The 129,894-nt window shown below is 51.5% G+C and overlaps 1 protein-coding gene across 4 annotated transcripts; it reads left to right on the top strand.

Annotated features, from left to right (window-relative positions):
* The first annotated feature begins 20,267 nt into the window (after positions 1–20,267).
* Positions 20,268–112,925, top strand: MYO18A (myosin XVIIIA). 4 transcript variants are annotated; one of them, XM_081028629.1, is made up of 43 exons: positions 20,268–20,391; positions 30,210–31,291; positions 65,019–65,054; positions 67,108–67,195; positions 67,395–67,501; positions 67,618–67,794; positions 68,147–68,360; positions 68,488–68,630; positions 69,231–69,331; positions 70,137–70,200; positions 70,425–70,569; positions 72,977–73,150; positions 73,344–73,434; positions 73,729–73,921; positions 74,733–74,819; positions 76,920–77,061; positions 77,207–77,366; positions 78,122–78,308; positions 78,633–78,876; positions 81,314–81,423; positions 84,340–84,405; positions 87,774–87,902; positions 88,591–88,734; positions 89,115–89,204; positions 89,353–89,472; positions 89,676–89,787; positions 90,235–90,362; positions 90,682–90,836; positions 92,567–92,690; positions 92,779–92,979; positions 93,548–93,658; positions 94,132–94,236; positions 94,557–94,703; positions 95,112–95,225; positions 96,554–96,670; positions 96,864–96,947; positions 97,378–97,515; positions 99,555–99,740; positions 100,104–100,243; positions 101,064–101,108; positions 104,334–104,456; positions 105,763–107,057; positions 111,601–112,925. In XM_081028629.1, the coding sequence occupies exons 2-42, from the start codon at positions 30,293–30,295 to the stop codon at positions 107,051–107,053; spliced, it is 7,332 nt and encodes a 2,443-aa protein (XP_080884755.1). In that variant the 5' UTR covers positions 20,268–20,391; positions 30,210–30,292; the 3' UTR covers positions 107,054–107,057; positions 111,601–112,925. The 4 variants fall into 4 exon arrangements, with proteins under 4 accessions (XP_080884755.1, XP_080884756.1, XP_080884758.1 ...); XM_081028630.1 differs by lacking the exon at positions 105,763–107,057 and having other exon boundaries at positions 65,019–65,162; XM_081028632.1 differs by lacking the exon at positions 105,763–107,057.
* Positions 112,926–129,894: the final 16,969 nt, after the last annotated feature.

Consider the following 129,894-nt stretch of genomic DNA (forward strand, 5'->3'; position numbering starts at 1 on the left):
CTTTGTATCAGTGGTTTAAAAACAAGACGAGCAAGTCACCTTGAGGAGTTCCGCTCCCAAAATCTTGTATCTGTGGGCTACGGGTTACATCGGCTCAGTGCTGGCACATAGTGGCACCTCTGTAACATTCACTGAATAGAATTGAAGAAAAATTCGCATTTGTGCTGTTGACCTGAGGGGGGGACGCGGGGGTGCTTTTTGGCTGCAGCTCTTGGCCTCTAATCTCTGACCACCAGGGGGCACACGTCTGTTCCTAGAGCACCCTCAATCCTAGTCTCCCAAAGCCAGTTCCCTGGGGACAGTTTCCTGGATCCCAGGAAAGGGAGGGGCTCTGCCAGAAAATTCTGAATTTAGAAAAATGATACAAGAGAATTGGGTTTTTCAGGGTGTGGTCTGAGGACCACCAAATCATAATCACCTACCGTGCCGTGGTTAAAATGCAGGCTCCTGCTTGTTCACCCTAGACCGGTAGAATCAGACTTTCTGGGGGAAGGGCCTGGAATTGTATGCTAAACAAAGTTGCCAGATGATTTTTTTTTCGTGCACATGGCTCTGTCTTCAGACTACCTGTGTTCAAATATTGATTTTTTTCACATGTTACCTGGGTGACCTTAACAAAGTCAATTAATCTAAGACTCAATATAATCATAATAGGGGATCATAAAAGCACACCTAACTCTTAGAGTTAAATGAATAATAAATGAGACAATCCATGTAGAGAGCTTGCTTAGCTGGTGCCTGGCAGTATCTTAGCACTTATAAAGCTTAAGATATTATTGAATAATCTCAGGAGTAGTGTGATGAATGGGGCAAGAACACGATGGATAAGAACTGGAAGAAGTTTGGGAAATATGGTTCCAGTCTATACTTTGTTACCCTCACCAGTTGTGTGTCCTTGGGAAAGTCACTTAACTGCTCTGAGCCTAGTTTCTAGAATAACTGGTCTGCGAGATCCCTTCCAGTGCTGATGTTTTATGAAAACTTAACAGGGTTTGAAGATCCTCCTGAATGCACACATACACACACACACACACACACACACACACACACACACACACACACCACCTCTACAGCCCCTGTGTGATTCCTATGTGGTTCCTGCAGCCCCTGTGTAATTGTATTGCTAATTCTGTTTCCTGCTTCAGAGCCTGACACATTGCCTACCACGTGGTACCTGTGCAATAAATATCATTTACACTGAAGAAAGTAGAAATATAAATGTGACACCAATGTGAGGAATTAGGATACTTTTTATTCCTAGTCGATCTGTGGGATAGAGAAGAGGGTTAGGCCAGGAATAGCAGGAGGAGCCTGCAGACCTAAGGTAGACATGTGGGAATATTGGGTGGACAGAGAACTGGGTGAGAGAATAAGTGTGAGTAAATGAGTGGTCCTACTCCTGGGAGATTTTGATACTGCTTACCACCCTCTATGCACTGTATATTGTGAATATGTCTGTGTACATATGTGTGTCTGTCCAGACTGGATTCAGCTGTGAGTGACAGATAACTGAAATAATAGGGGTTTAAACAAGCTAGAAGTTTCTGTTTTCTATGACTTCAAGTCTGGACCACCTAAGTGGTCCAGAGCTAGTAGTGTGTTTTTTAAACAAGGTTGCAAATTTTTGACACTCCTCCCGTTAATAAGTGCAGGTCTATGTCCTTTCTCCTTGAATCAGGGTAGGCTTGTGATTGCTCTGACCAATAAAGAAGGCAGAGTGACATCAAGTGACTTGTGTGTCTCAGTTGTAAAAGGCCATGGAGTTGGGACACTTGCCCTTGGAGCCCTGAGCTGTGTGCGATGTAAGAAGCCCAACTATCCATCATGTTGAAGAGGCCACATGTGGGTGCTCCTGTTTAGCTGATCCTTTCTGCTGTCCCTGCCAAGATGCCAGACATCTGAGTGAAGTTGTCTTGGACCCTCCAAGCCAACCCAGGCAGCAGCTAAAGGTAACCACTAGGTAACCTCAGTCAGTGGCACAAGGAGCAAAAATATCACCCAGCTGAGCCCTGCCTGGAAGCTGCATGTATATTTCCACGTACATCTATTGAACAGAATGTAGTCACTTGGCCACACCTTGCTGAAAGGAAGCCTGGGAAATGAGGTCTTTATTCTGGGTGGACATTGCCCAGCTATAAGTAAAAACTTCTATCACTATAGATGAAAAGGAATTGCACATTAAGGGAGGTTAGCAGTCTCTGTCACTCTGTGTGTGTGTGTGTGTGTGTGTGTGTGTGTGTGTGTGTGTGTGTACATTCATCCAGGGAGCAGCTGGACTTAGAACGTGCAGCTCTGGTCCCGCCTGATCCCTCGCTTCCCAGGGCCAGACCACTGGCACCTGCTTCATCTAGCGCCTACTTTCTACCTACATTCACTTTTGGTTGGATGAGAGACCCTGGTTTCCCAGCATCCCCTAGATAAGAGGAAAGACAGGCAGGAGGTGGCTACAGCCTGGAACCCTTGGCAATGCTTCAGTCTGGCCTGGGGATCCCATTGCCAGGGGGGCCGAGGACCTATGGTCTGCTCTTTTGGTCCTTTTAGCCAACTTCCTGCTCCTGTATTGTGAAACCAGTTCACACCAATGTTCCATCACATCCTGTCCTGGGGAGGTGCCTGTCTAACTTGCTCATGAACAATATTTCTCAATGCTAGAGAAAGGGTATCCTGAGTGACACTGGACAGCCATCTAGTGAGTCTTTATGGCGCATCTGGTCAGTGTCGTCAGTGGTTGGTACATGGGTGGATAACCAAATTTGATTTGGTTGGAGTCAGAAAACTGGGCGAGAAACAGGCTTTACACCTACAGTTTGTGTGGCCTTGGACAGGCTCTTTGAGGGTCGGTTTCCTCATATGTAAAATGGGGATGATAAGAACTGCCTCAGATGATTTTTCTTAGAATTAAATGAAATAACACTTATTATAGCACTTATTATAGTGCCTGGCCCATAAAAAGCACTCAACATTTATTGCTACTACTCATACAACTACTACTACTGCTACTAAGCCCTGCCATGGCTATAACATCTCTGCCCCCAAGGAAAGGGGAACTGGGAGAAAGAATAATAATAAGTTCGTACATGACTATTGACGCAACTGTTTTGAAATATTACCCATTTGTTTTCCTTGCTGGTATTTTAACACCTCATCCCCACCAAGGAGCTGGGTTGTCCTGTGCTCATCGCCTCAGGGGATGGTGCCTCAGAAATAAAGTTGCTTTCTGGCCTAGCTCTCCAGACACCTAGCCTAAGGGGGAATGGAGAGGCTTCTGGACATAGACTGAGTTTTTTGAAGAAAACATCACAAATGAAAACTGGGTGGAGTAACTTTGAGGGGAGTGGGGCTCCCTCCAAAAACTACAGAAGATTCCTCCAGGCTGAGGGAAAAAGGGAAATAAGGGAAGGGATGGCCACGAGTCCTAGCAAGAGGTGCCCTGTGGCGTATTGAGGCTGGAGCCTGGGGCAGCAGATAGGGAATGGTGACATAGGGGTGGTGGCCCTCAGGAGTCCTGGACCCTCATGCCTGGCATAGGTGTAGTAAGGAAAGTCAGCAGACAAGAAATGAAGGACATCCAGCTGTAACCCATGTGCAGGTCAATGACTGGATGGACAGTGAATGGCCCATCAGGAGCAGACGACATAGAGCGATGTGTGCGTGAACCCTTGCCCTGGGACAAAGTCCTGGTGCTTGCAGAAGGAGGGGGAACCTAAAAGGGACTGGGATTAAGCTGAGTTACATAGTTTAACACAGATCTAAAGTTGGTATCTATTTCTTAGACACTGCTATAGAGGCCAGAGTCAGTCCTGCTATGCTTATGTCAAGTATTTTATAATTTACGACAGGAAGTTGTAGAGTTGGAGTCACCAGACCTGGGATGGAATGCCAGCGGAGTGACCCCAGGTAAGTTACCTAACCTCTCTGCTCCTCAGTTTCCTCTGCTACAATGTAGGGATCCTAATATCAACCTTACAGAGTCAGACAGAGGATAGGAATGAGGCAAAAAATGTAAAGTTCCCATGTGTCTGGCTTGCATTGGAAAGCCATCCAGTATTTGTTGGTTCTATTACAGGAATGAAGACCAGAGAGGTGAAGTGAGTGGCCCAAAGTCACACAGGAAGTGATAAAGCCCTGGGCCCCTGATTTCAGGCCCAGTTGCTGAGTGAGGTCAGGAAGGCCAGACCCTCTGGGAAGGAGGCCCTCTTAACCTGCATCCCTAAGCTTCCTGGGGCTCCCCCACCAAGACATGAGAATAGGACTTCACTAGCAGGAACCTCCATCTTGGGGAGAGAATGGCCACAGCTCCTGATTCATTCCTGCCAGTGTTGGCAAAGCTGTCCTGGGGGCCAAGAGGTTTCAAGCTGAGTCTCCTCTACCCCTCCATGTGGGTGACTGCGTAGGACCCTCAGGGCATTCCCCTCCTGTGGAGGGAATTTCCTGAATCTGTAGGCCATGGAGAGAGCTAGGTCCTGAGTGCTGGAGGGCTGGGGGATTCTCGTGACTTCCGTTGTGCCCAGTGGGCAGGATTCTGAACACAAGGGATGTCCATTGTGTTTCCCAGTTTTTGTCCCAGCTTTTTCTGAGTTTTCCTCCTGCAGGGCGACCAAGGCTTGGGGATAAATAGCCCCTGTTTAGCACGTTTCCTGGTCTGTAGCAGCCCAGAGCTGGCAGCAGATTTAGTTTGGCCTCCAGCTCTCAGTGACAACTACTCCCTTTCAGGTAAAAGAGTGGTGGGCCTGGCTCTGGGGGTTTCCAGAACCCAGAGCTATAATAAGGGATTTAGAATTGACTGAAGGAATATCCTGTTGATGGGAAGGAGGATAAGGCTCCGAAGAAGACTTTGTCTATGGGACTAGCTCAATGGCATTTTTTTTTTTAACCCCTGGGATCAGAGAGATAGATGTACAGACCTTTCTCCTGTGCCCTACCTCCTCTAAACCATGTTTGTGCCTCCTCTGGGAGGCTGCACAATACAAAGAGCACAGGCTTTGGAGGCAGCAGACCTAGCTTGAAATCCTGGCTCTGCCATTCAGTTTTCTCATCTGTAAAATGGGGATAATCATGCCTACCTCAAGGAGCTGAGGATTTCAGTAAGAACACTGTGGGGAGCCTGGCATGGTGCAGGCAGTTCCTGGAAGGAAGATGGATTCAGAGAGATTATCTGTTGGTTGAGGAACTCCTGGTTGCCCATCCTGGGACCATGTGGCACAAGGATTTGGGGAGAAGCAGAAAAGAAATTTGCTGCCTTCTTAGCCCACAAACTTAAGATTAAGAGTGGCAAACATGGGGCCAGCCCCGTAGCTCAGGCGGTTGGAGCTCCGTGCTCCCAACGCTGAAGGCTGCCGGTTCGATTCCCACATGGACCAGTGGGCTCTCAACCACAAGGTTGCCAGTTCGATTCCTCAAGTCCCGCAAGGGATGGTGGGCAGTGCCCCCTGCAACGAAGATTGAACACAGCACCTTGAGCTGAGCTGCCATTGAGCTCCTGGATGGCTCAGTTGGTTGGAGTGCATCCTCTCAACCACAAGGTTGCCAGTTTGATTCTTCGACTCCCGCAAGGGATGGTGGGCTGTGCCCCCTGCAACTAGAAATGGCAACTGGACCTGGAGCTGAGCTGCGCCCTCCACAACTAAGACTGAAAGGACAACAACTTGACTTGGAAAAAGACCTGGAAGTACTCACTGTTCCCCAATAAAATCTTTAAAAAAAAAAGAGTGGCAAACATGATGCCAACAGGCAATGGCATGTTGGTAAATGTTTAAAAACTGGCTCTCTGAAAAGATATATATAAATGTATAAGTTTATTAGAACTTTTTGTTTGTATAAAGAATTGTAGCACATAATTTGAAAATAGTAACAAAATATACAATATTCTTTATTGTAAATTCCATATAACCAATTTATTTCTATAAAATGCTTTCCTTGATTTTTAAAAAAATTATAGTTGATTTTTATTGATTTTTGAGATCCACTTCTATCAGCAACAAAACCTAGTTTACAAATGATAAACAAATGTAGTTTTGACATGAATGTTGGTTGATAGTTTAAGTTAAGGCATAAGATGAAAGTGAAACAATAATTTTTGTATGAATTTCACTCATTAGTCAATGACTGAGCAACTTCTTTGCTGAATTGCATAGTAGTTTACAACTACTGGAAGACCATTTCCTTAAATTTTTGTGCTATTCACAATGTTAGACATGGCACACTATTAAGTTTAATCTACATTATTAACGTTTCCTCCATCAATATCTTAAGTCTAGATAATCAACAAAACAATCAATCAAGCCCTGTTTTGTAGTGTTTGTCAATTTCCGTGGTGTAAATACTCCTACTATGGCCAATTTCCTGCTACCAATGTGACATAACTGAACATGGAGTTGGGAAAAGACGTGCAATAGCATACCAATAAATATTATTTCCACGATACAGATACAATAGACGTAAATAACCTCAAGAACATAGACAATAATTAAATGTGGCAAAATAATTAGTTGTTTTGAATATAATCCATTTAGTTGTAAGTTTATATAATTTAATTTTTTATAATGACTGTTCAACAACTGCCTCTGGCAATTTGACAATCAGCTCTTGTCAGCTGGTATAAGTCAACTCCCACAGACCACTACACAAGAGCACAAGTAGGTCTTATCAGTAGGAGAAGAGGGCTGGGTGCGGCTGAGGGAAATGGGACAGCACCCCCCACCCTAAATAAGAGGCCACTAACCAGGTCCCAGTAGCTGTTGTCCATGGGATATAGGGTTAAATCATTAACAATTGGACTAGATCACCCAAATTTTCAAAATAAGCCACAAATGTGGATTTTCATTTGATGCTCTTGCCTTAACAAAACTGGCCACAAATCAAGACATTTTTGAAAACACAACGCTCGCCAAACCAAACACATTTATGCGCAGAATTCAGCCTGTGGGCTTCCGTTTGTGACCTCTGCCTTCACATGTCCCTCATGGGCTGTTGTGTGCGGCATCCCATGAGTAGGACTAGGGTGAGAGTAATGTGAGTGAGGCACTAGCCTCAGCCACAAAATGTAAGGGATGCCAAACAACTCAATAATCAACATAACGAATATTTTAATGCAATATTTAAAAAATTAAAACGAATGCAAGAAATCCCCCATGTTGCACAAGATAACAACATTTTCTATAAAGACAGGATCAGGAACAGTATTGTTGCAGGCCTCACTGGAGCCTTAGGCAAAAGGAAAAGTCCATAATAACACTGATTGGGAACTAGAAGCGCTTAAGGACCCTTCCATCAATTCTGCTCTCTGGCTCTGTGTTCTAAGGCTTGGGGAGGTGGGGGATCCTCTAAAATTTGGAGCTAGAAATCTTTCCAGATCTTGGCTCTTCTTGCAGGCTTCTAGGACCTGTGTGGCTCCAAGGAAGGCCCAGAGAAGTCTGCCCAGCAGCCTCCCCCAGCCACAGAAGGTCTGAGCTCAGAGGCTGAGCAGGATCCACCGGATGTGGGGCTGATTTGCATGCTAAGGCCTGTAGATACTGACAACCTGGTGATTCACTGCTCCTGACTCTGCAAAGTCCTCGCTATGGGGCCTTGCACTGCTGGTTGGAGCATCACAATTTCGTATGATATGGGGCCTGATTTCTAGTCAATCATAGCATCTTATTTTTACCCTTTTTGGATCCTAGAATCTAAGGTCAGCTCTTTCACCACCTGCCTCCAAGCAGGAAGACAAAATTGCTTAGCCTGGACCAGTGGTTCCAATGGGGGGCAATTTTGTTCCTTAGGGGACATTTGGCAATTGAGACATTTTTTATTTTTATGATTGGGGGTGGGGTGCTACTGGAATCTAGTGAATATTGGCCAGAGATGCTGCTAAACCTTCTACAAAGCACAGGACAGCCCCCTATCATGTAGATTATCCTGTCCAGAATGTCAGTGCGTAAGGCTGAAGATGGGCTTGAAAAACCCTGGCCAGCACAGAGAGATCTCTGTCCCATTTTCAAAGTTCTCCTGAGAGACTGTGTCCTCATCCACTGCCTTAAAGCCCTGGCAACCAGAAACATCTAGCCTCATTCACTTATATTGTTATTTCAGAACTTTTCCCCCCTTTAGCCTTCAAGGGAGATAGAAAATAAATTTCTCAATCCCCACATTCTTTTTGGGCTAACTGGCATTTTCCCTTCATTATTTCTATGCCTCTGTGATTTCTTTCCACACTTCTGCAGGGCTCAGATCAAGAGGAGGAAGGGCTCAGTTCTGGTTTCTTGGATTTGAGAAGTAGCCCAATGCTCGGCTCTGTGGAGAGGTAGGCTAGGGAGCTGGGAGATGTGTTTTGGAGTCTCTCGGAAGCCATGGATTGACAAGGACGAGCAGGAGCCCACCTAATGGTTAATAAATATTTGAAGAATGGGACACAGGTAGTTTCCTCGTGCTATCGACTCCTGCTGTCTTTGCTTGGCCAGAAGAGAAGCAAGTTCCCAAAGGTCTCTATCTCCCAAATGCCTTCTCCCTGACTGCGGAGGCAGGCACAGAATGCCAACTCTGTGGCAGCTCCTACTTCCTGGCGGAAGTTTGAATAGTCAGGTTGAGGGTTTCCAGTACCTTCTTCCATTTATTACTGAGCACCTACTAAGTGCCAGGTACTAGGCAAGGGTTGTTTTATTTTAATCCCCTTTGGTTATCTAAATTTTTGTGTGTGTGGTAAAATATATAACATACAGTTTACTCTTTACTGTCAGTTTTAGGTTTACAATTCAGTGATGTTAAATTAAGTATATTCACAATGTTGTGCAGGGATGACCACTATCCATTTCCAGAACTTTCTCTTCACCCACAACAGAAACTATGTACCCATTAAACAATAACTCTGCATTCCTTCCTTACCCCAGCCCCTGCCTTGTAACCTCTATTTTACTTTCTGTCTCTATTAATTTTGGGCAAGGACTTTTATTATTTTTAATACATTATCTGTAATCATCACTATGTCTCTAAATTCCATATGGAAACCTCTACTTCACAGATGAAAAAACGGCCCCAGAAGCTAACTAATGGACCCACAGTCAGACATAACCAACAAGTGACAGTGACAGGATTTGAACCCAGGTTTGTCATCACTCATTCACCCAATAAACATGCATCAGACACCTAATTCATGTTAGGCGTAGGAGTAATGACAAATAAGATATAGTTCCTGTCATCAAATGAGTCACATCTAGTGATGGAGAAAAATTTTTTGTCAATAAACGTGAGCATATGTAAATAAGAGGAAATGACAGTCATTACGTACAGCAGACCGTGCACCAAGCCAAGACCACCACGAGAGTGGTCAGTCTTTTCTGGGATGGAGTTAGGAAAATTTCTTAGAAAAGGTGCTGCTTACGCTGAATGTTGGGAGATAAGATAATAATTAGCTGGAAGGACAGTGGGGCTGGAGAGGCAGAAGGGGCAGTGTGAGTAACTGCTCAGGAGTAAGAAGCTGCCTGCATGTGTGTAGAACTTCCAGGAATTCTGAGAGCTACAGGGTAAGAATCCTGGCATGGTGACCAAAAGTCGTATGTTACGCTGGAACCTGGAGAAAAGACAATCTAAGTTATGAATAGTCTGCTGTGGAATCTTGGGGGAAATATGCCTAGTGCTATGTAGGTCTGCAAAAAACGCCCAGGTCCTTTGGCAGATTCAAACCCGTTTAGTTAGGAACATGTCCCCGGAAGCTTAATTGCAGCATAAGTGTGCAGACTGTCTTGGTTAATTTGGTTTTGCGCTGGGGGTCTTTCTGAGAGTTTCTGCTTCCATCCTTTATCCCTCAGTGTCCTTTTCTCTGCCAGATTGTTCTTCTTGTCCTTGTCAGGTAGTGAGTGGCACTCCTGCCTGGGTGTGAGGCACAGATGGAGCTCTTGCTGTGGGCCAGAAATAGTGATGCAAATATCTAGCTGCTGGGATTTTTTATATTTTCACCCTCTTCTCTTCCTACTCCCACCCCCACCCCACCTCAATTCCTTCCTTAAAGCTTGTGATTTCTGTGTCCACAGATGAGTGACTGGTCACTCCTGGGCCAACTCCTGAATGGTCCAGGTACAGAACCATTCCACCGTGGTTGGCAAGGTGTGGCTTACTGTCCTGATCGTTCGCATTCTGCTGGTCACCTTGGTGGGAGATGCAATCTATGGGGATGAGCAGTCCAAGTTCACCTGCAATACTCTGCAGCTTGGCTGCATAAATGTCTGCTACAACCACTTCTCACCAGTCTCTCACTCCCGCTTCTGGGTTTTTCAGATTGTGCTGGTGGCCGCGCCCTCTATCTTCTATGTCATCTGTCTTGCACCAGATTGCAAGGGAGGAAAGAGTAGATGTGGAGAGGGAGTACCTGCTGGACACACTGCAAACGCTGGCATCTGGGGGAGCCCTGCAGAGACCGAGGCTGGGGCTCCTGGGGTCTTCTCACTTCCTAGAGGAACAGCTCCTGGTGGGAGAGAGGATTCTCCCCAAATGCCTTCGGGCTGCAGCCAGGACCCCGGGCCTATGGTCACACGAGGTTTTGGCCATTGGCGTTGCCCATGTGGTACTACAGGCCTTTAAGGAACTGGCCTTCCTGGTGGGGCAATACTGTCTGTCTGGTTGAATGTTCCATACTTGTTTCACTGCTACTCCTACCCCTGTCCCACTAGTACTGACTGCTTTGTGTCCAGGGCCACAGAGAAGATGATTTTCCTGCACTTCACGTTTGGAGTAGCGGCAGGCTGCTCCCTCCTAAACCTGATGGAGTTGCACTACCTGGGCTGGGGCTTCACCAGCCGGGCCTTCTTTGCAGCCTGCGCCAGCTGCTGCCACTTCTGGGGACGGCCTACCCGTTCTCCCCTGCTCTACTCTGATGCGGACAGAAGCGGGCTCCAGGTGTCCTCCCGCTGGCAAGTGCCTAGGTAGTGCAGGCTCTAGCAGGTGAGCTCAGGCTTCCTGCCTGTTAGTGAGAGGCAGCCGCTCTGGATAGCAGCAGAGCCCTGAGACCTGACTGAGCAATGCCACCTGGTAAAAAAATCCGGCCATCACCATCGCTCTCCTACTTAACCCTCGAGGGTGAGGAATGTGGAGTGGGAGTGGGGAACCCTGCTTCCTCCTGAAAGCATTACCTCAACAGAGGTAGGATAGTGAAGTAATGAAGAGGGAAGCCTCTGGAACCAGTCTGCCTAAGTTCAAATCCCAGCTCTGCCAGTGACTCACTGTATAACCTTGGGCAAGTTGCTTAACCTCTCTGTGCCTCGGTTTCTTTACCTGAAAATGGGAATAATAATGACAGACCCTACCTCATAAGAATGTTGTGAGGATGAGAGGAGGTTATATATGTAAAGTGCTTGCCAATAGAAGCTGGTCGCAATAAAGCCGTTGTATTAACTTTAGCTGCCTAGAATGTTGCTTTTGCCTTGCTGCCTGGTCCGCCCAGAATCATGGAATCAATTGTCAGCTCCTCCCTCACTTGCTCCTACAGCTGTTGATAGCTCAGTCCCCACACAAATCATCCTTCATATTCTCTCCAGCACCTCTCCTCCTCTTCCAATCCCCCACATCATCTCCCTTGGCTCAGACTCGCGATCTCGCTCCCCTGGACTGCTACTGCTCAAGCTACCAAGTACCTCCCTGCCTGCACAGTCCCTTCCTTCCATTCCAACCTGCACTTGCCCCCTGGTCAGCCCTCCTTGAGGCTCTTCAGCGTGGCATACAGCATCTTCCATGAGCCAGCCCTGATCTCTCTTTCCAGCCTGATCGCCCACTCTTTCCCATTCCAGCTTCACTTGGAGCTGTGCCTGGCCTGTCACGGGCTTCCTCCCACCCTTTGCTTGTCCGCCCTCCCTGGCAGGCTTCAGAGCCCGACTAACTGGGTTCAAATCCTGCTCAGCCACACACGGGCTGTGTGACCTTGGACAAGTTGCCTGCTGCTTTGCGGCTCCGTTTCCTTCTGTATTTCAAGGCACTAATGTAATAATACCTACTTCACAGAATTGTTGTGAGGATTAAACGAAATAATGTAAATAAAGTGCCAGTTGCGCAGTGTTCCTTGGCAAGCAGGAGGTGTGGTTATTATCATATAAATTCTACTACTACGGGCTCCTATCTGACCCTTTTTCTCTGAAGCCTTCCCTACCCCTCCAGTCTTTCTTTCCTCTGAGCCTCCACGATGATTCCACTTGGTACTTAGTCATCCACTGTTTTGTGACTTCCCTTTTACTGTGGCCTTGATTGGTCATTTAAATCCAACCTACTGTGTAACTTTGTACGTGTCTGACTGGTCTTTGCACCTCAGTTGCAGACAGAGTGATGATGTTGTGCTTTGCAGAAAGACACACAGTCCTGCTCTTAGCTTAGGGCTTTACATGGAATAGGGGCTCAACGCAGATATGCCAACTTAATTTAGTTTTGATGTCTTCATACCAGAATAAGGAGTAGGTCCAGACAGGAGTACACCTGAGGCATATCAGACAACCAGAAGAGATGGATATTCTTCCATCTCCTTCTACAACTTGGACTGATTTTAACAATCCTTTAACAGCCAAGAAAGTTCTTTCCAAAATCTAACTGGAGTCACACCTGCTGTACTAGAAGCTGTTTTCCATGGGCCTCAGGCTATAGACATCTAGGGTCTGAGAAGCAAGGGGGCCCGGGGCCTTTGGGGTTGGTTATGCTAAGAAACTTGGATTCTATTTCCTAAGCCAGGGTTCTGCGAAGCATAGTTCTCGGGCCAAATCTAGCCCCCTACCTGTTTTTCTACATAAATTTTTATTGGAACACAACCATGCCCATTTGTTAATATATTATCTATGGTTACTTTTATGCTACAGTGATAGAGTTGAATAGTTCAGACAGAGGCCAGCAAGCCTGGAAAGACTAACATATTTACTATTAGGCCACTATGGAAAAAGTTTGCTGACCTCTGTACTAGGCCATTGGGAGCCTTTGAAAAATTCCAAGTTGGGAAGTGACGTGATCGTATCTGGCTTTTAGAAGGATCACTCTGGCAGCCGCATGGAGGAGACGTTGGAGAGAATGAAGTGGAAGCAGATGACAGGGCGGAGGTGGCCGCTACTGTCCAGCTGAGCGCCGACGAGGCAGTGGCAGTGGGGATGAGCAAATAATGCAGGTTGCAGAGAGATTTATGGAGTAGAACCAACCGGACTCGGTGCCTGAGTGGATGAGGGCTGAGGGAGAGGGAAGAGGCAGGGCGAGGGACTTCTGACTTCATGGGCTGAGGGTCAGGGTCATTCACCCAAAGGAGGAAGTCGGTAGGGGAGGTTGTACATTTGGCTTTGAACATGATTCACATGGGGTATTTGCAAGAAATGGTGAAAGAACCAGGCTTGCCTCTAGAGTGAGGTCTACCGTGGAGTTTGGGGAGTTATCTGTTGTGTGGGAAGGTGGCTGGGAGTCCTGGGAATGAATGAGATCCCCCAAGGAGGGGCTGTGGGATCACAGCAGCAGAAGGCAGAGACAGAAATCCTGGGAAGTCCCCCGATTAGAGGTCAAACGGGGTCAATATATTCAGTGAGGAGAGCCAAAAGAAGAGGTTCTGGAGGCCAAGTTGTGAAGAGTTTCTAGAAGGAAGCCAGGTCAACTAGGGAGCAGTCAGCAAGCCTAAGAGGCAGTTCCTAGAATTAGCAATTGGGAGATCACTGGTTAGGTCACCAACTTGTCCGCTTTTGCTTGGAACTTTCTGTGGAAAATCCCACATCCCGAGAATGCCCTCAGTTGTGGGCAAACCAGAACAGTGGGTCACTCTACTGCGGACCTTGCTAAGAATGTCAAGAAAAGTTGAGCTTGTAAAGTAACTAACTTCTGAAGATATCGTCTTCCTAATGTTGATAAACCTACGTCCCAGTGTCATCCTTTTTGAATCACTCCAAGCATAATGACAAAACAAAGGCCTATCTTTGTACAGCATCTGACTATGATGTGACCTCATTCGATCCTTACAACAACCCTGGGAGGGAGGAGGTTTGCAGCCTTAATTTTATAGGAATGGAAACAGAAAGGTTAAGTCATTTAACTCAGCTCTCCTGGCAAAGACAGACTCGGCTCCAAGCCTTGTGACTCCAGAAGCTCGTGTTCCGGTGCCTCCACAGCCCTCCTTGTAGATATCTATAGCCTGGAACACCTGGCTTGTGGCTGGGGGGCTTGTGGCTGGTGGATCCCTGGCTCATTGTAGAGTCAGGCAGAGGTTGTGATATTCTTGGAAGCATGGAAGGGGCACCACCGCTGTGGGGACAGAGTCCCAGTGAGCAGTTTCCAGGCTCTCGGCCTCACGTGGAAAGGTGCTGGCTCGGGTAGTAGATGGTTATCAGCTGTGACTAGTTGGCCATCAGCTGTTACCGGTTAGCCATTAGCCACAGATATAACTGCCGTGGCTAAGCTGGCAAGTGCAGAGTGTGGATCGCGGATTTCAGAGAGGCGGATTCCAGTTAACAAGTGAGGTTGACTGGCAGAGAAGCCGAAGGCGGGTTGCAGATCGGATCGTGTGGCCCCTGCTTCCTGTGTCTCCAACCCAGCTGCCAGTGAGAATATAGTGGTATGACTCCCCTACCTATGGCTCCGTGCGTGTTTCTTTTTGGCCTCGCCATATCCTGCGTTCTTATGTGGGGAGCGGGACCAGAGACCCCGCATGACACCCTGCATGACAACCACTATGTGTAGATCAGTACAGTAGGCTGCTGATTCAGAAAAAGGCCAACGCATAAACCAAGACCATCAAGGGTTTGTCAGAGGGGCTGTATTCTATGCAATAGCAGGGCTCTTTAAAAAGAAAATATTTGTGGTAAACTATACATAGCATAAAATTGACCATTTTAACCATTTTCAAGTGTAGAATTCAGTGGCATGAAGTACATTCATAATGTTGTATAATCATCATGCTATCCATTTCCAGAACTTTTTCATCATCTCCAACAGAAACTGTACTTACTAAATAATAACTCCCCATTCGTTTCTTCCCCACCCCCCCACAGCCCCTGGTAACCTCCATTTTACTTTCTGTACTTAGGAATTTGCATATTCTAGGTACCTCATATAAATGGAATCATACAATATTTGTCCTTCTGTGTCTGGCTTCTCTCACTTATCATAACACCCTCAAGTTTCGATCATGTAACATGTATCAGAATTTTCTTCCTTTTTATGGCCGAATAATATTCCATTGTATGTAAACACCACATTTTGTTTATCCATTCATCTGTTGATGGATGGATTCTTTTTATATTCTTACACTTCTAGTAAAGACAATCGTACATTTTTGATGTCTTAAAGTGTCATTTCAGAGACAACAGGATACTATGTACTTCCTGAAGAAAGAAGACTACGACACTTAGGAAGTATTCTTGCCAGAAAAATAAAACTCAAATGTCTTCAAACCTCTAGATCTATCTACCAATTTATAGGAAATACAGAGAACAGCGTATCATGGGTGAATTAGCAAAGTCTGGACTGTGGGAAATCTATTGGGTAAATGACCTAGTTTCTTCTACAAATAAGTTGTGGGGTGGGGGTAGGGAGAGACAGAAGAGAAACCTGTAGATTAAAAAGTACTTAAAAGTCATGTCAACTGACTGCAGTATATCGATCTCGATTCAAATAAACAAGCAATGCTTAAAAAGACATTTATGGAGATAACTGGAAATTTGAACATTGATTATTTGATGATATTAGGGAATTATTCTTTAAAAATTTTAGGTGTGACAATGATATAGTTTTGTTTAAAAAAATAATTCTTGGGTGATCACATCATAAGTTATATAAATATCCAATCACTATATTGTACACCTGAAACTAATATAATATTATATGTCAACTACAAAAAACATTTAAAAAAGTAATCCTTATCTTTTAGAGAGATACATACTGAAATATTTTCAGATGAAATGATATGGTATCTGGATTTGCTTCAAAATTATACTGGTAGGAAGGGGTATAGTTAAAACAAGATTTCCATGAGTTGATAACTATTGAAGTCGTGTTGATACTTTGGGGTTTTGGGGTTATATTATTTTGTATACTTTTGTATGTGTTTGAGTTTTTCCAAAATAAAACTTTTTGTGTTGTTTCAGAAATGAGCTCCTTTTTTTTTGGATTGATCTTTGGCAGGTACTTTCTTCTAAGAATTTAGCTTTAAATTCCCAGAGAGCCTACTCCACCCACACTCCAAGCTTCTATGCAAACGAATAAAGGATCTTGAGCTAATACATTAGTTTTGAGGAACAATATTCAAGTGTGCTTTTGTCATCAGAACAACACTTGCTATCAGGCAGATTTGCAATTCCATGGGCTTTTTAAAAAGCTAGCTTGCTTATGTGTGTCCTTTTTTGGGGGTTCATGTTGTGGTAGCTTACCATGTGACAAATGTCATCTTACATGCTTTCTATTTGCTATTTTTTCCAAGCCTCACAATAACTCTGACTTACATATTATCAGCCCCCCATTTTACAGATGAGGAAGTGGAGGGTCAGAGAGATGAATAAGGGCTAACAGCTGTTAAGCACTTACTATGTGTCAAGTACTGGGCTAATTGCTCATTTTATCCTCTCACACCCTTATGAGGTAGGCACTATTATTATCCCCATGAGGACATTGAGGCTTAGAGAGGTTAAGGAATTTGCTAGCAGCTGCTAGACCAAGTGTCCTCTCAACCTAGGGCCCCAAAGCTCATGTACTTTTCACTCCTCCCAGGACACAGCCCAGTAAAGTGGTTCAGAGCAAGCTTTCTGGGCTCTGCTATTTGTTAGGCATATGGTCTTGGGCAAATTATTTCATCTTCTTAAACCTAGTTTCTAATCTGCAAAATGGGGATAATAACGGCACCTTCCTAATAGGGTGATTGTGAGGACTAAATGAGAGGATGGCTGTCAAGGGGTTAGCATAGTGTCTGATCCATAATAAGGGCCCAGTTGATGTCAGCGATTTTTATTACCAGGTTTCTCCCTGAGGGGGCTTCTCGATTAAAGTCAGTTTGCTTTAGGAGCTTAGGAATCTTCTGGAAAAACTGGCCATTCCACGGTCATCTGGGCTCTTTTCTGTGGACACTGCTCTGACATTCTTCTATTGGGGGAGAGAGGTGCTTTACTTTAACTTTTACTTAGACACGGGGCAGGGATTATTCTGACCGTTGGGAAGTAAAAGACCGAGAACCAAGGTACCATGAGCCAGAGTCATGGTGGGTGTGGCCCCGTTTAATCTTGCCTGGTCTCTGAAACTGGTTCCCGGTTCAGGCTAGAGGTGCTTTTAGGCACACTGTGTGCTACTCCAAGAGTGTTCTAGATGTGAACACACATAAATACAACAGAATAAGTAAAAATGCCTATTCATTTACCGTCATGGTATAGGGAAAAGAATATGGGCTTTGGAGTGTTGGGTACCTCAGTTTGTGTCCTAACTTTGTAATCCGTAGGCTGTGTGCGCATCACAAACCTGTCTGTGCTGTAGTTTTCATAGCCGTGAGTTGGGAAAGATGTGATAATAAAACTAACAGTTATAAAATACTTACTGTGCGCTGGGCACTGTACTTTTTATATATTTACTCAGTTAATTTTTTAAAACATTACTAAACTTCATTTTCTAAAGCAATTTCAAGTTCACAGCAAAAATTAAGCTGAAAGTACAGAGTTCCTATAAACCCGAAGTCTATAGTTAACAGTAGAGTTCACTCTTGGTGTTGATTCTATGGGTTTGGGCAAATGCATAATGACAGGTACCCACTATTCATCTCTCCATTCCCCCAACCCCTGACAACTGCTGATCTTTTTGTCTCCATAGTTTTGCCTTTTCCAAACTGTCACAGAGTTGGAATCATATAAGCCTTTTCAGATTGACTTCTTTCACTTAGGATTATGCATTTAAGGTTCCTCTATGTCTTTTCATGGCTTGATAGCACATTTCTTTTTAGTGCTGAATAATATTTCATTGTTTGGATGGACCACAGTTTACCCATTCAGCTACTGAAGGACTTCTTGGTGGCTTCTAAGTTTGACTGTGAACAAACCTGTTATAAACATGCGTGTGCAGGGTTTTGTGTAGAGATAAGTTTTCAGTTCATTTGGGTAAATAACAAGGAATGTAATTGCTGGATCGTATGGTAAGAGTATATTTAGTTTTGTTAGAAACCACTAAACTGTCTTCCAAAGTGGCTGTACCATTTTGCATTCCTACCAGCAATGAATGAGCCTTCCTGTTGGTCCACATTCCCACCAGCGTTTGGTGTTGTCAGTACTCTGGATTTTGGCCATTCTAATAGGCATGTGGTGGTATCTCATTATTGTTTTAATTTGTTAAGTCCCTATGACATATGATGTAAAGCATTTTTTCAAATGATTATTTGCCATCTGCATATCTTTGGTGAAGTGTCTAATCAGATTTTGGGCCATTTTTAAATCAGATTGTTTTCTTATTGTTAAGTTTTAAATGTTCTTTGTATATTTTGGATAAGTCCTTTATCAACATATCTTGTGCAAATATTTTCTCCCAGTCTGTGGCTTGTCTTCTCAGTCTGTTGACATTGTCTTTTGCAGAGCAGAAGTTTTTAATTTTAGTGAAGTCCAGTTTATCAGTTCTTTCTTCCATGAATCACAATTTTGGCATTGTATGTAAAAAATCTTTGCCATACCCAAGATCATTTAGGTTCTTCCTATGTTGTCTTCTAGCAGTTTTATATCATGTTTTACATTTAGGTCTATATCTAGTTTTGATTTTTGTGAAGCATATAAGGTCTGTATCTAGGTTTTTGCCTGTAGATGTCCAGTTGTTCCAGCAGTTTGTTGAAAAGACTAAACTCATTTAATTTTCAAAACAAACGTTGAGGCAGGCATTGTTATTATCCCCATTTTTCAAATAAAGAAACTAAGGCACAGAGAGGTTTTTTAAATCACTGGGGTAACACAGCTAGTACTTGACGGAGCTGGGATTTGAACCCAGACAACCTGTCTCCAGAGTCCATGTACTCAATCACTAGTTATAATAATAATGTCTCCCTCATAGGTTTGTTGTGAGGAATAGAGATAGTGTCTAGCATATAGTAGGTGCTTAGGAAACAGCAGTGATAGTAATTGTCCTAACTAGCCTCCAAGATTCTACTCAAGTGTCATGTCTTCAGAGCAGCTTTCTTTCCACCCCCCACCCTCCGTGTGAGCTCCCTGACGACGGGCTCCATGTCTGATGTCTCTGTGTCCCCCCGAGGGCCTTCTGATGCACTTGACACTTAGCAGTCTCTCGGTAAAAGTTTGTTGAATTGAGTTTGGTTGCATGCTATTATTCCTTTATCCACAATGCACATCCTGGGTGTGGTCTATTCCTGGGGATCTCCCAGCTCTTACTCAGCTCTTTGCCCCTGAGCTCCCTCCCTTCAGCCTTCCCTGTTCTGTCAGGTTGGGTCACCTCTGTCTGGAGAAGTTCCTGAATGGACTGTCTATGGAGGCAGCTGCCCTTGTCTGTTATACCCTTTTTCTTGTACTGCTCTACTCAGTTTCCATCTTGTTCTGGGGTACCCCACTCCAGTATGGAAACTGTCTGTGAAAGTGTTCATCTCTCCCCCTCTCTCAACTTAAGACATAGCATCTATCTTGGAGGCCTGGTCTCTAAACACTGCTGGTCTCTCCCAGGAAGTCTAAAATTCGCTCTCACTAGGTAGAGCAGCTCATGATATTTACATGACGTGAGAGACCACGGGATAGTCCTCATTCCAAAGAGCTTCTGAAAGGTGTTAATCTTGGCATTTTTGGAGTCCTTTAGGGAGTGAGTGCCACTTATGGCTGTGTCCCCTGGGCCCTGGTACACCCTCAGGCAGCTCCTCCTGAGGCAGGGCTCTCTCAGACCAAGCCACCAGTAGCCTGCTTCCACCTCTGGGAGCACATTCTGCTATTCCCACCTTGGACATGGCAGGCAGTGCCTGTTTTGGACTGAGCCATCTGGCACCATCCAGCAGCACCCTATGTGTGCCTCTGCAGATGTGGCCAGTAAGACTCAGTTGCTTTCTCTGCACAGCACTGCCCTGGGCAGCGCTGTCCTGGACACAGCCAGCAGTCTAGTGTCTGCCTTGGACAGAACCTGTTCTCTACTTCAGCATGACCCTGGTGCCTGCCCTGGGCATGTCCGGCAGCCTCCAGTGCCCAGGGCAGACAGGACCTCTAGGCAGGATCTCTCGGACTCGGACAGAGGTCTCCCGGGCAGTGCCTGGTGCCCGCATGGCCCGCTCTGGAGGCGCGCCCAGGCGCTGCCCGGAAGGCCGGGCGTTTATCCCTGGAGCCACCAGCAGGGAGCTCCCTTTCGGCTCGGCTCGCGCGACCGCGGGGGGCGGTGCTGCGCTGCGCCGAGCTGTGCTCTAGCCCGGACCCGGCCGGGGCCGCTGGATGCCGCGTCTCCGCTTCTGCTGCCTGCCGGGGCGGGCTCCGGCGGCCGGTGAGTGCGGGGCGGCGGGGACGGCCGCTCGGCTGCGGGCCGGGCCCGGCCCGGTCGCGGGGCGGGCTGGGTCTGGTAAGGCGGGCGGGCGGCGGGGCCCGCCGGCTCCTCCTCCTTCCCTGTCCCCTGGAAGCAGCGGCCCGGACTCCCGGCTCCCGTCCCTGGCCGCGCCGCGGAGCTCGGCGCCGGGGAGTGGGGGCCGACCTGGAGGGGCGGGGAGGGGGAGCTCCGTCCCCTTCTGCCAGCTCCGGGGGCGCGGGGAGGCAGAGCAGGGTGGCCTTCAGTTTGGGGGGATTTGGGACTCCGAGGAGCCCAGGTGGCCCTGAGCTGTGGGGTGGAGGCTGCAGTCTCGGGGTTAGGGGGCTTCTCAGGGCCAGGCCAGGCCCCCCGAAACAGACCGACCCACTGAGGCTCTGGGGAAGGCAGTAGGGAAGGCGAGCACCTCCGCCGAGCCCTTTATCCCTCCCAGCGGCCTTCACCCTTTCACTGCCAGGCCGACAGCGGGCTCCTCTCAAAGGAGCAGCTGCTAGACAGCTGGCTAAACAATGGAGACCCCGCTTCCCCAAGCCCCCTCCCCTTGGGACAAGAAGATGGGGGACGGGTGAATAGTAGGCTTTGAAGATTCGGGAGTGCAGGCTGTCCCATGTGACTGGCTGCTCACCTCACCTTTCCCTGCAAAGGGGTGGGGTGTGTGTGGGAAGGTCGGACTGCCTGCCCCGGGCCTCCGAGTGAGACGGCCCTGACGCCCCGCCCTGCTAACCTGTCATGCCAGTAGTTTCGCCAATAGGAAGGGGAGGTAGTAAGGTTTGCTACTCCCCACCCGTGTTGGGGTGCTGCTTAGTACCAAGCCTGGTGAGGAGTGGGTCATGTTCCTGGCTGAGATAAGGCCTACAGGAACACACCACACATTGGGGCTTTGTTGTGGGGGTTGGGAGGTGGGGGTGTCACCCTGTTGCAAGGCACATGTGTCTTGCTGATTAGTTGGAAAGGCTGCCAGCCAGAATGAGCCGGGGGTGGGGGGAAAGGCAGCCAGTTTGTTTTTTAAGTGGTACTCCTTTTGCCTGGTTTGGCATGTGTTTGGCAGTGTCCTCATGGTTTGCATTTCTGTAAGGAGGCCTGGGATGATGCTTCCTGGGAGGAGCTCTGCTCCCTAGGACCTCCCTGCCCTCAGATGGTCCCCCAAAAGTATGAAATTGGATACCCTCGCCCATTCACCTTGCCAGTGATTCGGGCTGGTTTGCATAGGTTCATTTTGTCTTTTGAGTGCCTGGCATGTCTGTGGCTGAGGAGGCCTTGTATACGCCCCCATGGAGAGGGAACTGTGCAAAGTGTGTATACCTGGTCCAGGTGACTAAGAGCAAGATTACCTTAGCAAGATGCTGACTGTAGAGGTTCAAACTGCCTTTTCATGTACTTACCTGGTCTAGAACCCTTTTCTTGGGCAGGCTGGTATCCTATTGTCATGGCAACAGGCCCACCTTTGCCTATGTTCCCCATCCTTTTGGTTCAGGGGCTATTTTCTATTTGGGGATATTGAAAGTTGCTCTCCTGAGGTTTCGGGCTTCCTGACAGACTTTGCTGGCTCTTTGTCAATGGCGTGCCACCTCCTCTGCTTCCTCTCTGACTTTTTGTGATGAGGGCTTTCCAGGAAACATCTTCCTGGTTGCTGGACATGACTGGTTATATATAGCCTTGGGTGGAGGTATGCTTGTCCATTTGGGGTTGGGGACATTGGAGTTGGGGCTTCAATTCCAGGAAGACAGTAGGGGAAACTATTGTGTTTAGGGTTTAGGGTAATGTGAAGGGTTGCAGGTGGGGGTGTACTATGGGGATTAAGGGGGTAGAATGCTGGTGGTCACTTCCTTTGGGAGCTTTGAACTTTGAACAGTTGATGACTTGGTGCCTGGCAGCTTTGAGTATGTAGTTTGTTTACTCTTTCCCTGTCTGGCTCAGGTGCCAGGGTGTGTGCCTGAGGGCTTCCTCCCATGCCTCAGGCTCTCCTCAGCCGCCCTCACAGGGACTGTGCCCTTCCTGACTCTAGCTTGGTCTCTCAACCTCACTCCCTGGCAGTCTGGGCAGCCAGCCTGTTGCCTGAAGCCCCCTTTACTGACCCACCTGGAAGCTGCTCACTGAAGAGTGCATATGTCTTCAAAAGTTGGGCCTGAAAACTCCAGGGTCCCTCAGAGACAGGTACCTGAGGGTGGACCGGGTGGGGCAAAGCTGGGGCTTATGTAAAGGGAGAATCCACCTACTTGGGTGGAGCAGGGAGTTGTTGGAACTCAGGAAGCCTTGATCCCGACTTGGTGTGTCACAGGTCTCCAGTGCAGCAGTGCTATTCTCGCTTCTTCCAACCAGAAATTTGTCCCCAGCCAGACCTCCTTCCTCTTGAGGGGACGCCACAGACTGGAACCAGAGCATCCATGTGAGCGGGGCCCTGTCGGTGGCCCTGGACCCCAAGGCCTTGTCCCAGGCCTCTCCTGGGCATGGTGGGTAAAGCTGAGGTAGTTTAAAGGTTTGATGGGATAAGAGGGTCCAGCCCACTCTGTTTTATAATTAACAGGTTCCGCCAGGACTTAGGTTGGGGGCTTGATGGAGCTTTTTAAGTTCTGCTTTGGGTCAGACCCCGGGGTCCTTTAATATCTGCTAATTGCACCTCACCCCCCATCACCATTTTCTGAGGTGGATTGAATTAGAGAGTGGGGTGGTACAGTGGTAGACCCGGAAAAGTAGTATACCTGGAAAGCCTCCACTCCTCCCCCCAACTCACTTTCTTGCCCTTTCTCTTGAGGTAGGAATTGTGTGGCGTATAAATTACCCACATTCCTTTGACATTTCAAATAGCTGACAGTCAGGCAGCAGTTTAAATTGTGGACTGACAATTTTACAGGGCACTTTCTCGCTGCCAGGTACCTTATCATCATTTACAAAGGATTACTTTGATTATTCTCTGGTATTCAGAGATGTTGGATGATGGGCTCAAGGTCACACAGCAAGTCAGAGGCAGAGCAGGATTAGAACCTGCAGTTTGTGGTTGAGCAGCATATGTCTCCAGCAAAGGCAAGGGCTCGGGGCCAAGTCTGAACTCTCAGGCCCATGGAGATTTTATAGTTGAAATATTAATAGCTGAGGCATAGCTAGGGAACGCGACTTGCTCAAGGTCACACCGAAGGTAGGGGTGGGTGTGGGTAGTGTTGGCTGAGTTTAGTGCTCAGCAGGCTGCTGCAGGCTCTGCATGAAGCCTAGGAAGTGCACCTGGAGGAGCAGCTGGGGTCCCGGCCCGGCTGCTGGCACCTCTCCCGCTCCCATTTCTCCCGGGCTTGCGGGATCGCTGCGGGAGGCGCCTCGGAGCTGCGGCTGCGCGGACCCGGCTGCCTGGAGATGCTGGGGGTTGCCGGTTCCCGGCGCAGCGGCCGGCAGGGAAGGGAGCCGGCGGGCAGGCGGGCTCATGTCATGTGAGAAGCGTGCAGTCGAAGTGAGGGAGCACACCTGGAGCCAGATAAGCCCCGTGTGACCTGGCAGTGAGTCACGGGGCGCCGCGGAGCTCAGCAGAACCCGCCGGGAAGAAGCTCGGCGGCGGCAGCGGCGTCAGGGACAGGCGTCACCCTGAGCCGCTCGGGCTGGGGCCGCCCGGCCGGGCCAGGTGCCGTGCGAGCCCCACCAGGCCGCTTTTGCAGTCCTTGGTGCGGGCCAGCACTGAGATAAAGGCCTCGAGGCTGTAGGAAACAGCCGCTCAGGGAGGTCAGAGGCCAAGCGAGAGAGGCCGGCTCTCTTGGGAAAGTATTTCCTTTGTATTTATTTATGAGTGTGGTCTGGGGTGGGGTGGCGGGGACTGACCCTTTTAAGTATCCACCCACAGCGCCCAAGTCTAGGAGCCCTTGTCTTGGGACTCTAACGTTATAGTTTCCATTTCCTGGGGTTTCTACTTTACCAGCTGCAGAGTGACCCATTTAAATCTGTCCCCACTTAAAGCCGCAAGACAACAGTGAGATCTATTTTAACCAAGTCCCCTAAGTTACTGAAACATTTTTAAGGCATGAAAGGGCATTCCTTGAACTTGCCATTGCAAACCCTGTTTACAGCTTTAGTGCTTAATGGATTGCTTACTACTTTGTCAACCCTTTTTTCCCCTTTATTTTAAAAAAATCTTTACAATCTTTACAAAATCTTTACAAAAGTAACATATGCTGAAAAAAAAAGGTTTAACTTGAAGTGTACTAGGTGGAAAGCTAAAGTGTTACTCTTCTTTGCCCCTACTATACAGAAAAACACCACTGATAAAATTTTTGTAATGGATCTTTCCACACTATTTTTCAAAAGTTTGTTATGTATTTTTATATATGTTTCTAGCTTAATACATCATGTTACATAAATATGATTCTATGTAAATATTAAAAGTTTTTTTTTCTGTAGGAAATGAAGAACATGTAGAAAAGTAGAAGAAAAATTACATATAATCCCATGACCTAAAGCCCCTAGGCTTAAATACACACACACGCACCCCTACCAGTTACATATTCTTATTGTAAAAAATGAAAACAATACAGATAAAACACAAGTCTGCTTTGATCCTTCTAAAATGCCTGTCCCTTCCCCAGAGTATACATTTTTCTATGCATATACAAATATACATAATGTGTATACACACACGTACATATATATAGTTTTTAAAATGTTAACAAAAATAATATACTATCTGGCAACTTGCTTTTTTCACTTAATAATATAGTATAGAATCTTCCTAGGACAGTATATACAAATCTACCTCATTCTTTTTAATCACTGCCCAGTTCTATAATTTAGCTATTCCCCTAGTGATGGTCATTTATAGTGACAGTATTTTGCTATTACAAACAATGCTGCAAAGATTAGCCATGTTTATTATATGAATATATCTATAGGTGTCCTTGAAGAGGAATTGTCCAAAGAATATGTACATTTAAATATTTTTATAGGTACCACCACCTTGCCCTCGTTACACCAATGTGTACTCCCATCACCATATATGAGACAACCTGCTTCCCATCCTGTAATTGATTGATGTTATGAACCTTGGTAGTTTTTAACTAAACTACTAAGTGAGCAATAATATAACTCTTTTATTTCACATGTCTGTGAACATTACTGAGGCTGAATAGCTGTTCCTATTTGTTGGCCATTTGTATTTCTGCGTCTATGAATTGACTGTCCTTATTCTTGACCATAGCTGTATGGGGCCTTGGACTTGAGCCAGTGATCCAGCTTGGCCATGTGCTCATTGGGTTGCCTTCACTTGTTTGAGCTTTGCTGTCCATATACAACAGTCCTGTCCAGCATTAAGATTTTATGTCTGGACTTATTTTAGTCACAGTTGTGCTGATAATCATTTATGTACTTTACTATCCTCTCTACCATCCCATTTAGATGGCAAGAATGTGCCCATTGGGTACCATTCTTGAGGGTTTACTTTGGGCTAGGTGTTAGATGAAGGGCTTATATAAATATTTCATTTAATTCCCATGCTTTATATGGTAGGTACTATTATTATCTCCATTTTACAAAGGAGAAAACAGAGGCACCGAGGCCTTAAGTGACTTAACTCAAGATAGCATAAATATTAACTCAGATTTGTTCCCAGGTTTGTTACCTGACATCTGAAAGCTAAGCTCTTTCATTAGTTTTATTTATCTTATATCCCTTGCATTTAATAGATGCTTGATAGATACATATTTCCCCAATATTTTGTCATACAGCTTTGCAAACATTAGAAAACATTTAGAAAAGTTAAAGAATTTTATAGTGAATAACCTCAGCTTGTAGATTCTGTAATTAACACTTTACTATTTTTGCTTTATCATATATTATCCCTTGATCCATCCATTACGCCATCTTACATTTGATGCATATCAAAGTAAATTGTAGACATTAGTATACTTTGCCCCAAATACTTTAGCATACATATCATTAACTAGAGTTCAGTATTTATTTACAGTTCTTTTTTCCTTTTGAGTGAATATTTTACACAATGAAATACACGAATCTTATGTGCACTATTTGATGACTATTGACAAATGTATATACCAAACCCCTATCAAGATATGTAAAATGAACCTCATCCCAGAAAGTTCCCTCATGTCCTTTTTCAGGCAATCCCTACCCCCCCACCCGCACTTCCCAGAGGTAACCACTGTTCTGATTATTATTGTTATTTTTTTTACCATTGGTTAGTTTTTCCTGTATTAGAACTTCATATAAATAGTACCATATCAGTATGTACTCTTTTGTCAACCACTTCTTTTACTGTCACTTGACATAATGTTTTTGAGATTCATCCCTGTTGTGTGTATCAGTAATTGCTTCCTGTTTATTGCTGAATAGTATTCCATTGTATGAATATGTAAATTGTTTCTCCTTTTGGTGAAATGATAGATGCACATTTGAGCTGAATGGTCCTTGACCTCAAAATGCTTTCTGTCTTAAAGCGATAAAGCAGTGGAGTTGACTGAGTCAATTGTACTTTGCTTTGATTTTGAGGATAGCAGGGTCCAAATGATTTAGGTACATACCCTATTTTACATACATTCCCTAATTTACACACATACCTTTCCTCCACTTCAAATTAGGAAAGGCCTCCTGGAGTAGGGTGAAGAGACAAAGGCAGAGGAGATGGTCAGAAAAACTGTAAGGCTATTTTCACTTAAGAGGGTAAGCAATGAAGAGGAGGCTGATAGAACCTGCAGCCTGGAATGGAGAGTGGGGCGATAGTGATGAGGTTGTTGCTGCTGGAAATTTTTGGAGCTGAGGATGAGGTGCTAGAAAGTCCAAAGTCTACAAAAGGGTAACAGACAGAGCCCAGGTCTCTAACGAATTGGGTGCTGAGGAGCAGCAGCAGCTGCATTACAGGTCTGACCCTAGAGAAGGAGTCTGCAGGTAACTCCAGACATGTGGCACAGGAGAAAACCCATGCCACAGCCAGGCCTGGCAATTGTAAGGGTGACAGTAGGGAAGGGGTACCTTGTGAGCTGTGCAGACAACAGTGGCAAAACAGGGGTGATGAGGGAAGGGCTGAAATGGCCCCAGTCTTTAAAGGCCTCAGGGTTGGGATTAGAGGTGTGACTTTGGCAGAAAGTTAATAACTAACCTGTGTCCACAAGAGACTTAGATATTTGAAATTTTAGAGCTAGAAGAGACCTAGATCATCTAGTCCAACCTTGAGCAAAGTGACAGGTTCAAGGTCCCCCCGCGATTTGTTGGCAGATCCAGGCCAACATACCAGATCTAACATTTCTGGCCAGCACTACCCGTGTGCTGCTGCTGTGACTGTCTGTTGTTCCTGCCTGTCGCAATGGCAAGAGGCAAGCTTTTGCCGAGACAGGGATTTATATGAAATTACTTCTCAGGGACCTTTCCAGCCCAAAGATTCTAGAATTCTGGGGCCTGTTTTCCGTTGATACTGCTCAAATATCTAGCCCCTCAGCAAAGAGGCAGGATTGGGTAAGAATTGCAGTGCGAGAATTGGAGACCAAAAGGTGTGTTGATAGGACAGCATTGAAGGCATTTGGTTTCTCTGTGGTTGGGCTGAGTCCTAGATACTCGTTTGACCCCTCCCAGTCCCCAAGGTGGGTTTCTTTCTTCATTTCCTCACAAGTGCCCCTTGGAGCCATCTTCCAAACTAGCCCTTTAAAACAGGGCAAGCAGTGGTGGGTGAGGGGTAAGATGGACAGTGCCCATCTGAAGATCTCATGTCTTGGCATGTGGTAGGTCTGTGCCCCACCCCCATCAATGGTGCAGGAGGAGAGACTCCCCAGGTCAAAGTAAAGCCCTGAGGAGAGTATGCCTGCTGGCAGGGACTCCCCCATCCAAAATCAGTCCAGACCTACTTGGCCAAGGTCGCCCCTGACTTTGTGCCTCTTGGGCCCTATTTCCTGTCTTCCCACTCCCAGGTACTGTGTATGGAGCATTTAGAACCAAAAAGTTCAAAAGGAACTTTGTTTTACCAGGTAGAAACTGAGGTCAGAAGAAGAAAGGGGTGCCTGCTAGGTCCACAGGGAGCTAGTGACTAGACCAGATTTTCCACCCCTTTGCAACTAAAGAGTTCTCTAGCATTGTAGTGTCCAGTCAGATAGCCGCTAGCCACACAGGGCTGTTGAAATGTGGTTACTCTGCGTTGATAGGTGCTCTGAGGGTAAACTATGTGCTGGATTTCAAAGATAATATGGAAAAGAAAATGTAAAACTATCTCGATATATTTTATATAGATTACAGATTGAGATGACAATATTTTGGATATATTTACGTTAAAATATATCATTAAAGTTAATTTCACCTGTTTCATTTTACTGTTTTTAATGTGGCTGCTAGAACAGTTTAAATTACATATATGACCCAAATTATATTTCTTGTGGACAGTGCTGCTCTGGAAAGGATAGTTGATCTCTTAGGAACCACATGAATCGGGGTGTTGGGCAGAGGGGAAGCAATTAGCCAGTGTATCAGGCCCCTTGGGCGTTCTTGGCCTGGATACCTTCTTAGGCATTGTACTTGGCTTCGGGGTCCCTCTCAGTAAAATGTGGAGCCTGGAGGGCCCCGCTTGGTGGTGGGTGTTGGGTCTACAGAGAGGAAAGGCCTCTCTGGGGCCTTGCAAGAGGTCATTCTTGGAAGGAATAAGCCTGTAGTTCCTGTGTCTAGAACTCAGAGCCAGAGACCTTTATGGAGAAGGAAAAAATTACATTTAATTTCTAATTAGGTGGTATGGCCTATTTCTACTTCTTGTTCCCTGCTGGTTAGAATGAGAAAGGCTCTCTCAACTCCACTCCCACTAGGTTTTTCTCAGTCCTGTCCCCAATCAGGTGTGCAGAGGGGTGGGAGGAGGTTGGCTGCCTAGACATACTTGCCCTGGAGCTGGGGGTTTGCTCTCAGGCTGCTATATTTAGGTGTTGATCTGGCAAAAGGATGTGAGTTTTTCAGGATCCTGTTTATCCAGCAGACCCACCCAGCCCACCCCCACCTCGCAGCTGTCTCTCCTCTGCTCAGCCTGGAACTTCCCCTTACTTCCCTCCCTGCTTCACTTTGGGCACCCAGGCCCTAGGAAGAAAACAATATTTACCACTGAATCCCGATGGTCCCCCTTATTAGCTGTATGACAACTAACATATACTTAATTTTCTGAGCCCCGTCTTCTCATGTGTAAAGTAGAGATTATGATCCCTGCCTTGCAGGGGTACTGTGAGGTTCAAATGAAGTAGTATGGGTAAAGTGCCTGGCAGTATGCCGGGCAAGTGGTAGTCATTAAGTAAGTATTGGTTCTTTGAGGTCTTCTGTCAGGCAGGAGCTAAGCCTGCTGCGCTAGGGATTTCGAGGCTTTAGGATGAGCCCAGTGGCATGTGATGTCTGTTGCCTTGAGGGACGTTGGCTGTGGGGAGTTGATGGTACACAGAGTCCCTTTCCTTTCCCTCTTGTGTTTGAAACAAGTCAGGTCCCATGTTGGCTTGATGGCAGCCTCTTGCCAGGAGGTCAGATCTCCCAGGTGCCACCTTCATGCACACCTAAGCCTCGGACTATCAGGGACCACAGGAAATGAGAGACTTTGGAGTTTGGGCTTTTACAAACTGATCTAAACCTCAAGTTTCCTTATTTGTAAAATGGGTGTAATAATAGAGCTCCCCATAGCAGTGTTATGAGGCTTAGCTTAACTGAGAGGAACGTATTGTGTAATGCAGAGCACCTAGCACAAAGCGAGTACTCGGTGAGGGTAGCTGTGCTCAGTAGTTGGCCATGTCTGGACTGGAGATGCCAAAGAGGCTCTGCTCCAATAATCTCTCTCTTTCTCTCTCTGCCTGCAGCAGCAAGGTGGGGCATAAAGGCCCTGTGTTAAGCACCCATAATCCTCTGGGGGTGCCACCCCTACAACCAGCACCCCCCCACCATGTTTAACCTCATGAAGAAAGACAAGGACAAAGATGGCGGGCGGAAGGAGAAGAAGGAGAAAAAGGAGAAGAAGGAGCGGATGTCAGCGGCAGAGCTGCGGAGCCTGGAGGAGATGAGCCTGCGACGTGGCTTCTTCAACCTGAACCGCTCCTCCAAGCGTGAGTCTAAGACGCGCCTGGAAATCTCCAACCCCATCCCCATCAAGGTGGCCAGCGGCTCCGACCTGCACCTCACTGACATCGACTCCGACAGCAACAGGGGCAGCGTCATCCTGGACTCGGGCCAGCTCAGCACAGCCAGCTCCAGCGATGACCTCAAAGGCGAGGAAGGCAGCTTCCGTGGCTCCGTGCTGCAGCGGGCCGCCAAGTTCGGCTCCCTGGCCAAGCAGAACTCGCAGATGATTGTTAAGCGCTTCTCCTTCTCCCAGCGAAGCCGGGATGAGAGTGCCTCCGAGACCTCCACCCCCTCGGAGCACTCTGCCGCCCCATCTCCGCAGGTGGAGGTGAGGACTCTGGAGGGACAGCTGGCGCAGCATCCTGGCCCAGGCTTCCCCCGACCAGGACCCCGGTCCCGAATCCCCGAGCTGGTGACTAAAAGGTTTCCAGCTGACCTGCGCTTGCCTCCCGTGGTGCCCGCGCCACCCCCTGCCGTCCGGGAGCTGGAGCTGCAACGGAGGCCCACTGGAGACTTTGGCTTCTCCCTGCGGCGCACCACCATGCTGGACCGGAGCCCCGAGGGCCAGGTCTATCGGAAGGTGGTTCACTTTGCTGAGCCAGGTGCGGGCACCAAGGACCTGGGCCTGGGGCTGGTGCCGGGTGATCGTCTGGTGGAGATTAATGGGCACAATGTGGAGAGCAAGTCCAGGGATGAGATTGTAGAGATGATCCGGCAGTCTGAGGACAGCGTGCGGCTCAAGGTGCAATCCATCCCGGAGCTCAGCGAGCTGAGCCGGAGCTGGCTGCGGAGTGGCGAGGGACCCCGCAGGGAGCCAGCTGATGTGAGTGTTTCCCTGGGCAGCGGGGGTTGAGCAGGGATGGGGATTGCTGGTGTCTTCTGCGACTGGACTTAGGTGGATGCGTGGGGCACCCAAAAGCTGTAGTCAAGGCCTAGCGAGTGTGTGAGTGGTGAAGCTGGGCCACTCCTTGGACTCCAGGGACCACTTACCTGGCCTGTGGGGAGGAGCGATCTCAGTTGGGGGTGATACACAGTCACACAAGCTTTGTGATACATGAGTGGATTAGGGCACCATAGTTCCTGAGCCCAAAATAGGGGCATGGAGGCTAACGTGCCATTTCCAGATATGAGAGATAGTACTACTCGTCCAGACTGGTATGTGGGCTACAATATAGGACTTCCCTGGTATTTAGCTACGAGAGGTGAAAAAAAGATACATTATTTCAAATCAGGGCTGTCATAAAGCATCTGGGATGTACAGCTGCTGAGGTGGTGACCTCAGATCTCTTGCCCCCCGAGTGAGTGAGGAGCTGAATACCAGGTAAGGCTGCAGAGATAAGCAGGGCCCAAATCATGAAAGCCCTTGTCAACCACGATAGGAGTTTAGATTTTATCCCAGTGAAATGGGACCATTGTAGGGTTTGAAGCAGGGAATGACTGGATCTGATTTGTAAAGATCACTTGGGCTCCCAGAGTTTGATTACCTCTCCTGGAAGAAAGCAAAGCATGGCTCTGGAAAAGCAACAGGGATTAAGCCTACAGAGAGTATGACCTGACTATCCCTAAGACCCCAACTATAGCATCCTGGCCGCACAAAACAGCGGTGGGAGGGGGTGACATGGGAACAGAAGAGATTTAGATTAGACGTATCTATCAGATTTAGCAGATATCTGTTTCTTTACCAAGAACTGACCCAATTTAACCCCTGAAAAGATGATCTGTAGGAGGACGGGGATCGCTAAGGCCAGGGGTCTTTTCATAGGGTAGCTATGTATTAGTTTGGAATGTTCTGCCTGGAGACAGCCCATGAAGGACAAGTTGGCCTCTGGCCATCCCCCTTTCCCAGCTTTGCCTTTTAGGACTGTCCAGATCTGGTCCCTGAAGCCTGACCCGTGCACAGCCTGGCCAGGATCTTTCAGCACTAAGTGATCAACCAGATATGTCCAAGTTAGAAGTGGGAGGAAGTGCTAAGGAAGCAGGCAGAGTCCCGGTCCTAGCTTTCTCCCGGGGAAGGGAAGTGGCTGCTCAGCCAACCAGCATATCAGGGCTGGAGGGCCTGGGAGTGGCAGGGTCAGACTCTAGCAGGAAGCACTGGAATTGGGTTCCAGATCTTCCTTTACCCTGGGGCTGGTTGGGGTCAGGCAGCTTTGCTAGGTAGGAAGGGGTAGTGAGTGGGAGGGAGCCTGTTGTGGAATCCAGGGAAGGAGCTGGCCACATTTATTCCAAAATCACCTCGAGCACCTACTCTGTGTTAGCCACCAGGCTAGACTGAGCACGAAGAACCACAGCTTAGAGGGAGTGGTCTTTACCTCAGAACCAAAGACCAGACCATGTTGCCAAGTCGATCTGCTGTCTCCCAGGCTAACATTGCTTTCAACAGATGGAATTTTCTTCTTAAAGAATGAACCCCCAGGGGATGGTTGCCAACTCCCTGCTGAACCACAGCATAGGCCTCTGTGGGGCTCAGGACCTGGCATCGCAGATGCTGTTTCATTTTCTCTCTAGCACACAGGATCATCCTGGCATCTCATATTTCCCAACCACTCTCTTTCCCAACTAGCTGCTGCTACCCCATCCCTGGGGGAGTGGATGCTGTAGCTTTGGAGGCCCTGGTGGAGCCTACCTTACAGCTGGTATCGCGGAAATGCTGGCTTGCTCTAGCCCCGTGAGGCAAGCCCAGCTGGTACTTCCTCCCCCATCTGGGGGACCTGGCAGGGGGCACAGTAGAAAGCCCCATCTTTATGAGTCTCCTAGAGCCACCTGACAGGACAAGAAGAAGCACAGGGCTGAGAGAAGCCCCGGATCTCTTCTTACCTGGATAGGTGGTGGGGAACTCATGCCACAGCAGAGAGGAGCAGAATGAGCCAGCGTTCCAGCTTCCTGGGACAGACCACGAGTTGGTGTGGGAGTGCTGCAGCCTCTTCTGAGGCTCTCATCCTCTATCTCCTCCTCTTCCTCCCACTCCTACTCCTGCTCCTTTTCTTGGCAGCAGTTCTAATCCCAGTTCCATGCCAAGAAAAGAGTCTTCCCACCTCCTCCATACTCCCGAGTGGGGTACCCTGACAACTCTAGCCCCACAGGGACAGCTCTGGCAGTCACCCTGCCAATGAGTCCATCCATCAACTGTGTCCACACGTTGCCTGTCCCTAGGGAGCTCTGAAAGAGCTGGCTAACCATCTGTTCTCTTTCTTCACACAGATGGGGGCCAGGCCCCATGGCTCCTGTCCATGGCCTGTTCAGATGGCCCCAGGGAGAGAGAGCCCCTTGGGTTTCCTTCTCACATGGTGTGTGTCCAGAATGCTTGGCTCACACCTTGTTCATATGTCCCTGTAGCTGCTAGACAAGGGTACATTGGGAGTAGGCATGAGCCATAGTAGTAGGATAGACTTGGGGCCTTACAGAAATCACTCAGCAGGCTTGAGAGAAGCAGCCCTTCTTCTCCCACCATCTCTCCTTCCACTCACCTAGCTGTTAAACAAACATTTGTTGAGCATTTACTGTGTGCTAGGGCCTGGGATGCCGCACTGAGCAGCACATAATCCCAGCCCCAAGGAACTCATAGTCTAGTGAGAGAGATGGTCACGTAGCAGACAACAACAGTGCCATTTGAGAAACTCAGTGACGGGGCCAGTATAGGTCTCTAGGGAGCACAGTAAAGGAACTTCAAGTACAGCCTTTGGAATGAGTCAGAGAGAGCTGACATCTCTGGGTAGGACATGAGTATAGGGGAGACAGGAGGAAGGAAATGGCTGTATTAGACACATGTCAAGGCCTAGAGGTTGGAGAGAGAAGGACACATTTGGGGAATTAGGCTGGGGGACAGTGTATAGGGACAGTACTGAGAGAAGCAAGCAGGGGCCTGTCTCACAGGCCCTCGTGGGTCATCATAGGGAATGTAAACTTTAACCTAACGGCAATGTAGGGGTTTACTAGGGTCAGGTTTTAGAAAATCTCTGTCTGTTTATGGAGAATGCTTTCAGGTATAGCAAGGGTAGCTGTGGGTGGAATAGTGAGGGGGCTATTGTTGTAATGCTAGTAGAGTGAAGGGAGGCCTTAAGTTGGGTAGAGACATTGGAGATGGAGAGAGGTATCAGGTGTGTGCAACTGAGGTAGGCTCTGGAGTGTTGGTGACCAACTGGGGTGAGGAAAAGAGGAGAGAAGGGGTCCAGTGTGATTGCCAGGTTTGGGGGAAGTTGCTAAATTCTTTCCTTGACTCCTCAGGGCAAGTATTTTTAGATCAATTACTTTTCAGTTTTCTACAGTCAAAGAGTTCTCTGAGTCTGGTGAGATTAAGGGAGGTGTAGGTAAAGATGAGGGTCTAAAAACCCCAGTTGAGTCAAAATTCCTCCGTCCAGTTCCATGAGTCTAGGTGGGAAAGTCAATGCCCACTGAGAAGGGGTAGAGGCCGGATGGGAACTAGAGTACGGCAGAGAGGGCGCCAGTCCCTTCCACTTGTATCCTCAGTCTGCCCGTGGTGTGGGCCAAGTAGATAGTCTGGGAATGTAGGATGTTTCTGCTGAGCTCAGAAAAGCCCACCGGGGGATGTGATTGTCCCCCCGCTGCTGAGAGCCTGAAGAGCCGGCCTTCATGGGAGCCCTACCCAGAAAGCACTGCTTCCTTGGGCTTTTGAGGATGTGGTAGGAGGGGAGAAGTGAGGGTTTAAAGGAAGATCTACCCCCCTCCCAGTCAAGTCTAGTTTCCTGTGCCCTGTGGCACTGTCAGGCATTTGTTGGAGATCTGTGATACAGTTTCTTCTTCCATTGGACCTTGGGTTTTGTCGACAAAGTGATGTGAGGTTCCTGCAGAGGTCGTCATATCTGTCTAGACCACCTCCACACTCAGGAGAACCTAGCAGAGGGCATGTTGTGGTGGAAAGAGCCTGGACCAGAAGACCTTCATTGAGTTTTAATGAATTTACCAAACTTTTCTTAGCCTCAATGTACTCATTCCCTTAAACATTTAATGAAGTCTGTTTAAGGACCAGGCATTACACTGGGCACTGGCGGATTAAGAAAATAAAATAACATCTTTCTTTGAGAAAGCACAGACTTAAGTAAAGAAAGGCAACCAAGCACCAGAATGGCTATGGCAGAAGTCTGTACAGGTAAACAGTGGGTGGGAAGGCGGAGGTGGCCTGTTACACCCAGGGAGAAGGGGTGACAGTTAGGAGAGGCCTCTTAGAGGTCATGATCCTTAAATAAATGGGCCTTATTTTATCCGCACAGAATTTGAGAAGATGAAATCAGAGAAGGATGTATACCCAACTAACTCACTGCAGTTTTCTCTGAGAAGGAAAATAAGACTGGAGCTAAAGGGAGACTTGGGTTTTATTCTGTTTACTATACTTTATGGATCTTTATTTAAGATAAACATGTTTATATATTAGGTGAGATCACTTATGTAGACTTTGGCAGGTAATAAATGCTTAGGAAGATTCATATCTTTCCCTTTGCCCAGTTTCTAAACCCATCCAGAGAGGGTCATCTGGCAGCCTCCTTAGAATCCATCCTACTGCTTGCCCATCCTTGTTCCTGGTAAGGTTTTCCTTCCATTGGGAACTCCCGATGCTTTTGTCCAAACTCTTTCACTGTGGCTCTGAAAGACAGCCAGCTGAAAGGAGAGATGGGACACTGGGTGTTCCCTAGCTTTTTCCAGCTTCTTAGAGCCCAGCTTCTCAGGCTTGCAGGTGAGGTCATCAGTGGTCCTGCAGGAGACCGGCCAGTCAGGGTTACCTGCATCTGGGAGAAGGGAAAGGGCCCCTTTGCTATAGGGGGAGCCCTAGACCTCTGCGTGGAAACAGAGCCTCATCAACTTTGTCCCCAGGACCCTTGGGTGCTGTCATGAGTGGGGCCTGCAAGATTCCAAGGAAACTCTTGAAATTGTACTGCTTCCAGGTCTGCCAGGCTAGCCGCTGAGCAGTGGGCTTTCCCAGGGGCATCTGGTGGTGCCAGCGCAGCTGGGTGCTGCCTGGCCTCAGTGTTCTAGGAGGCTTCCGTTCCTAATGTTACTCCAAATGATCCTTGGAGAGTTTTTTTTGTTTTTTAAACAGGACATTTTTACTTCATTTTGTGCCAAATCTGCAGGCACTTTTGGCCGCACAGTCTCACCATGTGAGAGCCCTGGCTTGGGAGCTCAGAGTAGGACCCAAACTGAGTGCTTTTGGTAATAAAAGGCCAGTGGGTAGGTGTCAAGGGCATAAGAACTGATGGATGAAAGGTCTTTAGGAGCATTTTGGGGGGTATCTATCCTGGATTAGTGGGGTGCGTGGGACCAGCAGGACAGAGTGGTGGACTAGGTTATTTCTATTCCGCTAGGTCTCCCTTCTCTGTCCTCAGAGGCACAATTCTGCCTTCTTCCCAACGACACGCTAGATGAACTGCAGCCTCAGAGTGCCCTGACCACGCAGCCCGTGGGTGGTGGGCATAGTGCCCGGGCCACATTGAACTGGGTGTGGGTGCGTGTTATGGTCATTGGTGGTTTTCGCAGGCGCAGCTTGGAACCCTGGTGTGGGGGCAGGGCCTTGATTGAGGTAGCCTGCCCTGGCCCCTTCCAGCCCGTACCAGAACCCCTCTGGCCCACCCTGATACCCCTGGCCACTCTGTGCTCTGTTTCCTCCTAATCTCTCTTATTTACACTGAAATGGTTCTGGAAAATACCAGATATGCAAACACCCAGACTGGGGGTGAATGAGGAGTGGGGTGAAGGGGGGTGTGTGGCGGGTGGGAACACAAGTATTTTAAAAATGCTGCAAATCTCTACAGCGTTTCCCAGAAACCACAAGCACGCGTTCTGCCTGCCAGCAGGGCTCCCGCCACCCCACTACACTAAGCTGCTGGATTCTCTTCACTGTAGCCTGGGGTGGAGAGCAGAGTATGTGGGGGTGGGGACTGGTGGCCCAGTTGGGGAGGGGGCACCCCTGCTGCCTGGGCAAGCTGCCTGGCGCCTCCATTGTTAGTCCTAGGCAGTGGGTACGGATGTGTCCCAGGCACCCAGCAGCACTGTGGGCATCCACCACGCCAGACAGGCATTTCGAAGGAGTAGCGTCTTCATGGCTCTCCACCTCCTGCTGAGCAGTTTGAGGGGGCAGTGAACCCTAGAGTCCTACGTGGTCCTTGGCAGCAGTTTCTGTTCTGTTAAATACAGGGGACAGTGTCAACAAAGCTTAGTTTTTCAGTTTTTCGTTGGCTCTAGTTTGGTTGGGAAACAGTTTCCGTAGACCTGGGTTACCACTCTGGCTCCCTTAATTTCCCGCCATATGTTCCTCAGAACCAGGGCATGGCATTCTGCCCTGTCACGGCTCAGCCTGGCTGGCCATTTTGCACAGAAGATGCTGGGGTAGGAAAGAATGTCGGGTCTTTGTCCAGTATGGCGTCTAGTAGGGTGCGTGGCACATACATGTTCCCTAAGTGTTATTTAAGTGATCTGAGAAAGATTCAGCTGAACAGAAAGGCCTTGAAGGGAAGGCATGAAAAATAATAGCAAGGAGGAGAATGGTGGCTAGCGTTCACTATGCATTAGGCGCTGTTCTCAGTGTCTTATATATACGAACTCACTTAATCTTCCCAACAACCCTCTGAAGCAAGTATTATAATCATCTCCACTTCCGCCATGAGGTACGGGATGGCAGAGGTTAAGGTTAAGTAAGTTGCCTACGGTTGTGAGGCTATCAAATGACTTGTCAGGACTCCACCTCAGGGCTTCGGCTCCTTCCTCTTCACTACTGTACCCTCCAGTAAGTCCTCACTTAAGGCCATTGATACGTTCTCGCAACTGTGACAAGACAGCGTATAACGAAACCAATTTTACAGTAGGCTAATAAGCAAGAGTGAAGTTCCTATAGCATCTCATCAAGGTCATAGTGAAATGATGTTGAACAAAATGACGTTATTTATTATTGGAGGAACTGCTATATAGGGTGGGGGAAGGCAGTGTCTGGATGTCCTTATACATCCACGGGCCAGCCCAGGCCTGGACCCTTCTGATTCCTGCTGCCCTAGAAGCCTCTTTTCCAGAAGGGATGGGAAAGCCAGAGCGACTGGCCACTCCTGCTCTTTGGACTGTGAACCACGGAAGGCGTGACCCTTACTCTCAGGTTAGCCAGAGGAAGTGAGCCCCAGGGGCAGCAGGCGGGATTTAATCTTGTGGGAGCTGGGAGAGGTGCTGGAAAGGGCGGCTGGGGGAAGCCTTAGGAAGAGAAGCAGCATCTGTCTTGGCAGTGATGGGTGTGGTCCCCCGGGGGTGGGGGGGTGGAGTGCATGTTTGCCCCTTACACATCTCCCAGGTGAGATCCTAGAGGGCAAGGATGTTGCCCCTATCACCTTTTTGGCCCTTTACTGACATGCTAGTGCTGACCTCCACAGCATTTGTGGTGGCAGGATCCCCGATTGTCACCTCTGACCAAGAACAGGTCCTCTTCTGAAGCACGGGGGCAAGCACTGTTATTTCATAGTGTGCACGGTGGGGAAAAGGTGAGAAGCATGGCCTGGCAAAGTGCCTAGCAGGTAGTGGGTGTGCAATGCAGAGTTCCCCTTTGCTTCTACCATTGAGTCCCTGCTGTTCCTTTAGTCTGTAATGCTTTTCCCTGCGCACCCTCATGCACTCATACTCATATCACTTCCTCAGGGAAGCGTTCCCTGATGCTCTCAGACCATGTCAGGTCTGCACCCTGGCAGCACCCCATCATTCACCTTCATAGCATAGGTTGTAATTAATTAGTTATCTTCTTGTTTCTCCAGTGGTGGAGAGCTTCAGGAGAGCAGGGGATATTTGTTGAAGTGCTGGTTTCCCATTCTTTGTCCGGTTTTCCTTGTTTAAGATGAGTTTGGGCCTCTAGAACCTTCCCATTCCTGCTTCCACACCCTGACTTTGTTTCTTGTGTCCCTGGTCACTCAGCATCTCCCACAGGAGTGCAGGAGAGATGGGCTCTAGGCAGTCAGAAGTAGGAGCCAGGGGAAGGAGCTCTGGGAGAAGGGTACTGGGAATGGCCTCCTTCTGCACTGGAGCCCCAGGAAGGCATCAGGTTTGGGTGAGAAGCAGATTCAGGGTTACGTCAGGTCACACAGTGTCCGGCCCTGGAGAACTGGATTACAGAAAGGTTAAGGTTAAGTAAGTTGCCTGAGGTTTGTTGCCTGAGATCCCCCAGGGGACCTTGGAAGAATGTGCCTATCTTACTGGCTGCAGGTCTCTGAGGGGGTGGAATGTGTCCCAGCAGGGTTCAAAGCTTCCTCTTCCCTTCTGCTGCTTTCCCTGGGTTGCCTGCATGCTGGAATGTCGGCAGGCTGGGAATTTTCACAGCAAGGATTTTCCCTAGTCAGAGCAACAGATTCCAGCTGGAGCCTGGGGACAGCTCCTGGCTGAACTCAGTTCCTACCCTCTCTGGGAGATGCAAACATCTGTCTCCCCTTTGGGCCAGGCCAGGGGTAACCTGGGCTTCTGGAGCTGTGGGGCTCAGGAGAGGCAGTGAGAGACCTTGGGGACCAGAGACGCCACCTCAGTGAGCAGAGAATGTGGCTGTGGCCATATCCCACAGGACTTACTTCCTCCAGCCATTCGTGAGTCATGGAGGGGAACAGCCTCAGATTCCATCCTCAGGTGGGGCTGTGCCTGCCAGACCCAGGTTCTCTGACCTTTGGGGGCCACCCAGCCTTGGTGGGATCCACACTGCTGAGTTTGTCACCTATATCTGTCCTCCACTCTGTGGGCCCCACAACACCTCTAGGGCCTGGTTCCCTTTCTTAGTGACCTTTCCGGCCCCTGTGCCCTTTGCCTCCTGATCTCACTTCTGCTGGCTCCTCCCTCCCATTCCCATTTCTGCAAGGACCTGACTCACTTCCTTTCTCCCTCCCCAGCTTCTCTTGCTGCCAGGCCCTGTGGCAGGCAGGGTACCCACAGGGAGGGAGATGTCTCACAGGGCACTTCCTGGGCTCTTTTCCCTGGTAGCAGGACTGAGACTGCCCCTGGCTCTGGGCAAAAGAGGGCGGGGGTGGGTTGGCGTGGGGAGGGGGTATGGTCTGGGCTGTAGGGAAGGCCAGGTGCAGATGGCCCCGGCATCTTGGCACAATCAAGGCAGGATGGCAGGGGACCTTGAAGAGCACCCGTCATACTGTGGGATTGGTTCCGTGGAGGAGAAAGGCTGAAGATGTCATTCCTGTGATCAGGGAGCCTGTGCTTTCTCTAGAACAGAAGACATCTGCCAAAAGATAGATCTCAGCTCAGGGTGGCATGGGCAAGAAGCCAAGCAGTGATGGCACTGTCAGGCAGCACGAGACAGTCATGGCTCTGTGACACCCAGTTTCATGCCCAGCCCCATCACATCAAGGGGAAAGTGTCTGGTGCCTTCCAGGGAGGTGGTGAGGGCAAGGGTCTGATAGTATCTCCTTGCGTTGCTTCTTCCTGCTGGGGGCCTGCATCCTGCATGCAGCCCCTCCCCACCCCGCCTCCCTCATCTGGGGACTGGTTTGGGGGTGGAGCTGATTGCAGAAGTGCTGGCTTCAGACAGTGAAAGGTTTCCTCCCCAAGTGGGCTGGCACCTTTTACCTCGCCCTTCCCAGAGCTGTCCAGACTGAAGGAGCCTGTAGGCCTGGCTTTTCAGGCACTGGGGATCCAGCCTGTACTGGGCTTGGCACAGCCTGGTATCCTCGGCTACAGGTAGCCTAGGTTACCCAAAGGGAACACAGGCACAGGGTGAGGTCCCCCTCCCTTGGGAAGGCATCAGGATGAATAGAGGCAAGAGGGAAAGTGGGCCAAGAGCCTGAGAAGTCCTGGGGACGGCTGTGTACTGTCTTCCCGGAATCAAGTGACCAGCAAACATCCCTGTTCCCCTTAGCACTTGGCTTTTCCGGGCAGAGTCTCCACTGCATGGGAAGTCTGCAGCGATCCTGATTCTGGCCTCGGGAATCCTGGACAATGTCAGGAGTTTCTTGTTTAGGTGAGATTGGGGGCAGCAGGCAGGCATGAGGCCTAGGTTTGAGGAAGGTGAGGGGTATCAGCCTGACCACCCCGCCCTGCCTAGTAGGATGTGAACCTCCACCCCCAGAAGGCCTGTCTGTCTGTCTGAGTTCCTCCTCCAGGGAGGCTTGGCATTCCCTGCCCCCACCCATCATTACTTGGCCCTGACCTGGATAGCAGAACCAGGCTCTGTGATGGGACACCCAGCTTGGAAATGACTTGCGTCACACACACACACACACACACACACACACACACACACACACACACACACAGAAGAACTTAGCCTGGATTGTCCTTTTCTCCCAGACCCTTCCAAAGCATTTCTGCCATCAGTTTCCAATCCTAACCAGCCCTCACTTTCTCTGTCCAGAGGAAGGCTTGCCTCAGACTAGAGGACCTGGTCTCTGGGTTGGGGAAGGCAGAATTTTCTGGCTTTTATCAGGGACCCCCAGCTCATGTGTCTTCCTTAGACCCCTGCTTTTGAGGTCTCTCTTCTGTGCCTCTGAAAGAGGGACTCCTGCTGTGAAGAGTCCCCTACCCTCCCTCTCCACTCATTCTCTTCAAAATCCCAAAACTGCAGCTCTTATTGTTGCTGTAGAAACAGAAGCTTGGCAAATATGAAGTTGAGTAGAAGGGCTGGTTTGGGCTGTAGGAACTGCTTTCAGCTCATTTTGGGGAGGGAAGAAGGAGGAAGGCAACATGGGCAGAAGGGCCCACACATCGGGAATTCATATGATTCTGTATATATTATTAATATATTGGGTACATACAGCATAGACTCTGGAGGTGGACTTCTTGAGTTCAAATCCCGGCTCTGCTGCTTACTAGCCGGTGGCCTTGGGCATAGTATTCAATTTCTCTGTGCCTCACTTTCCTCATCTGTAAAACAAGAATAATAATAGTACTTTCCTTGTAAGGTGGTTTTGAGGATTAAATGAATCAATGCATATAAATCACTTAGAATAGCATTGTCATAATCATGGGCATTAATCTCGCACTGACTGTGGGGCAGCAGTGCTTGGTACCTGTGAGCTTGATGGGTCATTCGCCCACAGGAATGCCACAGGCCCGTTCATGACTCAGCTCTGCCCACGGGGGTTAGAAGGGCTTTACTCTTGGCCCCCGTATGGTGCTTTGGGCCTACGGGCCTTCTAGATAGAGACAGGGAAATAAGGCCCAGGATGGGTCCCCAAGCTTACTCAGGGTCACAGGGTAGCCTCAGAGTGGGATTGCTTTGCCCTGGGCTCAGTCTAGTCTGTAGTTTGATACCAGTTTTTAAAATTGTGCTACTTTTCCTGTGACTTCCTCCAGTCAAATCCTTGGCTGACGCCAAATAACATTTGGAATACCAGGCTTCTTTCTACCTATTTGTTTTCTAGTTGAACAAACAAACTCTACATTTTGGTGGCCTTTCTACTATTAATTTTGTTTCTTCATGCCTATCTTACCTCTGATAGCCCATCTGGATTCAGGCTAGGCAGGAACTGAGGCACAGAACGCAGAGGCAGCCCCAACCTGCCAGTCCCCGGGTCTGTTCTCCGCTCCTATCACACGTATGAGCTTGCCCAGACTCTCCCACTGGATTTTCCAATCACTGTAGCAAAACATTTTAAATTAAGTGCCTGTGATAGAATGTGATAGCGGTCAGATCTGTTCCCTAGTGGACCCAGGGCTGCGGGCGCTTGTATGAACCCCTCTAGCATGAGAAGCATGCCCCGAAGTCCTTTCTTCATTGTATCCTCTGCCCCCTCTTCCTCATTTGGTTCATCCAGCTGGCGACACAGTGGGGTGTCCAGTGATGGCCCGCAGTGCCCCATGGCAGAAGTGTTGGGCATACTACTCAGGACAAGGCTTTATTGGCCTTATTTGCCCTTGAACGTTCAGGGTTCTGCTGGGACTTCTCTCTCTGGTAGCACTAACATCAGATGAATCCAGCAGCGGGTGATGTGGGGAAGCCCTCAGGCCACTACATTCCAGATGTCTAACCCATGCATGGTCCAGACGCTGCAGAAACAAGGAACGATTGTGTGGCACTGAGGGGCTTTCTCCCAAGCCTGGGATGCCTTGGGGTGGGGGCTGGCTTCCATTCAGCCTTGCCTTTTCAGCCCCTCTGCTTCCCAGGCTTCTGTTCTCAGGCTGGGTGTTAACTTGTGGTTACTATCCCCTCCCCCACTTCTTTCTGAGGCCTAGGGGTCAAGGCCAGGCACATGGGGACAGGAGACTGTGGGATGGAGGTGAGAGAAAACAACAGGTAGTCAGGGGCAACACCTGAAGGCGTCTCTGGCAAGGATAACCAGCCCAAGCTGAAAGGGGAATCTTCTAGGCCAGATGGAATTCTGCCACGATGGCAATGTTCTACGGTCTGTGCTTTCCAACTTAGTAGCCATTAGCCACGTGTGGCTATTGAGCCCTTGAGATGTGGCCAGTGTGATGGAGGCACTGAATTTTAAATTTTATTTGACTTTAATTTAATCAGAAGTGTTCCCATTGTTTCTATTACCTTCCGTTTCAATACCCACACGTGGCTAGTGGCTACCATGTTGAACAGTGTAGCTCTCCCTACACAGCGCTCAGACACGATGAGGTGCTCTTGGAAACTTGTCTCCTCGTGCAGTCCCCCTGGTGAGGCTGGGGATGGTGGCATTTTCCCTTCCTTTCACGAAGGAAGTCTTGTCCTCTTTGGCAATTTCTGTGCTTTACCAGCTCTGGAATCCTGTTGCCCCAGAGCCAACAGGTCTCTGGCTGTGTGCCATCACAACTGGGGCAGTGCTTCCCCACTCGCCAAGCATGTTTTCTGCCCAGTTTTGTAACACAGGTGCTCACATGCCCCAGTGGATTTGGCCAGGGCTGTTCATGCGGAGGTGGTGGGTTGGTAGGAAAAGTAGAAGCTTTTGCTCCTTCCTTCCTGCTTCTATGGAGATTGGGTTTGTGCTGTATTTTTACTTCAAAGATTTCTAAAAACAGACCCAATAGGGGCCGCCAGAGGTGAACAGACACAGATCTTCAAACACTTATTGAATGTCCCGTGTTTGGAGAAAACTGAGGCTTATCTCAAGGAGCCTCCGACTTTGAGAATAAGCACCACGGGACTCCCAATTCTTACACCCTGGAAGACCTTACTGATATTTTATATAAGTTGGTGTGGCTGACCCTTCAGCTGGGTTTCCTTTTTTCCTTCTGTGGAAATAGAAAAGAGTTGTCTTTATGCGAGAAAGAGAACAATACTTCATTATGCTTAGTCCCTCATGTCTGCCAGAGGGGGTGGGGATAGGAATATCATGTCTGTGGTGCATTTAGTAGTAGACTCAGAAGTGACCCAAGTCTTGGTGGGATTTTGGCCAAGGGTATGGAGAATTTGGGCAAAACATCTTCAAGGCTGGCCCTTGGCTTTGGGCCTTGTGGGAGCTTGAGGCAGCAGAGGCAGTTTGGAAATCCCCAAGGGCCATGAGGAAATCCCCAGGAGCTGAAGTGTCCTCAGGGAGCAGCCACCGGACTGGAGCCACCGGTCAGGTGGTCCCTGAAGGCAGCCAGGACCTGACTGTGAGGGGACAGACTCCTGGTCTCGGCAGAGCTGACAAGCCCAGATGTCCCTGCTTGCTTGGGCTCTGTGCCCATGGGACGGTGTGGTGTCACTAGACTCTGAGCAGACCTTTGAGTGTTCCAGGGCAGGGGCTGCGGGATTGCAGAGCCCTAAGTCTCAGTGACCACCTCTGGGGCAGGGATTTGGGACCCTCCTGGATTGCTTGTCCCAGACCTCTGCCCACCGCACAGGTTCAAGGCGTCCCTGGAGTCTTCTGTTTATTCATGTAGTCATCCACTCATCTATTTTATTCCACCCATAAGCACTTGAGTGCCTACTACCTGAAAGGACTGTTTGGGGCTTTGGGGATGGAGCAGTGATAAAAGTAGAGTCTTCGCCGAGCTCATCCTTGCCTCTTCTTGCCCTGTCACTCCAGGGTAAGGCGAGAGGCCATCTTGCCGCCACAGCCCCCTCAGCCTCGAGCTCTCGGGGGACGCCTCTTGGGGGCGGGACCGGGAGGCCAGCTCTTCAGAGGTAAAATCCTGCGGCCTCTGCGCTGGTGGACCTGTGAGAAGGGGGCGGCCGCCCTCTGCTGGGCTTCAGTGGCACTGCAGGGCGGGTGCATCGCGGGGTTCCTGCGCATGTGCTGGGCCTGGCCCCGCCCCCGGCCCCGCCCCTGTGCCAGCAGTTGGGCGGGACCGGCAAGCACCAGCAGCAGTGTGGGCCTGGAGCAGAGTGGGCCCCCGCCAGCGCCCATCAGTCCCCAGGGCCGGAGCGTCGGGGCCCAGCCCTGGACTGCCCAGTCCTGGGCGTTCACCTTTCACCGAGGCAGGTTTCCTCTTACTTAGCCTTTCTTCCCCTTCCTGCCGCCATCCCTAGGCTGCTTCAAGGGGGTCGTTTGTCCTCTCACACTTTGGTACCCACTGCTCATCAATGCCCGGTAAAATTTCAAAAATAAGTTGGGTACCTCAAAGGGTGCCAGTCACTGTCGTCTAAAATTGGCACTTCATAAAGGCTAAGACATTTGTTACACACCAATAAACAAACAAACAAATAAGGAGTAGAGGATAATCCTTCCCAAGAGAGGGAAAGAAGGCACTGGTGCTGAGAAAAAGCATCTGTCACCATAGTCGTGGGGAGCCCTCCTACCCCAGGAAGCGTGAGTGCTCCTGGCCCTCCCCAGCCCTGAGAGCTGAGTGCTTGAAACAGGACACCCCCCCCACCCCAACTTCCCTAAACATTCTATTAGAGATATTATATACATTGCAAATTAGTAATAATACAAGTCCCATACAATTAGTATACATTTAGGGAAACAGTGTTTATAGCCTTTTTTAAAAAAGAAAAAAAGGACTTTTGATTTAATGGGGAATTAGTGAAACAAATAAGGTCAGAGGAGTAGTCTTTTGTTAAGATGTTAATTAGAACCTCAGTCTCATGTTTTCCAAACTATTTCCCTCTAAACCAGCCTCTTGAAGCTCCTAGTCTCCGGGTGAGGAGACTGAAAAAGAAGCAGGCATTGTGCTTCCCCACAGTGTTCACCTTGAGGTATTACACACCACTGCTAGTTGAATAAGTGAAAGACTTCTTGCACTCCTCAGGGCCCAGTCTAGCCTGCCCCCAGCTCTCCTTAGCCACTCTGCCTGACCCAGTGCCCCAACCAGAGCCAAGGACCTTTCACCATCAACATGGGAGAGCAGAGTAGTTGATGTTTGTTACTCTATCTGGATACCCCTTTGTTCTCTATTCTATTCCACCCTGCTTATCGTCTGTATCTTTCAGATCAGTTAGTTAAATCCAATGGATTTGAACACCTACTGTGTGCCTAGTGTTGGGGAGTGGGATGGGATCTAAAAGAAGTAGGAAATCGTCCTTTCTGTCCAGGGAAAGAAGGCTTAAACATATGATACAAATAGATTACTATCAAAACATTAGTTTATGCTGTGTAGTCGTGGCATATGCCCATTAAACTATAACAAATTCAACTATATGGTTGTGTAAGAAACTATAGTACTGTAGTCTAAAACAGTACACCTTGTATTTTGTATTTTGTTTATTTTAGTCAAGCTGTTCTTGAATGTATACATTATGCTTGTATGTGGATATATCATATATAATAGTACATACAAAATCATGCGTTCTGTACTTTGTGAACAATTTAAGGGACTTTTAAGAGTAATTTTGACTATATTTTATTTTTGCCTTACGTGCCGACTTTAGACTCTGACCCCACGTAGTATGTGACTCCACTGTGTCTAATAGACATGTTCAAGAACCACTCACCATGTGTATGTGCTGATATTTAGATATAGACAGGGAGTGCTGGGGGGTTTTTTAGTCTTTATTAATTTTATTGGGGTGACATTATTGGTTAGTAAAATTATATAGCTTTCAAGTATACGTTTCTATAATATTGCTTTGTGTGATTTTTAATTACAATGTAATCACTGCCTACAATTTGCCTGGTGCTTTATGTGTACTTCCTTTTAAAATTCTCACAACCCTACCCTCCAAAAGTGGAAACTTTAAGAAGTTGAGTGACTTTCCCTTAAGTCAGACAGCAAGAAAGAGGCTGAACTGGGGTTCAGACACAGGTAACTCCGCGCTTTTGCACTCCATTACCACGCAGGCCTTGGAGTTCAAGGAAGGCTTCATAAAGGAGATGGGACTCCAGATAGAACTCAAGAGATGGGAAAGGTTGGGAAGGTAGAGGGGGGCTGATGGCGAGGCATTCATAAGACAAGGCTCTGGTAGTGGTGAGGGAACTGGGAAGATCTGCCTGAGAGAGTGAGAGCCAGGTGGTCTGGGAAGAGGGAGGTAGAAAAGTGAAAGAGAAGTGCAAGGAGGGGCCAAGTTATGGCCGTCCTGGAGGCAGGCCAGAGGGCCTGAGGGTGGTCTGGCTGGCTGTGGGTGTGACTTCATGTCCCCCCAGAACCATCGGTTAAGCTTATTGAAGATCTGGAGCAGGCGCTGAGACAGCACTGACTTTGAGCAGCAGAGGAACTGGTTGTGGTTGTGTATGAAGCTGAGCCGGTTGCCAGGGCCTCTAGTTTCCCCTGTGAAGGCCCGCCCTTTTCACTAAGGAAAGTGAAACTGACTTGAGATGCTCTCCATCAGTGACACCAATCTTCTCAGAGACAGAATTGACAGGATCTAGTCATCCGGAAGAGAAAAGAGGAGTGGATGAACACATGGTTACTAGTAGTTCAGAACAAGACTGCAGATACAGTGACACCTCAGTCACCCAGAAGTCATCTTCTAGAGCACTGCTGAATGGCAGGTGTGCCTAAGGCCCTTGAGCAGCCAAAATAGAGGCCAAGTCTGCGTGTGGAAACCTAGGCCTTTCACTTACAGCAGAGTCTGCCCACTTGTTCTGCCCTGGACTCTGTTCTCTCAGGCTTGGTTATCTGCTTTTCTAACCTTTGGCAGAAAGAGCATATTAGACGGAAGTGAGATTGCCGGAGATAGGCATGCTGACAGGCCGAGCGACAGCTGACTTCAAAAGAACTAAGAAGCAGATACACACACACACACACACACACACACACACACACACACACACGATGGGTGTTTGGCCTTCCTAACATGGGCACATAGCGAGACTTCATGTTGCCTGTGGTGCCTAAATGGGGCTGGTGCACTTTGGGAGTGGCTGAGGCATCACAGGGGGTCGGGGCAGAAGCCAGGCTGGGAAGTCAGGAGTCATCACACTCATTCAGTACAGGAAGGAGTAGAAACAATTGGGCTCAAGAGGGAAAGCTCAGAGTTTGAGATGTTTGAGAGGAGTTCAGAGTGTTTTCCTTAAGAAAGAGAGTCAATGAAATGTTTGTTATTTTTATGATTGTAAATAGCAATACAATTTAGAAAAATACTTCACAGAGAAAAGATATTGTCCCTAAAAGGGGTCGGCTTCAGCTACCTGTGATTTTGCTTATTGATGCCTCATGTGCCTGTCTAATGATCACAGATAGATACTAATCGTTAAAACTTCCTGAAAACTTACCTGCTGGATACTGTTCTTAGAGCTTTGCAAGTACTAATTCATTTAACCCCTGCAATAACCCTACTTGGCAGACACAATATTATTTCCCCCATTGTACAGGTGAAGAAATTGAGGTACAGGGTTAAGCTGTATAGTGTACTGGATGGAAGAGCCAAGGTTGAACCAGGCAGTGCTACTCCATGAATGAGTCCTTTAAAGCAGTGGTGCTCAGAATCACCTAGATGCCTGGTTAAAACACAGATGCTGGCCCCGTGTTCAGAGTTTCTGATTCAGTGGGTCTCGAGAGGGGCCCTAGAATTTTCATTTCTGGTAAGTTCCTGGGTGACGCGGACACTGCACGTCTGGGGACCCCACTTTGAGAACCAAAGCCCATTCACTCACTGAGCTTTCACCAATGTCATATTAACTGTGTAAGAGTCAGTGCAGCATAACCCTCATTTTACAGATGAGGGACATTTCAGTCACCTGCCCATGGCCACACAGCTAAGTTATTCATTGATTCATTCATTCATTCACTGACTCACTCACTGATGGAACAAATGTGACTTCAACACTAGGCCTTATGCTGGCCTTCTAGTCGAGCCTTGGATGTATGTAAGAATCACCTTAGGGGGCTTCAAAATATCCCAGGGCCCAGACCACCCTCCCAGACCAATTAAATCAGTAAGGGGTGGGGGACGCAGGCATCAGTATTTTTAAAGTCCCACAGGGGACTTTAAAATTTCACTGTGCAGCCGAGGTTGGCGCCATTGTGTCAAGAAAGCACCCGTAACACAGAATGGACCCCAGAAGGGGCAGAGCATCTCCCCGGGGAGACACACCACTCCCTAGAAAGCAGAGATGCGAGCCCAGTATCCGAATGGCTGTGTGTAGCTGTGCTTGTAGTAAGTGGCAGGTGGGAGGCAGAGCTGGGCTTTGGTCCTCTCAGGCAGTGTTTAACAACCTTTTCACAGGACCCCTGTTTACAGGACTCACTGGACTCACAGGACAGGCCTGGGTGACAGGCCTGGGGTCTCTAGTCACCTTGGTTGGGCACTGGTTAGGAGGCAGCTCTGCTCCAGGGCTTCCTAGCACTATCCCCACGCCACCCTTTAAAAAATTTTTTTTTTTTTCCTATAGAGGAAGAGGCAGGCAGTGATTGTTTCTTTTTTTCTGCAGAGCTGACAGCTTCTGAAACAGCTTCAAAAGGCCTGTCTTTTGGCTTCTCACCTGCTCCCACCTCCTATTTCAGCCTCTTGGGCACCCTGTGGTGGTAACTGGACAGCTGGGCCAGTTTGTCTTCATGAGGAGCCCTGGCTTTCTACAGACAGCCCTTGCTCATTGGCCTGGCACCCACAGTTTCCTGTGTCTTCAAAGCCAAGGCGCACCCTCCCCACCCCACCTACCCCACCCTCCTCTGTGCCTGCGCCTCACGGGCTGTGTGGGGAGAGGACTGTACAGACAGCTGATTCCATGCAGGTGCCCAGAGTGTTTGCTACCGCGAGGCAGCAACACTGGGCCTCGGACGGACGGTGCGGGTCCCTCCTCCTGCTGTGGGGCTGTTATTCGGCCAGTGGGCAGTGGGCTCTGCATGTTGTATTGGATGTGAGGCTAGTGGCTGTCTTGGCCTCTGCCGCAGGAGTTAGATGGCTGGGGTGACCCTGTGATTTGTGTGTTCTCAAGAACAGTGCTGTGATTGAGTGTTCATGTGTGCTAGTGTGTGTGTGTGTGTGTGTGTGTGTGTGTGTGTGAGAGAGAGAGAGAGAGAGAGAGAGAGAGAGAGAGAGAGAGAGAGAGAGAGAGAATGCCTACGTGAACGCATTGTGCTTGTCTCAATCCTGGCCCGTGGGGCCGGGGGCTGCAGGTCTCAAATTCCTCTGCTATTTTTAGGGGCCATATCAGCTCAGCTGTCGGAGCTTGGGTGTGTGTCAGTAGGAAAGTGCCACCCTGCCTGTCCCTTGCCCCTAACCCTCCAACCCTGCCGGCCTCACTCCCATGCCCTTACTCTGAGAGCCTTCTGTTCCCCTTGCCATGCTGTAACCCCCTCTCGGTAGCTCCCTTTCCTCCTGGCGCCATACCTGGTACCCGCAGTTCTCCAGGCCACTCACTCTCTCCAACTGGCTCAGGCCAGGGCTGGGCAGCTCCCGACGGGAGGGGCCTGAGGAGAGGGAGGGGACCAGGGGCGGGGCTGCAGCCGGTGCTATTTTGAGCTGCTAGCGGAGCGGCATCGGAGAAGCGACTCCTTGCTCGGGGCTGCTCCCGGCCAGGCCATGCGGGTGAGTGTCCCTCTGACTCCCACCCTGGAACTCCCAGGCTCCTCGTGCTGTTTCCTCATTTAAGAAAGGAGGAGCCTATTTGTTGTTAACCCAGATGTGGCTGAAGTAGGTGGCGAGGTGGGGGGGGGGGCAGGCCTGGGGCTCTTCTCTGAGCCTCTTGGTGGGGAGGGAAATACCCAGCTCTGGCAGGCTCACAACTCCTCTGCAATGAGGGGCCGGGCCTCCTGGGGCTGGCTCGGGACTTTGGGAGCTTCGGAGTGGGCACCCTCTCCTAAACCTCAATGTCCTAGGACTGCATCAGCCTCCCCACAGGCTGTCACACACCTTCCCCACGCACCATTAGTGCTTATAGCCTTCATTCCTTGGAATGCTGTTTTCTTCCAGAACCCAGAACCCCAGCACTTCCCAGGCCTTTGGAAGTCTTGTCCGTGCTTTGTGTGGCCAGGATAGCCCTCTATCCCCTCTTCCTCCTGGTAGACGAGAGAGGGTCTTGAGAGGGGTGGTTCTTGGAGGTATAAGGGACCCCTCCTTTCACTGTCCCCAAGAGTGGACTCAGCACCATTTCCTCCATTTCTGTGGCTCAGACACTTGGAAGGGGCACAAGATGGCATCTCGGGGATGCCCTGACTGACTTCTGTAGTCTGTCTCTTTTTTAGCAGAGATTACTCCAGAGGAGTAAGTTCCTTAAAAAAGCAAGTGAGGAGAGACATAGCTGCCTCCCAGTCTGTTCCGTTTCCCCCAATGCCACCCTCCCGGCCACCAAGGGTAAGATTTTCACTTGTGTCAGCAGTTGGCAGAGTGGATGGGCTGGCCTGGTGTGGAGGTGTATCAGGAGCCTGAGATGGGCTCGGGAGCATTTGTATCTCTCTGTGCCCAAGGACTGCCCCCACCCCACCCACAAAGCTGGCACCAGGGTCAAGGTTTGTGGGCAGGCTGGGGGTGGGGCCAGAGAGATTTCTCACCCTGAGAAGTGGGTGCTTCCTGGTCGGGCTGACTCCTCACCCCGCCGCACCCTGGGGCCCTAGGCCGCCAGCACCAGGTTGCACATTCAGGGCCATGACAGCCGGGCAGATGGCAAAGTGCCCTGCAGAGGGCCAGTGAGTGTGTCCCCAGGGTAGGGAGACCTCCAGCAGGTCTGGCCGTTAGAGGAGGAAGCCGGGGCCCTTTGCAACTGTGACAGCAGCAGGAAACCATTCCAGTGTACCTGCTTCCTTTGCGCTGGCAGGGCTGGCGGCAATGGCAGTGACTGCAGACACTGGGCTGCTTTCTTTTCCACCTTGGGGTGGGGGAGGGTGTTCCCTGGAGGCTGGACCGAAGGGGCCAGGGTATCCCTGCCAGGCTCCTGTCACCCTCCTCTGCCTGGCAGTGTGGCCTTCAGGCCACTCCCTGCAGAGCCGCTGCTCCTCTCAAGCAGCTCTGTGTGCAGTTTGTTTGGGGTATAGGCGGAGGGGCAGGTCATCTGTAGAAACTGTCCTTTCTACCCAAGCTGTTGTTCTGGCAGGTGATGTCATGGAAGGACAACAGTGCAAGTGAACCGGAAGGTGGGGGCAGGGCTTGCTTCCATCCCCTAAAGTGAGCCTTGGAGCTTCTTGCTGGAGGGCAGACCTGGGTGTGAGTCCCAATGTGCCACTTGCTGCTGTGAGGCCTTGGGCAAGTCATTACTGAGCCTCCTTTTGTTCATGTGGAAAGTCAGAATCCTACTAGTATCTACTCAGAGGGATGTTGTGGGGATGAAATGAGATGATACATGTAAAGGGCTAAGCACTTAGTACCTGCTCAATACAGGGTGACTGTTATTCCTTTTGTTACTGTTATTTCTTCCCTACACCTTCCTCCTCCCCTCACCCCAATCCTTACATAAGTTGGTGCTAGGTCAGGACTGGCAGGGAGAGGGTCGCCTGGGGCTCACCCTGCACCTCAGAATGGGAAAGGAGAGAGAAGAGAATGCCAGGCCTCTTTCTCCTCCAAATGAGAGAAGCCCCGAATGTTGGCAGAGGGGAGACGTGCCGTGACCCTTGGGCACAGGCAGCGGGATCTTCTCTTCGAGGCACGCTCTCTCTCAGGGCACCTGCTGCCCTTGGAGGCTCGCAGTCTGTGGGCCTTGATGCATTTGTCCAGGCTGGGCATTCCATGCCTGAGGAGTGCCTGGTGGGTGGGATGATTCTCCTGGGAGCATTTGTGCCCCAATCCTTCCTGTGGGGGGCTCAGAGGATTGTAAATTAAGGGTGGATGGTCCTTGCTGGTGATACAGAGGGTAAAACCCAGCTTGGCCCAGCCCCCTTAGTGTTGGAAGCCTTCTGAGGCTGAGTGTAGATGGGTCCCTCAGCACGTTTTTTAGATTTCTTCTCTTCAAGAACAAATGCTTTTAGCTATTATCTCCTCTGCATTTTCTTTTTTTATTGACTATTTAGCCATCTTTACAATAGAAATAAACAGTAAGTAGCAAATATGTAACAATATAAATACCAAGTGTCTCTATTGTATCTAATTCACACAGTTTACAGGACTATTAATGATCAGTTTGTGTACGATTTAGATTCTAGTTTTTTTGATTGATGTTATTTTAGGTGGAGTTTTCCATTTGGTTACACTGTCCACATATTTGTTAGTTTAAATGGCAACATGACAGTGCATTATACCAAAATATCATAATTCTAGGCATTTGGGTTGCTTCCAATTTGGGGCTGTTATATAGAGTGCATCTTTAAAAGTCTTTGCAGGGGTTTGTAAGTTTGGTGTGGTTTTTTTTTTCTTTCTCTTTTTTTCTTTAAGTCAGCTCATTGCATATACATTCCTGAAGACTGGATGGCCAGGCCAGAAGATGATGCATTTTTGTGGCTATTGTTTCTCCACAGAGAGCTACTAAGCAATTACAGAGTGACCCTGCCCTCCCCTCAACCCCATGGCACTGAGTTTACTATCTATTTATTAAGAAATTTAGAGATATACCTCCCTTGTTTTTCCCACATCCCTGGGAATCGGGATGGGCAAGTGTTATTCTCCATAGTTCAGAGCTGAAGGAAGAGACCGGACAGGAATAAGAGGTTTGCACAAAGAACCCCCATTGCAGCAATATCATACAACAAGCATTTATTAAGTGCCTACGGTCTGATGAGTAAACGAGAGTCCTGCCTGTGAGGAAATCAGAGTCGAGGGAATGTTATAGACACAAAAACAGCTCACCACGATCCATCCTGGTTGTGAATCCCAGTGCTGCCACTTATCAGCTGGGGGGCCCTCGGTAAGCTACCTCACCCTCTCCATGTCCTTATCTAGAAAGTGAGCTGCTGTGAGGATTCACTAGAGGCAGTAGGAAGTGCCTACCACTGTGCCTGGCTCAGAATAAGTGTTCCGTGAGCATTTATTTCTCTTCCCTTCTTCCTCAGATAGGGAGGAGGGTGGCCAGAGCCTCTGCGAGTGGCGGGATCATGGTGGGGTCTCCCATTGCAAGTCTGTGAACTCAGTTGGGGCATGTTGGACCCTAGTAAACACCCCACTATCAATCTGTGCTTTGGCTTGACCTAGAGCTCCTGAACCTTGACACTGATGGAGAATATTAGTCAGAGTTCCCAACTAAGGGATGACTCCGCCCCTCTGACCCTGCCCTTAAGGGAGCAGCAGCACAGGCTTTGCCGTCAGAGCGACCTGCGTTCAAATCCCAGCTCCACCACTTAGCAGCTTTGTGACTTAATCTCTTTCTAAGTCTTTTTCCTCATCAGTCAAATGGGAATAACAATAATTCCCATGTCATGAGGCCATTGTAAGATTTATACTCGAAAATGAATGCTAAACACTTTTACAGGGCCCATATTATTGACAGTGTTCCCTAGTCAGTAATTAATATTGTTGGAAATGGCTGAACTCGCTAGAGAGCATACAGGCCTGCAAGAGAGGTCTTGGCTCCCGAGCACCCTTGCTCCGGAAAAAACCATGCGTCCCCGGCTCTGGGGCTGACTGCGGTGGAGACATGGCCACCGTCTTTGGGACTGAGTCCCTTACCTATTCTGTACTGGATAGAGATGGGTTATTCTTAATCCTACGCAAATCTTAGTTAAAATCCAGTGATAAGGGAGAGAGAAGAACTCTCCAGGTAATTCTGCACACAAGCCACAGATAGAATTCCCTCTGGGGAGAGCCCCACATTTGTGTTCAGGAGGAACAGCTGAGGCAGGGAAACAGGCCCGCGTGTGGAGTGGCGTCCTTGTCCTTTCAGCCTGGGGCGGATGGGCTCCTCCCGGACAGCAGGAAAACCAGCGCAGGAGATCAAGGAACCAACGAGTTCCTTAACGAGTTCATTAAACAAACACACTTCAGGTCTGCAGTGTGAACAGGATCATAAAATAGAAAAGTCAACAAAGGCAATTCAAAATAACTCATTAAAAACGAAAGAAAATTCTTTTAATTTTTCGCTGTTAATTCACTGTAAGCAATCATAAGAATGAACCAGTTCTTACGTGCCACTGAATTAATTGAACGGCTTCTTTGGATGAAGTCTCTCCTTGGGCTGTGGTACCTTCTGCCTGTTGATTTTCCAGAGGATCAGCTCTGGTTTCTAACCCAGGGATAGGGTAGCTTTAAGTTCTCCAAGCCTCTGGCCTCTGGCAGGTAATGGTGTGTTGCAGGTAGAAGGCAGTTGTTGGGGTCCTGGAGCTGCTTCCTTAGTCCCATCTCAGGTCACAGGCCCAGAACTTTGATTCCCAGAATTAAGGGCTGGAGTACCTCTTCCCCACCCAGACCCCGAGGGTGCCAGTTTTAGAAAGGACTTCAGCCATTGTCTCCACTGGAGTCCTACAGAGCACACAAAGGTGGGGGGCTTATTCAAGGGCACACAGCTTTCCAAGGGCAGGAAGTTCTGCGTCCTGTACCCCACGATGCCTTCTCTTTCCTCTGATGTTTTATTCCTTACCTCTTCTCTGACCTTTTGAGCTTTGTAACCCCCTCTGCTCCATCCCTTCTTTCCCCTGTTGCCCACAGTGTTGGTCCCGGCAGGTCCTGGCCTTTAGGAAGACTCCGAGTCCCAGAGAGACCTACCCGTCCCCGTTTCCTCTCTGACCCAGGGTGCAGGCTACTTTTCGGCGCCATGGCCTTTTCATCAAGGTTCGCCTTCTGGGAGCAAAAGGAAAGTTGAATTTCAAAATCTTCATGCTTTTCCTATGTGCTTGGCATGGTGTGTGCAGGCAGGAGACTGGCTTGTCAGACAGGGAGCTTTGGAAGCTAGAGATGGACTGGGGCGTGTGTGTGTGTGTGTGTGTGTGTGTGTGTGTGTGTGTGTGTCTTTGGGGGCTGGGGAGAATGACCAGGGGGCCAGTGATGTCACTCTTCTGTCTGGAAGGGCCCCTGTGCCCAGTCATGCTCCTCCCCTGAGCTCCACCTCCAGTAAGCTGAGCTGCCTTTTGTCCCACTGGTACCCCTCTATGTTAACCCTTGCCACCCTTCTGCTGCTCTGACTCACCCCTGGGAATGTGGGCTGCCATGGAGGGGCTGTTGGGAATGGCTTTGTCTGAGGCTTCAGGACTGAGTCTGGGGGCTGTGGAGGATAGAAGGAGAAGGAGCCAGGCCTTCTGGCTGTCTGGGTCCAGAGGGTGATTCAGGCTGCAGACCTGGGCGTGCCTTTGTGCTGTGCACAGTTCCCCGCTGGGCGATGACCTGCAACAGCCTGGGCCCTTTGGGTGGGGGAGGGGGTAGTGAGTCAGCCTCAGGCTAAATCCAGAGCTGAGCTCAGAGCTGGGCCTGGTATCTCAGACATTTGTGGGGACAGCCAGTGTTTCCCTAATGCCTCACCACTTGGATAAGACGCTTGGGGTCCCAAGCTCGAACCACTGGAGGGGGTACAGATTTGGAACTGGTGACAGACGAGGAGTGGACTTGGCATCTGGGACTTCCCTGTGCCCGAGCTAACAGCACTGCGTACAGTAATGAGTGTGTCCGTGTGGTTTGTGAGCACTTGTCACCCCTCTAACCTGTGTGCCCGGGAGCTAATGCACGGTGTGGTCCCTGGGGGGGTGGGGTGGGTGAGGGATGGGCATCGGTGGGGGGCAGCCAGGCGTTGACCTAGACTCGGCCACTCTTCATCCCCTCTCTACCAGCCCCTCCCTTCCCTTTCTCTGCTCCAATCCCAATTTCTAAAGTAGTAGAGTCCACTCTGATCAAGAATGGCTATTTTCCCACTGTTTGTGGCAGTGTGGACTAACTTTGAAGCTTGAACCCGTTGAAAATAGTTCTGTGGGCAAGATGCAGCTTAAACACTGCAGCGGCCATCATACTGGTCAGTGACCCAAGCCCTGCTAATTAGAGCTCAAAATTCCCTATGGACGCTGGTTACAAATGGAGAGTCCCCCCCAGGTGGATAATTAACATTACTCTAAGGATCTTTTCCCTTAGGAATCAAGGACTCCTTGCTGCGCTTCTACCGAATTGTACCTGGAAAGAAAGGCAGGCTGAGGGGGGGGGGGGACTGGTAACAGACCCGTGGTTTTCTACAGTCCTAAGTGACTGAGTAAAGAAGTGAAATGAAATCCACTAGGACTGCCTGAGCTTTTGGAGGGAGCTATGCTAGTGAAGGGGAGAGGAGAAGGCCCTCCCGCACTTGAGGCCTGGCCCCTCTGGGTCTGTTCTGAGCCAGTCTCTGAACTGAAAGAACCTCCAGAGCATCCATGTTATCTGTCCTTTTTTCAGATACATTATATCTGCCTTTGGCCCCTGACTCTGCTCTTCCCCTCTGACTCAGGCCAGCTAGCTCCTGGGCTGAGCACAAACCCCTGGCCAGAGCAGCCAGAGCTCAGGCTCCTTCCTCCACAGCCCGCCCCTAGCCTTGGGGTTCCCTCCCTCAGATGCATGGTTGGCAGTTTTGTGGGTCTGAGGTTGGGAAGATATCTGGCCTCCTGAATCCCTGTCTCTGCCCCACTTCCTGCTTCCAGCCGGATTAAGCCATCTGGTTGGGAAGGCACTTGGGCTCTGTGCTGGGGAAAATCTTACAGAGCCTTGGAAGCAAGCCAGAGTCAGCCTGATGGGGCCACCTACACTGCGTTCTGCTGGCCCCCACATTGGGGTTATTCCCTCTCCTCAGCCACCAGTCAGGGGGCCCTTGTTCAGAGCACTTCTTGTCTGAGCTAGGAATGGCTCTTGGAGTTTAGCCTGAGGTGAATTAGCTGACTCTTTCCATGCACCCTGTCACCAAGGCCATGAGGTCACTCTCATGGGTGGACCTCGTTAGACAGCCCCCGTGGGCCACGTGGCTGGTCACAGAGGCCAAGGATACGTGGCTTTTGTCCCCCACAGAGGCTTTTCGTTCTTGAAGTTGTCACTGGACAATTGTGACCCCAGAATAGTATCTCTGTTTCCCAGGATAGCCCCAGTACTTCTGAACACTCAGTAGCTCTGCCCCTCAGGGAGCGAGCCCTCTTGGATGCTGGCCTGCTGTACTTACTTTTAGTGCTGGGTCTCCCAACCCCGTCCTGCCAGTGACTTCTTTGTCTGCTCCCTCAGGTGAAAGAGGAGGTCAAAACTGCACTGAAGCCTGGCCCTCCTGGCAAGGAGGAAGGGGTTGTAAGTGCTTCTCTGAGACCCCTGTGTGTGGGTGAGCTTGCCACAGCCTAGCCTGGGAGGCAGTTCCTCAGAACAAGCTGGCACCGCAGGGTGGCTGGAGGGAATGGCTGTAAAGGGGCAGGAAGTGCGGCCTGTGTGATGCTAATCTGGGGTGTATGAAGGAGATGGGAATGCCAAGGCACTTGGGGGACCTCCCCCTGAACTCCCCTACCCCCTTTAGTTCCTACCTTTAGTTCTGGTTTCCTGAACCTTTAGGGCTGGAGAGGCTTGGGTGGGCAGACACTTAGATGGGGAGCATCAACTGAGAGCTCAGCTGTTGGGACTTTTCGTCCTCCTCTGGGTGGCACCAGACAACGGCAGGGAGGAATTTCACTGCAGCTGCTGCTGTCTCTTCCCAGGACCCTGTCAGCTGCTTGGTACAGGCGACCTGGGGGCAGGGTCCAGCTGCCCAGTGCCCCTAGGTACCCCCGACCCAAGTCATCCTGCCTTGGGATAGAGACCCAGAATAAAGCTGGACTCTTTCAAGGCAAGAGAAAGGAGATAGTTCCAGAAGAGCCGGGTCTAGAGATGTGTAGTTAGGAGAGGGCTGCTGTTGGCACGGGGTGGGAGTGCCCTGGGCTCTGGGCCCTGGAGCAGAGCTGGACCGCAAAACAGATTCATACTTCATTAGCCCAGATGGTGCCTGTCCTAGCCCTCCACCCCCACTTCCTTGGGTAGAGACTTGATTAGCCAGGCATTGTGGCTTCCACCTGACCAGTAAACAGTCCTGCAAGGCTAGCCTGTGATTTCAAAAGGATATGTTTGAGATATGGGCCGGAGGAGCCTTGGAGTATGCCAGACTTTTTGCGACAATGACGTGTAAGGTGCTTAGAAGACTGCCTGGTATGTCATCAGCACTGTGTAAGTGTAGCAGTTAGCCATCATCCTCATCACTGCCATTGCCATCGTCATCGTCATCTGCAGTTAGAGAAGGAGGAGGAAAGCCAGAAGAGGGAGGGCGGGGAGGAGGACCCAGCAGCCAGGGCCATCAGCCAGTTCCGCAGTGCCCTGGCGTGCCATTGAGCACGCTCGGCCCAAGAAGTTGAAGAAGAGCACCTTAAAGCTCTCCCCGCCCCACCCCTGCAGCAGGTCTACCATGTAGCTGGGGCCTGAGCTGAGGCCGTTTGGCTCAGCTCAGCTCAGGACGTTGGGGCAAGCTCTCCACGTGGCAGCCAGAGGTCAGCCTTCTCTGTGAGCATCTTCCTGCATCCAAGCAGAGATGACAGCTGGCCCCTCACAGTACCCAGGTGTACCCTAGAACCAAGGTCATTGTTTTGAAGAACGAGGGCTCAAGCATAGCTCATTGGTGACAGGGCTTCACCTGACCGGCAAGGAGCCACTAGGTTGACCTTTCTCCTCCCCCAGGCAATGTGGCTGGCTTTGCAGGAAGCTCTGCCCCGCCACTAGCCACACTGGCCTTCTCAGTGGCTCCCTTGGGTCCACAGACAATTATCGCCAGTGTTGGGGGAAAGGTAGGTATACCAGGCTGAGAGGCTGGCTGAGCCAAGGCCCTAGCTCTGGGGCAGAGTGGAGCTATGGTTGCTTGAGTACTTAACCCTTTGTGGGCCACAGCTGCCTCCTCTTCCTTCTATCATTCCACACACACACATTCTGAGATCTCGGAGGTCTCCAGCCCTTGAGAGTTTTGAAGGAGGAAAACTGTAGAGAGACTGGCAGAAAGCAGACTGAGGTGGAAGTTTCCTGGGCCAGCACTGGGTTTCTACAGTCCTTGAGAATGTGGGTGGAGAGTAGACAGTGGCCGCAGAGCAGAGGAGCAGAGAGGGAGGAGACTTGGCATATCTCGAGGCCAGGAATTGCTCCCTAACCATCGTTCTCATCAGGATGAGCAGGCTCTGGGTCTGCCTGCCCAGAAAATCGGGTGATAGCGGGGACCACAAAGGCAGGAAGCCCCGGAGTGAGGCCTAGGATAGATGATAGGAATTGGTTTTTTGACCTCTCCATGCTGCATCTCTGCTGTGTTTGGGCTGTGAGGGAGTGGGCCTGGATTGGGGCTTGCTTGCTGCCCTGATGGAAAGCCAGTATCTCTGGGCGCCTCTTGAGCCTCTGGGCACTGCTGGCATCTCACAGCTCCATGCTAAGCCTGGGAATAGACGGCAGGTGACAGCAGAACCTGCTGGTGCTTTGTGGGAGAGAGAAGCCACGCTCTAAGAGGCAGTTGTCCTGTCTGGATGATGGAAAGCCTCTCGGAGCTGTGTTGTTTGGTGCATGAATGGAAGGCCTGTTCCAGGGCTAGGCGTGAGATCGCAGCTGTTACTTCCCCTGCATGGGGTGGGCCTGGACACAGGGGCTGATGCTAATGTCTACCTGTATCTGTGTGACTGTAGCTAGAGGGCAGCTCAAAGGACGGCAGTGGCCCATCTAGGAGTCCTCAGCCTCCCACCAGCCCTGTACCCTCAGACACTTCTCAGAGAACCAAGAGTCCTGCACCCACACTCACCATGAATGGCCTGGAGGCTGCCTCAGCAGAAGGCCCGAGTGAGGAGGCCCCTGGCCTGTCTCGGAAGAGAGTGGCGAACGCAGTGAGGAAGGTGGTGAGCAGGGTGCTGCCTGGAGAGGAGCCTGGGAGCTCCAGGGAGACTCTGAGCCGAGGGGTCAAATCCTCTGAGCATCCAGCTCGAGGCAAGAAGGGAGAAAAAGCAGCCCCCGGTCCCAAGCCACCACCACCCCCTCCTCCTCCTCCTCCCCCTGCTCCACCTAAGCCTGAAGCAAAGAAGGAGGCCGCCAAGGATGAACTCTCCATGGGCCTGAGGAACCTGATGTCTCGGGGCAGGGGCAAGGACCACAAGCCCCGCAGCAGGCAGTCTCCTGGGAAGGGGGAGAAGGCCTCCAGCCAGGAGTCAGGCTCCTCAGGGAAGCCAGGCTCCCCAGAGGCGGTGAACTCTCTAGCCAAGCCGGGAAGCCCAGAGAAGCAGTGTCCCCCGGCCCAACCAGAAGAGCTGGCTGACCCAGGCTCCGCTGGCCCGAAGGCAAACCTCACTGGATTACAGCAATCCAAGTCACCAGCCCCTGACGTGCAGCAGGAGGTACCCGAGTGTGTTACTAACCTCCCATGCCCCGCATCACCCTCGCTGGAGGGCCAGGCCCCCTCACAACTGTCTTCCCCAAGTCTCCTTTACAGCCCCGCGTGACTGAGAGGCTAGGCCCAGGCCACTGCCAATGGCAGGATTGCATGGCTCTCCCAGACTGGATGCCTGAGCCTATGGTGGCCTGGGCTTGGGGATGAGACCTGCTAACCAGCATGCTGCTGTTCTGTGGGGCCGGGGCCTGGTCCCCGGCTACATGAGGTCAGCTTGAGGCTCCAGACCCCAAGTCAAGGACCAGAGTCTTAGCAGATCCGTGCGAGGGTGGAAGACAGAACGTGTGAAGGCGAGCAACGTCCATATCCCAGCCACTCACCCCCTGTGCCATCTCAGCAAGGTCCCATCCCTGAGCCTTCCTCTGTCACGAGGGGACAACACAGGTCTGTCGTCCCTTCTAAAGCTCTTGGGCCAGAAATATTTTGGAAATTAGTCATTGTTGTATTTGGGGATACCATACAGTGTACATCATGAGCAGCAATCCATAACCAAATGCATTCGTATTTCCACAACGAAACCTATAGAATGTTCATGCTGCAGAGAGATAGACTATAAACAGGTCTTGCCACCAAAATAGTTAAGAATCTTTTGTTCTAGGGGGCTTTTTGGATTTTGGAATTGTAAATAAGGGAGAACACCTGCTGTGAAGGATAGTAGTGATTCCGGTGATAAATGTCGTCCATCCCCCCCCACCCCACCCCCCCCCCGGGCAGTCCCTGGTGTGGTGGGCTTGGTACCTTCTTCAGGCCTGGCCAGTGGTCCCCTCCGGCTTCAGGACACTTGAGGAGCCCTGTGCCTGGGTGACTAATGGGCACAGTGGTTTCCCTTTGGATCTGGGGCCTGTCTATCCACAAAGTGCCCTCTGGGTGGGACAGGAGGCCAAGAGGCAGAGGGGAGGACCAAGGATGACCAGTCCAGCCCCTTCCCTTGGAAGGTAATGCCTGCTTGGTTGGTCCTTGGGTTGGGGACAATTCTCTTCAAGCTTTCCCATTTTGTAGACCCTTCTGAGGCCTCATAGGGTGTGTGTAGGGCGGGAGTGCATCGAGTTTCACCACTGCTTCTCTGTGCTGTTGCATGTTCCTTCTGGCTGGAAGGAGGGGGGCAGGGGGATGAGGGGCAGGGCAGAACCTAAAGGCCTGTCCTGTCTCCTAGCCCTAGAGACCCTCCTGGGATTCCTAAGGCCCAGAGTCTGCCTTACTCCCATGCCATTCTTCTTGGGCTTTACAGAACCTAAAGAGGAGAAGGCTGCAGCTTTCCCTACCCCTCCTGGCCCACTCCGAATCAGGGAAGTGACCTTCTGGCACACAGAACTTGGCAGGGGCATTTTGGCCTCATGGGCATAAGGCAAACCATCAGTCCCTGAGAGAACCTCCAAGGGAGAGGCTAGCCACCCTCCCTCTAGCTCCCTGTCCCTCCGCCTCTCACTAGGGTGGAGTTAGGGGGCCGAGAAGAGACACCTGTCACCTGAGCTGATGGCAGGGGCCAAGAGTGTGTTGCAGAACCAGGGTCATTTTGGAGCTGACATGGTTAGGACAGTGGGGAGAAATCACCCCAGAACTCCCAGGCACCTCTTCTTTCTTTTCTCATCTGATAGTTTGAAAACTCAAATTGGTGCCTGGCTTGCCTCCCTGACCCTACTTCACTTACCCGTGGGTCCTAGCGGCTTCTCAGGCTCAAAGCTTGGTGTGCTGTGTCCCCACTGCTTCCTGGGACCAGGACTAACAGTGGTTTAACCTCTAGGCAGGAGCTGCCTCTGAGGTCCGGCTGACCCCCGCGGAGGAGGCCCAGCAACGCCTTGAGAGGATCTTCACAGCTTCTGTAATGCTCCCTCTTGTGTGTGGTTGCCCATCCCTGGCGCTCCTGCAGGCAGCCAGCGTGTGTGTGTGTGTGTGTGTGTGTGTGTGCGTGCGTGCAGGAGCATCTGCCTATGAAAGAATGCTCCATGGCGGCCTGGGTGCCCTTACAATGGTCTTTCCACTTCAAGAAAGGAAAGAAGGGCTCTGTGAAGGGTCTGAGTGCAGTGAGACCTGCTTCTCCAGGGACCCCAGAGCTCTGTGCCTGTGGGAGGGTCCCCTCTTGGCTGGGTACCAGCCCCCTTGTCTGGCCTGTTCTCTTGCCCTGGAGGACATGTCTTGGTACCAAGGTCTGGTGGGTGTTGAGCCAGGGAGCTGACACTCCCCTTTTTGATGCCCTGGCTCTCCAGACACAGGTGGGGCCTGGTAACAACTTGTCCATTTCTAACAGCAAGGTTCAAGGCCTGGCTGACTCCCCTTTTTCTCCAGAGCGGCCTTGAAATGACCTGACAGACACAGAGAGATCAGGGCTAGCCAGTAGGGTCTGCCCACTGAGCGTTGGTACTTGGGCAGTTGGCATGTGGCCCCGGATGTGGTGATGCCCCCCACCCCCCGCCATGGGGTAGTGTGCCTGCCTGGGAGTGGGGCAGGACTGCCGTGGAGGTTTGAGGAAGGCATCCTAGACTCAGGACTGCTAGTGGTCTTATTCTGTGAGAGGTGCAGGGATGACATATCTGAAGGGCTGCCCTTGGCGGGGGGAGTGGTACCCTCGGGTATGTGTTTGGAGGCCAGGCACAGCCCTGGCTGGGATCTGATGGCTGCAGGAGAGCTAGGCTGGAAAATATCCTGGAGCTAAGGCAAAGGGCTCCCTGGGGCGCCCACGTGTTTGGTATGGTGAGGTGGCCTGGCCTGGTAGCACACAGAAGAGGAGGCTAATTCAGAATGGCCAGCCCAGGAGACAGTGTGGCCAGGAAGAGTGGCACACTCCTGCCCAGGCCACAGGGAATGACTTACCAGAGCAACTTTCTCTCTCTCTCTCTCTCTCTCTCTCTCTCTCTCTCTCTCTCTCTCTCTCTCTCTCTCAGAAGTGTGATGGTAACAAGTGTCCCTTCACCAAGCTAGGCCTCTCCTTCCTGGTCTGGCCTGTCCTTGACTGGGTACAATTCACCCACCCAGGCCAGCAACCTACCTCTTAGTGCTAAGCGACTCCCACCTCCACGCTGCACCTCGGGCAGCCTGAGCGTGCCCCCCTACTTGGCCCAGGGTGCTTGCTGAAGGGGACATGCCAATCGTCTACTTGTTTTCATGCCTCTTCTTTTCTCTCTCTTATTTGCTTGCTGCTGGTAGCTGGACCCTGAGGCCGCCTCTCCTGCCCACAGCCAGGTAGGGTGCTCCTGCCCCCTTCAGGAGCCCTCCACTTCTCCTGGTGACAACCTGCCTCCCCTGGCTTGTACCTGGGCTGGCGTCTGTGCTCGGGCCTCGTGTTGGAGTGTAAGGCCTCTTTCCCCATCCGGCCCCCGCCCAGTATCTGGGGAGGTCCTCTGGGGAGGCAGTGCCAGGAGTCTGAGATGGGACAGCTCTGTGTCAGGCCCTTGGGGAATGTCTAGACTGAGTGTCACCACTGGAGCTCAGTCTCTGTGGCACATGGTTCTTAGCCACTGGAGCCCAAGGGCCTGGCCAGAGTTTTAGTTTCTAGGTATTTCAATTCTGCTCACTCTGGGTAGAGAAAGCTGAAAAGGCTGAATTCCTACCACCCCTCTCCTACCACCCTTCCGGCTGAAGCATGAAGATGCGACATTCTCTGTCTCCACCTGCTGGCCAATGTGGGAAACCCACCTTCGGATTAGTTCTGAAGGAGTCCAGGACTTCATGAATCAGTCTCCAAATACCTGACCCATAGAATGTGCCCGTTTAAGAGGAAGGTTCCATCTGTTTTGCGTGATTTAAAAAAAAACACAAAACACATAATTTTGTTTTATAAAGTTACGTTTCTTCAAATATAAAGAACGAACCTTTTTAAAAAAATGTTTTCACTTAACAATTTAAAATATTGATGTCCCCCCATAGCAATCCTCCTATTTGAAGGGTAATTTCATTGGTCACGATTGCCAGAGTCTGGGGGCCACTGGTGTAGTCCAGTCGTCTCACTCTGTAGCTGGGGAGGGCAATCAGCAAGAGGGAGACAGTTCTCTACAACCGGAATCCAACCTGGAAGTAGAACCCAGAGCTCTCTCAGCTCTAAGAAATGTGACAAAGAAAATGCTTCCTCTTATTGTGTTTTCTTGTCCTTCGTGATCCCTCACTGGGGGTCATATCCCAAAGCAGTGTATACGCCCCAGGTCTCCTGAGGGTGGGGGACTCTAGGACACTAACTGTATCCTCAGAAAGTGGGGGTGGGTAGCACTAGCCTAATGGCTGCTCCATGCTATGGGGGGGTGCCTTTCCCCCACCGGGGCCACTGGATGAGCCTGCTGCCCTTCCGTTTACACACAAGAAAAGGAGCTCAATGGGCCTGTCTCCTGTTTGCCAGGCTCCCTCGGGCACCATTTCTGCTCAGCTCAAATCTTCTCAGGGGACGCCAGGTTTGGCACCCTCACATGCTGACAGCCTATGAATACTGACTGGGTGACTCCTAACCCCTCTGTACTCATTCTGGTGCCCATCTGTGTGGCATGCAAGTCTCCTCCTGTGTTTGGCAGAGCAGTGCTGCCCTCCCCACGCCCCTCTTATCTTCGGCCATGCTCATTCTTGTCCTTATATGGCCTTAGAATGTCCACAGAGGTCTGTGCACCTGCCACCTTCCAAGGAGGCGTGGGGAGGAACAGGGAGGCTGGCTTGTGCCTCTGGGCACCGCCTCCCACCCACCCCAGTAGACCATCCTCTGGAGAGGAAGGCTAGGCTGAGGCTAGGACTCAGGCCCCACTTTTCATTTTGCCCTGCAAAGTCCTCTGTAGGCAGTCTATCCTCGGGTCTTGAGGAAATGCCCTTCCCCAGTTTGGTGACAGAGGGCCTGTCAGGATGGGGGAGAAGGTGGGCCTTAAAGGTCGCAGTAGCTGTGGCCCAGGGTAAGAGGTGTGGGCTCAGGATACTAATGCAGGCTTCGCAGGGAGGTGGGGGAAAGGGTAGCAGAAGGTAGAACCTGCTGATGTGCTTTCCCTGGGCACATGCTCTCTGTGTCCCTGTCCTTCCAGATGCTCAAGGTTGGCATGGTCCTTGTGCTCAGGGCCCTTTGGGGCTACCACCACCTCCTGGCTTCCCCACCTGTTTTGTCTGAAACCTCAGATGTCCCCTGTTCTGTGTCTGCCACCCAACTGTCCCCCTCGCCCAGTGGCTCATCTGGAAGCTCTTCCCCTCACCCGTCCCCTCTCTCCTGCTGTCCTTGTCTCTGTGTTTCAGAACAGGGTCTGACTATTGATTCTTCCCCTCCCTCTGATAGGTGAAGACGGAAGAGCAGATTGCAGCCGAGGAGGCCTGGCACGAGACAGAAAAGGTGTGGCTGGTCCATAAGGACGGCTTCTCACTGGGTGAGTCTGGGGAGGCCCCAGCGCAGATGCCTGGGCCTCCCAGGTTTCAAGGCTGCTGTGCCTTCTGCGTCTGCTGAGGGCTGGCTGGTGAGCTAGGAGAGGCTGGTGACACAGTGGGGAGGAGGCAGGGCATGATGGGCCCAAAAATGGTGGCAAAGCCTTCCCAGACCCATGTCTGACTGCCTGCCCCACTCTGCAGCCAGTCAGCTCAAATCCCAGGAGCTCAGCTTGCCCGAGGGGAAGGTGCGCGTAAAGCTAGACCATGACGGAACCATCCTGGATGTGGATGAGGATGACATAGAGAAGGTTGGCAGGGGGCTGGTGGAGGGCCCTGGAGGTGGGCGGCGCAGGGCAGGCCTGTCCGCTGGCAGTGCAGACAGGTTCTGCTTCTTCAGTGCCCTCCTGTCTGTCCTGTCACACAGGCGAATGGTCCCTCCTGCGACCGCCTAGAAGATCTGGCCTCGTTGGTGTACCTCAGTGAGTCCAGCGTCCTGCACACGCTGCGCCAGCGCTATGGCGCTAGCCTGCCGCACACGTATGCTGGCCCCAGTCTGCTCATCGTCAGCCCCCGCGGGGCTCCTGCCATGTACTCCGAGAAGGTGCGATGGCCCTTAGGCTACCATGTTGCCTCATGGACCCACCCACCAACGACCTCCCCCCCCTTTCCTGGCTCTGCGCCTCCCCCTTGGCAACCCACTGGGCTCCTGTCCATCTCACAGTTGGTTTTGGGAAGTGGAGTCATTTCAAGGGGTGAGGACAAAAGGCCCCCCCAACCTCTACCAGAGGCCGGGACTTGGCTGGTATCTGCATTTCCATGCATGGCCTTAGTCTCAGAAGCCCTCTGCTATCCGGAGTGAAAGGCCCAGAAACATGTGGACCTTGCGGGTGAAGGGTACCTGAGTGGGACCAGCGAAGGGCCTACCCCTTCCTCCCCTCCCTCTCCTGCCCAAGGTGATGCACATGTTCAAGGGCTGTCGGCGGGAAGACATGGCACCCCACATCTACGCCGTGGCCCAGACGGCATACAGGGCAATGCTGATGAGCCGTCAGGACCAGTCCATCGTCCTCCTGGGCAGTAGTGGCAGTGGCAAGACCACCAGCTGCCAGCATCTGGTGCAATACCTGGCCACCATCGCAGGCACCAGCGGGAACAAGGTGTTTTCTGGTGAGGCAGAGACAACTGAGAAACTGAGAATGGGCTTGGGAGAGGGGCATGGGGGTGGAGGCCCCTCCGAGGTGCCTGCTTTTTTCTCCCTGGCTTTCCTGATGGCCCCTGGGCCTGTCTTCTGCAGTGGAGAAATGGCAGGCTCTGTACACCCTCCTGGAAGCCTTCGGGAACAGCCCCACCATCATGAACAGCAGTGCCACCCGCTTCTCCCAGATCCTCTCCCTAGACTTTGACCAAGCTGGCCAGGTGGCCTCAGCGTCCATTCAGGTGAGGGGACACTCAGGGTAGAAGGAGACTGACCACCTGATTTCATGCCCTAGAAATCAGGCTCTCTCTTGGGCCTAATTTACCTGGGATTCTGCCCCAACCAAAAGGACCTGGCACTAGCGGGACTGGCTGCTCTGCCTGAGTCTTTAGCAGTCTGCCCCCATGCCTCCTGCCCTGGGTAGAGCATGGCTCAGCTTCCTGTCCACCAAGCTCCGGCCCTGTACTCGGGCTCCTTTCAGGCAATTATCACCGAGGGAGGACTGGGCTGGTCAGTAGAGTAAGGCCCAGCTGAGGCCGGCTCCCTTCCCTGCTAAACGGAAACCTGTCCTCAGCACACATGTCCAGCTTCCCCTGAAGGCTGTGCCTGGGGACTAGGCAGGGTGGCAGGGTGCCTCCAGGAGCTGGGCCTGTCTTCGCCGTGGCTCTGCTTTCTGCCTGGGTTTGCCCCTGAGGTGATCTGGCCACTGGTTGAGCACCTGGGAGAATAGCAAGCAGCTGCTCGTTCCCATGGGCCCAGCTTTTTCTGCCCCATGGTGAGCGGCAGGAGAAGCTTGACCTGGCACTACCCTCTTTTGCCCATACCCTCCATGCTGTGCACAGACAATGCTTCTGGAGAAGCTGCGTGTGGCTCGACGCCCAGCCAGTGAGGCCACATTCAATGTCTTCTACTACCTGCTAGCCTGTGGGGATGGCACCCTCAGGTGAGATGGGGACAGAGGGAACAGGGAGGGTGCTTTGGACTCCAGCCTCTTGAAAGCCACTTGATGGCATCCTGTACTGTTTGTTTTTTGTGTGCCTGCTCCATGCTGGGCTCTGAGCTGGGTGCTGAGGATGGCGAGATGAAGGAGCCCCGAGCACAGGGGTCTGGCTATGTGTGAGAGGCACAGTTGACCCTTCCGTGTTCCCAGGGCCTAGCTAGGATCTCTGCTACCCACAAAGGCAGGGCTGGAGAAGAAAGCACACTGAGATACAGGTGGTCAGGGACTTGCCCGCAAACGCACAGTCAGTATGGGGCTGAGATGGTGTTTGAGTCCACACTGGGGCCAAAAGCCCAGCCAGTTTTTAGTGCCCTCCAAGCTGCCTTCCCTGTCCCTATGTTAGCTCTTCTGCCAGGCTCTTCCCTTTAGACCTTTAGACCTGCTGTCTATGTTCACTGAGAAAAGGATAAATGAGCGAGCAGCCCCAGGGCATTATCCTCTTTAGCTCTTTTTCTAACTGAGGGCACGGTCTCCATCCTGGCTGGACTCGCCCTTCAGGCAGGTTCTCTGCTCCAGGGGTCTAACTGGACACCAGGGCATCTCTGGTGACCTCTCTTAGGGAGGCTGATGCTCTGACCATGCATCCAAGCCAATTAAGAAAGGCAGTAGCAGCTGGCCTGACAGTAGGGCATGATGGGCAGACAGAACTCAGAGTCTGGAAGCTGAGTTTGTCTGCCTCCACCCTGATAGGGAGATGGCCTTGGCATAGGAACCAAGCACTGTGCTGATGCCTCATTTGTACCTCTAGGACAGAGCTCCACCTGAACCACTTGGCAGAGAACAATGTGTTCGGCATTGTGCCATTGGCCAAGGTGAGGGCCCTATGGGAACTGGGTTGGCAGCCCTGGGTTTGGGGGTAGGAGAAGCCTCAGATGCCTGGAGTGCCCGAATAGGAATAGCAGGTGCCCCGCTCCAGCTGGGCAGCTCTACCCTAGCCTTTGCCCTCCCTGAGGGTCCAGCAGAATGGGGGTATGCCAGGGGTGGGGGAGATACCCCCTCTGAGATCCGGTGCCAATGTGCCCATCTGACCCTGCAGCCTGAGGAGAAGCAGAAGGCAACTCAGCAGTTCAGTAAGTTACAGACAGCCATGAAGGTGCTGGGCATCTCTCCCGATGAACAGAAAGCCTGCTGGTTCATCCTGGCCGCCATCTACCACCTGGGGGCTGCAGGAGCCACCAAAGGTAACCTGCAGTGGGTCCCAACAGCCTGGTTTGTTGGCCGGGAGACCTTGTGGGACCTTCCCACTGCCAGTTTATCCTCACCAAGCACAGACCCATCTGTTATCAGACACCCTTCTTTTGCTGTGCCACTTCCCAGCCCCCCACAACAGCAGAAGGCTCCCAAAACTCAGAGAAGCATCTCTGCCAATGATGGCCTGAGGCCTGTGACTGGAAGCAATGTGAAAGCAGGGGTTTGGGGGCTCGGAGGCTGAGGGGAAAGAGAAGGGCCCCAACTCAGAGCAGTCCGCCTGGAATAACTCTTCTTCTTGTTCCCTTCCTGACAGAGGCCCCTGAGGAGCAAGCTGGTAACTGACCTTGGCTCCTCCCTGGGGTGTAGGGGCCACCTAGCCCCGTCTTGGTGCTTGCCCTGGGCTCTTTCTGTGGGTTGGGCTTGTTCTATCGTAGGGGACTGGCCTGGGAGAAGCCCCAGGGTTGAAGGTGGAGAGGGCACCTGGAGATGTGGGGCTTCTCGGAGTCCCCCAAATAGCTGCTTCTACCTGTTTTGCATCCATATCTGGGAATCTCTCAGAATGCCCTCCATGGGGCTTAGGTAGGATAGGCTGGGCTTACTTCCTGGGGCTTCCTGAGGCCAGTTTTCCCCGAGTGTTCCCTTCTCTCCACTGGTTTGGTAGCAGGTGTCTCGTCCTCTTGCACGTCAGGGTGGAGGCCAGTAGGGGGCAGCAGGCACCGTGGTAACGAATGGGCTGCAGCTTGGATACTTCTGCTTGGAGGCTTGTGAATGGCTAGAGCTTGGTCTGCCTTGAAAGAGCTCTGCTGCCTTCCTCTGACAGTACATTGATGGGTGGGGGCGCTGAGCACCTCTTCACCCCTTTCTCCTCAGTTTAGAGAAAGGGGTGCTGTGTCTGAACAGCACCTGGGGCTTTGGCTTCATCTTCCTTGGGATGTGAAGGGCCCCAGGCTGCTCAGCAGGAGTGAGGGGGGAGTGCATGGAGGAATGGGGGGGGCGGGGAGCATGGAGGAACAGGCATCTGGGTGTTAGCTTCTTATGATCCCAGCAGGTGGCATACCTACCAGAAAGGAAGCAGGCTCTGAGTTGTCTCCAGACTGTGTGGGCAGGCACGTGTGTGGGCGTGTGGCTATGTCTTGAGGAAGTTCTTTCATTCTGAGGAGATGACAAGCCCAGGTTTCTTATATAGTGGTACCTCGGTTTTCGAACATCTCCGTTGACGAACATTTCGGTTTACGAACGCCGTAAATTTTGTGTATCTATGGTATCATTAGATTGTAAAATTCATGCTAAATTTGCAGTTTTAGGGTTGGTTTTAAAGATCTGGAATGGATTAATCCATTTCGCAGTACTTTCTATGGGGAAACCGCCCCTCGGTTTTTGAATGTTTCAGAACTCTAACGGTCTTCTGGAACAGATTAAGTTAGAAAACTGATGTACCACTGTAACCCTGCTCAGTGCTGACTTCAGGTGGAGAGCTCTGGATATGTCAGCACTTGGACCTTGTTGAGTAGGGTCTGTTACCTCCTCAGAGCTTCCAGTATTTTCCAGGGTGTGTGTGTTAGAATGTCTTTGTAGGCCTTTCTGTGTGTACGTGTCAGTGTGATTACATTCATAAACATACTCCTTTGAGATTATAAGTGTGTGTGTTTGTGTTTCTGAATCTGAATATGGTTGTATTTTCCCGCCTGCTCATTCTCACAAACCCCCACCCTCCACGGTCCCTTCCCGTGAGCCTGGCGGGCTCAATTGATGACTATTTGCTAACATGCTGTTTTTCTTTGCATGCTGCATGCTGGTCCTTTGCCTTACAGAAGCTGCTGAAGGTAAAACCTTGTTCCTTGTTAGCTTTCCCTAATTGCTGTGATTAGACACATGTTGGCTGAGGCCCGTCTGCCTGCGTGGGCTGCTCCCTTTCCTCTGAGGCTTTTTCATATCCCCACTGTTGGGCCATGGGTGGGTGTTTGTGTCCTCCCCTGGCACATGCCTAGAGGTAAAGGGAGGGTCCTAATGCATTCATGGAAGAGGGAGGTACCATGCTCTCTCATGATATGTCCCCAAGGCACAGGTGGCTCTCATGCTCATCATAGGTGGGCTGGCTCATCCTCTGACTGTATTTCCCCAAGTCGGATGTTCACAGCTGACTGGCTGCCCTCCCGTGGCGGCATTGTGGAGTTATCTCCTCTTTTAGGACCTGCTCATTCTCTCCACCCCCAAGGGACACAGCTGCTGGCTGCCCTTGTTTTGCCTGAAGCTCTCTGGTGTCATCATGGCTGGTTTTTCCTTTGGAAGATGCCAACTCCTCAGTCCTATGGGAACGGGGAGCCAAAGGGCACAGTGGTCATCAACTGGCCTAAAGAGGAAGACCCAAGATGCCAGATCCTTTTTTCTACCCCATAGCTGGGCGCAAGCAGTTTGCTCGCCACGAGTGGGCCCAGAAAGCCGCGTATCTGTTGGGATGCAGCCTGGAGGAGCTCTCCTCAGCCATTTTCAAGCACCAACACAAGAGTGGTACCCTGCAGCGTTCTACCTCTTTTCGCCAGGGCCCCGAGGAGAGCCTGGGAGATGGCACAGGTACCCTGAACCCTTTGGCTGGCAGGTGTGATTGGAGGCCTCATCCAGGGCCATGGGGAGACTGCTGGGGTGAATAGAGCTTCTATCAGGGGGAAAGGCCTGGCCCCCAGTCCCCTGCTGACTTGGCCCTGGGAGGATACCCAGGCGGGAATCCCAGGGAGCAGGAGCTAGAGCTGATCCTCTTGCCCCATAGGCCTCAAACTGAGTGCACTGGAGTGTTTAGAGGGCATGGCGTCTGGCCTCTACGGCGAGCTCTTCACCCTTCTTGTCTCTCTGATGAATAGGTGAGTGCTGGGCAAGAGGGCCTAGGAGCTCCCTGGTTTCTGCCTTGACAGAGGTGGAGTTGATGCCTTTGTGCTTGTGGGATTGCTGAGGCAGAGCCATCCTCCACCACCAGAGGGCTCCCTGTCCTTTAGGCCAAGAGAGGCACCTCCTCGCCACCAGGGTCCTGGGCTCCAGAACAGGGATGGACGCTTGGCTTGGGCAGGATGGGGCTGCTTAGGTACGAGGGGCAGACCAGTGGAGCCTGTTCGGTGGAACTGCCCTGGCCAACTCCGACCCAGCCTCTCTCTGTGAAGGGCTCTCAAGTCCAGCCAGCACTCGCTCTGCTCTATGATGATTGTGGACACTCCGGGCTTCCAGAACCCCGAGCAGGGTGGGGCGGCCCGTGGGGCCTCCTTTGAGGAGCTGTGCCACAACTATGCCCAGGACCGGCTGCAGAGGCTCTTCCACGAGCGCACCTTTGTGCAGGAGCTGGAAAGATACAAGGAGGTAGCGCTTGACCTTGTCTCTGCCTGCCACCCCCAACCCCCTCTGGCCTTGGCCCCCTCAGGGAGGGCATCTGTAGATGCGGAAAGGAAAGCAGCTCTGCTGGCTGCCCCTTCTCAGCTTTTACTCTCTTGTCATGTCTGTTGGCTTTCTAGACTAGTTGACTTTTCTTGCCCAGGCGACAGTCTTACTTAGTGGAGAGTTTGCTCCCCAAGAAGCTATGCATTCAGGGTCCCTGGGAGCCCGTCCTTGCCCACCATAAAGCACCACCTAGGCCCTGTGAATTGCCACCGTGCAGTTGCTGCCTCCACATGTGGCAGGCCTGGCCTTCCCTGTCTCCTTATCTGTTAAGGTGGTGATTGATGATTGAGGACCCCTTCATGAAAGGGTGTCCCAAATGGGACGAGATCTGGAAATCCTACCTCATGTGGAGGTGAGGGATATTGATCCAAGGGAGGGTATTTTTCAGGGTTGAGAGAAGATTCAGGAGGAAAATGACAGTTGCCTTCGAGTGTTTCAAGGATGCATGTGAAATCGAAAGCAGGCTTACTCCGAGTAGCCTAATCAATGGATATAAATAACAGGCATATGTGACTTTAGCTCAGTATAAAAGGAGGTTAGAAGAAGGTTGGCTGTCCAGAGGTACAGTGTGGTGCCTTGGGAGGTGGTGAGCATTTGTCAGTCAGGCTACCGGAGGGGAGCTCTTGCGTGGGACGGGAAGGTCATCCTTGCTGACCCTAGCTTGCTCATAGAGCGGTGCCATGCACATGGCCCTGTGCCCCCGTGCTCACTACCCCTCTGCCCTCTTTCTTAGGAAAACATCGAGCTGGCATTTGATGACTTGGAGCCGGCCACAGATGATTCTGTAGCTGCTGTGGACCAAGCCTCCCATCAGACCCTGGTAGGAATTCCAGTGAGGCCTTGAGCTGGCCTTCTCTCTCCTTTCTCATTCCTCTACCTCAGTAGAGCCCGCCACCCCATAAAAGCTGCTGCCAATGGTGCCACTAGAAGCTGAGGGAGGGGCTAATAATCAGGCCTAGACACCAGGCACTTTAGAGCTATTGGTCCTACTCCTCAGCCTGTCTGCCAGGAAGGTGGCACTTCCTTCTGTTGTGGTGCAATGGGGAGCCTCTGCCCCTGAGTGTCTGGCTCAGAGCCAGACAGGAAGTTGTGCCTCCTCTCTTACCAGCTGGGACTCAGGCCCCATCCTGTGTGTGACTGAGCCTCAGGTATGTCTGCCAGCAGCCCTGGTATCTCCTCGTAGGAGGTGAGGAGCTGGGTGGACCCAGAGGACATAGTTATTCCCTCCCATTGTCCCCAAGAAGAGGACTGATGCAGTCTAGCATTGTGCCCAAGCGGGGAAATAGTGCCTAGCTACAGACTCCCACTGGGGACCATGTGGGTCTGACCCCTCGCCCCTCAACCTTGGGGTTGGGCTTTGTCGCCCTTTGGACTAGTGTCTTGGGCACCTTGCTGCCTGGAGACTGACTGCCCGATGAGCATTTGGCATGTGGTGATTACCTTCAATTAGGGCAGTTGCCTGTGGTGCTTTATTGGAGAACTGGCATCTTTGCTAGGCTGCTGATCTTCCTCCTCTGCTTTGAGTCCTGCCCCCTCTCCCTGTTCCTTGTGGTAAGGTTCTGCTGGGCTAGCAAGGGCGTGGCGTCCTGGGGAGAGTGTGCATTCCCCTGGAACAAATGCCCAAGCTCCACATCTCCCCAGGGAAGCTGTTTTTTCTCCTGACACCTGAGCTCCTGAGGTAGCCTCCCTAGAGCACCTTCGCCGTTGCCAGGAGGGATGGGGAAGTCAGTCCTTGTGGTTTAGGAGCAGTAGTGGTTCAGACAGTGGGTTTGGATGGGGCTTGGCCATTCTTTCCCTTTTTTGCTTTCTCTATCTGATGGGCCTTGGCATTGGGCAGCTGCACTTTCGGGACCGGGCTCCTCCGTGCCCAGCCTGTCACTCACTGTCCAGTGGCTTTATTGCTCATTCCTGCTGGCAGCTCCAGCTGCTCTGGGCCCTTAGTTGCCCATCAGTCCTCGGCCACACTCTACTTCCTCCAGGTAATTACTGTACCTCCCTTGGACAGCTATGAGAAGGAGATACAGGCAGCTGGGATCCCAAAGAGGGGAAATGGCACTTCTCTTAATTCTCCTGTCCCCCATTCCCTAAAGTCCAGGCCAGAATGGAGTGCAGGGAACGTTCAGTCCTTCTTGCTCAAGGACAACTTGGGAATTCCATAGAAAAGTCACCTTCAGATCAGACGTGGCCACAAGCTTCGTTTGTTTGGACTGCATTGGGTATTAGAAATCAGAATTCAGTATTTCCACCTTCTCTTGAAAAACTGGAGGATTTATTAACACTAGGCCATTCTTCCAGGACAGAAGTTGGCTACAACTGAGTGGTGGCTGTTTCCTTTAGATGGGGAGAGCTGTTCTCCACTCACCCCAGCTCCGCCAAATTGGGCTTTCACATCCATGAAGTCACCTGTCTTATGTTTTATGCACTTGGGTTTATGACCCTGCAGTGACCCATCTTCCAAGGTTAACCCCCATTCCATACCGCTGTCCCTTATTGACAGCTTCCTTTGGGCCGTGCAGACACTCAGGGCCTCACAGCCTGTATCTCGTTTATTCTTCCTGGGAGGTGATGCCTCCCAGGCAGTATGCGGCTCATGCTAGCCCCTGTGACCTGCAAGAGGATGAGGACAGAGAAGAGACTTGGGGTTGTGGGCTTGGCTTGAGAAGGTTTCAGTCTGTGGTAACTTCGGACACAAGTCCTAGGAATCATTTTGCAGTGGGTTTCTCTCTCTGATCTCTTTCTGGCCCCCTCTTCCTTCTTGCTGCCCACCTTCTCCACAAGGTGTCAGCAGTGAGTGGCAGGAGCTGCAGTGTGTGTGCGTGTATGTGTACAGCGTGTTTCGAGCGTGTGGTTGGGCACGGGGGCACTAGCTCCTTCCTCACAGCTCCGTGTGACCCAATGGGATTTCTTTGCTTCGCCACAGGTCCGCTCACTGGCCCGCACGGATGAGGCAAGGGGCTTGCTATGGCTATTGGAAGAGGAGGCTCTGGTACCAGAGGCTACCGAGGATACCCTCTTGGAACGCCTTTTCTCCTACTATGGCCCCCAGGAAGGTGACAAAAAAGGTAGGTGGCACCCCGGGAGGGCAGCTCTTCTGCTGCTTCTCCAGAGGACCCATGTATCTGGGTCCAGGTGGCACTGCCTGGGGACCCACCAAGTCCCTGGGCTTTTGGGATTAGGCCCTGATGATCTTGCTTCTCCCACGCTCAGGCCAAAGCCCCCTCCTGCGCAGCAGCAAACCACGCCATTTTCTCCTGGGCCACAGCCATGGCACTAACTGGGTAGAGTACAACGTGGCTGGCTGGCTGAACTACACCAAGCAGAACCCAGCCACCCAGAATGCCCCCCGGCTCCTGCAGGACTCCCAGAAGTAAGAACACCACTCACTCTGCCCTTGTCCCCTCCCCAGGGCTGTTTGGGGCTCCCTGGTTTCAGAGGCCCCCTCACCAGCAGGGTAGATAACCCCCACTTCCAAAGAAGCAATAGCCAAGGCTCGTTGGCCTTGAGGGCACGCGGGTGGCCTCCTGGAGAGGAGGTGGGGACAGACATGGTTGGAGGAACCTATAGTTTTAAATTTAACTAACCCCCCTGCATTCTTCACAGAAGGCAGGAGTAGCCTTAGAAACCCCTCCGTCATAGAAGCCCTGTCACCCATTCAATTATTCAACAAATCATTATTCGGCACCTACTCTGTGACAATGAATAAAACACAAATCCTGCCCGTGTGGAGTTTACGTTCTAGCAGAGGGAGATGGATAATGACCAGTAGATGAAATAGTAGATTTCTATCTTCTGTCAGATATTAAGTTCTACTGTCTCCTGCAAGATGGGCACCCCTTTCCCACCACTGCCCTCCCTGGTGATGGAGAACAGATCGCCCACTCTGTTCAATCCCTCCCTACCCCTCGGCTTCTACCCACCCTGGTTTTCTCTTTTCACTATGTGGAGATTTCTCTCGAGTTTCTCCGTAGAGTGTGGGACATGCAGCCCCAGCCCAGTGAGCCCAGGCCCCTGGCCACAGTGGTGCGGGGATTGTTTGGCTTCCTAGGAGCTTGGAGAAGGAACAGCCTCTACTGCTCCATGAAAGTGACTTCTTTCCCTCCTTTGCTCTCCCGCCTCTGGCAGAAAAATCATCAGCAACCTGTTTGTGGGCCGAGCAGGCAGCGCCACGGTGCTCTCAGGCTCCATTGCGGGCCTGGAGGGCGGCTCACAGCTGGCACTGCGCCGGGCTACCAGCATGCGGAAGACCTTCACCACGGGCATGGCGGCTGTCAAGAAGAAGTCACTGTGCATCCAGATTAAGCTGCAGGTGGTGAGTGTGCCAGCCCAGGCCCCAGCGTCCTGTCTTACCCCTGGCAGGTAGCCTGGGCATTCTGGGCACACTCAGGTCATCCAGGGCCCGCTTGGTGTCCTACCCTGGCCTGATGGCTGTTGGTGGGGTCCCCTTTGCAGTGCTGCTGCCTGAGTGGCCACTCAGGCCTGGTGAGGGCAGAGTTGTCCAGGCTCAGTACGTCTTGGCCAGCGGTGGGACACCTGCCATCTGCAAGGAGTGGCAGTGCTGGCACTAGTCCCTGTTCTTCTGGGCACGGGCTGGGCCATCAGAGTCCACTGAGGGCTGTCCCTTCCCCGTTGGCAGGATGCGCTCATTGACACCATCAAGAAGTCGAAGCTGCATTTCGTGCACTGCTTCCTGCCTGTGGCGGAGGGCTGGGCTGCAGAGTCCCGCTCTGCCTCCTGCCGCCGAGTCAGCAGTAGCAGCGAGCTGGACCTGCCTGCAGGAGACCATTGCGAGGCTGGGCTTCTGCAGCTGGATGTGCCCCTGCTCCGTGCCCAGCTCCGTGGCTCCCGCCTGCTTGATGCCATGCGCATGTACCGCCAAGGTGGGGCCTCCTTCCCTCTCAACTCCTGCTTCTCTTTTCTGCAGCTGCCCCTGCCCCTCCCCCTCCCAAATGGGGCCTATGGGGTTAGGCGAGTGCTGTTCCCCTCCTGTCTCTGGACTGGCCCTCGATCTCTTTTCTGCTCCGGTACCTCCTCTGTGGGGTCTCTCTTCTTGTCACTCCAGCCTAGCCTGTTCTTTTTTCTTTTTCGTTCTACCCTGCTGACTCCCGTCTGCCCCCTCTCCCTTCCACATTCCAGTCCTCTGTATCCCCCTGCCCTCCCCGCTCCACGTGCCCTGTTTCCACAGCTCCCTGCCATCCCCTTCCCTGGTTTGGAAAGGTCAGCTCTGCCCCCAGCAGCAGACTCAGTGCCCTCGTGGAGCCATATGCTCAGGGGAGGTAACTACCTCCAAGAGCAGGCAGATGGCTGGGCCAGCGCCCCAATGAGAAATGAGGTGCTAAGTCTTTCTGAAGTACTTAAAATTTCCTCAGAAAGGTCAGACGAACTCTTTTTCTGGCTCCATCCAGAGGAGAGGACAGAGAGGGTGATATAACCATAGTTAACACCCTTAGAGTAGTTATGGTATGCTAGACACTATACTACACTCATCACATACATTAACTCATTTAATCTCACAGCAGCCTCATGAGATACGAGTACAGTTGTCATTCCCAGATGAGGAGACCGAGGCTCAGAGACATTAAGTAGCGTGCCCAAGGTCACACAGCTCGTGAGTGGCAAGGTGAGAGTTGACCCAAGCAGACCAGCTTCCCAGTTCATGCCTCTCAACTAGGGTTTCATTTTCCTGAGAAGTTATGAGTTGCCAGGTTTCTGCCCTTTTTCCCTTAGCTAGGAGAGCAGGCAGGGTCCCTCCCACCCAGTTCCCTATGGGCACCGTCACTTTTCCTCAGCAGCAAAGCCAGGAAACGGGCTCCCTGCCCTGCTCTAAATAAATCATCGATCTGTCCCCACGTCTTGATATGGAGTTGGTGTTTATTATTTCAAAACCAGATTGTTACCGCTCTGAACCAAAATCAATGTGCTTTACTCAAACAAGCAGATCGATGAGACCAGCAGCAGCAGCACCCCCCTCCTTCCGCCCCACTCAGCCCCCAGCCACCATCGATAGCACTGATGATTAATTAAGATGCCAGGCGTCCGGACCTGCTATCCTGGCCCATCAATTTAATTGCAATTCAGATACAATCAATAGCTCACTTTGTCTTGGCCCCTCAGCGGCCCCCGCCTCCTGTTTCAATTATCAGGCACATGCATCAGCCTCATCTCCCAGTTGGAGGGTTTCCCAGAGCTAGCTAGGCTGGTGTAGTGGAGTGAGCCCCCGACTGGCTGCCGGGAGCCCAAGTTTGAAGTCCAGTTCTGCCTCCAGCCATAGCCTTTGTGACCTTGAGCAAGGCGGTCTCAGGCCTCAGTTTCCAGTCTGGAAGATGAGCTGTATCTGGTCTCAGACCCTTTTCGGTTTGAAATTCTGTGATTCTGTAGGAGTGGGTCTCTTGGTCCTCTACTGTGAGCTCAGGTATTCTCAGGGTGACTTAGAATAACCTCCTCCTGGCCACCATCCTGACCTTGCTCCTACCCAGAAGGCATCACACTCTTGCCCCGATATCAAGCCCAGACAGTAGGGGTTCTCTGTTAGAGGTGATACTCTAGGGAAAGAGAATCTACAAATCTTTTTTGTCACCTGGCCTAGGACTCAAGGTCAGGATGGGAGCAGGAAGAGAGCCCTTTCTGATGTCCTGCTTCAATGGACTGAGGAAAGGAAGGAAACATTTTATTGAACACCCACCAACGGAGCCAAGCTGTGCTTTCTACATATTTTCTCATTTAAGTGAAATGAGAGATAGGCGGCAGGGCCCCCATTTGAAGATGAGAAAACCAAGACTCAGAGAGGTTGAGTGACTTGTTCAAGGTCACATACTAGGAGCCAGGGCCAGGATTCTACCCCCAAGCCCATGCACTTTTCTTCTCAGCTACTCTCTAATGCCCTATTTTTGTTTTCTTCTTATGAAGTCCTCAAGACATTGTTCTCTCTGGGTTATAACAGAGTCATAGACTTGGAGGGTTAGAAAGCATCTTAGAGGTCATCTAGGCTTTGATTTCCATAGCATTCCTTCCAGGTGGTCAGCCATTCCCTGTTGGCATGCCTCACTGACGGGGAACTTGCTTTCCTCTAAAAGAACCTGTTCCCCTTTCAAATCCTGCAAGCCCCTGTGGGGCTCCCCGAATGTCCTGTTGGCCTCCAGTCCCTCGCCCCAGCCTCCTTCCTCTCTGCTCTCCTTTCCTGGGCCGTCCTCCACCTCAAGCTCTCCTCCTACAGCTGCTTCTTCCCCTTCAAGTGACTCTCCCCTCGGGCTGCCCGGGGACCCCACTGGGAGCAGGCAAGCCGCTGATGGACCTGGCCCTGGTCTGCTGTCTCTCTAGGTTACCCTGACCACATGGTGTTTTCCGAGTTCCGCCGCCGCTTTGACGTCCTGGCCCCACACCTGACCAAGAAACACGGACGCAACTACATTGTGGTGGATGAAAAACGGGTAGGTCTGGGCCTCAGAGCCCCCCAGACTCCCCTCCCTCTGCTCAGGCCCCTGCCCTTCCTTGCCTAGAGGGAGCTGGCTGGCCCTTGCTCAGGCTTCTGGTTTTGGAAGCAGGACAGGGGCACATGGCAGCCAAGCTGTGGCAGTGGGAGAAGGCAGCCGGGGGTATGGACTACAGGAATCAAAGTCTTCCACCTCTTGAGGCCTAAGGTGGGGGTGTCTGCTGTCTGGTGAGCCACACCGTCCTCCCAGAGCCTCCCAGGTGGCAGATGAGAACTGGATTTTTGGTGTTCCTCGTCGCACCTGGGCCCCCACGTCAGGGACTAGCTCCTACAGAGGAGGCTGTGCCCAGTCAGCCTGAGGCTCCGGGCTCCTTGTCAGCCTGGGTTGGTGAATTCCTGGCTGTAGGAGGGATGTCTCCTTGCCATTCTAGCCTGTCACCTTGACCCCCGGAAGTGCCCCTCGAGCAGATGAACCCTCCTTTACTGTGCTTGGCCTCAGGCACCCATCCTTACTCTGAAAGCCTCTCAGCGCTTAGGATGGCTTCCCTAAAAGGGAGAGTACTTGCAGAGCAGGGCACAAACCCTGTCCCCTTGCCCCGAGTCACAGACCCACATTGATGGCGGCCTCAGAGACCTCCCCACCCTTGCCATCCAGGACCTGCCAGTGTCCAGAGCCATCTCGGTGTGAATGTGGCTGACCTGCCCCACACTCCCTTCTCCCTGACCCTTGACCTCCATTCCAGCCGCCCACTCATGGCTACACCCAGCACCTTGTCATCCCTGGAAATGCTCTGCCTCTCAAATCTTAAATTCCAGTGCAGCCTTCTCTGTCCTCAGACTCCTACCTGTGGATCTCACTCCCCTCCTCCTCTCGGGACACCTGCTCTTTGACTCCATCAAGACCTCTCCTTTCTGACCCCACTGCATTTTCTTTACTCTGTCCATTCCCTTCTGACTTTACTTCCTCTTCCACTCAACCACAGCGCCGTGGTCCAGCCCTCCAGTCACTTGGCCTTCCATTGCCCTCAGCTGTCCTGAGCCTCCTGAGCTCCTGCCTTGCCTGACCCCACTGTGAACAGCCAGCTTTGGGCGTCTGCCCTCCTAAGCTTGGGGCTCCCAAGTTGCTGTGGGAGAAATGATATAACCATGTAGACTTGAATTCCTGTAGCTTCATGGTCTCCAGCCTCACCTGGGCCCTTGGAGTGGCCTGGCAAGTTTTCCATGTGCTCCATCCTTACCTGGTCCCCCTTCTAAGCTCCTTCCCTGATACTCCATTCTCCACCTTTCTCCTCAAATCCTCCCCAGCCTCACCTTTCTGGGTCATCTTCCCAGCAGTTGACCTTGCCTCTAAACGCTAATATAATCGAGGCTCCAACTTCCTTCTTTGTGGACAAAAGTGTCCACTGTTCTTCATCTTCCCCAGGCCTCCTGTCTGGGTGGGAGAAGCGTCCCTCTCCTCGTCCAGTCCCTTCTGCCTGTGCTCCGGAACCCATTCCCTTTAGTCTCCCTGGAGACCTGCTCCATGGGTGGTAACTCTTCTCTCCTGTCCCTCAGCCTCTCCTTCTCTGCTGGCTCTTTTCTTAGTGGAGAAACATTCCATAGACGTTGCTCTCAAATAGGAGCCTTCTGTCAACCCTCTCTCATGCCAGACTATTACCTGTCTCCCACCTGCCCATACCATCAACACTGACTCTCCTCCTGCTGTTCCCCACCCCACTGCCATTCATTCCTCCGCCCACAGCTGCCTGGTTTCCGTCCCTGACACCCTGGGACTGGTCTTCTTGTCTCCACATGCCCTTCACGTTGCCAGAGCTAGTGGACACTTTTCTGTGCTTCTTGGCAACATGTGAATGTGGACAACTCTGTTCTTTTTGAAACATTCTCTGCTCAGCTGCTTTGCTGCCACTCCTGCTTTTCCCCTTGTCTCTCTATTCTTTCTTTTTCAGTCTCTCTGAGCTTCCCTTCTTTGACTTGTTCCTGAAATAAAGATCTCTCTCTTCTCTAAGACACTTTCCTTGGCCATATGTGTTTTCTGTTCTACAACCCTCTTCCGGGGCAAACTCATTCACACTCGTCACTTCAATTACCACATGTATACGATGACTTTCAAATCAATACCTCTAGCCCAGGCCTCTCTCCTAAACTCCAGACATGCATTTCTATCTGACTGCATTCTGGACTTCTCTGCCTGTGTGCCTTATAACACCTCAAACTGAGCATGTTCAAACCAAACTGACTAGAGCTCCTCTCAAACCTGCTCTTTCTCTTGTGTTCCCTACCTTGGAGAATGGCACCATTATCTAATTAGTTCCGTAAGTCAGAAACCTCAGTATGTTCCTAGCTGCCTTCCTCTCGTCTGCCCCTCCCCCACACCTGCCAAAGCTCTCTCTCCTTCATATCTCCGCATTTCCCCCTCCTCTCTTCCCTTCCGGTCAAGCTCTGGCCTTCTCTTCTGTGGATTACTTCAGTCGCTGCCTAAGGAGATCTCCATCCATCCGCCCTTGTGCCAGTAGGATCTTTGTAGAATGAAAATCTGATCATGTCCCTCCCTGAGCAAACCCTTCAGGGGCTCTCAGCACACTGGCTCCACATACTTTGGCAACTGTCTACCTCTCTGGTTGTACATTAACTGCACCCCCTTCACTCCAAGTTGTGCCAACTATTAATACTTTCCTCGGTTCATTCTGTGTCTTGTGCTTCCATGCTTTTGCTCATGCTAGTCCTTCTGCCTGAAATGCCCGCTCCCCGAAATGTCCTCTCCCTGAAATGCCTTCTCCTGACTTTGGCTAATTCAGTGGAAGCCTACTGAAAGTGCTTGTCGAATACATAAGGGACTCCGAATGGAGGACGTGAAGCCCTGCATGGAGATGGGGAGTCCCTGGGTGGGCTCCCTGACAGAGGCTTCTCTCTGCAGGCGGTGGAGGAGCTGCTGGAGTCCTTGGACTTGGAGAAGAGCAGCTGCTGCATGGGCCTGAGCCGGGTGAGTTATTCCTACGGGAAGGCAGTCGGGCCCTTACTCTCTGGTCCCCCTGTCCACATGGGTGACCCTCCCCCTCCTGCCCTCCCTGCTCAGTCCAACATCAGGAGTGTCCTGGGGTCCCTTCGGAGTCTTGTCCCCCAGCCCATCACCTCCCAGCCACTCTGGGGCTGCTCTTCCTCTCAAGCTGCCCCATTCAGGGCTAGAGGCCGGGAAGTTAGATATTCTAGCTGCAGCAAACTTCACTTTCCCTCCCTCTGGATAACTGGCTTGTTCAGTGTTGTGAACACCTCTCTGATGTCAGGAGGGAGTGGGTTGGAAGGTGGCCCTGAACTTGACCTGGGTCCTGGTATAGGAAGTAGGGAAGACAGAAGGGAAGGGAGTTTGGAGAGGCAGGAAGGCAATAGGCAGAGTGCTCCAGAGGGCAGAGCCCCCTTTGGCAAGTCGTCTAGGGCTGCCAGCGTCCCAGAAGGACAAGCAGGACATGGCAAGGCTGTGCCGCCGCCACCCTCCCACGGGGCACATTCCTCATCGGAATGGAACGTGGTGCATAAAAGGCAGGCACGCCTGGCCCTGGGTGCCAGTCTGCCTCATCACTCCACACCAAAGGGTCAGCCGAGCGTCCCTCCCACGGCGCAGGGCACCCCTCATACCCCTCTCTCCTGAGACTGGGAGTTTGGACCAGCGGCATCCACGTATGTGCTCCAAGGGCTGTGGTGGGAGGGGGAGCAGTTGGGAGCCAGAGGGGGGTGTGGACCTGTGCATCTGTCAGCAGACAGGGAAGGAACCACAGGTCGCGGGCCGTGTGGGGAGTGTGAGGTGGAAGGGCATACTTACAAAAAAGGCTGAAGTGTTGCTGGTCCACTCTGTTCTCTGTGTGCCGCACTGAGTCAGTTTTTGGTTTCTCGCGCCCCCTCCCTCACTGGGAATCCCTTTCCCGTCCCCTCACCGTATCTTTGTTTTTGTTGTGCCTAGTGTTCCCTTGTCCTTTTGGCACTGGCGGTCCCTGCTGGTTTCGAGCCCGCAGTTTCTGGTTCGACTCTTCTGTTTCTTTCCTCGGTCTCTGTGTCTTCTACGTCCCATTCTCTTTCTACGTCATTTTTCTGGTGTTGGTTTCTGCTGTCTGGCTTACCTCCTCTGTCTCCCCTCCCAAACTGTCTCTAAGCCCTGTGTGTGGAGATGGGGAGTCTCCAGGCTGCTCGTGGAGCTCTTCCCTGGGAAGCCTGCAGTCCAAGTTTTCACTTCAGCCTCTTGGTGTCTGCCTGCGTGGGCTCCTGCCCCTCTGGCCAGCTGAGCTGCTGCGGGCTGGCATTGCGAGTGGCACCTCCTCTAAGGCATGTCGAGGGCAGGAGAGGGCCTGTACAGGCGGGTCCTCTTTCCGGCTGTCATATTACTCCCTGTGCATCACCCCAGTGCCTGGCTGAGGCAGTTGAGGCCCAGGGCTCAATCCTGCTCTGGGCAAAATTAGGGCTATGGGTGGATGTTGGCTCACATCTGGTTTGGGAAAGAAGTTTCAGGACTTCTAAGCTATGATCACCACTGGCTGGTGATCACTGTTTGTCACACTGCGTCAGAGAAGGGAGGAGCTCAGTCTGAGCCCACAGGACCTTGGTCGAGGCAAAGGGATTGGGGGTCTGGGAGCCTCCTGTTCTTTGTAAGATTTGTATGGATGGGTGTGTTGGAGAGGAGATGGCCCCGAGCCTTCACCTAACACTCAGCAGGACTCCTCGCCTCACAGACGTATAGCTGTTCAAGAGAGGTTTGAGGCTGCTGCCCTAGCCTCTAGAGCGTCCTTTCTCTTTCCATTGTGTTTCTGGGCCATTCTCCGCCCCCGACCTGGCACCTTACTTCTGCTCTAGTCAGACAACCATGTGTGCTGACCCCTAGCATGATGTCCCCCCTCTGGGAGAATCGTGGCCCCTGGGGGGAATCTCAGGCTCACACGTTGTGGGAAATCAAGGCTCAGGTGGGACTCGGGACCCATGGGAGATCTCAGACACTCAGCCCTGCCGGTGGGATGTGGGGAAGTGTCTTGGAGAACTGAGCTGGCTTTCTCCCAGGCCAGCCTTAGGGGACTAGGTTTCCACAGAGTCGCCAGAGGCAAAGCTTTCTCAGCAGAGAGTGTAGGCCCTCTCCCCATTTTTCTCCTGAGGGGAGGCCTGGGGATATTCTACCTAATGGTTCTGAGTGTTTCCCATGGAGTTCAATTCACATCTTCGCTTTGCCCCACAAAAGGGAATTTTCTGTGTGCCAGGCAAGGTGGAGGTGGGCATATACCTAGGTATCCTTTTGCCCTCTCTAAGGAAACTAGAGCCTTTTTTTCACCTGACCTTTTTCCCTGCTCTTCTTCCTCTCTTAGCAGTGAAACTTTTATCCAGCCCCAGCTCAGGCCACCAAAGAGTGAGAGGAAAAGCCGGGTGTGGGGGTTTCCAGCTGGTTCTCCTCACATCTGCCCTCCAGCCCCCAAACCTGTATGACAGGTCCCTTGACTGGGCCAACTCCCACCCACCACACTGGCTTCATCAAGAGATGAAACCTGGGTGTGTGGGTGGGGGTGGGGTGTTGTCACTTGAAAGAGGAGATGTCTGAAATAAAACTGAGCAGGGAGGGTACAGAGAAGAGGCCCCTACTCCTTCCCCATTCCCCTTTCTCTGCATACTGCTTCCTGGACCTTTTTCTTCTCTCTCTCTCTCTCTCTCTTTTAAACTTTCATTTATTTTAAGCATGTTTTTCTAGGACCTATCAGCTCCAACTCAAGTAGTTGTTTTAACCTAGTTGTGGAGGGCACAGCTCACAGTGGCCCATGTGGGAATCGAACCGGCAACCTTGTTAAGAGCACCGCGCTCTAACCAACTGAGCTAACCGGCTGCCCCAGGACATTTTTCTTCTTACATACATACACCACCATCTGCTTTACCTGATCCCAGGCAGCTGGATGCCAAAGGCAGTTGGGCCCTGTGGGCCCTGTGGTCAGCAGTGGGCACAGGGGCATGGACAGGGTTGCTGGCAGTCCTGGGGGGGAAAAAGCCACCGTGGATGTTGCTGAGGGGCGTCCTCTCCCCATTTGACCAGTGGCTGTTTCATTGACTTCTTTCCTAATACCTGCCCTTGGCTTTCCTCTGCTTTCATCTCTCTTTGAAGTTAGATTTCCCTTCTTACTCCTCCCCTTCCCAAACCTCCCTACCCCCCAGCTTGCCCTCCTCTTTCAGCCTTCCTGGCTGGGGCCTCTTCTTGCTCCTTCCCTATTCTCTTGGACACTTGGATTTTTAGGCTCTTCCCAGGCCAAGGGCCACACTTCTGGGCCTGCTGGTTTCCTCGGCTGGGCTGCCCTGGCCCAGTCTCCTGCCTTCACCTGGCCTGCTTCTCCACAGGTGTTCTTCCGGGCGGGCACATTGGCACGGCTGGAGGAGCAACGGGATGAGCAAACCAGCAGGAACCTAACCCTGTTCCAGGCAGCCTGCAGGGGCTACCTGGCCCGCCAGCACTTCAAGAAGAAAAAGGTGCTGCTCCAGGGACATCCTCGTCCCTCAGCCCAGCCTAGCTGGGCAGAGCTCCTGGGTTGGGGTGGAGAACTGGAGGGAACATGTAGGGGCAGAAAGCTAGTCTTGGGGCTATGGGTTATTGTTATCTGGGGGAGAAGAGGCAGAGACCTCCCAGGGCTGCCATGCCCTGGGTCAGGCTGGAGAATGGGCAGCTCCCTGGTGCCAGTGAGTGCTGGTATGCCCAGCGATGGGGCCATGTGACCTGGTCCAAGGGTTAGGGTGGGGTGGGGGAGCAGAGCCCAAGCAAAGGTGGGCTCTGGATCATAGGCTGCTCCATGAAGATTAAGGAGCTGTGTCAGCGACTCCTTTTCTTATTAGCAAGTCCATAAAACAGCCGGCACCGCCGCCTCTTGTGTTTCAGCAAGATTAGGTTTTATAGCACATCCAGGCCAGGGTGGTGGAAATAATAAGGCAGCAAATAAAGCAGATGAAGTTATTCCTAACGATGGCAGAGCAGTTAGTGCCCAGTGCAGTGCTCCCAGGGCCTGGCTCTCTGTCACCCAACCTCTGAGAGATGGAGGGAGGCTGGGTGCAGAGGGAGCGTTTGCCTCCAGGTCTGATGGCCAGAGAAGCAGCCCAGCAGGGAGGATCCTGGCGAGGCCTGGGACTGAGAGCCCCACTGTGTGCCACACCCACCCCAACTTAGATCCAGGACCTGGCTATTCGCTGTGTGCAGAAGAACATCAAGAAGAACAAAGGGGTGAAGGACTGGCCCTGGTGGAAGCTCTTTACCACTGTACGACCCCTCATTGAGGTGCAGCTGTCCGAGGAGCAGATCCGGAACAAAGACGTATGTCAAAGCCCAGGGAGGGCCTGGTCACTGAGAGGAAAAGGACTGGAGTTCATCCATGGGGGCGAGAGTCTTGTCTGCTCCCAAGTGCTCCTTTCTTTAGTCCATAAAGCTGATGACCTTGAACTATGCCCATCAAACAGAAGTCATCCACCGGGATGCTGGCTGAGCCCCTGGGTAGCCTCTTAGGTATAAAATCTTCGGCATCCTCGGCATATGGGGAAGGGTCTAGGGAAGGAGCCCCTGGGAGGCAGTGGCTTTCTGTTCCCTTGTGTACTAGCCCGAGCTTCACTAGCTTCATTCACCCCAAGGGTGCAGATCCTGGGCCCCGACCTCTTGTAGAGCCTCTGGCTCACTTTGCCCTCCTTACTGCACCCTAGGAAGAGATCCAGCAGCTGCGGAGCAAGCTTGAGAAGGTGGAGAAGGAGCGGAATGAGCTGCGGCTCAACAGTGACCGGCTGGAGAGCCGGGTGAGTGACTCCTCACACCAGACAGACTGGCCCACCTCCGCAGGGAGGCTGGGCCCAGGAGGTCCTCCCCCTTTTTGCCCCCCCCAAGGCGTTCCAGCTGAGTGAGGCAGGCATTTCAACTGGTGGCATCTCCCTCCCCCCACCCCAGATCTCCGAGCTGACATCGGAGCTGACGGATGAACGTAACACGGGAGAGTCCGCCTCCCAGCTGCTGGACGCGGAGACCGCGGAGAGGCTCCGAGCTGAGAAGGAGATGAAGGAGCTGCAGGTGAGGACAGGGCCAGGGTGAAGACAGCGGCGGACACACTCTAGTGCCCATCTGCTCCCCCCAAAGACAGGTGGCAGCTTTGCCACTAACCCAGCACCCCTGTCTGCCCTGGGTAAGCATGTGACCACCATCTGTGGTTCAGGGGTGCAGGGGTACTGAGTGAGGGGGTGGAATGGCACACCTCCTCCCCTCCTCTCCTGCAGACCCAGTACGATGCACTGAAGAAGCAAATGGAGGTGATGGAAATGGAGGTGATGGAGGCCCGTCTCATCCGGGCAGCAGAGATCAACGGGGAAGTGGATGATGACGACACAGGTGGGTCTGAGGCTGGAAGAGCTCGGCAATGGCCTGAGTGGCAAGCGCTGATGCCCACGCCTGGGTCACACACCCCTTGTCCAGCCTGTCTCCCGGGTAGAGGTCTGTTATAAGGCTAAAGTGCAATAAGTAGATAGAAAGTAGACGTGCCAATAAATGCAGGGGATTATCTTAGAGGACTGTAACAACCATGCCAATGATAACATCTGAGGGCCAAGGGCTGGCCGTCTCTGGGGAGAAGATAGCACACGTAGCCACCTCACCCTCTCTAGTCTTCTCTCAGCTAGTGGCTCCTTCCATCTTGGGTGGAAGCCTCATTCCAGAGACTTTTCTGCGTCGCTCTGGCTGACTCCACCTGCTGGTCCTCCCTGCCCCATCCTTCCCCTCGTCCTTTTCTCGGGGACTCTCAGAAGCTCAGTCTTCCCTTGTCCGCCGCCAATCTCGCAGGTGGTGAGTGGCGCCTGAAGTATGAGCGCGCTGTGCGGGAGGTGGACTTCACCAAGAAGCGGCTCCAGCAGGAGTTCGAGGACAGGCTAGAGGTAGAGCAGCAGAACAAGAGGCAGCTGGAGAGGCGGGTGAGTCTGCTGGAAGCCATGGAGGCTTGTGCCAGGGAGGAACTGGGAGGGGCTTGGCGCCACATGTCGGCCCAGTGAATGGCCAGTGCAGGCAGGCCCTGGGAGCAATAGGGGAGGGTTGGCATGTTTGCCTCTGGGTGCAGCGGACAGCCAAGGCCACGCTGTTCTTCAAGTGTCTTAGTTCCCCGAATGTCCCTGAACTTCATCCCTCATCTCTGGGTCTCCCCCTCTCTCACCCACCTCCTTCTTCTTACCTGCTCCACCAATACTCCTGGGCCTCTCAGTGGCCGCTGACCCTGTACCCCATTTCGGCCCCTAGCTCGGGGACCTGCAGGCAGATAGTGAGGAGAGCCAGAGAGCTCTGCAGCAACTCAAGAAGAAGTGCCAGCGGCTGACGGCTGAGCTGCAGGACACCAAGCTGCACCTGGAGGGCCAGCAGGTCCGCAACCATGAGCTGGAGAAGAAGCAGAGGAGGTGGGTGGGTCCCCTGCCCTGGGCGCAGAGGACTTTCTAGAACAACCCCAGACAGGGCTCCCTGCTCCCCCTCCAGGGAAGCAAGGAGGGAGGACGTGAATTTGGCCAGGGTCCTTGCCTGCATATTCAGTCGTCCTGGAATGTGAACGGGTCTCACTCCTGACCTCTGAGGAGCACTCAGACCACATCCCCACTGAGGGCCCGCTCAGCCCTCTGCTCCCCGATGTGCTGAGGTCAGGAAGGATGGGCGCCAGCCAGGCCCTGTGCAGGAACTCCGCCACCACGGCCCTGCCCCTCATTCCCACCCAGCTCCCCATCTCTCCCTTGCCTCAGCTACTCCAACACACTCTCCTGACTAATGTCATTAGACTACCGTGCCACTTCCATCTCATTATGGTAATGGCACCAAGGAGGGGGGCAGCCCTCACAGGAGAAAATCCAATCTAAATTAATTTCCCTGGCTGGGGATGGGAATGGGACGCCTTTATTAGCAACACCGAGGAACCCACACACCCTGGGAACAGCAGGGTGCCCCAGGGAGTGGGAACAGCGCCTGGCTCCCGTCTGCAGGAGAGGAATACTCAGCAGAGGCACTAGTTGCCTTTGCAAAGGGGCAGCCCCACACTCACGACCCTGGGGGTGAGAACTGCAGAGCTGAGCCCTCCCGGTGACCCGGGATTACCCTCTGCCTCCTGGGCGAGGCTGCTTTGCAGAGTGAGAGGAAATGAGAAGGTCTTATATTCCTCCCTCCGTGACTCCCTGCTTCCCTAGTTCTTATCTTTACCCCCACCTTCCCTTTACCTAGAGACAGGCACACTGAGCGGGGACCTCCCCTTCTGAGCACCCCAATGGCAGTGCCAGTGCAGCTAATTACCATCTTGCCCCACTCCCTATTGGGCAACTCATTCAGCTTCAGCTGCCCAGAGTTTTCTTACATTTTTCTTTCTTTCTTTTTATTTTTTTATTTTTTTTGATATGGTGTTGGGGTAGGGTGGAGCTATTCAGTTTTCTGCAGGAACCTGATTAGCTATGCAGGGAAGGTGTTAAGAGGAATTTCAGCAATTTGCTCCTCACTTAAAGTCACTGGGCAGGAAATAGAAGGCTAAGAAGTGAAGGAGTGAAGAAAGAGGCCCCCAGCCGTGAACTGCGTGCCCGTGCCCTGTTGAAGAACGCTGCCAGCTGGGTACAGTGGGACTGCTGGCGTCCAGCTCAGTGTGGGGGCTCCTGGTGGTGACATGGGTATTACTCAGGCAGGTGGGCCTGGCCAAATGCTGGTGCCGAGACTGAGGGTAGGCATAGGCTGCTCCATCTAGAGTTTCTGAATTGAACTGTAGAAAGTAAGTCAACGAGGCATTTCTATCCATCCTGAGGCCCTCTATGCCCTCACCCTGGGCCCTCATTCCTGATCTGTTGAAATGGAAAAGGTTGAGACAATGCCTGACGAGAGTATGTCCACCTCTTCCATGGAAGCAGTCTGTGGGTTTGCTTAGGCCCACCTCGTAAAAAGGCTTCTTGGACCCATTCAGTGAAATGCACCCCCATCCTAGACTAGGTTGCCGAGTAGGGCCTCGGCGGCCTGACCTGTAACCCCTGAATGTTTAGTCTGCAAGTCCCCCTTCTGCGTGTGTCCTGTCCACAGCTGGGGCACCACATCCTGGCAGCCTGTGGGTGCTGGAGACCCAGATTCTTCCCTTGTCTGATGGAGCCCCCGTGGCCATGCTCCCTCACAGGTTTGACAGCGAACTCTCACAGGCGCACGAGGAGGCGCAGAGGGAGAAGCTGCAGCGGGAGAAGCTGCAGCGAGAGAAGGACATGCTCCTTGCCGAGGCTTTCAGCCTGAAACAGCAACTAGAGGTGCGTGGGGCTGCCCACCCTCCGTGCGCCATCTCGCTCACAGGCCAGGGCCAGCCCAGCGCCAGCCTCATCTTCCCTTTTGCTCCAGGAAAAAGACATGGACATTGCGGGATTCACCCAGAAGGTCGTCTCACTGGAGGCTGAGCTCCAGGACATCTCTTCCCAAGAGTCCAAGGATGAAGCCTCTCTGGCCAAGGTCAAGAAACAGCTCCGGGACCTGGAGGCCAAGGTCAAGGATCAGGAAGAGGAGCTAGACGAGCAGGCAGGGACCATCCAGATGCTGGAACAGGTACTGCAGAGCTGGGCAAAGGAGGTACCACCGTCCCCAGAGCTAACCTGGGGTGTGGGCCAGAGGGGGGCAAGATCCCAAATTCAGTCATTTGTTTGCTCATCCAGTCCCTTATTCACAAAATGTTAAGTGAGTATCTAATCTGTACCAGCCACAATGTGAAGATAATTAAGCTTTCGTGGTACTTTCCGCAAGAGCAAATCCCGACTGAGCTGTAGTGGTGAGGCTAGTGACTGCACAGCAGCCAGAAGGCCCCGAGCCCACCTGGCGTGCCCGTGAGCCATCATGTTAGTTCAAGGAGCTCGAGCATGGAGACCAAATGGAAAAGCTGCAGGGTGGCCCCACCCCAGCAACCTTCCCTGGGCCTGTCCTAGACACCTGCACAGTAAGGGAGTTCAGCTTCTCTGGAGAAGCCCACTGCACAGGAGCAAGGTGGGAGCCCAGGGAACTGCTTGCAGAGACGGCCCCTGCTCTGGAGCCTGGGGAGAGCTGCCCATCAGGGTGCAGTGGGCAGCAGTCAGAGCACTGCTGGGATTTTAACCTAGTCCTTGTTCCCACCTACTTCCAGGCTAAGCTGCGACTTGAAATGGAGATGGAGCGGATGAGACAGACTCATTCCAAGGAGATGGAGAGTCGGGATGAGGAGGTGGAGGAGACCCGGCAGTCGTGTCAAAAGAAGGCAAGGCAGTGGGCACCTACCTGTCCAGTATAAACACCGTTTCCTCCATCACTGCTTCAAAGTAGGGGATTTCTGTTTCCCGGTCTTAGCCAATGGTACCCTTCCATTGCCGTTCTGTACCAGGAATCTCTGCTCTTGACATTAGCTGGGATGTGTTCTCAGGGTGTGTAGAGAAGCTCAGGCCTTGAGGAACTCACGCTCCCTGCTTTCTGTGCAATCAACTAGCTTGTCTCAGTGGGACCTGCCCACTCTGGCTCAGGGCCACCGTGCATGGCCTGCCATCCCCCTTCTCCCCTCCAAGCTGCTTTGAAACCCTTACAATTTCAAATTCAAGGTCTGACCCCTCTGGGGTCATCCACGCTCAGCCCTGCCCCACTGTTTTCACTGGGTTGGGGAATCCAGAAGGAAAGGGGACTGGCTGGCACCAGATGCTGATGGGTCTCTGTCCCCCTCCCCCTTTTAACTCTGTCCAGTTAAAACAAATGGAAGTGCAGCTCGAGGAAGAGTATGAAGACAAGCAGAAGGTGCTGCGAGAGAAGCGGGAGCTGGAGGGCAAGCTCACCACGCTCAGTGACCAGGTGAGGAGAGATCGCTGTCTGGGGCATGGCCAACTGGCTGCCCCATCCGGTCTTAGGGATGGGAATCTTAGGCATAGAAAGCTGGGCACAGAGAGGAGGGTGCTGAGCTCTGTAGAGCCCCCTGTCATCACCTCTGGAATGGAGGCCATCACATACACACCCAGGCTTTTCTCATTGGCTGGTGTGATCCTGGCACTTCCACTGTCATTGCTCATTAGGGGAACTCTGAGAATGTGAGCAAGGGTGATGCGTGGGCTTGGGGAAGACAGGAGGAGGCCTCTCGGTGGAGCCCGGAGCCCCAACTTCTGGTGTCCACCCAGGTGAACCAGCGGGACTTTGAGTCAGAGAAGCGGCTCCGGAAAGACCTGAAGCGCACCAAGGCGCTGCTGGCAGATGCCCAGATCATGCTGGACCACCTGAAGAACAATGCACCCAGCAAGAGGGAGATCGCCCAGCTGAAGAACCAGGTACCTACAGAGAGCACAGCGTCAGCTCCAGGAGCAACTGAGCTCGGTTTTCGTCCTTTCTCTTCCTCTTGTCCTTCTCAGTGGTGCTTGAGTCTTTAGGAAGGAAGGTGGCAGGGAAGCAGGGAGAAGCCGCTTATAGCATCCAGACCCCGCAGGGTCTGTGCATTGCTGTACAGCATGAGCACCCAGCCCCAGGATGCCGTGGGTGGGGCCCGGTACCCACCCCCTGTCACAGGATGAGGTGCCTGCGCAGGCCTCACAATACCCTCCAGCCCGGGGATCTCAAGTGAACAGAGGAGGAGAAAGCGCGGCTGGGTTCCCTTTCCCCTGTTAACAACCTGCTCAGCCCTCGTGCCCCCAGGGAATGGCTGACGTCTCTCCCTGGGGTGGGGGTGGCTCTGTGTCCAGCTGGAGGAGTCAGAGTTCACCTGTGCAGCAGCCGTGAAAGCGCGCAAAGCGATGGAGGTGGAGATTGAAGACCTGCACCTACAGATTGATGACATCGCCAAGGCGAAGACAGCGGTGAGGACCTGGGCTGTGCAGGGCCGGGCTGAGGGAGACTAGGGCTGTGACAGTGGCTCCTTCACCCCAAACTGGGACCCTTCCTCAGCCAGATCCCTTCACACCAGGGCTTTCTGCAGTGAGAGAGGCCTCCCTCCTCTGTCTCTCACTAACAGCTGAGGCCTGGGAGGGAACGAGGTGGAAGAGGGAGCCAGCAAGAGCCCATCTCCCCGTTTAACAACCTGCCTGTGGGAGCTTGGCCTCAGGCCCCAACACCATAAATAAAGGCAGCTAATATGGCTGAGGGATGTAAGCAAGTGCCTAGAGATTAGTGGAAGCACCGATAAGAGGATGGGATGGCTCGTTTCCCTCCCCTTCCCCTGGCCAGCCCACTGACAAGCCCAAGCGGCAGCTAATTAGAGCTCTTATTTAATGCCTCTCTTTTAATTCCCCACCTCTCCCACGGCCCATCCATCGGCCGAGAATTCATGGCTGGGATGCGGCCACTGGTACCATCTCGGGCAGGGAATGGGGCAAGGGAGGAGGCTGGGCTTGGCTCTGGGCTCCACAGTCCCCTAGCTAGCCACCTGGCTGCTGATGCCAATCTCCCAGGCCCCGTGACATTTGTGCTCCTCAGCAGTTTTCAGGTGAGTAATTCAAATTCCTTAATTGTGTTAAAAAAGGCTGTTATAAAATTACCATTTTATTTAAATCCGAGTTAATAAACTTCTTGGCAGAGGCTTCCCCAGTTCCCCACAGCCCGGTAACAAGATGGATGGGGCAGAGAAGGAGCCAACACAGTCATTTTGGTTTGGAATTACAGGCTAATAGATTCATTCATTTCCTGAAGCTGCTGTTGGCTGTCTCTTCCCCTCCCCCCAGCAGTGGACTGGCTGTGGGGGCTGGACAGCTAGGGCGCAGACGGTCCCAGGGGAAACCATACCAAAAGAGCTTTGCAGAGTTGAGGTGTCCTTCCCTGGGGCCTGAAGGGGGCAGAGGGCATGAAGATTAGGACCTAGACTGCTAGTGCCAGGATGCTGGGTCACTTGTTCTGGGAAGACCTTTTCTGCCTTCTCATTAGCCTCCAAAGAGCTGCCAGAAATCAGCTGTCATTTAGCCCAGGGTCTGCCTGTGCTGCGAAGACAGCCCTTTCCCTCAGCTCCCTGACACAGCAGGACAGGCAACTCCCTGATCACCACTAGTCCTGGATCCCACTCCAGCAGGGAGACGCAGCCTCATCTTTCCCTCCCGCCCACTGGGGGTGACCTGTGGAAGGCTCGGACTTGCCACCTGGGGCCATCGGGCACACCAGGCCTGAGGCCCTCCCATCTGTCTTTGTTTCTGTCCAGCTGGAGGAGCAGCTGAGCCGCCTTCAGCGCGAGAAGAACGAGATCCAGAACCGGCTGGAGGAGGATCAGGAGGACATGAATGAGCTCATGAAGAAGCACAAGGCGGCCGTGGCCCAGGTACCCTGCCCAGGAGTGCCCACCGCACCCTGTGCCACACACCCTGTCCTCTGGTCCTCCTCAGAGGTCCCCGGCACACCCACTTCTTTGGCAAGGTTGCAATGCCTGTGGTCCATGGCACTCAGGGTTGGGTGGAGTGGGCAGGATTTGGGGTTTATGAGCGATCCTGCTTCAGCACTCACTCCTTTCCCAGGCCTCCCGGGACATGGCTCAGATGAATGACCTCCAAGCTCAGCTGGAAGAAGCCAACAAGGAGAAGCAGGAGCTCCAGGAGAAGGTGGGAACCAGGGTCCGCCTTGGTAGAAAGAGGATGCCAGGGTCAGCGTATGTGGGCATGAATCCCCAAGCTCACAGGATAGCACGCACTTCTCTCTGCCATCAGTAATCCACCGAGCAGTATCCAGTGCAAAGCGCTAGGCTTGAAGCCATATCGCCATAGCAGACATTTTGACTTCAGCTGCCTCATTTCACATTTCTATTCCCTCTCCGGCCCTTAGCTGTCTCCTTTCTCTCCAATGGGCCAAGTCTGTGCCAGCGCTGGGCCAGGTGGGGAATGCCTCTGGCTCTGGGCCCGTCCTCCCACCTCCCCTGGGGATCCCTCCCTCCCTCAGCCTTCTGGTCACCATGGTGATCTTGCCAGCCCCAGACTCTGCCCACCCCCCTTTCTGGTCTCAGTTCTTTCTTCTCTTCCTGCTCCCCACCCCCAGCTACAAGCCCTCCAGAGCCAAGTAGAGTTCCTAGAACAGTCTATGGTGGACAAGTCCCTGGTGAGCAGACAGGAAGCTAAGATCCGGGAGCTGGAGACGCGCCTGGAGTTTGAAAGGACCCAAGTGAAGCGGCTGGAGGTGGGTGCACACTTCTGGTCTGTAGCGATCAGGGCAGAGCTGCCCCAGCAGCTGGAGCCACGCATGCTGAGCAGGGCCGGGCAGGCCCGTGGATCCTCCTCAGAGGCCTCTGCTAAGCTGCCAGGCCAGCTGACGGGGCGGTGCCTTCTCCCCTGCCTGCCCGGCCTGCTCTCTGGGCACCGCAGAGCCTGCCTGCTTTACATTCTGTTTCCGTGCTTGCTTTCTGCCAAGGGACCAGAGCAGCTTAGCTTTTCGTCTTCATATTTTCCTCCACCATGAGCTCCCCCCGCAGGTCCCCCTCACTCGCTCTCTGGCAGGGTCATAAATATGCAGCAAATGGCGCCACTTCTGTGAGGCTGAAATCTGTTCTCTCATCTCACTGCTCTCTCTTTCTCTCCCTTCCCTTTCATATTCCCCTCTTTCCTCTCTTCTTCCCACCCATCTCATCTCCGATTTATCTCCTTCTCATCATTTTTCTCCATTTCCCCTCCACTCTTTCTTCTCTCCCCAATCTTATTCCCCTTTCTTACCCTCTCCCTGTTCCTTCCCTTCTCCCCCTCCCATTCCTCCTCGCCCTCTACTTTTCATTCTTTCCCCTTCTACTCCTCTTTTCTCTCCGTTGACCTCTTTTCTCCTTTTTATCCCTCCTTCCTCTCAACTGTAATCTCCATACTCCAAATTCAGACTTTTCTGTCCAGTCTCCTGAAGCCAGCATGCTCCAGCCCCTCCCTTTCTAGCAGGTCCGGTAGGAGGAAAGAGGCAGGCAGGATTCTGTCTCTGGGTTTACACCCCTCTCACCCTGTTTTTAAGTTGTTGTCCTTGAGCTTGTAGATGTGTCTAAGCACTGATAGTTCTCACAAGAACTGTGTTCATGGGTGTGGGTGCTGAGAAGCGTCCCTGCCCCGCCATTAACTCCTCATCTGTGGAGCAGGCACGAGGGTAGGCATGGAAATAGGCAGCTGTGGGGCTGGCAATGGGCTTCCGGAGGGCATGAATACCCTTGACCTCGGAAGAGCATATGGCTGAACCTCCCGACACGGGATTACAGTCCTCAGGAGAGCTAGAGAGAGAGGAGATTTAATAATTTCACGTTCTGCCTTGGTAATAGTTTGATTTCCATTTTACATGCCGGAAGGGTTAAGTAGGTTGCCTAAGGTCACAAAGCTCTCAAGGGGCAGACGAGGCCTTTGGTGTGGTGGCTACAGGGCAGATGGGCCACACATACCTTCTTTTCTCACAGGCGCCAGTCCCTTTCCTCAGGTCTAGCTCTCATTTTCCCTTCTGCTTACAAAGGCAGTATTGTGGTTTAGATGCACAGAATATTAAACACCAGTGGCCCTGGAGATCATGTAGCCTGGTGCTGTTATTTTAGAGACCCAAAGACTGGGGGGCTGAGAGGTGGTAGAACCACGGGCAGTTAGTGGTAGAACCGGGATTAGAACCAGAAGCAGGGTCCTACCCTCACACTCTGCCCCCATCTCCAGGGCATTGGCTCAACATCCGATAGCCCGGCAGGGGAAAATGTGTTCACGTTTCTGGGGGCAGAGACATTCATCAGGCACAGAGAGATGGCTGGGTGCTAGGAATCTGATGACTGTTGAGTCTCCCCCTGATCCGGGAACTCGCCGTAAAGCCATTTACCTCTGAGCTTAAGATCTAGCTTTTGGAGCTTCTGGGTTCGGCGTCTCTGAGGGGAAGCCCTGCTGTCTGTGGGGGCCCCACACGAGGTACCCCCATGGACAGGTCCAGGCTGTAGCCAGAGCACTCCTCCAACCTTGGTAATGATGATAATACTAGCACCTTTCAGCTTCCAGACTGTCTCCACATACTTGACCTTATTCAGTCCTTAACAGACCCCTGGTATTATCCTCCCATTTTACAGAAAGCAAAGGAAACCACCTCAGTGAGCTTTAGTTGCTTGCCCACCTACCAGTGAGTGGTGGGGCTGGAGCTGGACCCCAGGCCTCCCGACTCCAGAGCTCCTCCACACCTCTCTCTCTTCCTGGCTGATGGGCCCTTCTTCTCACCTCCCTGTCCAGAGCCTGGCCAGCCGGCTCAAGGAGAACATGGAGAAGCTGACTGAGGAGCGGGATCAGCGCACAGCAGCTGAGAACCGGGAGAAGGAGCAGAACAAGAGGCTACAGCGCCAGCTCCGGGACACCAAGGAGGAGATGGGCGAGCTGGCCAGGAAGGAGGCCGAGGCCAGCCGCAAGAAACATGAGCTGGTAATACACTGCCCCCCGGGGGCCCCAAGCTGGTAGCTGCTAAGTACACACCCCACCCCTGGGCTAGGGCGTAGGGTAGGCTTCAAAGAAACTGTGGTTTAGAGAATTGGAGAGAAGAGGACATGCCAAGAGGACAATGCAGGAAGCCCTGAGGGCAGGCCAGGGGCCACGGGTGGTACTGGAGTCTCCATCAGGGCAGGCTAGGCCCAAAAGCCCAGCAACACCCACGTACAAAAAAGCTCGGCAGGCGTGCACTCACGTAGATCCCGTCTGGTTGGGAGAGCCTTGAAGCAGGATTTTTCTGGGGCAGCTGGCGGAGAGACTAGCCCTCGTGTGAATTGCACTGCCCACTCTCCCTTCTAGGAGATGGATCTGGAGAGTCTGGAAGCTGCTAACCAGAGCCTGCAGGCCGATCTAAAACTGGCGTTCAAGCGCATCGGGGACCTGCAGGCTGCCATTGAAGATGAGATGGAAAGCGATGAGAATGAGGACCTCATCAACAGGTGAGGGGACCTCCAGGGCAGCTGCAGCTGGCACAGAGGCTCTCTTGACTGCCTCTGGACCCGGCTACCAGGTAGAACAGATGCAACCTCTGTCTCCCCATCACTGAGCCACCAGCGTCCCCTCCCCCCCTTGTCGCCAGACCCTGGCATGGACCTGTCCTGTAGCAGCTGAGAGCAGGACAGGTGCTGGCTGGGTGAGACTCCTCCCCTCTTCCTCCCTCTCCTCCCTCCCCAGGTCTCCCCGGGACCTGGCTCTCCAGCTCTGCCTGTTGAAGATGAGTTATTCCCCCATTTAGCTGCATTTCCGATGGCGCCTGCCCCACTCTGGGGAGAGCAGAGATTTAAGGGCCATGGTGCCTTGTTACCATACCAGAGATTTTCTCTCATAAAACCCATCCAGGGAATGGTTTAGGAGAGAGAGAGAGATTTGTAGTCTTAGGCTAAGGAGAAGTCATGAAGCAGGCAGACCAATAGTCGGAGGTGTGTGTCGTGTGGGGGTGGTCAGGCCCTGGAGAAACTCCCAAGGCTGCCCTGAGCAGACCTCCCAGACCTGCCTGCTTCCGCCATGAGGGCCAGGGCCCCATCCTGCAGGCAGATCCCAGGAAGCCTGCTCTGTGGGGGCAGGGGAAAGGTGCCTGGGGTGGCCCGGACCTCCCCTGAGGACAGTACTGTCACATCCCGCCACCTGGTCCCCATCCGCCAGAGCCATCGCTTGCTGAGGAAAGAGGAGTCCTCAGCTGAGAGGTCCACCTTGGTGTGCCCGCTGATTTTGTTATCCTTTGTCTGGCCCCCTTGCCCACCGTTTTCTTTCTGTTTCCAGTTTGCAGGACATGGTGACAAAGTATCAGAAAAGAAAGAATAAACCGTGAGGACTGGAGCGCACGCGCTCTCTGCCCCCCCTAGCGTGGTGTCTAACCGCCCCTAACACTGGCCTACCACCCCGCCCGCTGCATGCCGCATGGCAACACGGAGCCTCTCGCATCTCACACTAGGCTCTCACACTAACACCGTTGCCTCTGTCCTAAGGAAAGGCAGGATGACAGGCTGGGCCCTGCATCAGAGGGAGAGGGCAGGCAACGTGGTGCGCTCCCCTAAGAAGGCTCGGGCTGGCCCTCCGGCCCTTGGTGGGCAGGATGGGGGCTCCGTCTGAGAGGAGAGCTCAGCCACAGTCGATGGTACCCACAGTCGCCTTCCACAGTCGCTCCAGCCCCCTCCTCCCTCAGAAACCAAGTGTAGCTGCCTCTCTGGCCTATTTCTCTGGGGGAAAAGTCTGTTTGGGTTGGATGTAGCCACATCCTTGAGCCGCTGGGGAACTTGAGTTGCCTGAAGAAGCAGGTATGTTTCATTTTGAAAGGTCTGCCACCTTTTGGCCGACAAAGGTAGAAGGTGAGGGGCATCTGGCCGTCCTTTGTTTGGAGAAAGCATTCAGGCAGCTAATCACTGGCTTCTCTGCTGGGGCAGGGGAGAGGAACACAGCCAGATGTGTTTACTTTACTCCCCGTGGGCACCGTGGACAGAGGGAGGCCCTTGGGCGTTGAGCTAGTGCTATCTGTCACATGGCAGCCAGCCTAGTAAATCCACCCCTCTCGTCGTTTCCTTCTTTCTGGGTGGGAGCTGGACAGCTGGTGCTGATGTGCGAGGCCGTCGGGCAGATCAGGCTGATCCTCCATCAACTTCGCCAGGACTGTTTGGGGAGATTGTTTTTTTAGCAGGATGTAGAGTTTCCTCCCCCCACTCTCTCTTGCCTGGCAGGCCTCCTCTCCTGGCCAGGATGGGCTGGCGGCAACACAAAGACCTCTGTGAGAGCTAATGATAAATGTAATAGTGTGTAACAGTGATAGAGGGCCGCTGGAGCCTGGTTGTCACACACAATTAATATCCCCCGCCATTCTGTCTCCGTTTGTTTGTTCCCCCGCGATTCGGCTCCCAGTTAACTAATAGCACATGAGCCTGGACATAAATTGTATTTGACGCGAGGTTTAATACCAACCATTTAAAATTTCAACTGCCCCCTGAGCCTCCCTGCCCCTGGAGTTTGTTTACGGGCCTGATTATTTAAGGAAAAGATCCCAAACATCATCTCTATGCTTGAAACTAAAGGGAAGGCGAGGGCAGGCAGGCAGGCCAGCTTCTCAACCCATTCGTTGCTCTGAATGTAAGGAGGAAAATTCGTATTCTGGGTCCATGACTGTCTGTCCCATGTGTGTTCCAGCCCTGCCATTCTTGGGCGGTAGGAGCTTCAAGGACTGATAAAATGCGCATTTAAGATCATATTCTAAATCATTGCCAGGCGTAGCACATGGGTGCACACACACATACACACACACACCAGCGTGTACTCACGCAGGCGCACTAGGTGTGCAATCCAAGCCAGGTTCCCGCTGAGGGCAGAGAGGAGATGTGGGTGACGTGGCTCCTTCCTCAGCAGCTCTGGGCCCCAGCTCCAAGTTATTGAGCGAGCATGCTAAGGCGGGCAGAAAAATAATGTTTCGATTTACTTAGAGATACAGTTGTTATTGCCATAACCTTAATGAAAGCAGTAAACAGCGCGGTATTAAGGGAGATTTATACAGAAACGCTTTTAACATGTAGACATAGATTTTGTGATGCATACAGCACCTCCTTTCTAAAGGCAATCAATATGGTTATGAACGGCAGTGATAAATTACAGGCTCTGAAGCTAGAGGAGGAGGTTTTTTGCACGGGTGTATAAATCAGGTGGTATTGGCATTCCATGGGGCCCGGGCACCATAGTAAATCTGCTGGGCTTGGATGGGCATGGGGCTTGCATTAGCTGTTTTGGGGCTATCTGCTAAACTCCTGTTCACCTGGGGCATCAGCCAGCCTCGTCTTTGTTATAATTCTGTGTTTGACAGAAGCCGATAAAATGTGCCTTTTTATTCCCCTCCCCATGAATTGTGCTCTCTCACAGTTCCCAGAACAGAGTCTGGTGATTTCTTCTCTGTGTGTGTGTGTGTGTGTGTGTGTGTGTACACGCATGCATGCACACACACACACGCGCTTGTGTGGCTATTTATTCAGGAACATAATTCAGGAACAGGGCTGCTCCTGTTGACACAGATGAAAGGAAATTTCTATCAAGGAGAAATCCTAGCATATCCGTAGCAGGGGAACGTGGTGAGCAGACATTTTGTAGAATTCTAGAAGCGTTCTCACTCAGAAGCATTTCCAAGCCTCTGATGTTTGTGAGTGTGTCACCGTGACTCCAGACTCAGAATTTGACTCCTTTGGGCTTTCCTACAAGTTGAGAGGGCTCAGGCCAGTTTGGCCACAAGAAGTACTGGAGAGCAAGAGCTGGAGGCTGTCTGAGGAAAGGAAGAAAAGTCTTGGAGAGACAAAGCCCTTTGTCTGGAACTTTTTGGGCCCGATGGGGTCTCCAAGGTGCAATTTGAATCCTGAAGCTGTTGCCAGCCCACTGGGAAATGCTGCTGCCCCTTCCTTTTCCTTTCTTTGTTTCTTAAAGGCCAGAGCAGTTGCAGGGTGGGTCTGGGATATGGACTGGAGTGCCCAGTTTGGCATTGCCATTAGCTGAGGAGACTCCAGTTTCAAGCTAACTTAAAGTCATAATGAAGTCCTTCTCTTTCCTGCGCCATAGCCAGGAGCCCAGCTCTTGCAATGAAGGCATGGAAAATAGCAGCAGCTGTAGCCACATTTTGGGGATTGAGCAAAGAAACAGCAAAATAGGCCTCAGGTTGTAGCTGGAGGGGCCAGGACCCCTCTTTGTAACCAAGAGCCATGTAGGTATAATTGATGAATGGATGGTCTCCCTGTCATTCTCATTTATGTTGGTTGGCTGAACAGCAGCCTGTCATACCCATGGAATGGGAGGTACCTCTGCTCCTCAGGGTCGTCTTGGTGGCTCTCACCATGGCCTCCTGAGTGGGAACAGGGTCCTTGTGAACAGCGTACTCCGTCTAACCTCTCTTGTTCTCCTTCTTGACTCTGATGCGCATGCCACCCCGCATCCCGCCCCTGCCTAAGACCTGCTGCCAATTCAGCACTGCCGACTGGGCAGCAGGTGTGCACCTCTTCCCCAGCCTCGCCTACCCTTCTGCTCCTCATCCCACAGCGAGGGGGACTCGGATGTGGACTCAGAGCTGGAGGACCGGGTCGACGGGGTCAAGTCGTGGTTGTCCAAAAACAAGGGGCCTTCTAAGGCGGCTTCCGACGATGGCAGCTTAAAGAGTTCCAGGTGAGCATGTGTCCTTGAGCTCGGAGGAAAAGCCACCTCCTGCCTCAGGGATTGATGAGCAGTGCCTCCATCCCAAGCGGACAGGTGTCTCTGGCGTGATATGTGTGGAAGGGGCCCCGGTGAGCCCCAGGCAGGTAGAATGAGCCCAGGAGGCTCAGTTTCTTCTTAGCCAGGGTTTGCTGTGCCCTTATCCTTCCCAGGTAATATGGTCCTACCAGGCTCAGCGCTTTGGTTTGATGTAGATTTAACTTCATCCCCACTTATTCCTTCAATGAATATGGACTGAACTACCTGATAGTTTGGAATCAAGACGAGGATGGGGCACAAGGGACCTCTGGATCCCACAGCCCTGGAAGGAGCCTGTGCAAGCCAGCTGTGCTTCTCTGAGGGCTTCACAGGAATAGCTGCAGAAAAGGCACCGCTTCTCCTGACTCCCATCACAGCTACAGACACATTTCCAGCTTTCTTTGCCAAGTCTCTCCTTCCTCTAATCTTTTCACTGCCCTCCCATGCTTCCTGCTCATACCCATGGCAGGGCTGCTTGCTCCCATATTTTCCAGCCCAGCCAGTCTTCTGATCACACAGACAGCTACCCCTGGAATCCAGAGCTCCACCTTCCCCATCCCTCACCTACCAGCCAGCATGGCAGCAGGAAGGGAGAGCAGTTCTCTGCTCCCACCCCTCCTGTGACCGCTTCCCTGCTGGCTCCAGGTTTCTTGCCAACTCAGAGCCATCCTCATCCGCCAGGGCACACCCTTCCTCACCTCTTCCCAGAGACAGCAGGTGGGTTAGGTGGAGAAAGTAATCCCTCTTCTTCTCCAACTCTCCTGAGGTCCCTTCCCAAGTCCAGCCCCACACCACAAACACCCAGCAGCCCCCTCTAATTGGTTTAATTTATTCGGCCGAATCACATTTTGTTATTGAAGATAATGCCACCTTCCCCGCCCCACTGCCGTTCACCACGGCGTGGCACGATGCTCCAGGTAGTTGACAATGAAATAAATTGAACTAAACGTTTTAGAGGGGGAAAAGTGATGAAATAGAACAATAGTCTAATTTACATGACATTCTCCATGAAGCTATTTTCACTGACGCAAATTATTTTGCTTCATTTCCTCCGACGCTCTCACCGCCACTTTGCGAGGGCTGCTGCCGATTTCTCCTCCTCCTCTTCCTTTCGCCTCCCTCCCCCTGTGTCTTTATTCTCTAGGTTTAATGCTTGTTCCTCTCTTTCTCTCTCATTCTCTCTTTGCGACCCCTAATCCACTACTGGTTCTCTCCTCCCTGGCCTCACCTCCTCCCTCAGAACGGCCCTCAGCACCCTCGGGAAGGAGGGGAAAGAGGGCAAGGGGGTGGAGGAGAGGCCAGCCTCCACACTGAGCTCCCTGAGCTACCGGAAGAGGCTCATCCTGAAGGACTCCATCGGGGGCACAGGGGACACGGATTCACTCTTCACCACCCTGAGTGAGCTGGCAGCCTCCCCAGAGAGGCCCCCCCGCAAAGCCCGCCTGAGCCCCAGGGAGGAGCCAGGCCAGGGCAAGAAGTCCGAGGAAACAGAGGAACGTGGCTCCATCTTCTCTGAGGTTGGGAGCCGTGTTGGCCGGGGGCTGGAGAAGAGGTGGGGCTCAGACTTTGACCGGGCCTCAGCTGTCTCTGCACCTGTCAGCCGGGCCTCCTCTGCCACACGGCATGGCTCAGGTGAAGATGGGGCCCGTTCTTTCATTAGCTTCTCGCTGTCGGGCTCACCCAGTTCTCGTCGCAGCACCTCCCGGCTCGACAGCCTTTCGAGGACCCTCAGCCCGTCCTTGAGCCGGGCCTCTGGCCTAGGCCGGGAGAGCCCTGACTCCCGCCTGTCCCTGGGCCGGGGCTGCCTGGATGAGTGGGATGATGGAGCCAGTGTGGCTTTGAGTGAGGCCCACTCCCAGTATAGCCACCCGTCGCTGGCCCGCAGTCTGTCAGTGCCACCCCAGCCACGCGTCTCAGCCTCTGCCACGGATGAGCCTCTTGGCTCCAGTGTCCGCCCTGTCAGCCGTCACTCTTACCTGGACCCGGATCTGGAGGCTGCCATCAATGAGGTCTTGAGCTACAAGCCTGTCCCGTTTCAGCGGAGCAGCCTGGAGCCCGACTCCGAGGAGGATGACCGGAAGAGCATCCAGAGTGCCCGCAGTGCCCAACTGGACCCCCCAGAGCGGGGCACCAGCATCCGCCGTTCAGCCTCTGCTGCTGATGTCTCTCGGTCCCGGTCCCGCAGCCATCGGAAGAGCCGGAGCAAGAGGAGAAGCAGTTCCAGCTCCAGTTCCAGCTCCAGCTCAGAAGATTCCTCAGAGCACAAGCGGCGGAAGAAGGGGCGCTCTCGAAAGGGCAAGAAGAAGTCCAAATCGAGAAGAAAGAGAACAGAGACAGAGTCCGAATCCTCATCAACGTCCAGTGGCTCTACCGTCTCAGGCCACAGCCGCTCCAGCGTGAAGAAGGGCCCGGCTGCAGAAAATGAGGAGGCTGGGCAGGCACGCCGGCCGTCTCGGAAGGAGGAGAAGAAGCATAAGAAAGAGGTGGACAGCCTGGTGATGCGGTACCTGTACCGGCCTGAGAGCGACTAGTGCAGTAGGTTGGCACCTGGTGTGGAGTGCAGCATGGTGTGCCACTCAGTGTGAACTAACGTGCTCTTGCCCCACCTGCCACCACCTAGGCCCCTCCTGCATTCTTCTTGGGCAGGCCTGGCCTCTAAGAGCCTCCTGGCACCTCAGAGAGCAGGGGCCAGCCAAGCTGGTTGGTTATTCGGAGCCCTGAGCCCAGTCAGCTGGATTCGCTGATGCTGTCACTCACAGCTCCTGCTAATCAAGTCCTTGCTCTGGGCCAAGGACCCCCTGGATACTTGCCACACTTCATTCACTTAATCCTCACACTCACCCCATAACAAAGGTCTGATGAGCCCCATTTTATAGATGAGGAAGCTGAGGCTCAGGGAGGTTAAGTCACTTGCAAGGTCACACAGTTGGAAAGTGCTATTGCCAGGATCTGAATGGAGTCTATTCAACTCGCCCTTAACCACTCCTCCATGTGGCCCAAGGCAGAGCTCATGGGCAAAATGTTTACTGTGTGCACCTGGCAGCACCCAGATGGGCGCTGTTTGCCATCACCCCAACAGGCTGAGCCTGTGAAGCGCCCTCACTGACCCCCTGGTGTACAGTGGCCACCAACCGTTATAGGGCCTTTTGCTCAGCTCTCCTCCTGCCCTGCAATGCCACCTTCCTCCCTGGCATGGATCTCAAGCCTAAGACTGCAAGGCTCACAGGCATGCCACCCCCACAGCACTGCACCCTACAGCAGACCCAGAGATGCCCATCTCCCTCCCCACCCCTCCCACCTGAAGCCCACACATGGGCGTCACCTCATGTCAGCTCATCTTGTAAAGTTTTAATGAATAGAAATTAGCAGCTGCTGAGTGACAGCCCCCTCCTGCCTTTCCAGCCTCCCCCGGCTTTTTCCCTATAGGGAGGGAGATCTAACAGTTAGGCCCGAAAGGGGTGCCCACATCCCTACCTCAGAAGAAAGGCAGAGACTGACTCATTGGAACCCCATTGTTGCCAGTTTCCCTGGCGGGTGGTGACATTTGGATTACCCTGGTTATGTGAAGCTGTTTCCAGCATGGTACCCTCCCAAGGTAAGCTTGCTGCTTCCCAGGAAGTATGACCCCAGAGCAAGCCCCCTGGGGCTTAGGCGTTTTTCCCTAGATGCATGAACTAACACAAACGTGTCGCATGCTTGTGGGCTTCTTGTGCAGTAGAGCAGCCGGACAAGTACACTGACTTTGTCCCTTTTATACCAAAAGGACCAGTTATGTTTTACAGAATGGAGCAAGTGGAAGTGAATGGTACCCAAAGCTATTTGGAGATGGATGGTGGGATGGGATTGGGGGGATAGGATGGGGGAAATGGAACTTTAACCCAGACCAGGCTCGTGGCCAACTCATTCCTTGGGCTTGAGCTGCTCTGAAATCAGGCCCTTGGGCTCAACACTGGTCTGTCTCTTCCCCCAAGTGGCAGATGGTTGCAGGTATTCTAGGGAGAGCAGGAAGCATCTCAGTTGCGCTAGGGAGCCATGGTCAGCTCCATAGTGAGAAAAGACAGGGATCATAGTATGTGTCTACCACCTCAGCACCCCCTCAGCAGCCCTGCTGTAACCTGCTGTCCCAGTGTAGGGAACCAATCAGGTGATGGACCATGGGGGGAGGGGTGGGAAGCAGAGAGGGCCAGGCCTTTCTGAGCACTGCACCCCTACCTGAAGAGGGAGACATGGGCCTCGCCAGGCCATCCCACACTGATTGGCAGCTGGTGGATTTCAGACCCCAGTGCCTTAGCCCATCGTCACTCTTGACCCCACAACCAGCAAGAACAAAAACCCATAAAGCCTGTTTCTTCCCTTAGCCAGCAGCACGTTCCTCTTGTCCATCAGGAAAACAGGAATTGCCCTGAAACCCTACACACCACCATCTCCAAGAAGGATTGGATTCACTGCGAGGAGAGTGGGCGCCGAACCAGAAACTAGTCAACCAATAAGGAGCCGGCGAGACAAGGGCCAGGGGAGGGCGGACCTAGTTGGACTCGGTGTGGACAGGCTTTGGGTGGATAAACTGCCAAGAGTGGGAGCGGGGGTGGGGTGGTGGCTTAGCTTCCCATCTGGTGGTGGGAACCAATGAGAATTCAGAACACGAACCCATCCGTAGCTAAGGAGGGGAGGGGGCTGCCACCCTTGGCTCGCCCAGTGGGAATTAGCTTGTGTACCAAATTGTTTGTGACAGCGTTGAACAGGAGACACTAGCTTATGGGGAGGAAAGCTTTTAAAACAATTTGGTTAAAACGTTCAAATTGCCAGCCCTGACTCTTGCCCTGGGGAGGGGGCTAGCTGCCTGCTGTTGGCTCTCTGGCAGCTGTGGCCGTAGACCCCTCGAAGGAGACGAGCTAAAGAGCACCCAAAGTAGAAGCAAGGGGATCTTGGGGCTTCACAGAGCAGGGGAGAGAGGCATGGAGTTACCCCTCCCCACTGCTTCTGCCACTGCTCAGCATCCAGATGGAACAGTGTGGAAACCCGGCTGTCATTTAGCCAAATGTCTGTCTGGCTAGCACAGGAATGTGGGAGCGGGTCCTGAAGCCCCATTCTAAGAGGTGCAAGCGTGGAAAGGAGTGCCCCAGGCACTCCAGCAGTGGCCCATTCGCGTCAGGGTCTGGCCCTCACATCTACCTCACCCTCCTCTGCCCACAAAATAACCCCACTGTCTTTCCACAAAGCCAGTTCCTTCCTTTGCCTAACAGCAGACCTTACTACTGGATACCCAGAAATTCTGTCTAAAAACATAAAACCAAGCTCCCACTAATTTAAAATTCAAACAACCCAAAAGCCAAAATAACCCCAATTTTTTATGTGTTGCATAGTCGTCGTTGAGTTTTATAATTTTGTCCCTGAGACACCCTAGAATCCTTAAGTGCCTTCGACCCATCAAAGTAAGACTCATTTATGTTCAGTCTAGTTTGTATTAAATGTGTTTGGTGCTATTTTGATTCCTTTAAAAATGGTAATTCATTCATGAGAAATACGATAACTATTAACCAGACTGCCCCATTCCTGAACCATTTTGCATAATTGAACATGTATTTTATCAGGCTGTTCCTTCTCCCCAGGGAGAGAGAGAAAGAGACCTATCTTTTCACACCTGCTGGGCTCTCACCCAGGCCAGCAGGGAGAATTCAGGTTCGGTCTTGTTTTCTCCTTGGGTCACCCAATCTAGCAGCAAGGTGGAGTCATCAAGAGGCTGTGAGATCTAAGAGTCCCAGGTTCGAATTTACACACTGGCTGTGTGACCTTGGGCCAGATGCTCTGTCTGTTGAACCAGCTTCCTCATGACATTTCATAGGGTTATTATGAAGAATAGGAGAGAATACCCAGCGTGCCTAGGAGAGCCTCACACACAAGAAGTACTCGATGGCGGAATCCTTTCTTCACCATAGTTGGAAAAGCTAAGGATGTGATTCTTTCTTGCAGAACCCTGTTTCCCCTGCTTTGGGGTTTAGGGATAAAAGAACTTTGAATAGGCTAGTAAACAAGGGCTCTTCCTCCTCAGATTCTTAAATCAGAATTGTAGGCAGTGGTATCACAGAATTGCTGTGGAATTCTGTTATCCCAGTGGAAGCTCTTTGGGACCTGGAAGTAGGGCTGTGTCCCGGGAAGCACTGGGTAGGAACCCACGGAGTGCAGGGCACTGGTAGCGGTGAAGCCATTCTGGGCTGCATTTTCTCCAAGGGTGTTGAAATTATAGTGCACTTGAACTGGCAGAGGCGGTGGAGGTAGAGGAGGAGGAAGGGATGGGAGTAGGTGAAAAGAGGTGACTGGAGCTGGAAGATGAGGTTCCATCTTTGCTCGAGATGCCATGAGCCTGCTCCATCCAGGAGGAATGCTGCTCCACATCTTGCTGGGGGGATAACTGGAGGCTCTCCGTGGCCTGATGAAAACTCGGGGGTTAGGTTATGGTACCAAGAAAGGGATCACTACGCCCCCCAAAAACTGCTCCTACATGCTGAGTCTCCATTCCTTGTGGTGAGCAGATGACGTCATGGTCAAGGGCCGAAATTCTCACAGGCCTTAGGAAACCCTGATGAGGAGAAAGGATTCAGATCTGGGAGTCTTCAGTGGGGAAAGGCCCTCCTTCTCAGAAGGAATCTAGGAATAACTTTACCTTAGACAAGTTGTCTTGTAATCACCAGACCTCCAGTCTCTGTATCAGTATGGTCCATGGATTGCCTGTGTCAGAATCTTCTGGAAAGGGAGTTTAAAATGCAGAATTCTTAGGTTCCACCCAAGAGCTAGCAAATCAGGAGTTCTCAGGGGAAGGACCCAGGAATCTGCAACTGGTTCTGGTGCACATTCAAGTCTGAGACCCACAATATACATCACTTTCCTCAGAGGTTTGTAAGTTTTCAGTCAAAACAAACTTACTACTCTGAGTATCTTCTGAGGAAGCCAGGGAAGGTTTTTGCTTCTCAATTTGTGGCTTTTGGGGAATGCTATGACCGGGCTTTGGGGGCCTCCCAGGCTTTGATGCTGAAAGTGAGGAATGTCATTCCTCTGTGACCTCATTCCTCTCTCCCTGCAGCCCCACCAGCTACTGGAAGTCCCTTGCCCATGACCGGTCAGATGAGGAGCACGACCCTCTGGACAGCAGCTCGAGGCCCCAACACTCCCACAACTATCTGAGTGACAGCGACGCAGAAGCCAAGCCAGCGGAGACCAACGCATAGCCCTCCCGCCCTATGGGCTACTGCTGCCACAGCGCCTCTCCCAGGAAACGGCGGGCTACAGCTCTCCCCACCTGACTGCTGATCTGCAAGGGAATCACCTGACCCTCTTGGGTCAGGGGGCTTTCCAAGCTGTGGGGTCTGGTGTCTCCACACGGAAGAGGTGGGGGAAGAGCAGTTTCTGAAAAGAGAACTTTTTGCTCCTGCCTCCAAAATGCCACACTTGGCTTCAACCTTGGGCCATGGTGGGCAGTGGCAGGTGGCTTGGCACTGCATGGAGCCAGCAAGTTGACCGCCATCTCAGCCCTCTGCTCAGGGACAGTGGACAGATTGCCTACTGGGACATTCTAGGTTGCTGGGTGCATAGGAAGGGAGTGGGGGCGGGAACAGCAATTCCTTCCCCTTGGCTTGGGGTGAGGGCTTTCTCTTCTCAGTGCCTGCTGTCTTTTTACTTTTTAATTTAAATACCAACCTCTCCATCACAGCTGCATCCCTGAGAGTGGGAGGGGCTGTGGTGGCAGCTGGGGCCCTAGAATGACTAGGGGAATTTCATCTCCATGTTCACTTTTTCTGTGCAGCTGGAGAGATGGGTGAGCAGAGCTGGGTCCAGGTGCTTCTGGGTTTGGGTTGAGCAAGCCTACACATATGTACTAACTGGAACATTCAGCCCCCCCACCCCTCTTCGGCTCATCAGCGTGTTAAGTGCAATGACCTATTTAAGAGTAAACTCATTCCACCTACACCAATTCCGGGTCTATCCAAGCACTGCCTCCCTCCGCCTCTGTCCGAGTTGCCCGGACCATAAGCTCAACTTGAGAGGGAAGGCCTTGGGTTAAGGACTTGTGATCAGAAAAACTGAAGACAGAAGTTTTGGTCAGTACTAATGTGTATTAGACACGAGTCCTCACCCTGTGTCCTGAGCCTGAGTCATTTTTGTTCTTCCAATTGCCCTGCCCCCACACAGACTCTTACTTCAGACATGACAACATTCGGCCTGACAGCCCCAGCCCATACCCTAAAGGTCATCCCGCCATCACCACCAGACTTGGGGGCCCAAGGGCAGTGCCTGGTGCCGCTCTCATCTGCTGTCCCCTCCTCTCCTGCAATTGGTTTGTACTCATTGGGCTGTGCTCTCTCTTCCCTGATTACCTAATGTATGGAAATAAATGTTCTTTTCCTCCTGGTTCTGCCAATTTTCCTGCCTGTTCCTTCAGGCTCAAATAAAGTCCATGGTGGTTACCGGGAAGCAGAGTCAGGATTCTGGTGGGGACCTGGGGGACTTGCCCTGGTCTGTTCCCACATCAGACCATTGCCACTCAGCACTGACAGATCGTTTGAGGCAGGCAGAGGTAGTGGGACGAGAGGATTGGTTAAGAGAAACAAACCCCGCCTTTAATAGCCTATGGATTGTAATTCAGGTTGGTGCAGCTGGCACGCCTCGTCCTCCCCGGGCCTCCACTTGGAAATGTTGAGGTCCCTCTGTTTAATCTCACCCATTACAGCCATCCTATCTGCTGGGTTTTTTTTTTTTTTTTTTGGTTTTTTTTTTGAGAGAGAGAGAGAGAGATACAAGCCCCTCTGTATCAGAATTTTTTTTTTTAAGTTTAATTTTAGTCATTTCAAAGATGACTTTTTGATCAAAACTTGGCAGAACACTCTCTGGGCCCCAACTCCATTGGTCACAGGGCAATCTGAACAGGCTGGGAATGCTGACTTCTCTGCCCTGCTCAGTCTGCCCTCCTGCCCCAATCCACACTTGGTCCCCTCGGTGACAGCTAAGAGGCAGTTGTGGAGACAGAGCCAGGAGTGCAGTTTCCAGGCTCTCGGCCTCACATAGAAAAGTGCTGGCTCAGGTAGTAAATGGCCATCAACTGTGATTGGCTGGCCATCAGCTGTGGCTAGTTGGCCGTCAGCTGTAGCCAGTGAGCCATTGGGCACTAATATAACTGCCATGGCTACGCTAGCAAGAAAATGGGGGCTAGCAAGAAAATGGTGGCTGAGCCTGCAAGCGTGGATTGCAGTTAGCAAGTGAGGTGGGTTGGCAGAAAAGCGGACAGCAGGTCGCACGTCGTGTGAACCCGCCCCCAGCGAGACTATAGTGGTATGACTCCCTTATCTATGGCTCCGTGGGTGTTCCTTTTTGGCCTCACTGTGTCCTGCATTCTTATGTGGGGAGTGGGAGCTGAGACCCTGCAGGCCGCCCCGCACGACAGCAGTTCATGCAGAAGGGCTAGAAACAAACAATTCCTCCTCCTCTTCTACCTGCTGTAATGTGACCAGTTATCATCCTTATGCACGTAAAGTGTTTACAGCTGATCGATCAGGCTCCCCTGGTTTGGGCAGGTAGGCAGCAAAGAATATCAGACAGCCCTAGTGCTGAGGCTTTGGTGATGTCAGCCACTCAGAGTCCAGAAAGGGAAGGAAGGAGAAAAGTCTCTCCCAAAAGTGAGTGGGAGAGAAGTGTAAAATGGATCCATCTTAAACTTCACAGACTGCTCCCCAAGATTGAATAGAGAAGGTAGTAAAAGTGAAGTTTTTTTTTTTTTTAATTACTGTCTTCTCGTGTTCAGTCCTGTCACTTGTAAGTGACAGGACTTTTACTCCTGCTTTTACTCCTGCTTTCAAATATCTTGGTGTATTTTCTGTTTTCAGGAACTGTTATGAAAAAGTCCCTGCCACCCATAGACAAGATCCCTGCTCTTTTCACCCACACTGATTCAGGCCTCTGGTTAACTGGAAAATCCAACAGCTATCTCCAATGGCCGGGCCTGGGGCAGAGTGCTTTGTTCAAGTCAGAAAACTTTTATTATTCATTTGTTCATCCAGTCAACAAAGATTTCATTACTAGGGTCGAGACACTGTCCTAAGTGCTGGGGACTGATAAGGTCCCTTCCTTCATAAAGCAGACATTCCACTGGAGGAATTAGACACAATATATGCACTGCACCTACTAATATGCACAAGCTTTGATGGAGTGGAGAGGAGGAAGTCCTAGTGTCTGTCCTCCAGGGGCTCGCAGATGAGGGCTAGAGAAGACCCATATAGAAATGATTACATGAGGCATAACAGAAGGGCAAGGAACTTGCTGTAGGCATATTATTGGGGGAGACATTCATTGCAAAGAAAGGACTGGGGAGGATTAAAAGGAGCTGGTATTTTGATCTGGGCTTGAACAAAGGAGAGCAGAGCATTTCCACAGGTAGATATGGCTGGGACAGATGTGCTGGGAAGAACGAAGAGCTTAAGCAAAGGCTTTGAGGCAGGGACGAGGTGGTTGTGGGGAACCCCGCAGGCTACCTGAGGAATCTAGACATCCCCTCACATAATCAATGCTTCTCACCAGGGTGCTGGGCTCCATCCAGGCTGGGACAGAGGCAACCCCTCAGCACCAACTCCCCACCAGGGGCCTGCAGGGATATTGAAGCCCATCTTCATTTTGGGTGTGCCTTCAGAACTCTGTAAGCTCCTGCCCTTACCTGTACACTTGTGGTAGCTCTGGTCCCTAAGATGTGATTCTTACAAAACGGGCAGCAAATCTGTCCCTGTGCCAGGCTCAAAGCCACCTTGCTAGATTCTCCTCTCTAATCTCAGCCCCTCAGGATTGCTTTGACTCCTGGATAAGAGGGATGGGCAAGGATCAAAGCCGTATGAGGTGCCCAGTCTGTGCTCAGAAACAACAGCAGCAAGCAGTGACCCCCAAACTACCTCCTTTTGTCCTGTGTCCTCTTGGCAAATTATCCCAGTTGTCCTTCCCTCATGCCCAGCCCCCATGCCTGGTGGCACAGACACTTAGCGATTTGCTCCTTAATTGTCCCCCAGCTAGGCTGCGCAGATGCCGCTCTTTAATCTCTCCTGATAAATGAATCGCGCCGTTCCTTTAATCATATGTTCATATCCAAGCCAATTTGAATCAATTTGGCAGGGAGCGTGTTGCAAGAGATGCCATGACTGCTTCTTCTCCCCCCAGGGCCCTGGAGCCAGCATGTCTGCTGTCCTCACCCTCAGCAAAGAGCCCAGGAGGCCCATCCAGGGAAAGGAACTCCTACCTGAATGATGGGGACTTTCCAAAGTCAATCGTTCATTCCTGTCCACCAAGCAGGCCTGTTTGGGACTGGAGGTAGATGGATTCCCAAGGGCCTCAGAAGTGAGAGGGAGAGGGAGAGTCCCCAGCCTTCCTCGGTCACTGAATAAAGTACCCCATTATCATCCCTGGGAGAAAGTGCTGCCTTAAATTTAACCCTAATCCTTTCTGTTCCCCTTTCATTTTTTCTGAGCTGGTTCTCAGAGCAGCTGGAACACTTCATCACCTTTTACATAGCAGCACATTCCAGACCAGTCTATAATAATTCATCCTTGCCTGTTAACTGCTACTGGCTGCCACCCCCAACTCCTTTCATCTTTCTCCAGGAAGTGTTCTTTTCCAAATCCTCCAGCTTCGTGGGCAGTCCCACGCTTCCTTGGTAACACCAAGTTTTGCGGTATTTGGGGCTGTTGCTTTTCCACCTAGAGTGATGTCCACCCGCCTGTCACTAGTGAAAACAAAACAAAAACAAGTGAATAAAACCTGTGAAACTGAGCACTTCTGCCTCTAGTATTGACACCTTAGAGAAGGGGCTTAACCTCTTGGGCTTCCTTGTCTGTAAAACAAGATGGTATTACTGGTAAGACACTTTTGGCTTCTAAGTTGGGAGGGAGCCTGTCATGCAGGGACTCAGCTCCCGCTCCCCACATAAGAACGCAGCATATGGTGAGGCCAAAAAGGAACACCCACGGAGCCATGGATAGGGGAGTCATACCACTATAGTCTCGCTGGCGGCTGGGTTGGAGATACAGAAGCAGGCTCCATACGATGAGCAGTCCACCATCCTCTTCTCTGCCAACCAACCCACCAACCAACCAACCCCCTAGCATAGCCACTGGCAGTTAGTAGCTAATGGCTAACTGGTTACAGCTGTGGCCATCTAATAACTGAGTCAGCACCTTTCCCCCACGTGAGGCCGAGAGCCCGGAAACTGCTCTCTGGGACTCTGTCCCCACACAGCCTCTCAATGCTGCCAACATCCCTACCCCTTCATCACCCTTGGTAAGGAACCGGAGAGTCTGACAGACGGTGCTAGTGGGGCCGCGAGATCCCCCTACTGGGGAAGGGACAACTTCTCCCAGCGCGAGGTCTGTGGGAGCCTGGTTGCCGCTCCGCGTCGCCTTCAAGTGCATTACGTTTTCCTCGAGGGCTCTGCCAGACCAAGCCAGCGCCCTCGCATCGAATGGGAAAGCGGAGCAAATTCGCATATTCATACCTTTTTTGCATGGTCCCACCTGGGCCTCTGGCTCCGCCCCCACCTGTAGGTTCTTCCCACTCTTCCCGGAAGCCACTGCTCCTTAAAAGGTTCTTAAGCAGTTGACAGGGCGGAGCCCATCGGCGTTGCCCTTTAAGGATTCCAGAGGCAAGAGGAGCGGCTCTAAGTTCAACAACCCCTCAATACTGTTTCCGCCCTTTTAGAGGGCTCTTGGAGGTCCTTGACAGGAGCTGAGGCTGCCGGCGCGACTGGGGCTTCCTGGCCTGTCAATGGTGATCAGTGGGATGAAGAGGATAATAAAACCAATAAAAGTTCCCATTTGTTGAGCACTTACTATGTCCCCAGTACTTATACACTTTGCCTACATATGTCACTTAACCTTTATCACAACTCTGTGAAGTGTCCTTGTCCCTGTGAGGAAATAGGCTCAATGGTGATGTCTGTCCTAGCAGGCTCCTCAGCTTGGTTCCAGCAACTGGCCAGGTGACTCTGGCCTTGTCAGAGTACAAAGGGGTGGCGAGAAAGACAACAATTGCTGTCATCATGCTCATCTCAAATCGCTGTGTGCCTGGTAACCACCAAGGCCTGGCCTTAGGAAGGAAACAGTTCTTGGCAATTTTAGAGGGAAATTTGTGTTGCTACTTACAATTTCAGAGTATCGTGCACGCGTTGTCACATTTGTGCTTCACGCACACTGTGCCAACAATCTGAATAACACTTCCACATGGCCCAGAATGCATATTTTAAGTTCTGTTCACCTCAGTCTAGTTTCATTACAGTACAATGGAACAATCCAGACCATTTTCTGGGATTTGATCTGGGAGGAGTGCTTTCCAGAGCAATAGCCATTTTGGAATTAGCAAGGATGCTGGGTTTGTTTGGAAGACATTTTACAGAGAAATTGAGTCTTCTGTAGTGTAAACCCCAGTGATGGGTCATATATAAGGGAGATTCCAAAAAGAATGTGTGCTTTCCGATTGAAGACAGTGACATAAATCTCCCAGGGGAATACTTAAATGTGCAGATAGAATTTGCTTTAGATATCAAAAGTCAGTTATGACAGTTAAACCAAAAAACCTCAGAAAGGATATTAAGTTTTGACACCATCCAGGCAAATTATATTTGAGGTGGCTTAAGAGTCAAAGAGTTTCCACATTTTAATAAATTTTGATATGTTTTGTGCCACATCTGTGATCTGACTAGATTAGGAAAAGAAGCAAATGGATTTGGGGGAAGAGAGGACACTAGGGAATTTGAAAGTGGAAAATCTTTTTTAAAAAAGAGTTAAAAAAAGAACATCTTGATATGAGGAACACGCAGCCAATAGCTTCAGAAACATTAGGTCTTTGAAAGACAGGTCAACGACTGGTAACCAGGCAAATATAAAATTGTATATGGTGAAATAGGCCTCATAGTATGTTTCCCTGAAAGTAAGACCTACCCTGAAAATAAGTCCCAGTTAAGATCGTCAGCCAGACGGATGCATTTAGTACGTTATGACGATGTTCCAGGAGAAGATGACATGACTGTATTTGAATAAATGTAGATTGTTGTACATGAAAAAATAAGACATCAGAATAAGACATAAGACATAAGAATAAGACCTGAAAACACGCCCTAATGCGTCTTTTGGAGCAAAAATTAATATAAGACTCAGTCTTATTTTCGGGGAAACACAGTAGGTCAAATTTCTCACAGGAATGGCATCAGTTGCAAGTTGGCACCCTTGCATGAGGGCAGCTCTGGCTCCCACAGGAATACTGTCCTCTGGAGAGCAAGGGAGAATGACCCTAGTGAGAGGCACTGCCCCAAAAGGTTCTGGATAGAAGCACAGATTTCATGGCTTACTTTTGAGGGTCCTGGAGCTCATCTGTAAGGCTGTTCTTTCTAATGGACCACTACTCAGCCACTGGGCAGGACTTAATAGCAGAAAGGGAGCTTCCAATCCCAGGCACTGGCTAAATAAGACTAAAGAACCAACTAGAAAGTGAGGCAGTCTTACAGCTCTATGAATGGGTTCTTAAGGGAACACATACACATGACAAAAGTATATGTGAAAACACAGATGAATAGATAAACATTAGAAGGGACCTTTGAAATTATACATAGTTTTGCTTAGGGATGCGGGATCATAGATGAAGTATCTGTGCTTATAAAGTTTTCATACAATTTTTTTAAAAAGTCAGTGCAGATGTCTGTGCCAAACACTAAAGTCGGCCCCAAATTGCCCTGTTAGTGTAACTATAAGAGTAGCTTCTTTCTGGTAGTTCATATATAGAAATAGTAGCCATGTGGGGAGCGGGGAACCACGTGGCAAAGCTCCTTAGAAACTGCTTAGATCACTTGCTCAGGAAAAGCCATTCTTAAAACAGCAGGCATCTCTTGGCATGGCTGCGAGTGGAAGCTGAAAGAGGAACAGATTGGAGGGTGGAACTTGAACAGGATATTTAGGGGAGAGGAGCAGCGGGGAGAAGAGAATAGCATCTAGACTGTGCCCTCCCATGCAGTCTGGAGCACTGCAGGTGACAGGTTTAGGTGAGGAGACTTGTGTTGGTACAGGGACTGGTGATGGACTGGGGTGAGGAGAAGCCAAGTGCCAAGAAGGTCATTTAGAATATTTGTGTCATGGTTATACACTTTTTTTTTTTTTTGTAAGATCTGTAAGGGTGGACACAGCTCAATGGCCAGACTTTGTGCCTGGCTGATGGATTTATGTTTCTCATACCTGACTCCATCTAAGAAGGTTTCGCCCCTTAAGGAAAAAGTATTGCGTGTGTTTTTTTTGTTTCAGAGAGTCAAGTGACCAGTGAATTCTCTGAGAAATGAGAAGGTATTGGTATTAGAAGGGGGCGCCTGAAGGTTCAGACATTACAGAAGGTCTGGGAGGAGTAAGTCCCCTGGGGGTGGGGATGATCTTCATCTCCCTCCCCTCCCCCTCTCCTTGCTCTCCAGTAGAAATCAGCTACAAATCTCAGCTTGTTGGGAACAGATGGTCTTGGCTGACGAATAAGCCACCGCAGGCTGCTCCACCTGTTCTCGGGCTGGAATAATCAGCTCGAGACAAACATCGGCGCTGAAATAACTCATGGCAGCGGGTGATGCTCAGGCACAGATTCTGAAAATCTCTTAAATAGCCCCCTTCTAACTCTTGCCCCTCCCCAGCCCCTCGAGGCCATCAGGGGAAAGCAATGGAGCGGAGAAGACAGAACCCCAAACTGAGAATGATGCCTGAGCTGGTGGTGCTGTGGGGTGGGGGTGGGGGGGGAGCGGAGTTGTGCTGGGCATGGGGTGGAAGGTGGGGTGACCATAGGGGGACCATTCACCTGGCAGGGCAGGAAGTTACTTCTCAAGAGCACATGCAAAACGTGGTGTGGGGACAAAGCCCCAAAAAGCAGTTTCCAGGCTCTCGGCCTCACATAGAAGGGTGCTGGCTCGGGTAGTAAATGGCCATCAACTGTGATCAGATGGCCAGCAGCTGTGGCTAGTTGGCCGTCAGCTGTAACCCGTAAGCCATTGGCCACTAATATAACGGCTGTGGCTACACTAGCAGAAAGAATGGGGGCTAGCAAGAAGATGGTGGCTGGCAAGCGCGGACTGCTGTTAGGCAGATTATGTAGATCCTGCTTCCTGTGTCTCCAGCCCAGCCGCCAGCGAGAATACATTGGTTTGATTCCCCTATCTATGGCTCTGTGGGTGTTCCTGTTTGGCCTCACCATGTCCTGCGTTCTTATGTGGGGAGCAGGAGCTGAGACCCTGCCTGCCACCCTGCACGACAAATGGTGCAGCGAGCAGGGTCCCCTGCATGACACATGGCGTAGTCGGCAGGATACAGTGCTGGCCAAAGCTTTCCGAAGGGCAGTGGAGCAGTTTGTGCGTATGAAAGCTCAGTCTGAGGAAGACCAGGAGGAGCAGCTGCCGGAGAGCTCGATTCCCGTGGAGGGGTGGAAAGACGTGGATGGTTCCCCAACCAGCAGAGGCCGGAGAAAGCAAAGCGGAGAAAGCGAAGGTTGTTGCCGCCCTGTGGGCTGGAAACTGCTTGCTGAGGCAGCCCAGATGCAGGACTTGTCCCAGGAGGAAACGCTTGCTGAGTCCTCCTTGGGAGATGAGGGTGAGGTCAAGGTCATCCCTCACCCCCAGGACAGCCCTGGCGAATGACTATGGACTATGAGGAATTGCCTTCTATCCCTGATTTAATGGACGCTTGACTGTTTGGGAACATACCACCATGTAGTGGGACTGGCGGATGTTTGCTTTTGTGTCTTGACTGGCCGCCATTGATAATATGTAAGCACCTTGATGTGAGCCGCTGTTGTTCCAGCACAGTACCCTAAGAAGCCCAGGAAGTCTGGCTGTGTCCAGAGAGAATGGCAGTGCACTGAGAGCCCTGGCTGTGTCCAGGAAGTCTGGCTGTGTCCAGAGAGAGTGGCAGTGCCTGAGAAACTCTGGCTGTTCCCGGGGAGACAGGTGGTACCCTAAGAAGCCCAAGAAGTCTGGCTGTGCCCAGAAGTACTGGTGGTGCCCTGAGAAACCCTGGCTGTGCTCAGAGAGCCTGGCTGTGTCCAGGATATTGCATTCACCTCCAGGCTCCTCGCACAGGGACCCTCGCGGAAGACACTTGTCGCGTAGATTGTGAGGCGAGACCCTGTAGGGGTGGAGTGTGGGGACAAAGCCCCAGAAAGCAGTTTCCAGGCTCTCGGCCTCACATAGAAGGGTGCTGGCTCGGGTAGTAAATGGCCATCAACTGTGATCAGATGGCCAGCAGCTGTGGCTAGTTGGCCGTCAGCTGTAACCCGTAAGCCATTGGCCACTAATATAACGGCTGTGGCTACACTAGCAGAAAGAATGGGGGCTACCAAGAAGATGGTGGCTGGCAAGCGTGGACTGCTGTTAGGCAGATTATGTAGATCCTGCTTCCTGTGTCTCCAGCCCAGCCGCCAGCGAGAATATATTGGTTTGATTCCCCTATCTATGGCTCTGTGGGTGTTCCTGTTTGGCCTCACCGTGTCCTGCGTTCTTATGTGGGGAGCAGGAGCTGAGACCCTGCCTGCCACCCTGCATGACAAATGGCGCAGCGAGCAGGGTCCCCCGCACGACACATGGGAATGGTTGGTCCATGTCAGGGACAAGCGTGAGGCGATCCAACCAGTTGGGGATAGTAGAAAACTAAGAATTTGGGATTCTTTTGAATTTATTCATTAAAGGAGTGATATGTGTGGGGACAGAGCCAGGAGTGCAGTTTCCAGGTTCTCGCCCTCACGTGGAAAGGTGTTGGCTCAGCTAGTAAATGGCCATCAATTGTGACTGGATGGCCATCAGCTGTGGCTAGTTGGCCGTCAGCTGTAACTAGTGACCAATTGGCCACTAATATAACTGCCGTGGCTACACTAGCAGCAAAATGGGGGCTAGCAAGAAGATGGTGGCGTGGCGTGGCGGAGTGTAGATTGTGGATTGCAGATAGGCGGATTGCAATTAGCAAGTGAGGTTTGTTGGCAAAGACAAGTGGATGGCAGGTTGCGGATGGTGTGGCTCCTGCTTCCTGTGTCTTTAACCCAGCCACCAGCTAGACTGTGGTGGTGTGACTCCCCTATCTATGGCTCCGTGTGTGTTCCTTTTTGGCCTCACCATATCCTGGGTTCTTATGTGGGGAGCGGGATCAGAGACCCCACATACCACCCTGCATGACAACCCCTTGTTGGGGTACTGGCGGATGTTTGCTTTTGTATCTCGACCAGCCACCATTGAGAATATAGTGGTATGACTCCCCTATCTATGGCTCCGTGGGTGTTCCTTTTTAGCCTCACCTATCCTGCGTTCTGGTGTGGGGTGCGGGACTAGAGACCCCGCATGACACCCTGCATGAGAATATGCAAATGGGATCAGCGAATCTCTCAGCAGCTCAGACAGCTCTGCCAGCAGCCGCTGGGGGTGGGTACCTGGGTGCCCCTACTTCTGTTGACCTGTGTTCAGCTTCCTCACCTCCTTGATGAAGTCAGCTGGGCTAATGTTCCTTGGCGGATGAACCCATGTGTGTCTGGGGGGGAAGGGGTGACAGTGCCGGGAAGCAGTGGTGACAGCAGGGGGTTGGGGGCTATCTGGCTGAGGTGGGGGTACAGCTCCTGTGGAGTCAGTCTGGAGAGAGCAGGGACTGAGAGAGAAGAGCAGGGCAGATTGCTTGCTCAGGCGGGAGGCTCCCTTTGTTCTCCCTACATACGTAGGCTGGCGTGGGGGCTCTGAGTCCCCAGAGGCTGTGCTGGTCAGGGAAGAAAGCTGCAAGAGCCCTTGGCCTCCCTGGTTGCCTCTCTACCTGCCAGATATCTTATCCCATAGGGGGGCCCTGTGGCTCTGCCTGAGGCCCAGGGCGCTGAGGACAGGGTCCTCCCCTATTATATAGGGTCCCACAAACCTGTTCTCTTTGAAGTCGGGTGTGCTCACAAAGATCCCATGGTGCCTCTGTCCTGCTCTGTGCTTGGTTCTGTGGTTCTCACCCTGCTGCATATTAGAAACACTCAGAGCTGTTTTTGTTTTTTGTTTTGTATACAAAAGTAAAAAGAGTATAATGAGGTTCTTTATCAAGCAGCTTCAACAATTATCAACACACAGTGAATCTTGCTTCATCTACACTCCCACCCACTTCCCTATTCCCTTCACTGGATTATTTTGAAGACCCCAGATATGCCATCACTTTAAGAAATACTTTAGTATTTATTCCTCAAAGAAAAAAAAATGACTCTTAAAAAATGTAATCACCAGACTCTTTATCATACCAAAATGTTTTTTCAAAAACTCCTTAATACCAAATATCCAGTCAATGTTTAAATTTCCCTTTTTAAATTATGCATTATTTTTATTATATATGTATATATGTGTATATGTGTATATAGACACAAATATATACATGTATGTATGTGTATGTATATATATATATATATACATATACACATACATATATATGTGAGATATATACACATACACACACACACACGGAGGGAGCCAAAAAAATGTATATACATTTTAAGAAAAGAAAAAAACATTAAAATTGTAATACTCAATATATACCGATAACAAAAGATGATACAAGTCATGTGTATACATTTTTTTGGCACCCCCGATATATATATGTTAGTTCAAATCAGGATTCAAACAAACTGACAACTTTTTCTTTCCGCTTCCCCCCTCCCCTGCCCCTACTCTGGTTCAAGGCGTTGTTTCTCAGTCTAGTTGTGTAGGACACAGCTCCCTGGCCCATGCTGGTGTTATGAGCCTTGCGCTCCGCCCCCGCAAGCTAAGGCAGTTCGCTGGTCGTCTGTACGCCACTCACAGCAGGTCATGGCAACTCTCGCCGGCCACTCATGCTGGCTGCTGGCCTCTCATGGCAGCACACCTTAGGCGTGCTCACGCAGACCTCTGGCTGCTCATGGCAGCCCAGCTCCAGGGAAAGCCATTGTTCACAATCTTAGCTGTAGAGGGTGCAGCTCACTGGCCCATGTGGGACTCAAACCTGTGACCTTGGTATTAGGAGCAGGGTGCTCCAACCACCTGAGTCACTAGGTCGGCCCCCTGATGACCTTTTTAAGAAATACTGTGCCCAGGGCTTTCTCCCTCAGGGATTCTGATATAATTGGCCTTGGGTGGGGCCCAAGCATCATATTTTTAAAAGCTCCCTGGGTGGTTTTAATATGCAGCCAGGGTTGACAAATGCTCTACTTTTCCCTCAACCAGTTTCCTGCCAACTCCTCCTTGTCCAGGTTGTTAAATACCTCTGCCTGCCTCTAGCCAATACACCAGGCCGCTCCCAGAGCAGTTGGCATTGGCATGCCTACCTGGACAAGTAGAGGGCTGCCCTCTTCTCCAAGCTCCTCTTTCAGGATGGGCTGTAACTCTCTGGATACAAGCATTCCTTTTCGCCATAAATTCACGTGTGTACCTGTTCCCCTTAATATGCCTGGTGCCTATTCTTGTCTTGCAAGTGTAGCAATTTTTTTTTCCCTTTTGTGTGAAAATAGTAAAATTCTTACCTCAGGAAAAAATGAGAATTTCCCTGGGGGCTGTACTCATTTGGCTGCTCCGGTGGCTCAGCGCTGTGCTCGAGCTGAGCTAGGGGCCTGCTAGGCTTGGCAAGGGACATACAGGAAACTGGGGATAGAGAGGGACTTGGACCCAGCACATTTCAGGGAATCTAAGAAAACTTTCTCTCCCGAGGATGTTGGCCCTAGGAGCATTCTAGAGAATTATACCCGTGTCCATAGCTCACAGCTGGCTGCCTACCTTCCCATGGCAGCTGTTTCTTTTCTTTTCTTTTCTTTTCTTTTCTTTTTTGAGAGCCCATGGCCCATGTGGGAATCGAACTGGTAGCCTTTGGAGTTAGGAGCATGGAGGTCTAACCGCCTGAGCCATGGGGCCGGCCCCAGTTGTTTCTATTTGCTCCCCTACCCCTCTACTGGGCCTGCCTGTGGGTTCACTCTGCTGTCCTGCATCCACCCCCCGCCCCACTCCATGCCTCACTGAATGTTGGTGAAACAAATCTAGTCTAAAATAATGAGCAATCAACTACCCTGATGCTTGGGGCAGGCTGGGCAAGGGCTAGGGGGAAGAGGCAGGGAGCTGAATCATTTATAAAGCTTAATAAAGATGCAGATGAGCATGCTGACTAAGAGCCCCAGAGCTGGGCTTATTCATTATTCAAAGTTATGTAAATGCCACCGGGTCCTGTGTGTTAGAATCCTGCCCCCTGTCCCTGTTGCTTCTCCCTGCCTGATATTCCCAACCGGCCATGTACCTCCCCTTCTCGCCCACCCCCAGGTGCTTTCATTCACCGGCCAGAGACCCTGGCCCAGATGCCCATTTCAGACCCTATCTCCAGGGTAATAAAAATCCTCCATCTCCTCTCTAGCCAGAAGTCTCTCAGAAGCTTGTGGGGAGGCTCTGGCCTTCAGGTAAGCCTATATAGACCCACATAGTGGACTTCTCACTTTTAAAAATTTCCGAAAAAAAAAACTTCCAAGGAAAGAATACCATAAGAGTGCTTACATACAGGTTTTAATAACTCACAAATCTACTTAGTGGGATGGATTTCCTGAGGTCTAACCTAAACCCCCCTAGCTGCACTGGAAACACACCGTAGAAAGAGAATATCCACTAACCGAACTCTCTTTAATTAATCTTCTGAGAAGTAAAATGCAAGCATTAAGTCATGCTCCAGTCTACTGCCTTCAGACTAACTCACACTTGTTGACACTTTGTGTTTTTCTAGACAGTTGAAACACCTTCCAGTTTACGCACACTCTTCAAGCTCTTAAACCTGTTTAGGATACCAAACTCTGGTGAGGGTTTAACTAGCACGGACTAGACTGTATACCACCTCTTTTCCACATCATGATTACTGATTTGTAACCCACAATTGCCTAAGTCTTAGGACTCATATTACTTTCCCCTGACTCTCCTCTCTCTGTACCAATCGTTCCCTTTTTCCCCATCACCCCTAATTTGTCAGCTTGGTGAAGCTGAGAGATGAAGAATTGGGTCAGAGGCGCAACGGCATCGATTGCCTCTGCTTTCCCTTCTTTTCTGGACTGGCTCTCCTCCCTCCCTACCCCCAATCTATTTTTAGCCTGCCTCTGTTTTCCTTAGTCTGGTTGGCAACCATGCCGGCCTCTTTTTCTTCACTGCCCTTATCTCTTCCCTGCAGCCCATGCAGACCCCAGCTGCCCTTCCAGAGGTCTCATTGCCTGGCAGATTTATTTTTATTTTCTTCCATCTTGAAGAGATGTCGGGTCTGCCTGAAAGGGGATGCCTGGCCACACTCAAGCAGAAGGGAAGCAGGAAAATAATGTTGGTGGGTCTGTTTGGGCAAATCCTTCAATGTTATTAAACCTTGGGTGTCTTCTGATCCCTTCTACTATGGCTTGTCCTCTCTTTTATGCCTATAAACTCTGTTCCCTACATTGTCTCTTCCCCTCTATGATCCACCCCACCCCACTAAGAAATGCTCAGTTCCCCCGCTTGGGCATTTTGGACCTGTTTCCTTTGGTTTTGGGGGTGTGCAGCATTCCTGGAGGTCCTTGCCTGCCTTCTCGACCTGCAAATTGCCAGTCTCTCCTTATCCAATTCCTGCTTCTCTCCACTCTTCCCTAACCTCATCCCTCCCACACATACCCGTCCTACACTGCACGCCCCTGCCCCTCCTCATACTCTGTTTCTAGGACACACCAGCTTATTTGTAAAGGGCCTCAGCCAGCTCAGGCAAGGTTTGTCAGCATCCCCCACTTGTCCTTTCTCAGCTTCCTCTAGACATTGGTCCCTCCTTTAGTTGTCGCCAGCAGGCTGAATTAGACTGGGTATTTTGGAAGGGGAGCTGCAGCTGGCTGGGGGAGGAGGGTGACATGGAGAGAAGCAGAGGCAGAGGGAACTGTGGGCAGCCATGGAACGAGAGGGAGAGGTTCCCATCACCCTTTCTCCCCAACTTTGCCAACTCAGGAGCTGGCAAGATCTTACACGGATTCCTCTCTGTACCTCATTTTTCTCTCTCACACACACAATACCTTGCTTTACAATTTACCACATTCTCTCACACACATCCAGATACCTGTATGGTGCACTCCCTCTCCTCTAAGTCTGCTCAAATGCCCCTTCCTTGATGAGTCCTATCCTGACCACCATTGGCATGGGCTGCCCCTCCCCCCACATTCTCTATCTTCCTCACCCTGTTCTGTTTTTCTGCAACGTACTTGTCACCTTCTAAAGTACGATATGTAATATATGTATCATTTACATTTCTTCTCTTCACTGGACTGTTAATGCCACAAGAGCAGAGATTTCCATCTGTTTTGTTGATACATCCACGATGCCTGGCACACAGCAGAAGCTCAATAAATATTTGTGTGTTAAATGAATAAATGAATGAATGATCTTATCTGATCCTCACAGACTTAAAGAATTGGTTGAAATACAGGGTTCGGTGACTGTGAGCTTCTGATCACACCATTTTCATTACCAATCAATACATAACTTTGTATTTTGTGTGTGTGTGTGTGTGTGTGTGTGTGTGTGTTTAAAGACACCTTATTTAATATGTATTGTTGATTTGTTCACAATGAACTGGCAGCCAAAAGCACTACACCTGAGGCCTGAATGCTCCATAAGGGACAACACAGCCTTCATGCACTTAGGAACACTAGAGAGCATATCAGCTGCCATTGTAAATATGAAATCACAAAAAGCACAAAAATGCAAAAAAAAAAAAAAAGTGACACTAAACAGACCATGAAAAAAACATTAATGACAGTAGGAGAGCTGAAAACAAGAAACAGCATCTCCTTGTTCAACCTTCGCTGGGAACGTGAGTTATCAGGTGACTGCAATTTGATGGCCACCCTCATACTTCCCGGAATGACCGTGAAAGCACTGCAAGAATTGACATTGGAGGTTACAAATACGTTTTAGCAAGTAGGTGATTTTGCAAAGATGGGCTCTTGAATAATGGGGATATATATTATAACCACTTGGCAACTTTCCTATGTTATTGTTTGTATTTTCTTAATTTGTACAAATTGTTTTTTTAAAGCCTGCTGATTTTGATTGAGATTGCATTGAATCTATGGATCAATTTATGGGTAATTAACATCTTAACAATACTGAGTCGTCTGACTTACGAACAGAGTATCTTTCCTCTTATTTGGTTCTACTTTAATTTCATGGAACAATATTTTCTATTTTTTCATTGTATTTATCTTACATATCTTTTGAAAGATTTACCTCTAACCATTTGGTATTTTTTGATGCTACTATAAGTGGTATTTTTTAAATTTAAATTTCAGAGTGTTCATTGCAATAGAGAGACCAAGAATTGATTTTTGTATATTGATCTTGTATTCTACAATTTAATAAACTCAATTATTCTAAAAAAAAAAAAAAAAGAATTGGTTGACATTATTCCCGTTTTATTTATTTTGGTAAAATATACATAACATAAAATGTACCATTTTAATCATTTTTAAGTGTACAGTTCAGTGGCATTACGTACGTTCACTTAAACCATGTGTGTTTCTGATGTGTTAAACCCTGACGTTGTGAAAGCATCACCACCATCTATCTCCAGATCTTTTTATCTTCCCAAACTGAAACTCTGTGTCCGTTAAACACTCACTCCTCATTCCCCCCTCCCCCAACCCCTGGAAACAACTGTTCTACTTTCTGTGATTCCAATATTTGTCCTTTGGTGTCTGGCTTATTTCACTTAGCATCATGTCTTCAACTTTCATCCATGTTGTAGTAGTATACCCAATTTACATATATGACGATGATGATGATTATTCCCATTTTACAGAGGGTGAAGTTCAGGGACCCACCTCAGAGCACCTAAAAAGCAGACGTGGCATAAGGATGGGATTGGCTGGCTTCTATAATTCCCTGGAGAAATCATTGATAATCCATGTGTCTGGGACTTATAGGCACAGCAGCTGAAGAGTAATTTCCTCTGTGTTTTATTTCCTTTGGGAATATTTTTACTCTTATTCCCATTTCCCACTCTTCCCTGCTCAATGACTCCTAACATTTCCATTGCCACCACCACCCTCTCTCCAGTCCCAGTTTTTCCCTCCCCAAAGCACTTTAATTCCTTTCTCTTGGGTCAAACTGGCCTGGTCTGGAGATCCTCCTGCTTGGGTTTCATCTGAGTGCATTAGCCTTGCTTGAGTTCCTGGTTGCACCCCTCAACCCTCCTCCCACCCCAGGGTAGTTATGAGCCTGTTCCCTTTCAAAGCAATTAGTGCAAGGAGGCCAGCCGACTCGGTGCTAATGCCGTTTCATTAAGTGGGAGCAATCCTAATGATAATAAAATGGCACATTTAACATTCAAAC

The sequence above is a fragment of the Rhinolophus hipposideros genome (assembly GCF_964194185.1).
Source record: "Rhinolophus hipposideros genome assembly, chromosome: 20".
Taxonomy (NCBI): Eukaryota; Metazoa; Chordata; class Mammalia; order Chiroptera; family Rhinolophidae; genus Rhinolophus; species Rhinolophus hipposideros.

Coding starts and splice junctions, on each gene's coding strand:
- MYO18A (XM_081028629.1), top strand. CDS start 30,293: ATGTTTAACCTCATGAAGAAAGACAAGGACAAAGATGGCGGGCGGAAG. Junction 68,361..68,487: donor CGGGAACAAGGTGTTTTCTG/GTGAGGCAGAGA, acceptor TGTCTTCTGCAG/TGGAGAAATGGCAGGCTCTG. Junction 73,922..74,732: donor AGCTGGAAAGATACAAGGAG/GTAGCGCTTGAC, acceptor CCTCTTTCTTAG/GAAAACATCGAGCTGGCATT.